A 144,179-nucleotide genomic window follows, 5' to 3' on the forward strand; every position below is an offset into this window, starting at 1 on the left:
AACTGGCCCCCGTAAAATCTGAATCCCCCCCCCCCGCCCCCCCCTTTTTTCCCCTCACTGTATATATTTCTTTTCCCTTTTTACCTCCTTTATGATGAATTCCTGTTCTGTCTATAGAAGTGTGTCTATTTGTACGTCTCTAAATGTTTTACCTCCTTTATGATGAATTCCTGTTCTGTCTATAGAAGTGTGTCTATTTGTACGTCTCTAAATGTTTTGATGATTTGAACATGGTGGACCCTATTGGAAACAAGTGTAATGCTTAATTGGGTCGTCCACTCACAGTTAACAGCCTTTGTATTGAGTTTGTGCTTGAAATGTACTGTAATTCTGCAAACTGTTAATAAATTCTTCAATCAATCAATCAATCAAAGTTGTCAGAAGGCCCTCTGCTACATGTTTACTGCAACATAGTACTGGAATGTTTTTCTTGTTTAAATATGGATAAATAGCGCCCCCGTGTGTCATTATACCTCAATAACAATTCACTGGGGTAGTAGACGTGCGACACATCGCTGAGTGGCCGCTGGGGGCGCAATGGGTTTTGTTTTCAAGGCAGGCTGTCACAGGAGGAGCGTGAGAGATCATACAACACAGTGGTAACATTGTAGCGATCCTTCCTCCTGCTGCTGCAAGTGGTCAGATCACCATAACTATTAACCTACTTAACACCACAGGTATGGAAATACCTACATGATTGAGTAATAATCGCTTTTTACTGACATATTCAGAAAAGATGGACAGAGTAGAGCTGGACCTCGGCTGCTGCTGGCGCAAATGAGTGGATTATCGCTGTGTTTTTTTTCTACACAGACTTTTGACAGTTGGCCGCCTGGGAGTTCCTGTTGAGTCCCCACACTACAGCACAGCGACAGGCTGACCTCGGAGCAAGCAGGGTGAGTCATGTGCTTTCAACACTAAAGTAGCCTAAACTATATCTATTAGCATAGACTGTAAACATAGAATTCCTCTTATACTTTCCTAAAAAGATGGTGCCCGACACTGCCCGTTATGATGACCCCAGGATGCTTTAGTTTTGTGTTTTGACTGGTCAAATGGCCAGATAATAACTGTTTACTGTTGATAAACAAAGAATGTGAAATCAACACTAGCATAGCCCACAAACTGTAATGTTTAAAATGCCGTAAGGTTAATTGGTTCTGATGCAACCAGCTTGTAACACAGCCTAGTAGGAAGAGTTACTACGGCAACCATGGGGTAGTAAACGATTCCTTTCCGCTATATTTTACCATCTCGGTTCCTTGTAATCATGTATGTCGCGGATGTGCATCTTTTTTCGGTTTGAGTCAGCAAATTGACATGTGCAGTCTGTGCACACGCACAAAGAGAGAGGGAGAGACTAGGCAAAAGAGAGCAGAGGATCTGGTTTGCATTGAATCAAACGGCCGAGCAATTTGAGGTAGCCATTTAACAAGAAAATTGGGTATGCAGTTTTCCTTTGCAGTCTAATTTGGAGTATGGATGTCTATTTGTCTAGTAGCCTACTAGTTCCACACTTACAGATGACTCACCTATTCTCTGTCTGAGTCAGAGTTGTGTCACACACCCATACTATTAAAGGATACAACAAGGCAGTGGTTCTCAAACTTTTTCATGACAAGGACCTCAAATAAGTTACTTAATTCAGATTAATTGAATATGGAGGACCCCAATGGAAACAAGTTATAGTGCTTTATTGTGTCTTATCCTCTTAGCAGACCTAGAACCAATCCTATCGTGACACTTTATTTTATGAATACTTTCTAATGCCTTCCTCTCCTTTGTACAAAAAAGGGTTTTTCAAAGTAGTAGTGTAGGCCTACTGCTTAATTCCCAAAAGGTGTAAAATGCAGACTTGCAAAGAAAAAGATTCCAAGGCACTCCGTCTTTGGGGGAAAAATAGAGACAACCGCGTTTCTATCGCCTTTGTAGTGTATTCTTACTTTCTTCCTCTTCTTTTTCTGGCTATCTCTACTCCATGTGCTGCTCACAAAACCTGAAACTCACTCATGCTGTCACAACAACTGTCTCTACATTCCCTGCCTTTATGGGGTCAAATGTATTGCCTCACCAATTCCAGCAACAACCTTTTTCAAATGCAACATTATAGGCCTATATACCACATTATTACATGTACCACTGTCATTCATATACACGGAAATAAACACACAAAGAAAATGTTAATGTCTGCACAAATGGCCTACAATGATACATCTGAAATCAACAGCAGCTCATACCCAAGACTGGAGGTAATTACCTCTTACTTGTGCAGAAAGCTACTGCAATTTCTTTTGTGTCTGCAAAAGTTCAAAAGCTTGAGATCTCCTGACTCATAAATCCCTTGTAAATGACTTGCTAGGATTGGTATGCTTTATTTATTCTGCTTTGTCAGTTGGTGTTTGGGAACAAACCAAGTAATGGTCCAACGCCCAAGTTTTAAAAGATGCTTAGCGAGAGTGGCACGTACAGTACAAGGACCGCTGGTGTGATACAGCGGTACATACAGTATGGGAACGGTCTCTCAGCTCTGCGGTATTATTGTATTTATTTTAAATAATTACCAATAGCAATTGTTTTTTAAATGTCATTTAAATCCAAAATTGTAAAGGTGGTCAGTGGGAGTCTGGGGACAGAATCATCCTTTGGAAAAAGTGGTCAAGACATCTGCTTACCAATACATTCTCATCTAAGCCCTTTCTGATTGATTGATTGATTGATTAACAGTTTGCAGAATTGCAGTACATTTCAAGCACAAACTCAATACAAAGGCTGTTAACTGTGAGTGGACGACCCAATTAAGCATTACACTTGTTTACAACAGGGTCCACCATGTTCAATTCATCAAAACATTTAGAGACGTACAAATAGACACTTCTATATAGACAAAGAACAGAACAGGAATTCATCATAATGGAGGTAAAAAGGGAAAAGAAACATATACAGTGAGGGACAGGCATTTGCCTGTCTTTCCTTTCTCTCTCCTCCTGAATTACAGTGTCTCTGTCGGTGTTCTTTCTCTGTCACCTCCTAACCTTCATCAAACTTCCTTTCTTCCTTCTCTCATTCTTGGCTTCCGCTCCCCCCCCCCCCCCCTCCCAGTACTTGTTTGGGATCTCTCCCTCTCTCTTTGCTCTACCAGTGCCAGTGTTAAGGCTGAAGCCAAATTTATACTTGTTCGCACGATGCTGTCACTCGCCAATTTTTTTTTCTCGTGAACCACACCATAGTGTAATTTAATGGAACAATAACAGCCCCATCCTGCCCATTCCTGAGTAAACGCTACCACATCGTAATCACCATCTACTGTCACGCTGTGCTTCCAGAGCCAAATGCCAGACTTATCCAATTTGGATGCCTGCATCAGCTTATGCTGCTCACATGTACTGATGGCGTGTAGGCACGTTTGTCTGGGGTATTATCCACCTCTGTGTGGGTGCTCACATGTGTAGAAGAATCAACAATCAACAGGGCTTATTTGTCACTCACACCGGTACAAGCAGCGAAATGTATGATATCATGTGCCTAACAACAAAAATACATTATACACTGGATTTGAATGAAATTATAATAATACAAAAACTGAGCTAAGAAAAAAGATTAAGATCCACACGTTTCTTTTTTTTAAATAGGAGCAATAGGAAATGTGTAATGGGAAATTCGTTCTGAAGAATTTGTATCAGAATCAAGATGTATAGTATGCAGTAAGGCAGATACATACAGCAAGTACACTTGTACTGTTAGTGTATGTACGAGACTTTGACACTCAGCCTTATGCTTATTATTTGGCTTACATTTCTGGTGTTGCTCACCGAAGATATATAGCCAATCTACAAGCTCAGCTTGCGTTGGCTATTTCCTCATAGATATAGTTTGTTTGGTACACTACATGCTCTACCTCTGAAGAGAATGAATGCTAAATGAGTCAACGTTTCTTTACCGCCCGTCAAAGAAGAAGTATCTTTCCCCACAGCAGCACCTTCTCTGTGTCTGACATTATTGCATGGGCACCATGGTCAGGTGTGTACTGGTGATTAGGGATATATGTTCACTTTGATTTGCTGATATTTTGATGGAAATGTTTCTAATCAATTAAAAAAAAAAGACTGATCACAACAATATGCAATATACTGCTGGACACACGCAGCTAAACCATATAGTGTGAAGTTTTAAATAAGTCACCAGGTCATCTTTGTTCAATAGATATATCTTGACTTTGTTTGTTGTTTTATTTACCCCTTTATGTTGGCCTGGCTCTAATGATGTGCGTATATCATAGTGATTTTCCTACAGTACAGTACGAGATTGAGCCAGAACGAGATTTAAAATAGGGAAACATCTCCACAAAGTACAGTATGGACAGAAAGGGAGGTCCCCAGTGGTGAAGGAAAGTCTGCTGAAGCGAACAGAAGATGTGGGCTGAGATTGCAGATGCAGGCTGAACTGAGAGGCACTTTAAAGTGGAAGGAGGGATTCCAGGGAATTACTGTAAACCGGTGCCGTCTCTCCCGTCTCAGCCAAAGCCCCTCGACAAGGTGGGAAACGCTCACCACGTGAAAGAGAGCTATTTATTAGCTGACAAATATGCACAGTGTCTGTGTTATTTTCTGTGTTATTTTAACTCTGGGACAGTAAACAACATTACAAGTCTATTTGGGTCCATTTATACACTCTGAAACAGTGTTGTCTGCTTATTTTAAGCGATTTTGGGCTTATTTTACTGTCAGGGTGCTTGTAAATATTTGTATTTGCGGGTTGTGTTTTTGTTTTGTTTTGTTAGTTGTAAGTGTAGTTGCTTCCAAATGTTTAAACCAGTGGCTCTCAAACAATTTCATGTCAAGGACGCACAAATTAATATGTATTTGTCTGCGCTGCGGACCTCCATCTGCAAATACTTTGTGCCAGGATCTAGGATCTAGCATCATTTCAACATATTTTCTTATATATATATATATATAAGAAAATATATAGAAGATATATATATCTTTTCAAATGGCGGTCCGTGGGCTAATTAGTGTCAATTTGGGGGTCCTTGACATGAAAAAGTTTGGGAACCACTGGTCTATACGGTAGAGTTATCTATAACCAGGCCAGAGTTTGCAGCATTGAGGAAGCAAGTCTGTCAATGTACACATCACGATTGCACTAATGACATTGTCATGGCAAATTTGGCCAGTCAGTCACATTGCAGAAGTTAAGATATGCAGAATCATGTAGTGTAAGTCCTGCCTTTTTATTTTGCAATAGCCTACCTATTGCAATCAATCAAACAACAAACAAATAAATAGTAAAAGTTCCATGGAAAAAGTTAAAGTTAGATGGTGGGAGGAAACTCTTCAAATTCAAATTATCTTGCAGTTCTCGCATGCAGTGATTAAAATATTGAAAAGCGTTCAGTGTGGTGCTGTTGAAAACGGCTGAAATAGAGGAGGTTGTCATGGTTGTTGTTTGTTATTGTTGTTGCGTGTTTTCAGCTGTGGCAAGAGGCTAGTCTTAAACAACAATTATTAAATATATACTGTATATGCCCTATTTTATACTATTCAGAAATAACCGATCTACAAGCTAACAAGTTACAACATGTCACATTGTGGTGTGTTGTGAGCTTGTAGATCTGCTTTATATATATATATATATATATATATATATATATATATATAATTTTTTATTTTTTTGTTCTTTCTGCTTTTATTTGACAGTAGGTAGACAGGAAAGGAGAGGGAGGGGGAGGGGGGGGGGAGCACAAGCAGCAAAGTTTGTCGGGACTCGAACCCGCGACACGCTGTAAAGCTGACTTACTAGCCAAGGTGCTCCTGGACCGCTGAGCCACGGCCCGGCCGTAGATCTGCTATTTTTAAACTTTGTTTGCCTCCATGCCACAGTAGGGACTAGGGATGATGGGTTTATTGTGGTTAAATAGAAAACAAAACATTACGGGTATTTAATGTTATATTGTCTATACCAGGGGTGGGCAACTGGCGGCCCGGGGGCCACATGCGGCCCCCACCTTCACTTAATGCGGCCCGCATGTTAATATCAGAATACTGATATAGTATTGATTTCAGCTGTTACAATTGCTTTAATTACTTCATGACTAGTGTTAAAATGTTATTGAAATTCAATAAAAAGGTTACTTTTCAGGATTCCAATTAAAAAAATAGCAAATATTATTCAGGTTTTCAATTCAAATAAAAAAAATAGCTGATCTACAAGCTCAAAACGCGTCGCATTGCGACGCGTTTTGAGTTTGTAGATCAGCTATTTTTGCTACGACAGTAATATGCAATGTGGCCCCTCTGGAATGAGTGTGGAAATATATTGGCCCTCGCCATCGTCAAAGTTGCCCATCTCTGGTCTATAACTATATTGCAATTCAGTGTGGAATAAAGAAACAGCTAGGTAACAATTTAACTTGTTTTATACTGTAGAGCCAGTGGGGTATTTCAGTCTGGAAGGCCATTTCAGGCAAGGAAAACAAAATTATGATTCTGCCATAATTTCTAATGCGTGTTATATATACACACACACACACACACACACACACGCTTCCTGTGTCAAGCTGTTTGTGGGCGCATCCTGTCTCAAAAGTTACAGCTTCCTATTGTATTGCTTCCTTCGTTCCACTAATGACAAGTTAGCAGAAAGCACTATATCATGAACAATTTTGGTTTGAACAGATTAGACTTTATTTTTATTTTTTGGGGTTTTGTGTGTGTGTGTGTGTGGGGGGGTCGGGTGCTTTGTTTTCGCTGATTGTATTTTGCTATGTGTAACAGCTAATGGCTATGATCTCATTTTGTTGTTCCAAATTCCAATGGACAACTGAGGTATGGAGTCCTAGATTTCATCGTGTCTATTAACATTGTTTCTGGTAGGCTATGTGATGTTTGCTGCACCCCATTGATCCCTGGGGGGGATCAATGGGGTGTCAGCAGAGGAATCTGCCTCTGCTGACTGGCTACTCGGGGGCAGAATAGCAGTTGGACTGATGCTGTGGCATCTATCTGTAAATGCACCAAGTCACGCGCATGCACGTTCAGTGTGACTTGGGACAGGGAGTGTCATAGATTAGCTGGATTATAAACAGCTAGGTTTATTCACGGTGGCATCTGTCAGAGATCAACTGCTACTTGCTGCTATTACTACAGTACTTACCACTCAGTCCAAACACATTCACTCCCCAATGTCCCCATATGCATACTGTTGGTTATTTGTACGTCTCTAAATGTTTTGATGAATTGAACAAGGTGGACCCTCTTGTAAACAAGTGTACTGTAATTCTGCAAACTGTTAATAAATATTTCAATCAATCAATCAATACTGTTCATTTGGCGACTGCGAAAATATCACAGGCAATGCGAAAAGGTATATTATGAGTGATATTAATAATTATGGTGCCATGTCATTATTCCGACCTACCCTAACCTCAGTCTTAACTGGCCACGCCTCAGTCTTAACCCGCCACGTAGGTCGCTAACCCTAATCTCAGTCTAAACCGGTCACATAGGTCGGACTAATGGGAGGTCGGACGTATGGGCAGTCCCCCTGTATTATGAGTGTAGGATTGCCTACTGTATCTCTAGCAAGTTTAAAGTTTCTGCAAGTTTATGAACAGAATCCAGTGGGTTCCTCGATAACTAAACAAACCACGGCATGCTTTGGAAAACAGCTGCCCGCCACGGCCGCCAGTAATGTTAAGTATACTGTCTGTGAGTCAGTCTATGAGTGCTAGACCACTGGTATGTCCCTGGTATGTATCCCCCTCCAATACCACCAAATGTAGGCCTATGTGCTGTAACATCTCTGATACCTCTCATACCTCTCATACCAACACATGGGATCCAATATTACTGTCCTTTAAACTAGTATAAGGTACAAATAAGTGTATTCCACATTCAAGCACTGAATGATGCCACCACTTATTTTTATTTGCGAGGATGTGGATTGATGGGCTAGCAGAGGGCAGTTCTTTATGTGTTGCTGTATGTCATTGAGATAAATAGTTGCAACCTTTAAAAAATGTCAAGCTACCAAAACACTTCATGAGGTTACTTATACTTATCCTTAACCCCATTACGCCGGATGGCGTATAGGGCAGCAACAAAGTTTCTCCACTTGCATCTGTCTTTGGCCATCTTCTCTATGGTCCCCCAGCTCTGATGTTGTTGCTGGAGCTCCTTCTCGATCATCCTATGCCATGTCATTTTCGGCCTCCATTTCTTTCTCTTACCCTCTGGGGTCCAGTGTAATGCGACTCTTGGGATCGCGTTGATGTCTGTTGATTCTGAGCACATGGCCAATCCAGGTCCACCTACATTTATTTTGATTATACTTTTATACTTATTGTATTGGAAGCTTAATGCCATTGTGAATGTTTTTCTCCAATCGGTAATCAAGGCCACTTTTATCTAACAACAAGTTATGCAGACAGATTTTTTTTTTCTTGAGCAGTTTCAGGATCTGAAACTGGACTGGGGCACATTAACCACTTTCAACCTGGTGTCTCTATTTTTGGGCATTACATTATGGGCAAAAATGTTAAGGGATTTGTGTTTTTGTTTTTAAAGATTGCAAAAAATGTCGCGATGGCGTGTCAGCTTACAGATCGGTTTGTTGTATGACCAATTATATAGGGCTCGAGTGGTTAACCTCTTAACCCATTTTGACCTGAGATCAGATTCTAAAAATGTCTTCTACATCCTGACAGTTTTCTGAAAAAGCTGTTTCTATGTCAGTGGTTCTTCGATTTTTCAAAAATATCATATTTTTAAGTGGCTAACATAGCAGTTTGTCCTTGAACACTTTGTTGAGTGATATGCTGTGCTCTGTTACCACTGGGTATCCATTTAACCGTTGTTCATCACATCATACCATTGTTGGATGGGTCGCTATAGCTATCCATTAGATATTTGCAAGTCCTAGTCATCATGGATACCACTGTGGAACTCCATATATGGAGCTAACTGTCTGACATCATAGACTCCATCTTTGGCCTTATAGGACTCCACATATGACTGACTAGCACTGACAACACCGGGATGACACAATCACTGTAGCCAAAGATATAAAGGAAAGGGAATCTCAGGGATAGATTTGGATGCAAAAATCACCCCCAGAGACGATCCTCAAAACTATCCCTAAGAGTTTTCCAGGTACTAGTCAGGGTATCTGGCCTTTACAACTCAGACTACAGAGTCCTAAGTTCCCACTCATTCTCTTTCACCATCTGGCACTAACGTCACCTTGTGAACCACTTGGGCTGAACATCTCGTTTTAAGTTCTACTTGGAGTTGGACACCATTGTAAGCGGGTCTTGGTTCAGGTTTAGATAACCAGTCGAGCCGTAGGCATTTTTCAACCATCATTGTGTAAATACACTGTAAAATCCATAGAATTGCAGCGTATATTTTACGGCAACCACTCGTTTTTACATCGTGAGCACCGCAATGGAAAGTTGGCAACAACGGTGAATGAAGGATGGTTAACATTTCTTTCTCTCTCTCTCAGTCATGTCTCGTAGGAGCGCCCGCCTGGTGTCAGGTGGCTACTATCACTCTGATGAAGACTCTGACTCCAGCAGTGTCACTAATGTATCCTACCGGGAGAGCCCCACCAGGTACAGTATACCTGTGTATGTGTCTGTTTGAATCATGTGCTCTGTACTATATATGTACTCTGCTCAATGCAAGATACTGAATGGCTGAAATTGTCAAAATAGCCTAAATGACTGGAGTTAAAAGGACCAGACTAGAAGACCACCACCAGACTAGTGTCTTAAGTTTTGTGTGGTTTTGAGGTATCTAGGATATGTTTTGACTGGCATCAGTCTTCTGTGTAGACAGTAGGCTATTTTCAGTATGCAACACTGGAGTGCAAATAAGATTGCCAAAGCACACACGTGCATGTCAAAAAGGCTGGTATGTGCCTTCTGCTGCACCCTGTGATTCTCCACTTATTTTGAATCACGAGGTGCTAATAGAGTCCAAAAACAGCCACCAGTGAAAGCCTCCCAGGGCATGTTTGAACCTCTCTCGCTGTCTGTCCGTCTGTCTGTCTGTCTGTCACTCAGGGTTTTTAAGAAAAAGCCAGGGAGCCGAAAGTCTGCGTCCCGTACCTCCAGCAGAGCCAATAGCACTGCTAGTTTGACCGGCGCTGAGACCCCACCCACGGCAGACCAACACAATGGTAATAATGACATATTGTCTTTGCAGTGCAACAGTAATGATGATGGACTGATCGTCCTCAGATCTTACACCTCTCCTCTCCATCTCCCTCGACTCAGAGACGGAGCAGACCGTGGTCTCCGTACCCTTCGTCGCTACCACCTCGGCAACCCCCCGCCCCGCAATCACGCCGGCACGGAGTCGGAGCCAGACACCCTGTCACTCCCAGGTGGATGTCCCAAAGGAGAGCAGGGCTGCAGGGCTGTATAGCTCTAGCAGGCCTGGGGGCCACAACACGCCGCACACGCAGGAGATGAACCAGAACAGCATAGACAGTTCAGGGTATTCCTCCTCCGAGGGCCGCTGCCAGAGACCCACCTCTGCCAAAGGCGATGGCACCAGTAACATTGGACACAGCACTGCATACCTCAGTCCAACAAGTGGGTACTAGACTAGTGCATCTCAGTACATGTCACTGGCTATTCACAGCTTTAGCCATATATTATTGCACATGCTGTGAACATTTCCTGTTAATGGCATTATTTTGTGTTGGACTGCTAGACCATTTTCTATGTTGATGGGTAAACACAATTGAAGGTAATAACAGTGTGTGTGTGTTTTTTGTACCAGCGTGTTAACATCATGCTGACACATAGAAACACGCCCACAGTTAGTATTAGCTGTGAAAAGGGTGAGTCAGTGTTGGATAAACATAATTATGTGGTTCATACCGTAAATGACGGGTTCGAATTTAAATCACAAATCGGTCGTTCTCCAGGGACCATTTTTGTCTTTCTCAATTGAAATTCTTGAAATTGCATTAAAATGCAAGGATAACATAACTTTGACAAAAGATCACTGCACGTTATATTTAGCATGTTTGTTTACAATATCTATCTCAAGGAATCCATGGGCTTCCTAAAAAATGAAACAAACCTTGGAATGGTTTGGAAAATGGTCTGCAGTAATGTCAAGTTAGTGTGTGTGTGTGTGTGTGTGTGTTAAACTTCTATAGGTCCAAATCCAACCGCACCATTGGCAGAAATAGCACAGGCCAGAGTACTTACAGATTTAGGTAAGTTGTGTACACAGCATGTATTTGTGTGTGTGTGAATATACACACACTTTGTGTCTGTTTGTGTATAATATGCAGTGCACATTTGAGACTACAAACTTCATGTGATTTGACTTAGCCACCAGCTTAACACAATCCCTGCATTTCAACTCTGCCCTGTAGCTAATGCGTCGCTCAGCCCTGGTGGGAAAAAGGCTGCCTGCCTCCTCCTCTTCCTCATCATCGCACTTCTCAGTAAGTGACACCATACTGCCATCTGGTTTCAGTGTTAAAGAAAGAACCTTCACGAGACCTGTGTATTCCTTATTAACATATTTTGGATATTATATTTGACAATGTTCCACAGTCCTATGGTCTAAGCACTGATTTAATCAATACACTTGCTCTAGAATGTTTATGAATTCAAGTTGTGGTTATTTCTGTGGTGTCTAGGGGTTGCAACAGTTCAATCAAACTAATTAAATTAATTATATATAATAAATTATTTTAATTTAAAAAGCTATATTTTCTAAAAGATTATTACAAAATGTATTTGTTAAATACAGTGGCTAAAATAGCGGAAATGGCAGATCTACAACCTGACAATTACAATTTACAATTTAGGCATTTAGCAGACACTTTACAGTACAGTAAGCAGGAACAATACAAGGTATACATCAAATCCATAGAAATGGTCATCAAGAATCATGAGCAAGCTAAGAACCTAATATCTGTCTAACAGTAGATTATCTAAAAATTACATAAGTTTAGTCTTTTCTTACACCAGTAAGGTTGCCGAGGCTAGTGCAAGTACTACGGCAAGTGCTACGGCCACAATGCATTGATTGGAGAACATAATGCTATACAAAAAAAACATATATAGAAGTAAGTCTGTATTCTCTCTCTGTTGTCCCAGGTATTTGGTTCCTGTTTCCCTGGTTGGCCTGTCTCATGCCTCGCAGGACCATTTTTAAGACCCAAACACAGGCAGAACCCAGGAAGCAACCATTGGTCCCTCCACTTCCTCTCTCTCCTCCAACCAACGCAAGGCCTCTCATCCCTACAGTGGTAGGAGTTCTTCTTTTCTGTTCTCTGTCTGCATGCAAATGTGAATTTAACCCTGACACAGTGTTGAAATCCTTTAGCTGGGACCCCCTGGAAGTCCCTCAAGGACCCCCTGGGGTCCCCAGAGCCTAGACCCCTTGTTGAGAACCAGTGGTTTACTTTAAACCAGAAACACCGGTACACGGACCGGTGCGCGCAAATATAACCTTCAGCAGAGAGAAGTTGACTGTTTATAAACGGATTCGAGTCTGTGCTACTTCCGTGTTGCATAACAGGGACATCACTGTAGAATCCTTGGCATCTTTATCGTAGTAGACTTAGTTTCACTTGTCTTCACTCTTCACGATTTTGTCCCGATCGCCCTAATGACATGATTATTTCATGTCAACATTCAAGTACAACTATCGGAACATGTAATGTAACATAGCGTTGCTGTCGGGAGGAAACCTCATAACTCAATTGTTTTGATTTTTTTTTGGCATAAATCAGTGCTATTGAACACCCTTTACGCCTGTGTGTTGTTTCGAAAATATTGAACCAATGGAAAGTAGTAAAAAGTGCTTTGGACAAAACCTCTTAACTCCATTGGACCCTCACAATGTCTGCTAAAGCAACTAACTCCACCACCTCTCCCCCTCTCATGGAAGTAATTGACAATATATAAAGTTACAACACCAACTTTGATGAGGCTGTATTGCTTTGTTTTAAAAATATAAGGTTTTCTTAATTTCCTGAAAAATGTATATTTTTCATTTCTTGATTTTGGAGTTATGAGGTTTCCTTCCGACAGCAGAGATAGGTAAAGTAATGCATCACTTTTTGAAAGTTTAACTAAAGTTTTCCACCTATCCATATGAATTGCAGTCAGTCATCGACTGTCTGCCTAACAGAAAGGTTGGGAAGCCCTGGTCTAAACTATAAGAGGTGTAGCCTATTCTATGTTTCCAGGATGGTCTTCTTACAGGCAAACTGGTCTCTCTTTTTAGGATCCAGCCATTGTGTCCGCTGCTGTAGAGAAGAAGATGCAGGGTGTCCTGGTGAGAATTTTACCTTTTTCTGCTCACTGCGACATTTACCAAAATGACTCTAAACTAAATGAGCAATGCAAGTTAATTCAAGAAACTCCTTAGCTGATTGGGCCACTCTTTAGCACGCACCCTCAAGAGAACCAATCACCATTCTCTCTCTCGCTGTGTGTGTGTGTGTGTGTGTGTGTGTGTGTGTGTGTGTGTGTGTGTGTGTGTGTGTGTGTGTGTGTGTGTGTGTGTGTGTGTGTGTGTGTGTGTGTGTGTGTGTGTGTGTGTGTGTGTGTGTGTGTGTGTGTGTGTGTGTGTGTGTTTTTACAGGAGGAAATCTTGCTGAAGCAGGATAACTTGTATAGCCAGGTCAGAGAATTCATCCTCTCTATTAAGTTGTCAAACTTTCTCACTGCCTGTATTTGCACCTACAGTGACCATTGTGTATTTGCACCTACACTGTGACCAGTGTTTGAGTGTATTTGCACCTACAGTGACCAGTGTGTATTTGCACCTACACAGTGACCAGTGTGTATTTGCACCTACAGTGACCAGTGTGTATTTGCACCTACACAGTGACCAGTGTGTATTTGCACCTACAGTGACCAGTGTGTATTTGCACCTACACTGTGACCAGTGTTTGAGTGTATTTGCACCTACACAGTGACCAGTGTGTATTTGCACCTACAGTGACCAGTGTGTATTTGCACCTACACTGTGACCAGTGTGTATTTGCACCTACACAGTGACCAGTGTGTATTTGCACCTACACTGTGACCAGTGTGTATTTGCACCTACAGTGACCAGTGTGTATTTGCACCTACACTGTGACCAGTGTGTATTTGCACCTACAGTGACCAGTGTGTATTTGCACCTACACAGTGACCAGTGTGTATTTGCACCTACACAGTGACCAGTGTGTGAGTGTTATGTTTTTGTCATTCATATCTTAAACCTTTGGTCAGAGAGACCAAAATAGTGAAATGGGCAAATCTTATCATTATGACTGAATCAGCTGCAGTGGTGGAAAGTAACTAAGTACATTTACTTTAGTACTGTACTTCTACTCCCCTACATCTCAGAGGCAAAGTTTGTTTTACTCCACTACATTTATTTGAAAACTTTAGTTACTTTGATTATTATCATCACAAAACACACATTTCTGCCATTTGAAAATAGCATATCTACAAGCTCACAATGATTGTGAGCTTGTAGATACATTTGAAAACATGCAGTATTTCTACTTTTGGTATTTCAAGTATATTTTGATGCCAATAGTTTTGTACTTTTACTACTCGAGTATTCCAGACTTTTACTTGCAGTATTGACATTATTGATACTTTTACTTAAGTAAGTACTTTTTTCCGCCACTGTCTCAGCTGGAGGAGAAGATGCAGCTGGACATGCGGGGTGTGAGGGCCAGGATGGAGGCTAAGATGCAGCTGGACATGCGGGGTGTGAGGGCCAGCATGGAGGCTGCTGACTCAGACTCCAGGCTGCGTCTGGACAAGGAAGTGGCCGCACTGAGGACGCAGATAGAAGAATACCAAACACACAGCCACACTGCCTCCGACAGCCTCAACCACAGGCTGGACACCATGGAAGAGGGCAATATTAAGGTAAATGGTGCATCTGTATAACCATTATCCAAAGCACTTTACAATTACGTCCACAAATTTGCATGCATACACACACACACACACACACACACACACACACACACACACACACACACACACACACACACACACCAAAGTCCTTATCGGAAGCAATTAGGGATTCTGTTTAACTCAAGGAGTCAAGGACGCTTAATTTGACACTTTCTATTTACTATTCTATTCTATATTCTATATAAGAATCAACCTAGCATCTGTCTAAATAACATAGCTAACATTTGTTGTACAAAAAAAAAAACATGAGAACGAATGGCCAGATATGTCTGCAAAGTAGCCATATCTTGGTCAATCGTTAGCCTCAATCAAGAGAGAATTTCCCTCCTACCACTCAGCAAGAGTTTGAGTCAGAACACGGATGTCTTTTTGTTTTGCTGTAGCTGTCCCAGGAGCTGTTGTCCATCCAGGTGACTCCTCCTCCTCCTCCTCCTGCGCCCTGTCCTGAGCCCGTGACAACACCGCTCCACCACAACCAGCTCACCCCAGAGCTCCAACAGGCCATGGAGAAGTGGCTCCTGGACCGCATGAAGGCAAGGCCCTTGCTGCTGCTCAGTGACACATTCATTGATACATAAACATATACACGGATATGCATGTATACGTGCAACTCAGTCAGTCATATGGAAACGCAAAGGGGCATGCCCATACATGGGCATATACTGATGACATCAGTATTCCCCATATATGGGCATGAAAGGGACAGATACAGAGATCTCCATATATGGGCATACTGGCAGTTCGACGTACATGTAGATGTGAGGGACGAACCTCTACCTCTAAATTTGGAATGTTTAGACTGCAAAAAAGTAAAATTCGACAAGGGACCAAGAAGTCTTTGTCCCTTAAAAATATTCACTGGAATCGTTATTTGGCAGCACAAGCGTCAAATGTTGAAGTGTGTGTGTGTGTGTGTGTGTGTGTGTGTGTGTGTGTGTGTGTGTGTGTGTGTGTGTGTGTGTGTGTGTGTGTGTGTGTGTGTGTGTGTGTGTGTGCGTGTGCGTGTGCACGTGCGCATGTGCGCATGTGCGTGCGACAGGACCAGGACATGAATGGAGCTGTCGGTGAAGAGATCAGTACAGGGTCAGACTGTGGACGTCCCATGGCTGACAAAATGGCAGACTTTGCTCTGGAGACGCAAGGTTTGACACTTCTTTCTGTTACGATCTCTAATTTACATTTGTTTGTATTCGTAATCATTAGCTCTTTTAAGAAACAAAAGAAGAATTTTATTATTATCAATCATTATCTGTGTGTGTGTGCGTGTGCGTGTGTCTCTCTCTAGGTGCCAGTGTGGTCAGCACTAAGTGTTCAGAGACATACCGTATGCGCTCAGCGTGTGTAACCCTGTTTGGTTTCCCACTTTGGTACCCCTCGGAGAGCCCTCGCACTGTTATACAGGTATTCTCAATCTCTCTCTTTCTCTCTCTCCTATTCTGTTTTTATCTTCTCCTGAGTCCCAACACACAATAGCCACTCAAAGTCTTTTTTTAGAAGGCCCATCACTATTTAAAGGGAATTAAAGTTCACCCTAAAACAGATATTACACTGTGCTTTTAAAAGTGTCTTAAAAGCACATGAGCTGACACTTTTACAAGTGATGCATGACATTCTCTGTGCATTGTGTGTATGTAGGCCTATGGAACAATAGTTCCATTATGAAACTTCCATATAGCAGTGTAACAGCTAAGTCAGGGGTGTCAAACTCAGGTTTTCAGAAAGGTTAGAACATACTACCTTTTATGAGCTACAAATCAGAGCATCAGTACCTGATTTGTATGAGTTAGTCTATTGACATTGAATTAGCGTCTGACTTTGTGGGCTCATTGCATTGTAGTTTGAGATCTTACTAACAAATGAGTTGAATGTAGGGCTGAACATTAAAACATTTACCATGGGGTCTGTCATAATGTCCCAGGAGTTCAATTGCTGCAGTGCGTTCACATTATTGGCAACAAAGCTACAAAACTAGAGAAAAGGGGGAGAGGGGAGTTGCACCACTCAGTTCACACAGGTGTGATTTTTTTTATCAACGTTTTGCATGTTATCTCTCCTATGGTATGACATCAATACAGCATGGAATTGTTGACAAAATCTTATCCAACGATATATTATATATAAGTCTTGGATCTGAGAGGCTAAATCTCATCAAATGGCGACACGAGGCTTTAATGCTGAATATATAATGGGCCTTGACATGAAATAGGTTGAAATCCACTGACTTAACACTTATGCATATGGGCTTTGTCAGAATCTTGCAACCTCTTCTCTCACTCCTCGCCTCTCTCTCTCTCACCCAGGGTTATCCAGTGCTGCTGCCAGGGAAGTGCTGGGCTTTCCACGGAGTGCAGGGCATCCTGGTGCTCTCCCTCTCTCACCCGGTCAGAATCACACACGTCACCGTGGACCACCTACCCCGCTGCAACTCCCCCACGGGACGCATCGACTCGGCACCCAAGGACTTCCAGGTTTATGTGAGTGGATTGAGGCATTAGTAGGAGGTTGTCCGTATATTAGGACACCTCAGTAATTCAAAGCTCTATTTTCTGTGCACATAGCTCAAAGCGTTATTACTTATTATCGCAATAGTGGAAGATGGCAAAATATCGCTTAGTCACACCCCTACGGCGCAAGTTAAGACATACTGTAGTGGCATGTGTTAAAATACAGCGTTAATTGAACTCTTGAGAGTGTACAAATGTAAGATATACATCATCATTATTTTCTACAATTAAGGCAATTAACTCTTATGAAATAATACTTTTTTTTTTTTACAAAAAAGATACATTATACATACAAACTGATTAATTATATTTTTCTCTCTCTCTCTCTCCCTCCCCCCTCTCCCCCCTCCTTTCTCTAACAGGGGATGGTAAATGACACTGAAGAAGGGGCACTGCTTGGGCAGTTCACTTACAATGAGGATGGGGAGTCAACACAGACGTTTGAGCTCCCTGTGAGTTTATATAAATCTATTTTAGGAAGTTTTAAAGTTCACACTCACTGTCTGTGTGTGTGTGTGTTTGTTGGATGAATATGGCCATATATGGACTGGTCATGCCTGGCGTCAGCGCAAATCTACATTGTTAGCAACGGTCGATGCAAGCACAAGTTACTGTTGCTGTGCTCTCTCTCTAGTCTGATGTCAGAGAGGGCAGTTGAGAGGAATGGAGGTAGTGTGTGATGTCACACCAGAGCTCTATCAGAGAGGAGAGAAAGAGAGAGACAGAGAGAGAGGAGATAAATAATGACAGGCAAACCACAAGGAGGGGTGGAGAGAGAAGAGAGTGAACGTGAGAAGGAGAGAGCGGTAGAGACAGAAATACTAATTCACCAATGCAATAAACCTGCCTGATGCTGGGTACCATAACCAAAACCTGATCACGTGCAATTACCGTGGCAACACAGAGCTTTTCCGTTTGAACTGAAATATGAATACCGTAGTTTAGTATTAGTTCCTGCTACATCTGCCAATACATACTTTTTCTGATGTTAAACTGGCATGAGTGCCTACGTAGACAGTGCATAACATCTTGCCATATCTTGCTAGGAAAATACATAGTCTAACCTTTTTGCTCATCTTCTCTTCTCTTCTCTTCTCTTCTCTTCTCTTCTCTTCTCTTCTCTTCTCTTCTCTTCTCTTCTCTTCTCTTCTCTTCTCTTCTCTTCTCTTCTCTTCTCTTCTCTTCTCTCAGGACCCCACTCATGTGGTGTATCGATTTGTGGAGCTGCGCGTCCTCAGCAACTGGGGTCACATGGAGTACACTTGTCTATACCGATTCCGTGTTCATGGAAAGATCGCCTCTACGTAAGAAGGACTCGCCACCAAGCTATATGGATCCCATTCCCTTCAGAATGCATATTTTTCTAACGAATATAGCAAAAAAACATGAACCAAATCTTTTTTCAGACCACAGTGCTTTGCTTTCCCACTGCACAATATGTGGGAAGTGTAATTACATAAAAACTATTCAGTGTTTAAAGCAAAATGGGCTGAATGTACAGAAATGTGTGGAATTGACTGCTGTCATTGGATCAAGTATAGATGAGATAGGTCATTGCCCTACAGTGCCCTACAGTACGTCCGTGTTCATAGTTCTACTTGATTTAGCCTTATTGCTGTGGATGAAGTCGAATAGACTTAAAGTAATCACACACTCATAGCCTCAATGCAAACAAATGTATTGAAAAATAAATAAATTATAATAAAAATAATAAAAATACAATAATGGACCAGTCGAAACATTGGTTTTTGCTCAATAAATTCACATTGCATCAGGGCTACGAGTGTGCGACTATACTATATTATAGTAGTCGCATCTTTGCAACTTTGGTGTGCACTGCTTCCTTTATCATTGCTGCTCTGGTTAACCATAACAAATGCATCTTAAATGTCGAACAAATGCACCACACCAGCCCTGTGGAATGATTACTTCCTCTTCCGAAGCACAGCGTTGCTATGAATGGAACGGTCTGTCCTGTGCATTTATTTCTATGAGCTATCTGAATGTTTTACACGTACAGTGTAGTAGTAGTGGACTGCCGAACACACAGATTGCACAAAACTATAGCTTTAGCCTGCTGTGTTGGATCACTGACGATAGTGTAATGAGTTGAACAAACCTCTGGTACATTCAGGTACATTCAATGCTGAAGGTGATTGTTGTTTTTGTTTTTTTGTATCAGTGTTTTCCGTTTATGAGATTATATTCAGTTTTTTCTTCTATTTTTAGCCAAAACACCCAAACTCTCATCTGATAGCTGTTGCTTAAATTCAGGTTCGGCTAACGCAAATTAAAATTCAGCAACACATGTCAGACTGAGTGATACATTGCGTAAAGATTATGTGTATAACAAGCCACAGGAAATACAGTACATTAGGATATATATCATGGGGTCAAAGACTCATACATGATAGTCACATCAAAAACACAAATACACAGAAAAATCCTCACTCTGGATTTTACAGTAGAAATTAATTTGCAGCTTTGTCGGTTTTCACCCTTAACATTTTCCCACTACTTTTGTAACCTCCAAGTTTCTTTCTTTCCTTTTTTTATTTTAATTTTATTTTAAACTGGAATACTTGAAAATACTTTTGCTTACCTCTTAAACAAAAATGATGTTTTAACTCTTATCTATCTTACCAGGATTCTTCTTCTTTATCATTTGCAGAAGAAAAGTATTATTTATTTGCTATTTAAAGTTACTTGAGGTAATACCACTCACTTTAAGGTGTCATGTTATCGCTGTGTTCTAGAAATAATTGTCGCTCTTAAAGTGCAAATCCACATGTCAGATTATTGGAAGCATTGAGTCAACTGGAAAGATTAGTTGATGTTTACAAATCAGAACACACTGCACTAGATCATAGGAATAACATGACTCATTCATTTGATTGGTATGGTGTTTTATTAGATTCTCCATACAGTTTTGTACCGTAAATGTTCGGTATTGATGGTAGATAAAGGAGAGGAAAAGGAGAGGCAAATGTACCATGACTTTGAATATAATTATGTACGATGCATAGTTATTTGTTACATATTTCAGATGCACTTTCTGCTTTTTTTTGTTTTTTAATCTATTTAGTGCTTGTTAATCAGGTTAGTCAGGTACTTCTAAATTATTGTCACATCAAAGGTTGATGGGTTTTGTTCTAAATTGTAATATCCACCCATAGAAAAGACATGCATGCAAAAACAAAAATGTTATCCAAAGATGACCACTGTCATGAATGTAAAGCTATTGTTGAAAAGTAATATTCAAATAATGAATATGTAGTAATTTAATTTGTGTATTAAATTAGATAAGCTATATCATGGAACTCTGCCTATTATATAATGAGTTTGTTTTTTTAAAGAAATCTAAGGTGCAGTATTTTTGAACAAAACCTTTCAGTTGCACTTTTGACACAATACTTATTAATAATATTTATTTCATGATATTTTCTTATAGTGTTCCAGTTATGATTATTTTGTTAATACGTCTACTATTTAATGAAAATGTTTAAATACTAGTGATAGTGACAGTGTAGCACTCCCTGCTGGCACAGGGTGGTGTAAGTGTTGAAGTCAAGCATGGTGAGACAGACATAACACAAGGGTGTTACTGAATACATCCTACTACAATGATTAGTAAATCATTGCTGAAATGTATTCTTGTTCATCAATCATTGTACAATAGTGATGTTGGGAATCCACTTGAATTTTCCTAAAAGTGCTTTTTTCTTGCATTTAAAGGACCAGACTTCTTCCCTTTAACTCCCCTTAGGTTGCCATAAGCAACATGAAGAATGACTCCCTAGTAGTGTATCGGGGAACTCGGTGGACATCTTACACTCATACATTGTTTTAAATGTTTATTTAAAAATCAATCAAGTAAAAAGGCTATTGGATGAATATAGCAAAAGGTGTGTCAGAAAGAATGCTTTTCCTTGATAGGTAAAACCCAAAGTAGAGTAGAGTATGGTTGACTTGCTGGCAAATACATTCTAAAGAATTTAGTAGAGCATTATAATGTTATTGATTTGTTTTAAGCTATGAGTATGTTGCCAAGATTTGTCTTCTATCTAAATAAAAAAATGTTTGATACATTTACTGTTGCTTTTCCTCATTGAACCTCTGACAGAAAAAGGTTGTGTCTACTAGTCCTACATGCTTACACCTAGAAACTCCATTCAAACGTATTTAGGTTCATCTTACGGTGGACATGTTTGCCTGAAAAGGAATCTTTGAAATGTTTCATAGTTTTAGAAATACAGTGCTTTCAATTATAATGGGGCTCAATGGCAGCTCTATAGGCATATAAAAAATCACTTTCACCTAGAAACTCCATTCACACTTTTTATAATTCAGCTTACTGAGGGCACACATGCTGGAACTTTTTACTTTGAAATGTTTTGTAGTTTCTGAGTTATGTAACTTAAACGCCCAATGCATTCTCAATGGCAATAGCACAAACTTTGGCATGCTACTATAGTCCTACATACTTACACCTATAGAAACCCCATTCAAGCCTACTTAGGTTCATCTTACTGTGGACATGTTTGCCTGAAAAGGAATCTTTGAAATGTTTCATAGTTTTAGAAATATAGTGCTTTCAAATTTGAGAATTTTACAATGGGGCTCAATGGCAGATATTGGCAGGTCAAAAAAGCACTTTCACCTAGAAACTCCATTCACACTTTTTATAATTCAGCTTACTGTGGAGACACATGCTGGAACTTTTTACTTTGAAATGTTTTGTAGTTTCTGAGTTATTTAACTTTAACGCCCAATGCATTCTCAATGGCAATAGCACAAACTTTGGCATGCTACTAGTCCTACATACTTACACCTAGAAACCCCATTAGAGCCTACTTATGTTCATCTTACGGTGGACATGTTTGCCTGAAAAGGAATCTTTGAAATGTTTCATAGTTTTAGAAATATAGTGCTTTCAAATTTGAGAATTTTACAATGGGGCTCAATGGCAGATATTGGCACGTCAAAAAAGCACTTTCACCTAGAAACTCCATTCACACTTTTTATAATTCAGCTTACTGTGGAGACACATGCTGGAACGTTTTACTTTGAAATGTTTTGTAGTTTCTGAGTTATTTAACTTTAACGCCCAATGCATTCTCAATGGCAATAGCACAAACTTTGGCATGCTACTAGTCCTACATACTTACACCTAGAAACCCCATTAGAGCCTACTTATGTTCATCTTACGGTGGACATGTTTGCCTGAAAAGGAATCTTTGAAATGTTTCATAGTTTTAGAAATATAGTGCTTTCAAATTTGAGAATTTTACAATGGGGCTCAATGGCAGATATTGGCACGTCAAAAAAGCACTTTCACCTAGAAACTCCATTCACACTTTTTATAATTCAGCTTACTGTGGAGACACATGCTGGAACTTTTTACTTTGAAATGTTTTGTAGTTTCTGAGTTATTTAACTTTAACGCCCAATGCATTTTCAATGGCAATAGCACAAACTTTGGCATGCTACTAGTCCTACATACTTACACCTAGAAACCCCATTAGAGCCTACTTAGGTTCATCTTACGGTGGACATGTTTGCCTGAAAAGGAATCTTTGAAATGTTTCATAGTTTTAGAAATATAGTGCTTTCAAATTTGAGAATTTTACAATGGGGCTCAATGGCAGATATTGGCACGTCAAAAAAGCACTTTCACCTTGAAACTCCATTCACACTTTTTATAATTCAGCTTACTGTGGAGACACATGCTGGAACTTTTTACTTTGAAATGTTTTGTAGTTTCTGAGTTATTTAACTTTAACGCCCAATGCATTCTCAATGGCAATAGCACAAACTTTGGCATGCTACTAGTCCTACATACTTACACCTAGAAACCCCATTCAAGCCTACTTAGGTTCATCTTACGGTGGACATGTTTGCCTGAAAAGGAATCTTTGAAATGTTTCATAGTTTTAGAAATATAGTGCTTTCAAATTTGAGAATTTTACAATGGGGCTCAATGGCAGATATTGGCACGTCAAAAAAGCACTTTCACCTAGAAACTCCATTCACACTTTTTATAATTCAGCCTACTGTGGAGACACATGCTGGAACTTTTTACTTTGAAATGTTTTGTAGTTTCTGAGTTATTTGACTTTAACTCCCAATGCATTCTCAATGGCAATAGCACAAACTTTGGCATTCTACTAGTCCTACATACTTACACCTAGAAACCCCATTCAAGCCTACTTAGGTTCATCTTACGGTGGACATGTTTGCCTGAAAGGGAATCTTTGAAATGTTTCATAGTTTTAGAAATATAGTGCTTTCAAATTTGAGAATTTTACAATGGGGCTCAATGGCAGATATTGGCACGTCAAAAAAGCACTTTCACCTAGAAACTCCATTCACACTTTTTATAATTCAGCTTACTGTGGAGACACATGCTGGAACTTTTTACTTTGAAATGTTTTGTAGTTTCTGAGTTATTTAACTTTAACGCCCAATGCATTCTCAATGGCAATAGCACAAACTTTGGCATGCTACTAGTCCTACATACTTACACCTAGAAACCCCATTCAAGCCTACTTAGGTTCATCTTACGGTGGACATGTTTGCCTGAAAAGGAATCTTTGAAATCTTTCATAGTTTTAGAAATATAGTGCTTTCAAATTTGAGAATTTTATAATGGGGCTCAATGGCAGATATTGGCACGTCAAAAAAGCACTTTCACCTAGAAACTCCATTCACACTTTTTATAATTCAGCTTACTGTGGAGACACATGCTAGAACTTTTTACTTTGAAATGTTTTGTAGTTTCTGAGTTATTTAACTTTAACGCCCAATGCATTCTCAATGGCAATAGCACAAACTTTGGCATGCTACTAGTCCTACATACTTACACCTAGAAACCCAGTTAGAGCCTACTTAGGTTCATCTTATGGTGGACATGTTTGCCTGAAAAGGAATCTTTGAAATGTTTCATAGTTTTAGAAATATAGTGCTTTCAAATTTGAGAATTTTACAATGGGGCTCAATGGCAGATATTGGCACGTCAAAAAAGCACTTTCACCTAGAAACTCCATTCACACTTTTTATAATTCAGCCTACTGTGGAGACACATGCTGGAACTTTTTACTTTGAAATGTTTTGTAGTTTCTGAGTTATTTGACTTTAACTCCCAATGCATTCTCAATGGCAATAGCACAAACTTTGGCATTCTACTAGTCCTACATACTTACACCTAGAAACCCCATTCAAGCCTACTTAGGTTCATCTTACGGTGGACATGTTTGCCTGAAAAGGAATCTTTGAAATGTTTCATAGTTTTAGAAATATAGTGCTTTCAAATTTGAGAATTTTACAATGGGGCTCAATGGCAGATATTGGCACGTCAAAAAAGCACTTTCACCTAGAAACTCCATTCACACTTTTTATAATTCAGCCTACTGTGGAGACACATGCTGGAACTTTTTACTTTGAAATGTTTTGTAGTTCCTGAGTTATTTGACTTTAACTCCCAATGCATTCTCAATGGCAATAGCACAAACTTTGGCATTCTACTAGTCCTACATACTTACACCTAGAAACCCCATTCAAGCCTACTTAGGTTCATCTTACGGTGGACATGTTTGCCTGAAAAGGAATCTTTGAAATGTTTCATAGTTTTAGAAATATAGTGCTTTCAAATTTGAGAATTTTACAATGGGGCTCAATGGCAGATATTGGCACGTCAAAAAAGCACTTTCACCTAGAAACTCCATTCACACTTTTTATAATTCAGCTTACTGTGGAGACACATGCTGGAACTTTTTACTTTGAAATGTTTTGTAGTTTCTGAGTTATTTAACTTTAACGCCCAATGCATTCTCAATGGCAATAGCACAAACTTTGGCATGCTACTAGTCCTACATACTTACACCTAGAAACCCCATTCAAGCCTACTTAGGTTCATCTTACGGTGGACATGTTTGCCTGAAAAGGAATCTTTGAAATGTTTCATAGTTTTAGAAATATAGTGCTTTCAAATTTGAGAATTTTACAATGGGGCTCAATGGCAGATATTGGCACGTCAAAAAAGCACTTTCACCTAGAAACTCCATTCACACTTTTTATAATTCAGCTTACTGTGGAGACACATGCTGGAACGTTTTACTTTGAAATGTTTTGTAGTTTCTGAGTTATTTAACTTTAACGCCCAATGCATTCTCAATGGCAATAGCACAAACTTTGGCATGCTACTAGTCCTACATACTTACACCTAGAAACCCCATTCAAGCCTACTTAGGTTCATCTTACGGTGGACATGTTTGCCTGAAAAGGAATCTTTGAAATGTTTCATAGTTTTAGAAATATAGTGCTTTCAAATTTGAGAATTTTACAATGGGGCTCAATGGCAGATATTGGCACGTCAAAAAAGCACTTTCACCTAGAAACTCCATTCACACTTTTTATAATTCAGCTTACTGTGGAGACACATGCTGGAACGTTTTACTTTGAAATGTTTTGTAGTTTCTGAGTTATTTAACTTTAACGCCCAATGCATTCTCAATGGCAATAGCACAAACTTTGGCATGCTACTAGTCCTACATACTTACACCTAGAAACCCCATTAGAGCCTACTTCGGTTCATCTTACGGTGGACATGTTTGCCTGAAAAGGAATATTTGAAATGTTTCATAGTTTTAGAAATACAGTGCTTTCAAATTTGAGACATTTATAATGGGGCTCAATGGCAGCTCTATAGGCACATCAAAAATCACTTTCACCTAGAAACTCCATTCACACTTTTTATAATTCAGCTTACTGTGGAGACACATGCTGGAACTTTTTACTTTGAAATGTTTTGTAGTTTCTGAGTTATTTAACTTTAACGCCCAATGCATTTTCAATGGCAATAGCACAAACTTTGGCATGCTACTAGTCCTACATACTTACACCTAGAAACCCCATTAGAGCCTACTTAGGTTCATCTTACGGTGGACATGTTTGCCTGAAAAGGAATCTTTGAAATGTTTCATAGTTTTAGAAATATAGTGCTTTCAAATTTGAGAATTTTACAATGGGGCTCAATGGCAGATATTGGCACGTCAAAAAAGCACTTTCACCTAGAAACTCCATTCACACTTTTTATAATTCAGCTTACTGTGGAGACACATGCTGGAACTTTTTACTTTGAAATGTTTTGTAGTTTCTGAGTTATTTAACTTTAACGCCCAATGCATTCTCAATGGCAATAGCACAAACTTTGGCATGCTACTAGTCCTACATACTTACACCTAGAAACCCCATTCAAGCCTACTTAGGTTCATCTTACGGTGGACATGTTTGCCTGAAAAGGAATCTTTGAAATGTTTCATAGTTTTAGAAATATAGTGCTTTCAAATTTGAGAATTTTACAATGGGGCTCAATGGCAGATATTGGCACGTCAAAAAAGCACTTTCACCTAGAAACTCCATTCACACTTTTTATAATTCAGCTTACTGTGGAGACACATGCTGGAACTTTTTACTTTGAAATGTTTTGTAGTTTCTGAGTTATTTAACTTTAACGCCCAATGCATTCTCAATGGCAATAGCACAAACTTTGGCATGCTACTAGTCCTACATACTTACACCTAGAAACCCCATTCAAGCCTACTTAGGTTCATCTTACGGTGGACATGTTTGCCTGAAAAGGAATCTTTGAAATGTTTCATAGTTTTAGAAATATAGTGCTTTCAAATTTGAGAATTTTACAATGGGGCTCAATGGCAGATATTGGCACGTCAAAAAAGCACTTTCACCTAGAAACTCCATTCACACTTTTTATAATTCAGCTTACTGTGGAAACACATGCTGGAACTTTTTACTTTGAAATGTTTTGTAGTTTCTGAGTTATTTAACTTTAACGCCCAATGCATTCTCAATGGCAATAGCACAAACTTTGGCATGCTACTAGTCCTACATACTTACACCTAGAAACCCCATTCAAGCCTACTTAGGTTCATCTTACGGTGGACATGTTTGCCTGAAAAGGAATCTTTGAAATGTTTCATAGTTTTAGAAATATAGTGCTTTCAAATTTGAGAATTTTACAATGGGGCTCAATGGCAGATATTGGCACGTCAAAAAAGCACTTTCACCTAGAAACTCCATTCACACTTTTTATAATTCAGCTTACTGTGGAGACACATGCTGGAACGTTTTACTTTGAAATGTTTTGTAGTTTCTGAGTTATTTAACTTTAACGCCCAATGCATTCTCAATGGCAATAGCACAAACTTTGGCATGCTACTAGTCCTACATACTTACACCTAGAAACCCCATTAGAGCCTACTTAGGTTCATCTTACGGTGGACATGTTTGCCTGAAAAGGAATATTTGAAATGTTTCATAGTTTTAGAAATACAGTGCTTTCAAATTTGAGACATTTATAATGGGGCTCAATGGCAGCTCTATAGGCACATCAAAAATCACTTTCACCTAGAAACTCCATTTACACTTTTTATAATTCAGCTTACTGTGGAGACACATGCTGGAACTTTTTACTTTGTAATGTTTTGTAGTTTCTGAGTTATTTGACTTTAACTCCCAATGCATTCTCAATGGCAATAGCACAAACTTTGGCATTCTACTAGTCCTACATACTTACACCTAGAAACCCCATTCAAGCCTACTTAGGTTCATCTTACGGTGGACATGTTTGCCTGAAAGGGAATCTTTGAAATGTTTCATAGTTTTAGAAATATAGTGCTTTCAAATTTGAGAATTTTACAATGGGGCTCAATGGCAGATATTGGCACGTCAAAAAAGCACTTTCACCTAGAAACTCCATTCACACTTTTTATAATTCAGCTTACTGTGGAGACACATTCTGGAACTTTTTACTTTGAAATGTTTTGTAGTTTCTGAGTTATTTAACTTTAACGCCCAATGCATTCTCAATGGCAATAGCACAAACTTTGGCATGCTACTAGTCCTACATACTTACACCTAGAAACCCCATTCAAGCCTACTTAGGTTCATCTTACGGTGGACATGTTTGCCTGAAAAGGAATCTTTGAAATCTTTCATAGTTTTAGAAATATAGTGCTTTCAAATTTGAGAATTTTACAATGGGGCTCAATGGCAGATATTGGCACGTCAAAAAAGCACTTTCACCTAGAAACTCCATTCACACTTTTTATAATTCAACTTACTGTGGAGACACATGCTGGAACTTTTTACTTTGAAATGTTTTGTAGTTTCTGAGTTATTTAACTTTAACGCCCAATGCATTCTCAATGGCAATAGCACAAACTTTGGCATGCTACTAGTCCTACATACTTACACCTAGAAACCCCATTAGAGCCTACTTAGGTTCATCTTATGGTGGACATGTTTGCCTGAAAAGGAATCTTTGAAATGTTTCATAGTTTTAGAAATATAGTGCTTTCAAATTTGAGAATTTTACAATGGGGCTCAATGGCAGATATTGGCACGTCAAAAAAGCACTTTCACCTAGAAACTCCATTCACACTTTTTATAATTCAGCCTACTGTGGAGACACATGCTGGAACTTTTTACTTTGAAATGTTTTGTAGTTTCTGAGTTATTTGACTTTAACTCCCAATGCATTCTCAATGGCAATAGCACAAACTTTGGCATTCTACTAGTCCTACATACTTACACCTAGAAACCCCATTCAAGCCTACTTAGGTTCATCTTACGGTGGACATGTTTGCCTGAAAAGGAATCTTTGAAATGTTTCATAGTTTTAGAAATATAGTGCTTTCAAATTTGAGAATTTTACAATGGGGCTCAATGGCAGATATTGGCACGTCAAAAAAGCACTTTCACCTAGAAACTCCATTCACATTTTTTATAATTCAGCCTACTGTGGAGACACATGCTGGAACTTTTTACTTTGAAATGTTTTGTAGTTCCTGAGTTATTTGACTTTAACTCCCAATGCATTCTCAATGGCAATAGCACAAACTTTGGCATTCTACTAGTCCTACATACTTACACCTAGAAACCCCATTCAAGCCTACTTAGGTTCATCTTACGGTGGACATGTTTGCCTGAAAAGGAATCTTTGAAATGTTTCATAGTTTTAGAAATATAGTGCTTTCAAATTTGAGAATTTTACAATGGGGCTCAATGGCAGATATTGGCACGTCAAAAAAGCACTTTCACCTAGAAACTCCATTCACACTTTTTATAATTCAGCTTACTGTGGAGACACATGCTGGAACTTTTTACTTTGAAATGTTTTGTAGTTTCTGAGTTATTTAACTTTAACGCCCAATGCATTCTCAATGGCAATAGCACAAACTTTGGCATGCTACTAGTCCTACATACTTACACCTAGAAACCCCATTCAAGCCTACTTAGGTTCATCTTACGGTGGACATGTTTGCCTGAAAAGGAATCTTTGAAATGTTTCATAGTTTTAGAAATATAGTGCTTTCAAATTTGAGAATTTTACAATGGGGCTCAATGGCAGATATTGGCACGTCAAAAAAGCACTTTCACCTAGAAACTCCATTCACACTTTTTATAATTCAGCTTACTGTGGAGACACATGCTGGAACGTTTTACTTTGAAATGTTTTGTAGTTTCTGAGTTATTTAACTTTAACGCCCAATGCATTCTCAATGGCAATAGCACAAACTTTGGCATGCTACTAGTCCTACATACTTACACCTAGAAACCCCATTAGAGCCTACTTAGGTTCATCTTACGGTGGACATGTTTGCCTGAAAAGGAATATTTGAAATGTTTCATAGTTTTAGAAATACAGTGCTTTCAAATTTGAGACATTTATAATGGGGCTCAATGGCAGCTCTATAGGCACATCAAAAATCACTTTCACCTAGAAACTCCATTCACACTTTTTATAATTCAGCTTACTGTGGAGACACATGCTGGAACTTTTTACTTTGAAATGTTTTGTAGTTTCTGAGTTATTTAACTTTAACGCCCAATGCATTTTCAATGGCAATAGCACAAACTTTGGCATGCTACTAGTCCTACATACTTACACCTAGAAACCCCATTAGAGCCTACTTAGGTTCATCTTACGGTGGACATGTTTGCCTGAAAAGGAATCTTTGAAATGTTTCATAGTTTTAGAAATATAGTGCTTTCTAATTGAGAATTTTACAATGGGGCTCAATGGCAGATATTGGCACGTCAAAAAAGCACTTTCACCTAGAAACTCCATTCACACTTTTTATAATTCAGCTTACTGTGGAGACACATGCTGGAACTTTTTACTTTGAAATGTTTTGTAGTTTCTGAGTTATTTAACTTTAACGCCCAATGCATTCTCAATGGCAATAGCACAAACTTTGGCATGCTACTAGTCCTACATACTTACACCTAGAAACCCCATTCAAGCCTACTTAGGTTCATCTTACGGTGGACATGTTTGCCTGAAAAGGAATCTTTGAAATGTTTCATAGTTTTAGAAATATAGTGCTTTCAAATTTGAGACATTTATAGGAAAAGGAATCTTTGAAATGTTACATAGTTTTAGAAATACAGTGCTTTCAAATTTGAGACATTTATAATGGGGCTCAATGGCAGCTCTATAGGCACATCAAAAATCACTTTCACCTAGAAACTCCATTCACACTTTTTATAATTCAGCTTACTGTGGAGACACATGCTGGAACTTTTTACTTTGAAATGTTTTGTAGTTTCTGAGTTATTTAACTTTAACGCCCAATGCATTCTCAATGGCAATAGCACAAACTTTGGCATGCTACTAGTCCTACATACTTACACCTAGAAACCCCATTCAAGCCTACTTAGGTTCATCTTACGGTGGACATGTTTGCCTGAAAAGGAATCTTTGAAATGTTTCATAGTTTTAGAAATATAGTGCTTTCTAATTGAGAATTTTACAATGGGGCTCAATGGCAGATATTGGCACGTCAAAAAAGCACTTTCACCTAGAAACTCCATTCACACTTTTTATAATTCAGCTTACTGTGGAGACACATGCTGGAACTTTTTACTTTGAAATGTTTTGGAGTTTCTGAGTTATTTAACTTTAACGCCCAATGCATTCTCAATGGCAATAGCACAAACTTTGGCATGCTACTAGTCCTACATACTTACACCTAGAAACCCCATTAGAGCCTACTTAGGTTCATCTTACGGTGGACATGTTTGCCTGAAAAGGAATCTTTGAAATGTTTCATAGTTTTAGAAATATAGTGCTTTCAAATTTGAGACATTTATAGGAAAAGGAATCTTTGAAATGTTACATAGTTTTAGAAATACAGTGCTTTCAAATTTGAGACATTTATAATGGGGCTCAATGGCAGCTCTATAGGCACATCAAAAATCACTTTCACCTAGAAACTCCATTCACACTTTTTATAATTCAGTTTACTGTGGAGACACATGCTGGAACTTTTTACTTTGAAATGTTTTGTAGTTTCTTAGTTATTTGACTTTAACGCCCAATGCATTCTCAATGGCAATAGCACAAACGTTGGCATGCTACTACTAGTCCTACATACTTACACCTAGAAACCCCATTCAAGCCTACTTAGGTTCATCTTACGGTGGACATGTTTGCCTGAAAAGGAATCTTTGAAATGTTTCATAGTTTTAGAAATATAGTGCTTTCAAATTTGAGACATTTATAATGGGGCTCAATGGCATCTCTATAGGCACATCAAAAATCACTTTCACCTAGAAACTCCATTCACACTTTTTATAATTCAGCTTACTGAGGGCACACATGCTGGAACTTTTTACTTTGAAATGTTTTGTAGTTTCTGAGTTATTTAACTTAAACGCCCAATGCATTCTCAATGGCAATAGCACAAACTTTGGCTTGCTACTAGTCCTACATACTTACACCTAGAAACCCCATTCAAGCCTATTTAGGTTCATCTTACGGTGGACATGTTTGCCTGAAAAGGAATCTTTGAAATGTTACATAGTTTTAGAAATACAGTGCTTTCAAATTTGAGACATTTATAATGGGGCTCAATGGCAGCTCTATAGGCACATCAAAAATCACTTTCACCTAGAAACTCCATTCACACTTTTTATAATTCAGCTTACTGAGGGCACACATGCTGGAACTTTTTACTTTGAAATGTTTTGTAGTTTCTGAGTTATGTAACTTAAACGCCCAATGCATTCTCAATAGCAATAGCACAAACTTTGGCATGCTACTAGTCCTACATACTTACACCTAGAAACCCCATTCAAGCCTACTTAGGTTCATCTTACGGTGGACATGTTTGCCTGAAAAGGAATCTTTGAAATGTTTCATAGTTTTAGAAATATAGTGCTTTCAAATTTGAGACATTTATAATGGGGCTCAATGGCAGCTCTATAGGCACATCAAAAATCACTTTCACCTAGAAACTTCATTCACACTTTTTATAATTCAGTTTACTGTGGAGACACATGCTGGAACTTTTTACTTTGAAATGTTTTGTAGTTTCTTAGTTATTTGACTTTAACGCCCAATGCATTCTCAATGGCAATAGAAACGTTGGCATGCTACTACTAGTCCTACATACTTACACCTAGAAACCCCATTCAAGCCTACTTAGGTTCATCTTACGGTGGACATGTTTGCCTGAAAAGGAATCTTTGAAATGTTTCATAGTTTTAGAAATATAGTGCTTTCAAATTTGAGACATTTATAATGGGGCTCAATGGCATCTCTATAGGCACATCAAAAATCACTTTCACCTAGAAACTCCATTCACACTTTTTATAATTCAGCTTACTGAGGGCACACATGCTGGAACTTTTTACTTTGAAATGTTTTGTAGTTTCTGAGTTATTTAACTTAAACGCCCAATGCATTCTCAATGGCAATAGCACAAACTTTGGCTTGCTACTAGTCCTACATACTTACACCTAGAAACCCCATTCAAGCCTATTTAGGTTCATCTTACGGTGGACATGTTTGCCTGAAAAGGAATCTTTGAAATGTTACATAGTTTTAGAAATACAGTGCTTTCAAATTTGAGACATTTATAATGGGGCTCAATGGCAGCTCTATAGGCACATCAAAAATCACTTTCACCTAGAAACTCCATTCACACTTTTTATAATTCAGCTTACTGAGGGCACACATGCTGGAACTTTTTACTTTGAAATGTTTTGTAGTTTCTGAGTTATGTAACTTAAACGCCCAATGCATTCTCAATAGCAATAGCACAAACTTTGGCATGCTACTAGTCCTACATACTTACACCTAGAAACCCCATTCAAGCCTACTTAGGTTCATCTTACGGTGGACATGTTTGCCTGAAAAGGAATCTTTTAAATGTTTCATAGTTTTAGAAATATAGTGCTTTCACATTTGAGAAATGTATAATGGGGCTCAATGGCAGATATTGGCAGTCAGAAAATCACCTAGAAACTCCATTCACACTTTTTATAATTCAGCTTACTGCGGAGACACATACTGGAACATTTTACTTTGAAATGTTTTGTAGTTTCTGAGTTATTTAACCTAAATGCCCAATGCATTCTCAATGGCAATAGCACACACTTTGGCATGCTACTATAGTCCTACATACTTACACCTAGAAACCCCATTCAAACCTATTTAGGTTCATGTTACGGTGGTCGATGGACATGTTTGCCTGAAAAGGAATCTTTGAAATGTTTCATAGTTTTAGTGCTTTCAAATTTGAGAATTTTATAATGGGGGTCAATGGCAGATTTTAGCATGTCAAAAATGATGATTTGAACCAGCACCCTCCTACTAGGAGTGTGTTTGGGTTTGAACCAGCACACTTCTACTAGGAATTCTATAGATATCATCCGATTTATCCACTGGGCCACTTAGCAGCACACAGTTCAGAGGGAATTTCCGGGCTACTTGAAGTGTGGAAAGGAAAGCTTCACAGTAAAGAGTTGAGTGGGGTTTGAATTCACAATCTCCAGATCATGGAGCCAGCTTCCTAACTCCGTTATTTACTTGCTACCTGCCACAACACAGTCTTCCTTTGCCTGTGAGTTGGATTTTTTTTGTTGTTCTTCTGGAAATTGGTCTTGAAAGTAAAGAGTTGGGCGGGTTTTGAACCCATGATCTCCAGATCATGGAGCCAGCATGCAAACTCAGTGATCTACTTGCTTCTTGCCACAACACAGTCTTCCTTTGCATTTGAGTTGGAGTTTTGAAGTAAAAAAAACAAACAGGTAATTTGTCTATTGTTTCTTGTGCTATTGTTTATCTAGATGTTTGAATGTTTATGAACCACAATGGAAACAAGCCTCCGACAGTGTGTCCACGCCGGCGAGCCGTCTATAGTTGTAACTGGTAACACCAACAGCCAATAGAATCACATCACGTTTTCCCCACGCAAGGCCCTGCACAGTGTCAATATCCAGCCAAGTGGAGGCAACATAGCTTGATAGGGCCACTTTCAGGGCAGAACACTCACTCCAGTATAATTGGCCACCAAATGGTGGCAGTATTGCACTGTAATAACAGATTAATAAAGCTTTGCTATTACACATTAGTTACAATGAACTCCTGTCCCGCGAACGGACAGCCGCACCTGGCTGTGGCGGGCGGCAGGGTCATCCCAGTCCATCATTGTAGTATGTGATATCAGTCATGCTTCACCCTGTCTTGCAATATATGTAAAAAATATACACAATATACAAAACATGGGGTCAATTTCCTTCATTTCATGAGTCTGAAAAGGATATAATGTTGGATTATCCAGTCGTCAAATTATAATATATGTTGGGTTTGATTGATTGAAATTTGTATTCAGTTTGTAGAATGGATACAATACATTTCAAACAAAGTTAAAAAGAGGGAAGTCTGCACACAGGCTCAGCTCCACAGTGTTTCATTTATATTAAAACACAGACATCCACAAAACAGAAACAAAGTTTTCTTCAGGTGATATGGCCAATTCCCTGTTTGATGGAGAGGTTTATTATGTGGGTGGTGATTGCTGATTGGAGCTATGGGGATGGCTGAGAATTTGGAGGCAATATTGTCATGGCCAGTGGCCTTGTTGGGTTGCAGGGCACTCCGTTTTTTGAGTACCTCATCAGTTGTTACCATTACCAGTTTAAAATCGTCCGAACACAAACATTGAATGCCATTAGCAATGAATGGCCAGTTTTGAGTGTTTGTGCAAACACGAACATTGAATGCCATTGACAATGAATGGCCAGTTTTGGGTGTTTGTGTAAACACAAACATTGAAGACAAAAGTGAGTACTCAAATTGTGATTGGCCGGAATGAGATGATGTATGATGATGATCCAGCTCTGTAAGTTGGCTAGGCAGGCCGAGCAGGATAGACAGTTGGGGTTGGTGGTGTTGAGTGGCAGGTAAAGTTGTGTATCATCTGCATAACAGTGGAAATGGATGCTGTGTTTACAAATGATTTGACCTAAGGGAAGAATGTAGATGGAGAAAAGTAGAAGACCAAGAATTGATCCTTTGGAGACACCGTAAATGTGGGGGGCGGAGGAAGAGATGGCATTACCAATCTCGACAGAAACAGTTCTTGCTGTGAGATAAGAGGGCATCAGCTGGAGAGCACTGCTACCAAGACCCACCCATGACTCCAGACGGCACAACAAAGTGGCATGGCCGACTGTGTCGAATGCCGCGCTCAGGTCAAGGAGGACCAGTATTGCACCACCCCCAGTATCCAGTGTCATCCATAGGTCGCTGGTGACTTTAACCATGAAGGCTGTCTTAGTACCGTGGAGTGCTCTCCTGGATGGAAACTTTTAGAAAACAAATGTAATTTGACAGGTGAGTGAGAAGTTGTGAGGAAATGACTTTTTTCAAACATTTTGACATGAAGGATAGTTTGGAAATTGGTCGGGGAAGAGGCTGGGTTTCTTTAAAAAGGGGTGAATTAAGGCATGTTTAAACGAGGATGGGACATAACCAGGAACTATGGAGTGGTTCATTATGGTGAGGATGGATGGACTGACTGAAGTTGGAATTGTGTCTAGATTGCAGGACGAGGATTTCATTTGTGATACAGTTTTGGTGAGTTCTGTACATGGTTATAGGTTCAAACTGAACTGTAGAGGAGATGGAATGCTGGGTGAAATTGAAGTGTGTGCGTTCCAAGAACAGGACTGAGATCACCACGGTTCAGTGGAGAACAACCCATCTGACTCTATGAAATAACATCAAACCCCATAATTGTTCTGACTTCAGTTTGACAGGTGCTACAAAACCCTGAGGAAAACTATTCTTGTCCAAACGTTGGTTTCCTGAATATATATTTTTTTGCATTGCGCAGCCTCCTCCTTCTCAATGCTATCTAGCATAACATCCTGTATTTGATGTCTCAAAACCAACAGGCGCCATTGTGCACTGTACACAAAAACAAACAAGTATTGAAGTAAAAATACATTAGCTATTATCTTTTATTCTAAACATTGTCGTGGCCATGGGTGGTCAACTGTATTTACCAAATACTGTACTGCATGTCTCCTGTGTTCTTGGCTTTCTATTACTCTTATTTTGAGGTGTAAAGCATTTGTTTGCTGTGTAAATAAAGTGTAATATTGTGATGATTATGATTACGTTACTATTGTATATCATTGTATACTATATATACTATAGTATATTATTGACATATGGAAACCTTATCAGATGGTGTCAGTTACATGGATACACACTGAATGTAAATGCAGGCCTGTGCATTAACCTATGCATATATTCTGTTACATAACTAGAAATGTGCAACATGATACTGTATGTATGTAACATGTTTGTAATGACTTAGCTAGAAAGTATTCCCAACAGGGTCTTTGCAAACATTCAGCCCAGTCTAGGCCTGTTAGTAACACCTTGCATTTTATTGCTCATTTGTACCCTACCATTTCCCTTGCATCACATGTTTACAGCATGGCTTCTAGTTGCATCAGTGAAAATAAGATGTTCTTCTGCGGAGAGGCTGGTGAGTACAGTCAACACGTGCACAGATCTAGACTCGGCGGTCGGGTGAAATGGATTCCGCCCTTGCTGGAAGTCTAGGATCTGTATGCAAAATGTATTCTACTCCTTATCATGAATGGGAATATGTGAATATTTGCTGGCCAATACTATAGAAACTTGCTAACTCTAAACTTAGACTTGCATGACATAAATACCACATACTGTAACTGACCAACACAGACAAAAGTAGACAAACCTGCATTGGATAACTGCATTTTAGCTCAACCTACTCATTCTAAGTAGTATTTATTTATCCTAACCATCCAATCATTGAGGACCAAACTCGCATCATCGATTTGTTTTGTAACAACAACCAATCAGGACTGTGGCTGGATTAAATAATGACTATATGTCATTGTTCTTCAATTTGGCCCAATCCAAAAATGGCATCCAATCTCCAAGGTCCTCTCCAAGGACCCTTGCCGCACAGAAAGGGGCTATATACAGAACACAGACTCATGAGGAGACATTTATTTTCCCCTTAATCCTGATTCCTATATGATAAGGACCTGGCTTGGGACACAGCATTTGTTAGTAGTGAGTTGGGGACAGATAGTCACCACAAGACGCCTCCACACAGGATTAGAACAAGACACACACAACTCTATTAAGGTAGGAAGACTTGATTTGATTTATGTTTGCTACGTTTTTCACGAGGACATTTTGTGGCATCAGCAGGATTATTGGAGGGGTCAGAGGGGTTGAATATTATTACTGGTCAAACAAGAATTTAGGCATGTATTATGCAATGTTTTAAAAACATTAAAGGGGTGTAATATGTTTTTGTTAAAGGAGCGATTTTCAAGGTTTAAGCTCTATTTTTGTAAACAGAAATTATGTTTTCAGGTTGGGAGATGCACGATATTTACATTTTGGGTGATATCGATATCAGATTATATGCAGGGTCAAATCGGCCGATACCGATATATTACATTATAATATAATTATTATATAATATATTACCGGTATAATATATAATATATATATAATATATATAATATAATTATTGGTCAATATCGGCAAAATATCGGTCCATATCGGTGAAAGACTATCGGTCAATATCAGTGAAAAAAAATCATAATTATTTTGATATCAGTTCGATACCGATATTGCATTATTAATGCAATATCGTCCGACATCGATATGCTACCGATAATATCGTGCATCACTAGTTGGGATACCAATTTTATAAAGTTAGAAGATAGAATCCCACAAAAATCATTTACATTTCATAGAGTTCCAATTTTATCTGCTATTTTTTGTTTTATGATCCCTTACCATTTCACTTCTTTATCCTGGATCCTGTATGAGTACCGTCTCCTGATTGGATGAAATTGGTATCCTGACCTGATAACCTGACCCTGTTTGGTATAAAGAGCTGGAGAGATGGGTAGAGGTAGACCCCTGTTACTGAACAAAATACTTTATAGCAATGATTGATCTGAACTATTTAACACTTACAATATCACTTGCACTCAATTGCAGCTAGAAATATAAGTCAGTTTGTAACTTAAAGGGAATTTCCTATATCTCGCTCTGCTTTTCACTGTGGCACCACCATCACCCTGTCAGTCCCACCATGCTCAACAACACCACGGTCAACGTCACCTCCACCACCCCTGGAGCACCCAGCGGGGCCCCACCCTGGTACCAGTACCCAGTGTGTGCCGTGGCCCCATACGGCTTCATCTTCTACTTCGGGGTGAAAGTGTTCAACCTGGCAATAGGAACGCCCTGTAACACCCTGGTCCTGTGGCAGATCCTGTCCAAGAAGAGTGACTCGTCCACTTCAGACATCTTTATCTTCAACCTGGCCATTCTGGACACCTACTTTTGCCTGATGACGCCCGTAGACATGGTTAACCGGCTGGCCCTGGGAGACAGCCGCATCTGGTACCTGCAGAGGTTTGCCTACGGGGTCAAGGACGTGGCACCGCTCTTCCTGGTGAGTTTTCTTTTTTCTTCATAGCAATGAACCACAGTTTTCTGATACGGTATTTAGTGTATGAAAACAGGAGGGGGACAATATAGAGCCCTTGAGAATCCAGTCAACTACTTTGTAAGTGGTTAACATAGCATTTGTTTTTCTGATGAGATACTATGTAAGTAAATTGTATTTATAAAGCACCTTTCAAAAGAGGAGTTACAAGGTGCTGTACAATGAACACATGCTGCTATATCCTGTGCCACCCCTTACCCCTAAACTTATTTGCCATTTTTTACTATTTTTAAAAACATTTTAGAATAGTTCAAATAGCCGATCTACAAGCTCACAACGTGTCGATGTAGATCGGATAGTTGAACTATTTGAAAGGTCGTCCATAGATGAATAGGTAGAGAGGCCTTCTTGGAATCAGAAGGCCCGTGGTTCATCCCGCCGGCAGCAGCCTATTTGTCAGTGTTGCTGAGCAAGACACTTCAACCTCTAACTGCTCCCCAGACAATGTATTAATAGTGCACACTGCTCCTGATAGTTAGGAATGGTTTAATGCAGAGGACCATACAAATGTGCTTGTGACAAAAATACCCCCAAAGGAGTTGGGACCATATATTATTAACACATGCTCCGCATGCACTCATGGTAACATACATACTAACATACTTTGATTAATTATCCACCTGCATGTTCTGAAATATTCTTTTGTAGATGTGCATCTGTCTGGATCGCTACGTAGCTGTGGTCCACCCTGTGGTGTTCACCGGTATTCGTGACAACAAGATCCGCATTGGCATTTCCGTGGTGGTCTGGGGCCTCATCCTGGCGCACGGCCTCACCAAGTGCACCCTGGGAGTCATGAGCGTCAACGAGGTGTTCAGCATCGTCATCCTTTCCGCCTTCGTCGTCATGGTCTTCTGCAACATCTCCGTCATCTGGGTCTTGCGCCGATCCGTATTGGGGAAGGAGAAGATGCACCCTGTGAAGAAGAAAGCCTTCAGGATGGTGCTGATCATGCTGGCCATCATCGTGGTCAACTACCTGCCACCCGTGGCCCTCATGCCCTTTGTGTCCTACTACACCTTTGTGCAGTTCCGCTGCCAGATCAGCATCAGCGTGTTCTCCATCATGGATCTGAGCTGTAGCATTGAGCCCCTGCTCTACATCACGAAGATGGAGCGCATGAACGGGGGCTGCTGTAGGAGCCCCGTTAATGTCACGGTGTGATGAATACATATAGGGTCCACCCTAGCAGTAGCAATGGCATTCCAGGAATACCACTGCTACTGTTCCCAGACCTTAATCCAGTTGTCTCCATTCTCTTGGATGACCAGAAGTGTCTATTCTGAGCATGTTACTGTGTATAATAAAGAACATTCTGTGAACCTAATAGATTTTGGTGTAGAGGGGGGGGAAAGAGGGGGCCAAGTACAGATCCATGGGGGAACGGCGGTCAACAAAATATATAGGGTTCAAGTGGTTAAGGCCTCTGGCGAAGACTGACATTACAGGCTCTAATTGCCTCCATGGCAACAGGTTCCTAACTCATAAGCCTTTTTTGGAACTTTAATGACAGCCTTGGGCGGTCTTGTTTATAGAACACTAAGCATTTGGTCATTAAGCAGTTGGTCATTAATTAAGCCTCATAATCATAACCCTGTGGGGCCAATTAGCAGCGGGGTAATTAATAGGCATCCAGATGGTGTGAACCTGTGAGTTGAACATACTAAATAATGATATGAAATGTTAATTATATGAACAGGGAATAAATAGCTCATGAACGTTTACTCATACTGTACACTGCTGGCTAAACAGATATTGTCAGCCAGAGAATAAAGCTGTGCTTGTTTCAGTTGTTTGTTCCATGAACTTTGTGTGCTGGTTCTGAATGTGGATAATGAGAAGGAGAGAAGATGGCACTCAATAGGCTATGAGCAGGTGCAGCAAATAAATATAAAATTATGCTCGCCTCCAATAAACAAAATGACTGACAAATGTGTAATATTGGGCATCAAGGTACAATATTTAATTCCGATTAATAACTTTGTTATTAAAGTTGTCAATGTACTAAATGGTTTTCAATGACATGTACTGTATGCACAGGAGTGCATACAGTTCTGGCTTTGCTTTTCATGTTTTATAAAATGAAATTTGATTGTTACAATTGACATTACTGTAATATATCTATATATTTAAATTAAATACATTTCTTCATTAACACGTGTAATCTCGACCCAATTGTATAATAGGACTGTACAGTACATTTTGCACGTTTCATTTTGGTCCCATCTGCAGCAGAATTCAGAGGACATACCGTAGTGTAGATGATCACACAGATGAACCCTAGCATCCCTATTCTGGGCATCATAATAGCCGGGCGAACATTCTGTGAAAATAGCCGATCTACAGGTTAGCTTGAAGATCAGCTATTTTCGCCGAAGAGATTTGGTGTAGGGAGAAAAAAGGAGGGGTCCAAGAAGTATACAAGACCCCTGAGGAACGTGGACAATGAAGTATTAGGGTTTAAGTGGTTAAACCTGTGTGATTTTGGTGTACAAGTCCTGCAAACTCTCTGGGCTTGCTTCAGGCCCATCTTCTGAGGTCACATACCCTGGATAGGTGGGGTAGAACTGTACAGGGGGTGGTGTGCTAGTGATGGGAACTCCCTCCCCCGACGATGGCGGAAGAAGCAGGGGTATCAGCTTAGCATGGGCATAGTCGATCTCATAGCCCTCAAATATGAGCCCTACGCCCCAAGCACCCAGCGCCTCTTCCAGAAGCCGTGATACCTTCTGGGTTGCCAGCACGAGTCCTTCATAATCTCCCTCGTCCAGTCGGAATATGTCAGAGGTCAGTGGTCTGCGTGGGACCAGCACTGTGAGGCCTGGGGAGTTAGGGAACGGGGTGAGGAAGGCCACGTGACCTTCGTCCTCCCACACTCGCCACTGCTGCTCCTCGCCGCGGACGATGCGCGAGAACAGGCCGGGGTGTGCGGGATCGTCCCCCAGGAAGGTGTGGTTGGGAGGGGCTTCGGGTGAGGGGAGTTTGGCCCGTATCTTAGCTTGGAGCTCGGTGAGACGGGCGTCGGTCCACCGCGGGCCACTTTTGGAGGTGCAGTAGCCTGGGTCATGAGGGGTGTGCTCCTCTTCTCCCGCCAGGTGGGGCTGCCATTCAGCATCAAGGCCGTGTAGAGGGAGAATACGGATCTGTGAACCACAAAACATCAAAGATTAGAATAAAGTATGAATTCAAAAGCTCCCTATTCTGTCTCCATTCTGTTTAATTGCTTTATCTGAACAAGTGCTTAGAAAAGAGTTAAGTGCTACAAAGGATAGGAATGCAGGCACACATCAAACCTAGCATCAATAACTTAACATCTGTGGAATTACAAAACAAGCAGCAATCCAATACAATCTAATCTAATCTAAATAGCATATACACTGTGTTAGGCTTGGTTGGGACCCTGGCAATAGAGCATTACATCAAATGGGGGTCCTTGGCCTAATGCATAAAAAAACGCGGGTCGTTGAAATAAAAACGTTTGAGAAACACAGACTTAGAATGACAGAGACAAACTGTCAGAGGAACACTCACCTGGGCTAGTTTGTCTCTGTTAAGCCTGGAGACAAGTGCACACCTGCGTACACGCAGCCTGTCACACAGCAGGTGCCCCACAGCCCTGGCACCGCGCAGCATGGCCAAATAGTCCCTCTGTCCCAGGTGAAAGATGCTGCCTCCTGTCCCTCCAGGAGACCTCTGCTCCAGTACAGCAGAACCTGGGGTCCATGGAGAGGGGTGGAGGTAGGCCACCAGCTCCTCTGACTCCCAGATGACATGGCGAGGTCCTCTTGAAGACATTCTGTTAAGCATGGATGTATGGTCGGTAAGCAGGGAAGGAAGAAAATAAGTTAAATTAAAAATACTAATTAAGGAAAGGAACTTAAACCGAGATGTCTAACCCTATGTGGTTTGAAAGGTGGTTCAAGGAGTCCAGAGAATCCAGCTAAGTTAGTCTGAGTTAGTCAAAGATGATCTGAATGGTAACGGAAGAAGCTGTTTGAGTATTATGGGTAAGTCTGGAGGGTCTGTGACGAGTATTCGAGTCATGTAAATTAGAGATTAGAGATCTATACCATTGGTTAGGCTGCTCATGTCATCCGGACATGATGAGTCACAATATCCATATATGGATTCCCGAGGTCAGCCATGCCAATGTCCAAATATTGAATTTATGATGTCAGACTTAGATGTGAAAGTCAGCTCCATATATGGGGACGGTTCTGAGTGGTCATACCCAAATACGGTGTCTATGATGTGGAGCCACTGACAGACAGCAGACCGTAATCATCAGGACTCACACAAACGTACTAATATATGACATGAAAGTCTCTGTAAGAATTACTTGTTAATACTAACAATAACAATGTGTCGTCTATGACATATGACTCCACATTTGGGCATTGTTTTGTCTGAGCCCCATTGCCTTCCATAGAGATTTTTCAAAAGGTAGAACATACTGTGTGTGGAGGAAAAAAAGATTAGCTCTGGACACATAACACGTCTCTCACACACACACACACACACACACACACACACACGCAACTTTACGCAAGACATAAAATAAGCTATGCAATTGCTAACCTACCTTCTAATGAAAACCCTTGTAAAGTACAGCATTAAGGTGTAAGATATTTGACCGACCTGGTAACTATGACTGTCGACTTGTAATGAAAATGGAAGTAAACATAAACTGCGCCGAATACTACTAAAGTGGCACTTAAACGTTGTAGCATGCTATGTTCAGGCTATGTTCTGACCCTTTTCTTATCACAACAATAATGAGTTTTGCGGAAGTAAGTAGCCATGTGACCCTCTGCGTTGCTGTGACAGATGAAGGCGTGGGCTTTAAAGTAGTTGTAGTTTAACAGAAGGACACCAGAGGTCACTGTAAGTCTATAATAAAGGGTACTTTCATTTTCTGCTTTTACATACAAAAGGTGTGTGTGTGTGTGTGTGTGTGTGTGTGTGTGTGTGTGTGTGTGTGTGTGTGTGTGTGTGTGTGTGTGTGTGTGTGTGTGTGTGTGTGTGTGTGTGTGTGTGTGTGTGTGTGTGTGTGTGTGTGTGTGTGTGTGTGTGTGTGTGTGGCTTGAGGCTTTTTTAGTCATTAGTGGGGGTTATTTTCAATTCTGACTTCTGGCAACAAGACTGAGAATAGCTGTCCGCATTCATAGAGTGAACACCGGTGTCCTGTTAAACTAATTTACCACTACTTCACACACATCATACTCATGTGTTTCACTCAACTAACTTAACTAACCCTATTTCAAGTTCAAGCACACACCTTTTTATTTAGCAGCAGTTAGTTATTAGTATCATATGATCATTCGTCAGCTCTGGGGGGGCGAGATAATGTCTTTTTCGGTCCTCTCATCCCATCACAGTGTCTGAGGAGCTAAGCTGATTACTGAGGTACTGACCCCATACTGGACTGCTCATTAAAAAGCTATAATTAGTCCCTGAAAGTAGGACACTGTTCACTGTGCGTTTTTACCACTGCTTCTTCTCCCTGGCTTCTTCTCTCTTATTATAGAGAGTATGCGCATGCATAAAGTGAGTGGAAAATCGGTCAAAGTGGGTTGTTTAACATCATTTAATGCAATCAGATAGGACTTTTGCGTTTGGATGTATGGGCTGTAAATGCCAGAAAGTAGTTTCTGCCACTCAGTAGGCATTCCTGCAAACTTCCGGGTATGATGATGATGATGTCTCACGCATACCCTCTATTAAACATGCAGCACTCTCTCACTCACTCACTCACTCACTCACTCACTCACACTCACTCACTCACTCACTCACTCACTCACTCACTCACTCACTCTCTCTGCCAGCCTGTCTGTCTGTCTATCTATATAGCCTACTGTATATGGAAACCTCATATGACCTCATATGACTGTTGGACAGTTTTGGACTGTCCAACAGTCACCTCCGTGTTTTGAGCTTGCATATCTACTATTTGGTTACGTTTGTATGACACTGTAGTATGATCAAGTAGAAGGGCATTAATTGATGTTAGTTAAGTTACAAAAAGTTAAAATATGGTGATAAGAGGTTTGTACCTGACAGCAACTATACAGTATATAGCTGAAGGCTACTGGCACAAAGGACTGACGTGTCCATTTCGTTTTGTGGTGTGTCGGGGGACAATGAGCCTGTGGCGGAATGTGGTCTTCATCCCCACTAGTTAAGTCCCCTAGTTTCCCTCCACAACCACCATATTATGCACTTTAACTCTAAAACAAAACGTCTGCAGTCTCCAGGGCTAGTTTAACACTAACTACAGAGATAACCTTCCACACCAGCTTGTTTGCTGGTGTCTCTTGAATCAAATATATTCCAGTTTATTGTTCATGTGTCCTCTCAGGAACTTTGACTTGTAGATGTGAATGGGGTCCTGCCATACTGGTGAGTGTGGCCAACAAGGCTGCGCTGCTGGGGGATGGGTGATCAAAACCTACCCTCCAGTCTGTCCTTGTAAAGCCCCCTTTAAAATGTCTTGGCCGGCACCAGCTCCTTTTTCAACTCCTTCTGGGCAGCCTGGCTCCCCTCAGTGTCCCCTGCCATGAAAGCCCTGTTCATCCTGTTCAACAGCATTTACTGAAGTCACAGCATGTGACATGTAATAGAGTTGCTACCGGCAAGATTAGTCAGTGAGTTGGCAGTGGTGCAATGCTCAGGAGGTAGAGCGGCCGCTTGGAAAACAGAAGATTCCCAGTTGGAATTCCAGCTCCGACTAGGTTAGTGTTGAAGTGTCCTTGAGCAAGACACTGAACCCAATGAGCAGGCATTGCATGGTTTCATCCACCATTTTGTGTGTGTGTGTGTGTGTGTGTGTGTGTGTGTGTGTGTGTGTGTGTGTGTGTGTGTGTGTGTGTGTGTGTGTGTGTGTGTGTCTGTGTGTGTGTGTGTGTGTGTGTGTCTGTGTGTGTGTGTGTGTGTGTGTGTGTGTGTGTGTGTGTGTGTGTGTGTGTGTGTGTGTGTGTGTGTGTGTGTGCAATGCACATTCTTAAAGTGCTTAGGATAAAAGTGATATGTAAATGCACCATTTGGCATTTCAATAAACATTAGACGTGAAAATTAAGAATCAATTAAAAACAGAACAAAACTAGAAAAAGTGCCCTTCTGGGCACAGGTCTCCACCAGGAGGATAGGAGTGTGTGTGTGTGTGTGTGTTGTGTGTGTGTGTGTGTGTGTGTGTGTGTGTGTGTGTGTGTGTGTGTGTGTGTGTGTGTGTGTGTGTGTGTGTGTGTGTGTGTGTGTGTGTGAGCATGAGGCTGATTTGAAAACTGTCAAGTGGCATTTCTTCCTCAGCCTAGTGGGAATAGGCATGCACAGTTTCACCGCAATCGGACGCTGCGTTGAGGAGTTGTGGCGATTTGTACAAAACGGGCTACTCCTGAAAACTTTAGAAGCCAATCGTAGCCAATCAGGATGGATAATTATGAGAAATCAAACAAATCACATGATCACATGACTATGGAGAGCAGGTGTACCGATTTGCGTGAAGTTTGGATGAAATCTGAAGGAGTAATATTAGAAAATGTGTTTTACATATGTTGGCCTCCTGGTGGTGCTATAAAGAGCACATGTGAAAAATTCCAGGCAAAGGTTTTTCCTTGGCCTCTAGGGAGTGTGCATACAAGGTTTTACACAGATCGGTGCAGTTAGAGGTAAAAACACAAAACGGCCAGTTATAGCGCCACCATGAGGCTGAATTGAAAATATTCAAGTGGCATTTCTTCCTCGGCCTAGTGGTATTGTGCGTGCAAAATTTCACGGAAATCACACGATGTGTTCATGATTTGCAGCATTTTGTTTGAAACGGAGCACTCCTGCGAACTTTGGAAGCCAATCTTAGCCAATCAGGATGGAGTCTGAAAAATCTGAAAGAATTGTTTCGTTGAATGGCTCTAGAGAGACTGTGTACCAATTTGCGTGATGTTTGGACAAAATCTGTAGGTGTACTGTCAAAACATTTGTTTTGCACAAAGCGGCCTCCTGGTGGCGCTATAACAGGCCAATGTGAAGACTTTGGGGCAGAGGTTCAGCTCTGGCATTCAGGGAGTGTGTGTGCAGAGTATGGCTGCGATCAAGCCAACGGTGCCAGAGATTAGCTGTTCACAGACGGACGGACGGACGGACGGACGGACGGACGGACGGACGGACACACGGACACACGGACGGACGGAGTGCAAAACATACTCTCTCCCCATGCCTTCGGCCTGGTGGAGACAACAAGATGACTTGCTACGGAAGAAGACTGCATGGTTTCCCCATAGTAGCAAGAGCCGGTGAAGGACTAATCCCACTAGTCCCCACACACTATCATCATCACGTGTATGCTATTGGTCAGACTGTCTGGAATAGACCTGTGTGAACAGTGCCAGTTCAGACTGTCTGGAATAGACCTGTGTGGACAGTGCCAGTTCAGAATATGAAGAGCCACTGGAAGCCTAGCCTACTTGGCTATCACTGCCTTACAGTGTATCTTTTTCACTGCACGGTGTGTAACTATGAATACCCTTCACAGTATTACTGAGCCAAATGCCAAAGCAAAGTTCTTTGTTTACCCAGGGAAGTGGACTAAGCTCGAGATGCTTGTTTACAGCCACACCCTGCTCATAGAACATTTCATGGTAGGGGTTCAATGCCTTGCTCAAGGGCACTTCAGCGGTGGTAATTTTAACGTGCCGGTCCGGGGATTCGAACTGGCGACCTTCCGGTATCAAGACCGCTCCGCAAACCGTTCGGCCACCGCTGCCCAAGTCACAAGTCATTGAATGCAACCTGAAATAGGAAATGTATTGTTCATTGGGATATTCTGCACTTAAGTTTCACTGCTTTAGTACTCACTAGTAGGTGTTTCATAGATATATTTGAGTCCTATGATTTGAGTTCTTGTTCTAAACCAGGGGATTTCAACGGATTGTTGACTAAGAATCAACCTGAGGACCACTGGTGTGTTGTGTTGGGATGGGATATGTGCTTTTATAACACTTGCTATGCAACGCAACCCATGTCTATGCAAACCACTGTTTCTCAACAGATGGTCCATGGCATAATAGGCCTGCAGGTGGTCCATGAGAAAATGCTTTAAAATATAAATAAAATGCTTTGTTAAATGTATTAAAATATGTTTAAATAATAAAGTATTTCAAAAGTCCATCAAATGTAAGAAAATATTTGAATTAATAGCTAATAAACATGAAATCATGATGGTTAAGGACTTGATGTCATTCATTGCACGATACTACGTGCAACAAATCCTATCAAGCACAGGCGAGTGGTCCAGAGTCAAAAGATTTTTTTATTTGTATTTTGAGAACCACTGATCTATTCCTATCCCACGGTTACCCATATGCCATTCTCTCACTTTATCCAACCTTACATTAAACTCAGGTTAACTGATATACAGTAGCAGACACGTACTTGATGACATGATTAATATGGGCAAATGTCCTAAAACATGATGACTCAATCAGGCAAGCTGGTACACTTGACTTACCCATCTTGGCTCTCTCTTTTGAATTCTTAACCTCAGACTTCCCAGTAACTGATAACATTGACGCACTTAAGTTTCACGGAACAGTGCACATAGGTTTAGTGCACTGTTCCGTGGAAGACTTTACAAAATCTTCACATTACTAAATGCATGGTCAGGGACTATTATGCAATACCTTCACGGACCACCTGTTGAAAACCCCTGTTCTAAACCAATATGATTTTTCAATGAGGATTTGGTATGAATAAATAAACAAATAAGTAAATGATTATTTATTTGTACATGAACTATCCAAAATTACATTAACCTTGGTGTTGCGATTTTTGGCATGTCATTGTCGGTGAAAATTCTCCAAAATAGCAGATCTTATAACAAGCTACGTGTTGTGACACAGTTGTATGAAGAAGTAGAAGTCAGGCCTAAGTGGTTAATTTCAACAGTTACAACCTCTGCAACCATTGATACACAATGATAAAGTAATTGTGCGGACATTGCAATCTTCATAAGATGTTTTTGTATCTGAATATTCTTATAGGCTACTGCATCATAGTAGTGTTATTGTTCCTAGTGTCAGCATGACACTGCAATAACTGCATACTCAGCAGTTACGATTTAGGAGGCAGGGCCCTCAGTTTGCCTCTGGTTAGGAGAGTGTATAGATCAAGTCTTTATATTTATAACACTAAAACGTTTAACTCTTTAAATATAATTACTGTACAAGTCAATCAATTTATTCTCTGAGCATAATAAGGCCTCTTGCACGTTTCGTTCTACGATTATAATTTCACTGTGCTTTCTGATATTTCTATAGTTCAGGGGCGAACGTTGCATGGAACAAAATAACACACACACACACACACACACACACACACACACACACACACACACACACACACACACACACATACACACACACACACACAGTGACACACACATAGTACACACACACACACACACACTCACATGCGCGCGCGCGCGCGCACACACACACACACACACACACACACACACACACACACACACACTAACACGTAATCGCTGTTGCAAGAGGAAATGCAAATAACAGACCGGCAATGTAGGCCTACTATGAGCTTCCATTGTAGACACAATTAATTAATATGGACTCCTGTGGCATGACAAAAATACACACATGATGTCCCCAGTGACATGAAGCTCTCCTCAGACAGAGCTACCAAACTGCTGATGTCCCCCTGGCCTGGTTGACAAGCAGTCAAATACCTTTCTTCCTAAATAGAGACGAATATAGCTTCTCTTTCAGTAGTTTAAAAAATAAATAAAATAAAAATAACAAATACAAATAAATACATAATAATAATAATAATAAATACTATTGTAGATAGTAGTATAGTATATAAAGAACTAAATGTAATTGGGAAATGGAAATTATAATTTAGCTGACTGTGTGTACACAGTACAGTTTGGTTTACAAGTGTAACCAAATGGGACGCTCCTTTTGGTTACTTGTACATGTTCAGAGTTAACTGAATACTCAGGAGTTCACATTGTAGGCCTGTGTGCTTATCACATGGTTCTACTTATCACAAAAGACAGAAGGCCTTGGTTATAATAACTTTATAAGACTGGCCCTCATTTCACTCCCATGTCCTACCTATATTTCTTACTTTCTTATTCTCTCTTGTTTATAGACAGTGTATTTTTTTTATTTTATCTGTGCTTCCCTTGAACATTTGACTGTCCCCTTGTATACATGCTTATTAAGACGCACTGTATTTTTCACCCTCTATCCTTGTCATTTATAATTTCCTCACTGAGCATCTCATACAATGTTCTCTTTCATTTCATCTGTCTCCATAGAGTTGGGTTAGGTTCAAGGGGCATACATTTGCTTTAAGAAAAACTACACACAATGAAAAACAGTTACATCTACATTTAGAATCCACCAGAAAAATCTCCAAAATTAGTACTACTACTAAAGTTAAGTAAACTATTTAGAATAAAAGAATAAGAATAAAAATACTATCACTTTTGTCAATAGCTTGGGAAGCTATTCTTATCTATCCGTTCAGCATTTGGAGGGCCTCACTACTCTGGAATGTGACCGTCTGTAGGAGTTAGTGTGTTTGCATACACATCCAGTTAGTCTTTTACTGCTGAGGATACATTTACACAGCTGCTCGACAGTATTTAGCTGACACCAACTACACACAAACTATCGCACTAATACTTCTCTCACCAGAAACCCAACCCACTCAGCTCTCTCCTCAGACATCTAACATACATACTGTAGAGTAGACCCTGGCAGACTCAATGTTTTCTCTGGTTCCCACCCCCTCTCCAACACACACCTGGTTCACAGTTCACACACACACACACTAAACAGAAAAGGGACCTAGCACCAGGGCGTTTATTATGGGCTGTCTGGTTTTAGACAAAACAGAAAATGGACCGAGGCGAGCACCAGGACGTTTATTATGAGCCATCTGGTTTGAGATAAAAACAGAAGGTGGAGCTCCTAACACCAGGACCTTATGGGCTGTCTGGTTAGATAAAAAAAAGAGATAAAAAGACCTAGCACAAAGGGCGTTTATGGAGCCGTCTCTTTCCTCAATTCTTTGAGGAACTGGCTGGGTTGGGGTTTTACCCGGAAGTCACGGACAGTTTAACTGTCAACCAGTTTTACATGTTTCCTATGAGGGACCGGAAGACCTGTACTATAATCTAAAAACGTTTTCCAGTACCAATTTGTTTAAAATGACTAGTGCTATAATTACATCTGTGTAAATTAGAAGCAGAAGCTACTGACATGCCTTGACCTATCTAAATACCATGCTACAAATATTTGTACTATAGTAATAACTACTCTATAAAATTCCTGTGTAGTGCAGTGATGTTGTTCCGCATGGACACTGCAATAACTGTATTAGTGGATTTCATCATGTGTCAATTAGATAAACTCAGTAATAAAGTATACAAGCTTTCACCTTAGTATAGATATTTAATAGAAAAACAGACGCAAAGCATTATACAAGCCAAACACTTGAACTAAGAAAGTGGTTAACTAAGACATTAAAGCGTTATCCAGCATTAAATAAAAACCACAATCAGAAAGCAGGAGGAACTATGTACAAACAAAATTTGCCAAAACAAGTTCAGTGTAACAAATTCTTAAATAAATGAGGCCCCTTTCTGGACTTAAGCTCAGAGGAAATTATGAAATTAGAATGAGAAGAGGTAAAAAGGGAGTTGAAAGGGTAATAGGGTGGTCACTTCTTTTAATTATGTTGCAATTTGGTGAGGTGGAGATCGGTATGGGGGAGTATAGTCATTTAGTGAACTCATTTTTCACATGCCTATCCTACAAACTATTACAAACACTACCTGTTAGTGCAAGATGTTATACGACAGTGTCAGTGCGTACAGGGAACAAGAGACTGAGAGACCAGCATGTACCGATGCTTCCACTGACGACCTCTCAGTCCTCCCCGTTCTCTACATAAGTAGTAATCTCATCAACCTTCCTGTTCTTTCATCATTAATCTCCCCCCACATCATTTTCTGGACACTCGAAAGTTTCAATCACCCACACTAGCATACTACCATACATGACTGCAGCCCAACTCAAGCCTAAGTTACACTTAGTTACCCACGGGTGTCGCAATGTGACGTGTTGTGAGCTTGTTGCTATTTTCGGTGATCAACACCCGTGCACAACTAAGCATAATCAAACTTAACCCCTAAATAGTATAAACTACAACTACATGGAGTTCTTTGCTAGGATATGCTAGAATGAGAGCAGAAATGTGACCGCTTCATCCATGACTAGGCCACTGTGCTGGTCTTGCTGCGACGGTGCTTGGCATTGCGGACTTCCTCCATCAGGTCCTTGAGATACTGGATCTCTCGGCTGATGGACTCTGCCTTATCACGCAGCACGTCGTTTTTCTTCTCCAGCACAGTGCACTCTGAAACCATCACTTCCTGTTCCACCCGCTTCTTTTGCCGGTAGCGAGTGGCCGCTGTCTTGTTCTGCTCCATCTTCTTAATTTTTTTCTCCACCACCTTGGGCGCACCAGACACAGACTTGACTCGTGGGGCTTTGGGATTGGGGGTTGTGGGCTCCGGCTTGGAGTAGGGCTTGGTTCTGGAAGAACCGGCTGCTGAGGGAGATGGGGAAGAATTCGGAGGAGGAGAAGGGATCTGTGGAGGTGAACTGGGTATAGACTCGATGCCAGAGTCACTGTCGCAATCATTGGATGCGGGAGAGGTTATGTTCACCGACTCGGGGGGAGGGACGTGGGTGGATTCACCTTTAGTGGTGAGGACCAGCACAAAGTGGGTGGTTGTGGGGAGTGCGATCACAATGGGAGTGGTGGTCTGAACATTTCCACTAGGATCTGGGATGACAGCGATGGTTGATGTGGCCTTCCCTGCTTCCAAGACATCCACTTCACTCCCCAGCTCCAAGTCCAACGTGTAGGCAGGAGAGTGGGGAGACTGAGGGGGAGTCGGTGAGGAGGGCTCTGACTTCACAACAACTTCTTGCTCGGGAGCCACCTCTTGCTGCTTTACCTCAGCTGCAACAGCGTGAGGGAACTCCAAGGGGAGGTCGGGCAGTGACAGACCATCATGTGTGGCAGGGATGGATGTATCAAAGGTGTCCATTTCCAGATCCATGTGGGAGTTGAGGGAAGCCAGGAGTTCCTCGGGAGAGCTGGCGGGCCCATCTGAGGCACAGGAGCCGATGAGAGAATCCAAGTCAAAGTCGCTCAGATCAATTTTCTCTGTCATCCAGTCCATGCCTGTGAACGCATCCTCTGATGACAAAGAGAGGCAACACAGAACATTACTTACTGTAGTTGGAGTCACATGCTACAGGGATAAACCGGAGATGAATATCATGTACCGTGATGACTACTCAGATATGAATAGTATCATATTTTTCTTACTCGTTATTGAATAACTAACCTCAAACACAGAATATAAGATTTCAGGTACTAGTTATTGTTTTGAGTATTTCTCAGAAGACCTACAAAACTATTCAGATCGTATATCTAGGGTGCCGGAAAGCCTTTGGCTTTGTGTTGTACAGTTAAGCTACTGCTTATATGAAAAGGTCCAACACTGATGAACGAGGATAGTTCAGAAAACAAGAAGCCCCCTGGGGAATTGTGAGAGATTAACACATTTTACAGAACTAGTCTGAACTAGTATGTTCATTGTAATGTGAGGTGTGGCTCCCATGTGTAAAATCATCATTGCATGCCAGTGTAAACCACAGAAACACCCACATCAGTCATCTAACCTGAAATGTTGGTAACGGTTTAAAATGTCTTTGCCTCAAGAACTTTATCACTACACATGGCAAATGATTGTGCATCGTGGCGTGTTCTTTGAGACCCAACCCTAGCCTGCAAGTAATTACCATAAATGAAAATGCCTTTCAAAGAGCAGTGTGAGTGTGCCTTTTTAATGGTTCCGTCCCCCCTCATTACTAAATTGACGAAACACTTGATTTAACATTAAAAAAAAGGTGTATGTGCTACTTTCCTGATGTTGTCTCCCCGCTACATTTTAATATGTGAAAATATATAAACTCTCACCTTTGCCATTGTCTGCTCTGACGTCAGCATCGAGCAGGTCACTGGCACCAAACCAGGGGAAGGACAGGGAGTCCTCCCTGGCCTTGGTTCCCACGAACAAGGGATAGGTGGGAGGGGGAGAGGGTGGTGGGGAGGAAAAAGTGACCGGGGAGGAGGCATAGGAGGAAAAAGAGTGGGAAGGCGAAGATGCCGCCCTCCCTTCTATGAAGGAGGGGGGAGAGAGAGCTTCCTCTTCATCTTGGTCCAGAAGGGGCCCCATGGGGTCAGCCATCAGAAATGAGGGCCCTGTGGCGGAACAAATTACAGTTTGGAAGATGGACTAAAGACATCAAGCCCCACCCCCAAGATGTCATGCTCCTTTGACAATTTAATTCATAATGGCCTACAGCCATGTACTTCGTTTTAATGGTTTTGATCACAACCCAAATAAAATTAAAAACTGATTTCCAAATCTAATTGACATAGTTCACCTAATGACTAGATCTTTTCTTTTTTACATGATGAGACTATGCATATTTTATGTGTGGTGTTGTACTGGACATTTCACTTTGAATACCAACCTAAGAACAGGGCCCCCACGTCCTCCAAAGCTAGTTGGGAGCTCAGAGTCATGGCTGCTGCTGGTCAGTGGTAGTTGTGAATGAGTCAATAAAAACAATGGAGTGTCCGACGACGTTATCAAGTCGACTGGTCCGGTCCTGCTGTCGACGGCAGCAAAGCTGAGGGTGGTTGCCGGGAGAGACCTGAATGGAAAAGGTGGAAGGCAGGTCAATCATGATGAAAAATGAGGCACATCATTATATTAACCTACATGTTTACTTTATACATGGACAATGAGATTTAAGGGATAGAACATGTCTATACGTTATCAATAGCGCAAAACACAAATATGACATTTTATCAATACAGTGAAAAACCTTAACGTGTACTAAAATTGAATCTAGTGCCACAGGTTTCACAAGATATAGTTATAAGATAATCTTGTGCATTTGTTATCTGGTTTACGTGACTCACATTTCACTGACAGAAATTAATGTGACAACACTAAGCATGAAGTGTGAACGGTATGCCTGTGTGTAGCCTACTTTCCCCATGACTAGTTATTCGTGTGTGTTTAGTGAGGCTATTTCCATCTGATCGCTTCAATGGAAAGGCGTTGATGGGAAACACTCCTCCTCCACCGGGGCATAACATTACCTAATTTGGTCATGGTTTGGTCGGTAACTCCGCCTCCTGACTGACTCACCATGGAGACAGGCCGGAGGGGGCAACCGCCATTTACACAACACAGAGAGCCATCTGTCATGGTGGGAGTGGGAGGGAGGCAAACCCGCCGCTGAGCCGGGACATTACGCGCCATTTTGAATGCCACGTTGTCAACACTGAATATGAACTTCACGCTTTATATTTTAAACGCCTTCTCTGTTGCACCAGACATATCATTTATAATTCACAACACATTTTACTGTGGCATGTTTAAGCATCCAATGAGACAGTGAGGGGACACATCACAGTGTGATGTCCCTAACAACCAGATGTCTTTCTCGACCCGTGCCCACCAGGCGGTGCGGACCAGACGCCGGGGTGTCAGATTTCGCCGTAAGACGGTGTAGCGCGTGGGAAAACAGCCGATCTACAAGCTCTCAACGCGTTGCACCGCGACGCGTTGTGGGCTTGAAGATCTTCGATTTCGATGCGCGGTACCGTACCACTAGGGAATTATATAAATAAACAAACCACTACTAGACGATTTCAGGTTAAGTAACGTTAAAACTACCCCCCCCCCCCACCAAAGCGCAAACAGGTCCCTTTACCACAATGCGACATACCCACACCACACGGCCCGTGCTGTGCATAATTACAACCAACTCTTTGTTGTATGTCGTTAGATGTAATAACAAGTTAGCGCTCGGCCCCGGCACGGTTTGTTAACTAAACTAATCACAAAATCAAATTGTACTTACGCCATTTTGCCTGAAAGAGCCAGTGCGCAAGCCGTTGCACTGCGAGGTTATTGCCGCTGCACGATTAGCCGCGATTACACTGCCATTTTGAGCTTCACACTCAAAACAAATACAACCTCTTCTAGTGTGATGAAAACAGAGAATGCAGTGGGCGAGTCACATGACTGCATATATATGACCACATCACCGACAGGTGTATCCTTCCGCCTTGTCACATTTGAGGGATGCTGCATTTGTGAACTTGGCACTCAAGGCGAGCGGTAGCTACATGCTCACTTAATGAGCATTCCTTCAAACGGACTGCACTGACCCATAAAACACGCAGACCCCCAAATCACTCCGCGTAGTCTTATCTCTGATTGGTTAGAAAGTATAGTTGCAAAAATAGTCCGTACTTCCTTGGGGAGGGAGCTATGGGAGGGAGTAGTTCGCACGAAGCACACTGTACAGTGTACACCAGACACCATGCCAGTTATGTAGGTCAAATGCAAAATGTAAACATTGGATCGTTTTGTGACGCGTTGGAGTCTAACACGTCACAAAACGATCCAATGTTCACACACACACACACACACACACACACACACACACACACACACACACACACACACACACACACACACACACACGCATATACACGCACACACACACACACGCGCAAATGAATATCATATAATCGTATCGTATATCGTTGGCCTATTGCATTTAATTGGTAATGATAATCCAGTTAAAGTCTATAAAAACACCAGGCTTTGGGCTGACATCTTTCCATTTTACTTTATTTAAATTAAATAAAAGCGAATAGCTCAGAGAGCTAAAAGAGACATCGAGGTTTGATCATAATTATGGGTTTGACGCAAGTTTGACGGTACAGGTTAGTCAAGACTGCTCTCTGGTGGCGAAAACTGAAAAGGTTCTGTTCAGAGTTCCTTAATACCGCTCAGGTCTTTGCTGAGGTAACTTTAAAACCTCAACTTTGCGCACATTGAGGCGAGCAGAACCTGTCGATAGGTTTGAATGTATTTTTAAAAAATCATACCGTTAAAGTCAGGGAATATGATCAGAAATATTCCTTAGCAAGACATGTCTTTGACTTGGTTGACTTGGTATTAAAGTAACGTATTTCAATATTGTTACACTTTACAGCCTAATATTCCCTATTACTGATACACATTTAACTTTCTTGCTTCTAACAATCCATCTAGTTGCCAATACAATGGACAGAATGGTCTATTATTTAATATCCATTATTTTTCGATGAATTGACTAGTACAAAGGGACCCAGTGGAAACAAGCCATATAGGTAAAACAGTCATCTCTGTTAGAGCCTCCCTCCCATCAGATCACTGGAACAGTCTCCCTACAGAAGTACCTCCAAATATTTGACCTTCAAATTTAACCTTAAGAGATGGCTTAAAGCCAACCAAATTTACAATCATGAGTACCATAATTCTCAGCTCCATTTGTCACTGGTGGTCACTTCTCACATTTTCACTGTCAATGTCCCCTGTACCTTGTTTACTTGTTTTTTGGTATTGTATCGTGGTAAGTTTTTGTATGGATAGTTTTATTACCACTTTTAAGAGCCTGCTCAGGGACTACAGATGGAATTTAGCTTCTGGTTAACTCTGGCCCATTTGCATGGATGTGAAAACTGACGTGTCGATCAATGTGCATTGTCCCTGTTAAATAAATAAACCCAAAGACAGCTGGCAGCAAAGCCAAAATGCTGAATGCCACCTGCTGTTACAAGACCCATAAATAGTAGCAGCAGTGTATATTTTGAGGGGGCCAAAATAACAGTTCTCTTTATGAGCACTGTGGCTGTATTTCTTAAAAAAAAAAAAAGAAGTGTAATCTATTGCCGTGGCGTGTACTCTCCTGACATTCCCTTTGGAGAAAATCTGAGAATAGCAATTGGACACTGCAGAAGAAATGTTATCATAAACTAAAGGATTGTTCATGTGTTGTGGTGTCATTATCAATGAGAGAAAACCATGTTCCTCCGAACCAAACCACAGGTGGCAATGACCTGTGTTGGATACCCAAAGCAACAGAAATGGTGTCTAGATATGGACTACTAGTAGTATGTAATTGATATAGCATATCTGAACTTGCATAAGTTATTATACTCAAACCACCAGCAGCGGTCGAGTAGCAGGGGGTTTAGAGTGGGCAGAGAATGATTTCTGATTACAATACAATACACCATACACTGTTCAGGCCAGGGGAATTATAGTTAAATGTGAAAAATATTGGATACTTATTTCCGTGGCATACTGGCAGTGTTCAAAATAATGTTGGCACTGATCAATCTAGTGGTTTAGCTGCAGATAGGTTGACCCCTGGCATCTAGGCCTAGAGCCCTAGACAATAGGCGATGATTCATTTTTGTGTGGTGTATACTGGATCTCCTGTTGACTGTAGCTGAGCCCCCACAGCCAATGAAATCAGAGGAAACACACCAGCTCCGCATTATCACCGCATATTGTTTTAAGGTGCTTGTCTATAGCGTGACCATATATTCAAGAATACACTGAGCAGTTCAAATGCCTATCCTATTAAAGAAAATGTATTAAAACAATAGTTAGTGTACACATTTAAAGGATTGTTATTTTGAAGAAAATAAACAATCCTGAATGACCTGAGACCTTTGTTAACAATTAGTCTGTATACATCTTTATTACAATTTTTAACAGTGTCCCTTACAGTGAATGTCATTTTGACAAAAGGGAGAAAATGATCAAAAACACAAAAAGCAACAAGTGTTTCTTCTCCTCTCTTCTTGGTCTTTTAGAAAGGTAATGGTCATTCTGTTTGGTATTGTAATGTTTTTCATGTAATTTCTTTCAGTGAAACAAACTGGAGGATGTGTAAGCCATAACTTTCAAATCTAACATTTTCTTGTGGCTAAAAAGTAAAGAATATGTGAATAATGTGAGCACAAAGAGAGTGAAATCACCATCACTTCAATGCTATGGGTACTGCAATGCATAATATTGTGTCCTTTCAAATAAATGAAAGTAGTAAACTGTTTTAAATTAGACACCTCCAGGAACAGAATATCCATCACCTGATACATGTAGCTATGCAATTTCTAACGAATGTCTCACAGGGTTCTGTGGTCCAAACAGCAGCCTAAAAGAAAAGAAAATATAAAATATATACAGTATGGTCCAAAGCCCGACTTTGACCACTTTGAACTACTTGTTCTCACAGAGCAGAATCTCCAATGGGCATTTAATACCACTGAGGACATCTTATTATTTCTCATCCTCCACAGTCCTGCCAAAGTATTCCTTTTGGAACTGTTGAAACTGCTCCTCTGTGAACAAGGACTTTGGCTCTGGTGCCTTCTTGGTGGAAGAGTCTGGACGGTTCCTGGACTGCCTTCCAGAGTTGTGATTCAGGATCTAAGTGATGACAGAGACCAAGTATTAGGGGGTGCAACAGTAAATCAAACTATTCAATTATTAAAATTAAATAAAAAGCCCAAATATGAAGATTATAAATTCCACATGGCTCCAGACTGGCCTCAAAGTACTCTGGTATATATATTGCATTCATGAGAGACACAGAGTATGCATTCATGAAAAATAAATTGCCATAATACAGCAGTTATGTATAGGCAATGTAATATTCCTACTAGTGCTTTTTCATTAGTGATGACCTAATACAAGATTACAGTACAGTTGCAATTCAGAACGCTGGGGGTGCAGAGTGGACACTAGCCGCCAATTTTGATGAATTGAACATTGTGGACCCTATTGGAAACAAGTGTAATGCTTAATTGGGTCGTCCACTCACAGTTAACAGCCTTTGTATTGAGTTTGTGCTTGAAATGTACTGTAATTATGCAAACTGTTAATACATTTTTCAATCAATCAATCCATACCTTCATGGTGTCAGAATCTCTTGCTTTAATGCTACCAGTTCCCAGGAAGTACTTTAGGTTTGCACTCAAATGGCTCTTTGTCTGGTGCTTCCTGAACTCCTCTGCGTGAAAGAAAAATAAGGTCTATTATTTCCTCTCCATTTTCTCCCTCTACGCTAAATCTCTCCCTTTACAACAAATCTAGTTCTACTATTTCCATCAAATGTTATAACATGCACAGAATTGGGTCACTGGGTTAAAAGTCCAGGGATGAATTTGACTCATATGGTTAGCAACAATAAACTGATACAGGAAAAGTGGAAATTTATCTAAAGAGGCCAGAAATACAAGCCTGACTACCAACCAATTATATATAGAATCAAAATGGTAAAATACCTTTATGATGTCACTTACCTACAGCAGACTTGGTCCTCTTGTCTTTAACAGTAGCTTTGCTCTTTCCCGGACCCAGACGACCCTGCAGCCGTTTTACCTGCTTTGTGACACCGTGTCGGTTGGTGCTGACCAGCTTCATGGCAAGCGTCTTATTGGGAGTCTGTAGATGCTTCTTAGCATTACTTTTCTTACTCTTGCTGACATCTAGATAGGAAAAGTAAGAGGGAGATTTGTAATGTTTTCTCTCAAAAACAAAAAATAATACCCACATAATTTCAGGTTTTAAAGCTAGAATCCAGGGCGCTCGTTTGGCGCAGTGGTGGACGGTGATCATGTCACTGCAAATAGAGTTGCAATACCCTCCATTGACTCCTCATTCATCCAATTTGCGTTTGTGATCTGCTTGTATTAAACAACGTTAAACTCACCAACATTGCAGCTCTAGGCCAAGCTTGAATTATCCTCTTTCAATCTGCCAAGCTTTTGTTTCATAAAAATCCACCGTAGACATGTTATGAGCTACTTTCTGTAAAGAAATTCTGTGCAGGTTATTCTTTTTCTAAGTGTTGGAGTTTGGAAGCACTCGTTTTTATGAACGGGTCGCGCTGCTGCCTCCTGTGCAAATTCGAAACAGGTGGTACGCAGGGCCGTTCAGTGACTTCGACGAGTGCTTCCAAACTCCAACACATAGAAAAAGAATCACCTGCACAGAATTTCTTGACAGAAAGTAGCTCAAAACATGTCTACGTGGATTTTTATGAAACAAAAGCTCGGCAGATTGAAAGAGAATAATTCAAGCTTGGCCTAGAGCTGCAATGTTGGTGAGTTAACGTTGTTTAAAACAAGCAGATCGCAAACGCAAATTGGATGAATGGGGAGTCAATGGAGGGTATTGCAACTCTAGATTCATCCCATTATAAATTTGCAAATTGCGGCTAGGGTGGCGAGAGGAGTAGGACGATGCCCAAAATCCAATCCCCACTTGGGGGATGCCTCAGAGGAATATTCAGTTTCAAATCATGTGGAAAAACAGTACCTACATCGTTAGTAAGAGAACCTATGAAAGGTACCTATCTAAAAGGTGTCTAATAATATGTACTAAAAGTTTGAGTTATTAGCATAATATGTGACCATACCATTATCATCCTATATTGGTGATATACACATTGGTGAAAAACATTCTTGGTAACGATTTGTTCCCAGATTGGTCAAATACCTGATAAAATGCCCTTACTATGTAGGCGAAATGTAGCCGCAATTTGCAACTCTAGATTTTTTTATAATGGGATGAATCTAGAGTTGCAATACCCTCCATTGACTCCCCACTCATCATTTTGCGTTTGCGATCTGCTTGTCTTAAACGACGTTAAACTCACCAACATTGCAGCTGTAGTCCAAGCTTGAATTATTCTCTTTCAATCTGCAAAGCTTGTTTTTCATAAAAATCCCCCGTAGACATGTTATGAGCTACTTTCTGTCAAGAAGAAGAAATGTTGGAGTTTGGAAGCGCTCGTTTGTATTAAGGGGTCGCGCTGCTGCCTCCTGCATTATGTGCAAATGCGAAACAGATGCATGCAGGGACGTTCAGTGACTTACGACGAGCGCTTCCAAACTCCAGCACTTAGAAAAAGAATCACTTGCACAGAATTTCTTGACAGAAAGTAGCTCATAACATGTCTACGGGGGATTTTTATGAAAAACAGGCCTTGCAGATTGAAAGAGAATAATTCAAGCTTGGACTACAGCTGCAATGTTGGTGAGTTTAACGTCGTTTAAGACAAGCAGATCGCAAACGCAAAATGATGAGTGGGGAGTCAATGGAGGGTATTGCAACTCTAGATTCATCCCATTATAAAAAAATCTAGAGTTGCAAATTGCGGCTAGGCGAAATGCTAGTTTGGCATTCACTTAAGCCCAAACCAGTGAAACCACACCAACTCCTTGTAACTAGTCGCAACTCCTTGCAACAAACAGTTTTATGGTCAACCACACCAATGCAACTGCCATTTGGGATAATGGTTGTACAAGGAGTTGCATGGCGTTTTTAAGCGACTGGTCAGTGGCCACTGGACTCATATTAGCCTTGGATCAAGACTATCATTTTCGTATCTATGAAAGCAAAAATCAGACTCGATTCGATCAGGGCTAGACTCGTACATATATCTTAAATTGTCCCTTATCTCGTAATCTGACTGTTGTCCTACTACCTTTATAATAATAAAAGCCAGCATGTTTGTAAATCTGCAATGGACTCGCGACTATGCCCGCGACTGCTCATGGCTAAGCTAACACATTTTGCCTAGAGAAAAAGGATTACCTTTTTTTATGTCATCGCTTAGCAATTCCAGTCCTCGTCTTATCATTGATGCCGACATTCTGCTATGTTATTGACTACTGTTAAGTGGGAATATAATGTATATAATTTAATTACAACTTTAATTCAGCTTCTTTCACACATGTTTTTTTCCTAGCACGCCAGTCCATCAACATCCGGTGAGTGGTGCATCATTGAAACAAACCGGATACTAAACATTGCCCAACACACAGATACACCCATCTATGGTTCCACTCTGGTTCCACCGAGATCCATCCGGAGGTCTTTGAACCAAATTAAATTATGAATATGATCTCAAATTACTTATCTATATTAACTAATTGTAATATAATTAGTTATAATATTGTTATGAATATGATCTCAAATTACTTATCTATATTAACTAATTGTAATATGATTAGTTATAATATTGTTATCAAAATCATCCCAAATATCATTATTAAAGATTATAAGACCAACTGGCTATGTGTCTGTCTTGTGGTCAAGTGACAGCAGCTACTGTCACTTTCATTGCCTGCCAGTGCTGCCACTCCAGAACAGTTGCTTGTGGTTTGTAAAAAACAACAACAACAAAGGCTTCAGAACACATAACATATGCATTATAAGTCACTGCCCTTTCCTATGTTGGCTTTAGGTTGGCAACGCCCCCACTGAAGTGACTTGGCATGTGGTGCGCTCTCTCTCCACCTGACCACCTCACTCACTGCTGGAGCTGGACTGTGGCATCATCTCCTCCACTTTTCCTGCGGGACCTAGGCTACCATCAGAGACTACATTTCAATAGGGCTAAGCGCCTGGCTTCCTCCCTCATCAGTTGACCATGACGCTTCAAACAAGATCCCTCGTCGCCTCAAAGTGGCTCTCTGAAGCTATTAAGGGACATGGGAAAATGCGCGTCTTGGACACTTCGTGGTATCTGCCCAAACTACAGCGCAAAGCCAAGAGCGAGTTCAAAAAGAGGCACATCCCAAGTGCAGCATTCTTTGATATAGACCAGTGCTGTGATCAAACGTCTCCGTATGACCACATGCTGCCACCCGAGGACGTTTTTGCCGATTATGTCGGTAATTTGGGTATTGAAAACGACACGCACGTCGTGGTGTACGACTCGAGCAAATTCGGCGCGTTCTCTGCGCCCCGGGTGTGGTGGATGTTCCGGGTGTTCGGACACAGGTCCGTTTCGTTGCTGAACGGGGGACTCAAAGACTGGGAACGGGAGGGTCTGCCAGTAAGCGACCAGTACGTCAGACCCACGCCAACCCATAGATATGCGCCAACCAAGTTCAACTTCAAGACCTCGCTGAACCGTTCTTGGATCAAGACCTATGAGGATATCCTGGACAATGTGGAAACGAAGAAGTTTCAGTTGGTGGATGCAAGACCAACAGGCAGGTTCCGAGGTGTAGATCCCGAACCCAGAGATAGTGAGTATAAGCCTTAACGCGTCTGATTATGATGGAGCTGATTACTGTGATGATGATGAAATTATGATGATGGAGCGCAGAGCGCTGCGTCATCATCATTATCATCATCATACTTAGCCCAAACATTTAGGTTTTTTTTCGATTCTGACGAATCTCTCTATTCGTCAGAATCGAAAAAAACCTCTAGTCTAAATGTTTGGGCTAATCATACTGTTCTAATATGAAGTGGATAAAGTGGTTTGCATAACATTGTTGTGACTTGGTTACGAGATGATTTCCTCTGTAGTGGAAGTTGACCATAATAATATGATATTAAACAGTAATCGATTCATAATAGCATGTTTTAAAAAACGCTTATTCTGAATGTAACTCCCAGATATATATATAATAATTATTTCCATTTTCTAATCAAATGACATGGACAAGTCTTGCCATGTACACATGCTGGTGTGATGTGGACATTTGATGTGTAACTGGATATTAATTTAGCTTATTATTAAGTTAAAGTTTGATATGGCCACACATTAAAATGACTTCCCAGGTAGTTATCCATCAATGCAGTGACACTGATTCCAGTCATGCAGCAGAGGACCCATTTGCTTCCCCCCCCACACGACCAAAGTGCCTAACAATGTAGCTCATGTAGACTGAGAGACAATCTGGGAACCCATCTGCAAAACTGAGAGCTAACCATTTTACTGCATGCTGCTTAGACTGAAGCTGATCAATGACCTGATTAGGAGAGGTTACATTGAGGTAACAGACACATAACGTAGCTTGCTGTAATCAAACAGCAAGGCAAACTCTTATTGGTTTGACTTCCTTACATGTTGTTGTAGGCAGATCGAGGACGGTTTACCCTGGGCAAACAGAGGAATACAAACACATAAGACAAGCAAGCACCATGCCTTTTGCACATTTGTCATTGAAGTGCAAGCTCATTTGAACACATACACTCCACACGTACTGTACATGCACGAGTGCACGTGCACAGTACATACTGTCTCTCTCACACGCATGCACGCGCACACACACACACACACACACACACACACACACACACACACACACACACACACACACACACACACACACACACACACACACTCTCAAGGACAGTATAGTATAGCATGGGAGTTCAAATTAAGTGAGCTGAATTCACATATATTTTAACTCAGTGTTCTTTGGGTGTGACTTGTTGATCTTTACAGGCAGTACAATGTAGATAAGGGTCTTATCGCATCCCAAAGACTCAGAAATTCCTCCAACACATATGCACAATTTAGATTAAGTGCAATAATAATGTATCCCCCCTTTATTTTCTATAGAACTCTGCACGTTTCCCATACAAATATCTTGCAAATGTTGTTCCAGAATAAATCTCCCGTTTTTTGAAAAGGTTGAATTCAAGGTGAAAGCAAGGTTTGTCTTATATTTATGGTAATAACAAGTACCGGTATACCTACTACTAGTTACGTGTTAAACAGTATCAGATCGACAGCAATACAGCCTATACTGTTAAGTACATAAACACATACTATGTGGGTTCAAAGTACCTATATGGCAGCTGTTACAACTTTGTTGTACAGGTTACATATTATGCAGGCACTTGATTCACTGTTGAGTTAAAAAACAAAACACAGAATGAATACATACTTGTGTACACAGTAGTGTGCCATCGAAAAACAAAAGATCAGAAAACATTGTGTGTTGTTTTCTTTTATTTACCAGAACCGATTATTTGACCAAGGTTGCATGCAATAATTCAAAATTAGTATTTAATGATACGCTTGTCCACCTGGCTCCCATTTACTTTGATTGATTGAATACTTTGTTAACAGTTGACAGATTATACAGCGATACGGTTTATAAAGACGTTTTAAACATTTAAAAACATGCAATTATAAACAAGTCATAATCAACACTAGTAGCAATGAACATATATAAGTGAACAATGGGGGACGGGGACAGGTGGTATAGTGGGTCCTTTTTGGTGTTAGGCTTTTGGTGTTAGGCTTTTTGGTGTTAGGTGTTAGGCTTTTGGTGTTAGGCTTTTCTAGGACTCTTCACAAATTGCAGACAGGTGCTCTTTTATGGCAGTTTTGAAGGAGGGTCACACTTTTTTATGTTTGTTGGAAGGGCATTCCACATTTTGGTGGCATAGCACTAGACTTTGTGGGGGGATCGCCAGCCCAAAAGGTTGAGAACCGCTGGCCTAGATTCCTAGATCATAGCATGGTCTGAGCTCTCTCCCTTTATGTAGCCTTGTTACAGTTCACTACCAGTATAACCAGAGACATGTGGCTGTGGCATCTGTACAGTATGGTGTCAACTGGCAAGATTTATAGACTGTATGTAATGTATCATTGTGTATTTGTTTGCCTTACATTCAATCTGATTCATGCCTTGAAACTAAAGCATTGTCAGTAACATTTCACCAATGTGTTAATTCTGAGTTGACTGCAGCTGCCCATCTTCTTCTTAGTCAGCCTGTATCTTGAAGTGTCTGCTTCTGTTGTCATGAAACAGCTGTCACATGGCCATTCTTAACTTAACTTAAAAGGTGCCACACATGACACCTAGGGAGCTTGGGCCCAGGGGGTCTAAATGCCCTGCTGCTGTTCTCTGACAACAGGCACAGGTAGTTCAAAGTTCAAACCGCAGCCACATGGAGTTTCATGGTCACCCATGAATCATGATCATGATGGTATGACACACATCATGCTAACATTTACTAGATATGGGGAAAGTGAAATGTGTATATGTGCAAGATACACTATGACTTGGCAGACAGAAACACCAATGCAAATGTGCATTTGCATGTAGATGAAAGGCCTGAACGTCTGAAAAAGCAATGTACTGTACATGTGGACAGTGCTTTAGTTTTATTTAACTTTAATAACCCTGCCAGTCTCCAGTCTTGGATGCAGTTGACCCCTCTAGACAGAGCTGTAGGCCTACCTTATTGAACAGTATGTGAAAAATGTAAAAAGACGTCACGTAACCTGGAATTTACAATCTTATCAAAACGGTGGTGTACTATGTCTTACTTTCTTTTGTTTGTTTAACGTAATGTCTGTTAAGTAAATTGTGGTACTATTTTTCTATGTTATGTTAAAAAAAGGAGAAATGGGTGGTTTTATACATATACTATACTGCAACTGAACAAAATGTGAAATGTAACAAAAACAGCAGCTGACTGTTCTTTCTCTCGTTTGAATCAACAGACATAGAACCTGGCCACATCCCTGGTTCTATCAGCCTGCCCTTCAACACCTTCCTGTCTCCGTCAGGACACTTCTTGCCCAAAGAGGAACTCAAGGCTTTGTTTAGCCGGGCGGGGGTCGACCTTAGCCGTCCAATCTGCGTCTCCTGTGGCTCGGCGGTCACAGCAGGTCATGTGGCACTGACTGCACATGAGTGTGGACACCCAGACGTGGCAATATACGATGGCGGGTGGTCAGAGTGGTACACCCGTTCCATACCTGAGCATGTAATCTCTGAGGGACGAGGAAAACAAGTCACAAAGGTTGTCTGAGAACATGACGGTTGGCTGATGACCACATGATTGGATGACATCAGACAGAATAGCCGAAGAGCAAAGGATTATGTTGAATGAATGTGTTTTCTTATGGTCCTGGGAAAAGGGCACTACGATTTAATACTGAAGGCATCATTCACTAAAGGTATATTAATTAAACATCACTGAAGGTATATTAAAGCTCTGCTGGATTGGAATCCTGTAGACACGCTCCAGTCACTAGCTCACACAAAAGGTCCCAAATGTAAACAGAGTTGGGGAAAACAGCCTTTTGTTTTAGTGCCCCAACCCACAGCTTAAAGTAAAGATCTGTTCTCCCAAAACATATGGTCAATTTAAATATTTGATTGCAGACTTACCCCCAAGTGTCTGCAACTGTTTTTAAACATGCGTGCTACATCACGTGATGAGGAAATGTTGCTGTTCTGTTCTGTTTTTATTTATTGCTTTGAAATGTTGTATGATGTTGTATCTCGACAACACTGCAAATGAGGGTGACCTCAATGTCTTTTGAGAATAAATAAAGGTTTGAATTGAAAATTTACGATTCAATCATAAATAACATACCACAGGATTGTTTTTTTTCACTCACTAAACTAACGGATACGAGTCCCTGACAGAGGGTCTACAAGTATGTGACAGAAAAACATGTTTTAAATTAGCGGTAAATGTGTCAAATAATAATCTGTTGAATAAAAAGGAGCAGTATTGTTGAAAGTGTATGTTCGACACACGTCAAACTCTTCAATATATGGATAGGCCTATCTTTATTTGTAGGGGCACAAAACTGGTCAAAGAGCAAAGTCCAATTTGTGCATTGAAAGCTACTTTCCACCTAGGCTCAGAAACGTTTAGAATGAGCATTCAATACTAGATACATAGCCTTTGAAAAAGCCAGAGGTTGTGCTGTACAAAATAAAATTAACCCTGGTGTCACTGTAGAGTGTAGAACAAAATAATGATCTAACTTTTACAAATAATTCTACATAGGAAGTGAAAGTAAAGGTTGTGTGTTTCATAACAAAACGTTTCTTGTTTTTGTTTTTGGATATGACAAATGGAACCATACAAAGCCATAAACTTCTCCTTCTGGTACCAATAGTAATATCTTTGTTTGGTGTTTGAGTGAAGCTATTCCTATTATCTGTTATCTCCCTGTGCATGAGGTCCTCTTATGTGGTGTTTGGTGGAGATAAGGAGTCCCACCGGCAGCCCCCAACACGCCCCCCCCCTACAGTTTAACACCTTCAATTTACATGAGGCTTGTTTTCCTGACAAAATATGAATGTAGTGTTTTAAACAACTTGAGCTTAGGGTTGTCCACTTGAGGGCAGCAAAATATCAGACTAAGGTACCAATGCACTTACAGTAATACATCTACATCTTACTTAAGTTCAGGGTGCTAAATCAATAATAATAATAATACACTTTATTTATGTGTATTTTAGACAAAGTCACAAAGTGCTTGACAACAAAATTAAACAGTGAATCATAAATCATAACAATTATAGCAGCTGTTAGGGGGTAAAAGGCTTTTCTATAAAAATTGGTCTTAAAAATAGATGACATAGGAAAAATTATTATTAATAATTGTCAAACATTCAGTGTTTTTTGGAGATTATGCTCATCCATTTGGTGTGTAAAGTATGGGGTCTAATAACGGCATGGATCTCAGACTTCATGTTTCCATCATTCATCTACATATTTGGGGTTTCAGCCCGATTTGACCCGATTTGAGCAGAGAAAAAAAAGGGGAAAAAAGTGAAATATTTACATAAAATTTAAAAAAAAAACATAAAATGTGGGAGATTATCCCAGCAGTTTGGGAGATCACCACCGGACTCACACAATCACAGACCACAGAACATTACAGAGCAAATATGTGATATAAATTAAAACCTTTACCTGTCTTATATACAATAAAAATTGTTGGTTGATCGTCGTAGAGAGAGAGATTGATTACAGAGTGGAGAACTGCCTGGACCACAGTACAGCTTCTGTGGCTAAACATTCTCTATTGACCAGTTCTAAAAGATCTGCAAATAATCTATTTATGTGGTGAATTAATATGGGTTTCTGCACCAGGAATTTAGGAAATATAAATGTATATGCATGTCCTGTAGGCCTATCCTGAGTTAGTGTCGAAGTGTCCTTGAGCAAGACACTGAACCCCTAATTGCTCCTGATGTGCTGGTTGGCGCCTTGCATGGTTTCCGCTGCCATCGGTGTATGAATGTGTGTGAATGGGTGAATGTAATGCAAAATCTATGTAAAGCGCCTTGGATAAAGGCGCTATATAAATGCACCATTTACCATTTACCATTTATCCTACTGTATGTGATATTAGACAACTTGAGCTATTCATTCCATCACAGCTTGCCAACTCTGATGGTACGCTTGTCGACGTGCGAGGCCATCAGGACTACTGATCCCTTCACATTTTTTTAACCTGAGCATGTAACAGAAACTTTGCCAAGATTACAAGGAAATTAAGGAATGAATAATCATAACATCAAGAGTTTAAAGGGATATTTCACTTTCGAAAAAACTTTTGGTCATTTTATCATCTACTCAGGCTTATGTGAACACCCCAGACAGTTTGTAAGTTGCTTGATTCAGTATTTAGATATTTGATGTTCATTTTAGCTCCCCCTTCCTATGCAATCGGATCCCATTGTAACTTAAACTACATTTTAACCATGATGGATTTATTGAAAAAAAAATAAGCCTGAGTAGATGATAAACTGTCTGGGGTGTTCACATAAGCCTGAGTAGATGATAAAATGACCAACACTTTTTCTGAAAGTGAAATATCCCTTTAAGTCCTCATACAAATATAAATCCTGTTGTTGCTCTTTTTATTGTTAGAAAACAATGTTTTTGTCATATATTTATGTTTCCTTATGTGAGACTACCTACTTTTAGATCTTTGGTTTATACACATCCTCCAATCAAATTAACTGTGAGCTTCAAGGTCAGCTACTACTTTAAGCTTGGCAAGTAAGTGATTAAAGATGAATAATAATATGTTCTACTTATCCACATGTGGAAATATGCAGATGGTAAAATATACACAGGAACCGCACATATGAGCCTATAGGGCTCATACCACTTCCTCATGAGATTAATCAATCTAAAAAAAAGAAATAATGTTTGATTAGTATTACACATCTAACCACATCTAATAACAAAATGCTGAAGTCAAATCCTTTCTCCTAGATAGAAAGCAGAACCTTGATTGCAACATGCCGAAAGGAATGTTTGTGGTTTAATTACCGAAACTACTGACATCAGTACAATACAACGTCACAGTCACAATGGGTGTTTTCTTTTCTTTTCGTCAGAAACCTTAAGACTTTACATGCCATAAACCCTTCCTACATGTCTAGATAGCCTACAGTACATGTGTAGGCAATGTACTGAAAGGAAAGCAATAATCACAAGAGACAAGAATGGGGCAGATCTCTTTGTAGAATGACATCAGGTATGTAAAACTCTTTATGATGTGACGTTAGTAAACAGGCTGTCTTGAGAGACAGTAAGAACATATCAATTTGCATGTGATATAAATTAAAGCCTTTACCTGCCTTGTACAATAGACGTTTAATCTTTTCTAATGTGATGCTATATTAGCTATAAGTGTAATGCTGTTGTTGATAATCCTGATTGATGGTAAAGTAATCTAAAATAGATCCCATGGGTTAAAATATGCTGTATAAAACCTCAGATGAGGGTAAGATCTCAGATCTCAGATCTGTGGTTATTTCTACGTTAAAGGGTCTACCAGTAATAAGACAGGATGTATAACCACACGTGGAGAGGATGTCAGTGAGGTATAGTACTGTGTGTGTGTGTGTGTGTGTGTGTGTGTGTGTGTGTGTGTGTGTGTGTGTGTGTGTGTGTGTGTGTGTGTGTGTGTGTGTGTGTGTGTGTGTGTGTGTGTGTGTGTGTGTGTGTGTGTGTGTGTGTGTGTGCGCGTGTGTGTGAGAGAGAGAGAGACAGTTACAGTAAGTCATTTCTTTTCCCCTATAATATATCACTTGTTCTCGGATATAATAACATCAGATTAAGGTAAGACAATGGTACGTTGGTCCAGATTTCTCCTTTAGTGCATCATGGAAGGGAATTATGTTCTGCACTGTCAACTGCACTGTTTTGTTTTTGTTTTTCAAAGATATTTGGGGGGCTTTTTTTGGCCTTTATTTGATAGTATACAGTAAGTTGACATGAAATGGGAGAGAGAGATGGGGAGAGACACGCAGCAAAGGTCGTCAGGATTGGGAGTCGAACACGCAAGGCCACGACATCTATTCAAAGATATAGCATCTTAAATAAAAGTTGGTAGCACGTTGTGTCAAGTCAATCAATCCGGCCCTAGCTCTGCTCCTTGGGTTTCTGACAATTATGTGGCCCCAGGAACAATTTACTTGAAAAGCCCTGCCCTAGGTTGTTATACATACTGTCTAAAATAAATATTTATTTGGCATCCCCTACCAGGACACAGCTCTCAGTGTCACCTACATAGTTCCCTTTATAATATAAATCCAGTTCTGTTTTCTCACCAAGATGTTTATACTCATGCAGAAGTAGAAGTAGAAGTGAGAACCTGGTAGTTTTTACAAACAGGCCTATAGGTTATAAAGTTTAGTTTGCTTAAAGGACAACTGTTTTTTTTAGGTTATTGGAGAAAGTAAAAGATGACGGGGGACGAGGGACGGGGGCATTTGGCAAGTGGCTAACTGGCTAACTATGTATTTTTTTACTACATTTTACAGCGATTCTTTTCTAGTCGTACTAGAAATTACATCTGGCCACAAAAGATCACAGGATCTATTGAATATGAAGGGGGAGGTGACAAACTGATGATTTACCACACAGTATGGCAGACCCTAGTACTTCCCCCATTCAGAGTCTTCTCTCGTTGTCAACAATCATTCTATTTCCTGCTATGAAAAAAAAGAACTAGGCCTATTCAGAATGTTCTCGTGCAGTAGATCTCAACCTTTGTTGGAGCTCTGCAGCACTAACGTATTTCAAACAATCCTCCATCCCATCCCCACAACAGGTTACAGTATATTTGGTAAGAAATCATAACACAGTCAGTTCTATACTTAGATTTTACATTTGCAGAAATATTTAACATTTAAATATCACTGCACTAAATTCACATGTTTACCAGTGGCCTTGTGGTTAGAGTGTCTGCCCTGGGACTGGGAGATCGGGATTTGATCCCCGGCTGGGTCATACCAAAGACTGAAAGATGGGAACCAGTGCCTCCCTGCTTGGCACTCAGCATTGGGGTTAAGTCCCTGCGACATACTAGCGTCATGTCCAGGGGGTGTACTTGTACATCAAGCTGCCTCACACTACAGAAACAGGAGATAGGCAAGGCACTACATTATGTTAAGCTTTGAAAGGTTATTCCAGCTTTAAAGGAATTCATTGGGCTATAAAAGGAACATGATTCAATAGACATCCTAATCAGAGACTGTTTCTGCTTTCTGGGTCACTTGTGGTTGTGATTTTCGGTTTCCCAGCATGCGCATGTCATGTGTGTATGTGTGCATGTGCACGAGTGTGGAATGTGGTGTGTGGCAGGTGTATGGTGTGTGCCTGTGTGTGTGCATGTGGACACACGGAAATAAGTGGGACTGGAAAATAAGGCCACAATCTGAAATACAATCATCCGCTAACGACACCGCCAACCACTTTTATCTTGCTATCTGCTCAGGTTGACAAGAAAAGGGAAGCAGTGAGCAGCCTCCTACACAGTGTTCCAAAGACCTGCACTACACAGTGATCTACCTGCACTACATCCTGTCTCATGCAGCAACACAAGCATCCATCTCTAACGTACCTGGTCTTCCTTAGATGATAGTCTGCAATGGAGGCCGAAAAGAAGCTTAATTTGTTGTTTCTCCTTCCCGTGGTCTTTCATCTCTCCACTGGCTCCCTGCAGGACAGTAAGTGATTGTTATTGCATAGTATTGTAATAATTAATTATTATATTAGGCCTACTGTGGCTGTGAATATGTTTCACTGAGTAACTGTACATGGGGTCCAGGAATAACATGTTGAATGTACATTGATTGTATCTGGTGACAAAAAATGTGCCTGTTACTATAATCAATTACAGGTTTATACTCATAAACCTAGCAAATAAACATTTGTGATTATTTGTAAATTAAGAAAAGAAATAATTTAAGAAAAATTGTGATACTGAGGTAGTTGGAGACAGCCAAAACTTTAAAACAGTTGTTGTGAAGTTGTGATATGGAGTGTAGTCTAGTGGCTGAAGTATAGTTTGTTTGATGAAACAACACCACAGTACAGTATGTTATACTATACATGTGCGTAATGGTCGTTATGTCATTTCTAAGCCTGAGACTTTTGGTACATTTTTAGGTATAGCCTTTTCGTTTCTTACTCCTACATTAGTCGTTTTTTCACAGTGATACTTCATAACTACCGTATATGAGTAAAATGCTGGGACTAAATTGTATTTTATTTTTGTAACACAGTTTTTCATATTATGTGATCTAACAACATAATGGGTTAAAAACAATGTGTAACCAAGTGTGTAATAAATAAGCATGTTAAGGTATCCTTCTCAGTTCTGTTTAGATTAGACTCTAGTCTAGATGACATCCCAACAACAGACGTCCTTTATCTTTCACAGGTCTTCATTGCCTCAATGACTACAATAACAACATTACATGTGAGTGGAACAGCACTTCTGTATCTGACCAGAGAATCGTGGCTGCAGACACCAAATGTAATCTCAGCGTCTCCATAATAATGGAAGATGAAGATGAGCCATACTCAACCTCCTGTGACCTGAGGCCCTTTGATGACTCCAAACCAACTATGAGAACATGCTCTCTGGTCTACAGTTTTGACGATGTGAGTTGGTAGTATATAATTATTATAACTTTCTCATACAAAGTTATACACATTTCAAAAACTCTGTGACTCTGTGAATTCTGTGACTTCTGCACACACCATGATCCATATGTTATTTGATATTATATAGGTGCAGAGTTTTCCCAACTATATCAATGTAACTTTTGAATACATTCATATGACATTCCCATTTCTTTTTTTAGCTGACACCCTTAGCCAGAGTAACATACGTATACAGAAATGTTTGCAAGATGACAAGGAATCAATACTGAAAAGATCAAGGATCTAATTCTAGTCTCTCTAGTCGTCAGGGGGTATTTCTGAGGAAGAGACTATAGACTATTCTATTCTTCTTTGCCGTTTTCAATGTGATACAATTACTGTATGTTTTTGTAATATATTATCTTACATGTGTAATACTGTCTAGGTATTTTTTAGTGACCTGACCTGCTCCATTAATATAAATTGTGAGCCTTTGAAGAATAGCTTGATCGGCATCATCACCTACAAGCCTGCTGACCACAGTAAGTGTAATAGACCAGTGGTTCCCAAACCTTTTCACGTCAAGAACCCCCAAATTGACAAGCGGACCCCCATTTGAAAATATATGCCAGGGACCCCCATAAGAGAACATTCTTACGGTTCTAGCAGTGATTCTCAAACCATTTAAATTTCAAGGACCCTCAGTTTGATATGCAATAGGCTGCAGACCCCACATTTAATGGCATTTCTAATTTTCTATCTCTGAGACCCCAATTTGTATTGTAAAATCAATGTTAATTTAACTCTGAGAGTGTACAAATGTTGTGTACATTTGTACACTCTCAGAGTTACAAACACATGAGGGCCCACTTGGTTTCAAACTATCATTTAGCTGGGGACCCCCTAAAACTGCCTCAAGGACCCCTGGGGGTCACCGGACCCCACTTTAAGAAGCACTGTAATAGACAACACATACTGTACAACCATAATACTCAATAATATAACCTTAACTCAGGCAAAGTTTGTAAACTATACACTCTTCTGTACGTGCGTGCTATTACAGTAAAGCTGAGTCCTCCTGGAAGGCCTTCAATCAACTATTCCACCATTTCCTGGAAAGTCCCTGGGAATAATCTCATCAAAGACTACAGCTTCCATATCCAGTGGAAACAAAAGGCTCAGTCCTGGAAGGTGTGTGTGTGTGTGTGTGTGTGTGTGTGTGTGTGTGTGCACGTACATATACCAGTACGTACGTGAGCATGTGTACATGCGTACTTGTGTGTGAATGACCGTATGTCATGAACAATGAGAGATGTTAGGTGAGACAGTTGAAATCTGTATGTGTAAAACCTTTGTCTCTTTTTTTTGTGGGAAAAAAAACATTCATGAATCTCTTTTAAACCCTTGTCAGGATGCCTTGGAGAGAAACAGAACACATTGTGGGTTACAATGCCAGATGGAGCTGGATCCAGACAAGGATCTGGAGCTTGATGAAACGTACCAGGTGCGAGTCAGAGTCCTGGCCAGTGAATCTTGGGCCAAGTCCACCTGGAGCGACTGGAGCCCTACTGCATCATGGAGATCACTCGTTGGGAGGATAAAGACAACAGGCAACAGGTTACACTTACAGGATCAACTAGGTAAAGAACATAATCAGACAAATACAATACCCTGTGTGTACCTACCAGTCTGTGTTTGTCACTATTTTACTTTCATCAGGGATTTGGGAAGTGAGACAAACATTCATAGACATTGTATGAATGCCTTAACAAACAGAGTTCATCATGAAAATGTCAGTTTACTGTATTGGCTGTCAAATGTTCACAATGTTCAATATGAGCAATCATTGGAGCAATGTACGGTAACAAGATGAAGGGGAATAGCAGAAAAAGTCATTTGGATATCCCTAATATGGACATCACATCATGACATCTAATGCTGATTATTTACTTGATTTATTTTTGTCTTAAAATGGAATGACTTCACTCATCTCTTCTCGTCTGATATGTCTGTGTTCTTCCCTTAGATGGTCGCAGTGTGCTGGAATCATGGGACTTTATGGTGGGTGTCATTGTGGGGGTTGTGGTCCTGTTCCTGGCCATCATCCTCTGCAAGACAAATAAAAACACTTGGTAAGCCAAGGAAAACATTTCCAAAAGAAAACTAAACAGCTTCCACTGCTTGAATGTTTCCTTGACTGCTCTCTTCTGCTATCAAACACAAATCGCTCACTTCACCTACTTTGAATTTGTCATTCAACCTGAGGGAATGATTGGATATGGAGAAAATGAAGGTGGTTTATACTTAGAACATTATGATCATATGTGTATCTGGGTGCATGGTTACTTAAGTTTGACATATGTTTATTTTATCATCTGTCTTATCGTATATCATTTGGCGTTTCAGGGTTTATGTGGTGAAGAAGTTTGAAGGTCCACCTCTACCAAATCCAGCTAAATTCTTCCTTCATGATGGAAACTTCAAGGTCAGCCTACAGAGCTTAATTATGTTGATTCTGAACCTTTCTAGGTTCAATCACTTTGGATGACTGGATTCGGTGTTTGTCTTTGTAATAAGAATACAAACAATTTTATTTAGTCAGTCAGTCAGTCAGTCAGTCAGTCAGTCAGTCAGTCAGTCAGTCAGTCAGTCAGTCTGTCTGTCTGTCTGTCTGTCTGTCTCTCTCTCTCTCTCTCTCTCTCTCTCTCTCTCTCTAAAAACATCAGTAAGAGAAATGTATTGTCATTGTCATTGAGGTCACTGTTTGGCTACATGGTTTACATACTGTAAATTAATCTTACAAATGGGGGGGACTAATACTTTTGTAATGCAAAATGTGAAGATCTGCATTAACCATAACAGACTACAGACGTATGTTTACCTCTGCCTTTAATTGCTGTACTCCAAATTGCACTGCAGTGTGTTTTTATTAGGATTTTGGCTTTTTAATACTTTTTTGTTTGTTTAGTAGCCTATATGACATGTGAAGAACTTTGTTTCTGTGTATGAAATGTACTATACACTATAAACTTTCCTTGCCTTAAAGTGGTCCACAGACCACCAGAAAACCCATGCCTTAAATGAAAGAAAATGGAAAAAAGATTCAGTAGATAGTAGCTGTACCATGTAAAACAGTTGAGTAACTGGATTGGCCCTCATGTATATTAATAATCGTTAATTCAATCTATCAAGTGACACTTTCTATTCTTGTCCCTTTTCATTTTGTCATCAACTGTCCATCCTTACCTTCCTCTTCCAGGTGTGGCTGAATCCTCAGTTTAACAACGAATCAATCCACTCCTGTTTGAAGAAAGTGGACATCTCCTCCGTGACCGTAGAGGTCACCAGCAATGCAGACAATATTGCCTTGTATGGCTCAGAGACTGCACTGCTTGACCGGAAGCAATGTGGCAGTTTCATGTCAACCAATTCTTCCTTCTCCAATCCCAACTACTCTCACGTCTGTTCTCCCCCTATCTCCTCTCTCACTGAGGGAAATCTGGAGCCCTGTTCTGCTGACTCGCCCTACGGGCTTAGTGGCAGTCAGAATGAAAGGGAAGAGGAGAGGGGAAAGGATATGGAAGTTCAAAAAACGTTTTCCATTGGGAGCGTTGTGCAGGCATCTTCAGAGCGAGTTGATAATCTCCAACTCCAGCGCGGTGGCCTCTTCAGCACAGAGTCAGGCATTTGTAGTGGAGAAGATCAGTTCATTCAGGACAGTCTGAACAATGGAGATAAGGCAAGTATATATGATGGTGAGGGCAAGGAGCTACCAGGAAATGATAGGGGAAAAGAGAAGGGCAAACAAATACATGTTTCAAATTGGTTTACTAGTGGTAAAGTTGCTTTCAGTGGAAGGTGTATAGAGGTCTGTTCAGACTATGAGAGAGTTGAGAAGCTCCAAGACCAGTGCTGTGGCCTCCAGAGTCCAGACTCAGGCATTTGTAGTGGTGGAGAAGAACAAGTCAGCCAGGACAGTCTGGACGATGGAGATGGGATAACCGCTGGTCATGGCAAGGAGCTGCAAGGAACGCATAGTGACAAAGAGAAGGGCAAACGTATAAACGGTTCAAATGTAGTTGCTGTCGGTGGCATTGTTAGTGGAGGGTCCATACAGGTTTGCTCAGACTATGAGCGAGTAGAAAAGCTCCAAGACCAGCGCTGTGGCCTCCAGAGCCCAGATTCAGGCATGGGCAGTGAGGTGGAAGAACAGGTGAGCCAGGAGACTCTGGGAGGTATTCGTGTAGATGGACTGGGTGGATCCAAAGGCATTCCTCCTCCATCTTTTACCCCTATACCATTTAAATTTGTTGAATTCGGGACAAGCTCACCTGTGGGGACTTTTCTAGGCCTTATGCAAGAAGGGTTAAGTGCTTTTCCTTCTCCAAGGCCAATAGAGTCCTCTAGTGGTGACTACATGCCAGCGAGAGAGATACAGAGCTGATTCAAATGAAAACAAAAACAGCAAACCATAACCTCAGAGACCAACCATTTACACCTACACTGGGAGTGCACATAAACAACAGAATGGATTGTAAGAACAATACTGAGGCTGTCTATTAGAAGTGACAGAGCTGACTCTTCTTCCCGAGTTGGCTCACTATCTCTCGGTCAGTGCTGGCAGAGACGAGAACGATTAGCTGTCAGGCGTTCCTTCGTGCCATCAGACTATACAATGGTGCTTGAGACGCCGGCCCTCCCCCATATGTAATATGTTTAATATTTATTTATTTATTAAATTCTATCCTATTTTACCTACTTTTCCTTATAATTTGGGAAGCACATTGTTTGTTTGTTTGTTTGTTTGTTTAAAAAGATCATTTTAGATAGTTTAATTGTTTGTGTGGTGTAAACATTTTACAATAATTAGTATTTTATGGAAACATATATAAATCTGCAGCGTTTGATTGTTGAATAATGTGAAATTGTGTATAAAGTGAAATTTATGCAGATGAAGAACACACAAGATGCAATGTGTAGGTCTTTTTTTCAATCTCTGTCATGATTGTACTGTTTTGTGGATTTTTTTATCTTTTTATTTGTATTTAATTTCACTTTAACAGTTTTACTACAGTGTGTGTCTTGGATTAATAATAAAATTAAGGAAGACTAGGGAGACTTGATTTTTATACTTTCACTCGAAAATAAATAGTTGGACCCATGCCTTTCGACAGGTTCGAAAGGTTCAATCGGAATCTGGTGGATTTACAACCTCTGCCTTGGGTGCCAGACTAGACGATCTAAGCTGATTTAACCACCTTTGAGCTTGTTATCTCATTGCTGCTGAGGACACCTGACCTGTTGGACAACATCCTAATATAAGCAGTCTTCGTCCACAGTCTGGTGGTTCTCTGAGCCCACTGCATGTCTGGATCTCTCATTCATGCACAAACGTGGTGAATATGTGCTTTTGTGCATGTGTGTATGCGTGTGTGCGTGCATGCATGTGTGTGTGGCGGGAGCTTGGGGGGGTCTTTAGTTCTTGATTAACACCCAAGGGTGAAAATATAGATTCGTAGTGACATACAAGTCTAAAAGATGTTTTGGGCATGAAAGTTACTTCACCCCCCCAAAGAAATTAACGTTTGATGACCAGCAGTGGTTCCTTATGGAGAGCTCTACTTGAGCACCACATCACAACACATCAATTATTATTAAAATCAAAGCTGAAATAATTTCTCTATAAGAAAGTGACATGCAGAAAGTGCACTGAAATCTAGTAAAGTGACAGTCAGTGAGTCAGCTCCTTCAATGAGTGTTAATATGTCATTGTGAAATTGCCCATTTTGCAGCTGGAATTCAATTAAATACAGAGATAGATACTGTATGGTTCAACCCAAAAAAGTGTTGTATATATTCACCACAGAACATCCAGAAAAGGGACATGAACACCAAATGAAGCGCTTCACCCTCAACACAGATTCAAATCAACCTGCAATGTGGCAGCATTTTATGCTCAGCTGAGCTAATGAGCCAGCCAGGACATACCACTCTATATTCTACATCTATGGAGCATACAATAAATAAAGCATACAATAAATATATACATAAATAATCCTTAACCCACACAAGTAAAAAGTATCCATTAACTAGTCTACTGAATGATTATATTCTTACCCTAGGCTACTACAACAAACCATATCCTAACAACTCTAAATACACATCACAATCCCCCGGCCTCTCTGTCATCCTGAATGTGGTCAGGTCAAGTTAATGGGGAGGATTTTAGTGTAATATGTACGGATTTGGGTTTTTTCTAGTAGTGTATGTACAATCCGCGTTGGGGAGAGACCGGGTTGGTTTAGTCCCTAGTTAACTTCCAAGCTGAAAAGATGACATGGGTTCTGCTGTGCATGACATTTGTGGAATGGAAGAGATAGACATGTACTTCTTTGGCCTCGGAGTACTGGGTAAAACCACTCTCTATCCATGATGACCCCAGAACATCTGACACATCTGTGCAGAGATAAGTGAGTGAGCCAATGCTCTCACATCAAGCAAACTGAAACCAATTCATTAGAAAATGTATTTGGGTGCTTACAGAATTCTGTGTAAGTGTTTCTGAGTATAGGCTTTACTACCCACAAGCCACAAAGTTAACTGGAATGTTATTTTGAAACATGCGTGCGCAGTGACAACCATTGAAAACAAATCTGAAACAGAATGGAAATGCAGGCTGAATGTAAGGCTTGGGTTGAGAATGAATTTGTGTTGAATACCTAGTAGAACTAAATAAATTATTCAAACAAGACAATGATGTCTAGTAAAAGACAAATTAACGGTGAAATAAATGTAACCATTCTGTACTCTGTCTGATGACCTTACTTATACTGTATGTCCTGTAACTGTTGGCCCAACAGCGTGGATTAGTGCATGTCATTTCTCGACCGTTTCAGACACGGGAAGGCTCGCCGGTGAGAGACCTTAGACTCTTGTAGATTGAAAATGTCAGAATCGATAAAATACAATACAAGAGTCCAAATCTTAGGCTAGCCCCAGAGCATATCATTTCTTGAAGGGCAGTAGGCCAACTTGAGGGGCCCACGGCCTTCATGAAATTCCTGCCCTGAGCCATTAGATTATACAACTACTACTCAACACACAGACCTCCTGACCTCATAAGATCTGACTTTTGCATCATGCATTGCTGGCCCATAATGCTGTACATCCACACATATCCTAGATTTAAATAATATCCTTGAAGGAACATTCTGCATGTGGAATGTAATATAGTAGTAAGTGTGTGGGGTGCTACGTATTGCAAGTAGGTGCATGCAGCTGAGCTTGCATATTATGTGACAGAATCTCACCCACAACAGGAACTTCACCTTTCAGGCTTGTGACTTCAGGCAGGACACACAATTCTAAAGGTTTCTCTGTCCTGCTGTGCAGATTCCACTTGGAAGAGAGTGAAGATGCAGGTGTAGACTCCTTCATACAACAGTGTGACATCGGAGAAAAGAATCGACCAGTTATTTTCTTTTAAGTAAAGCTCTGAGGAACTTGAATCAAATACCATGACCGTTTTATTATCTCTGGCCCAGGCTTGGGATAGGCTGAAGAAGCCACGGACCGTCGGACGGTCAGGTTTCATCTTGTTTTCTAATTCCAAATCTGAGAGTTGTAGGTTTAGCAGTCAGTGTGCTGGGCATAAGCAGACATCCTGTCCTTGTACTGCCATTTGGCTTCCTCCAATCATTTATCAGCTTTAACCCAAATTCATATAGAGATGCTTAGTGGACAACTACTTTCTGGACCCCAGGAAGAATAGCCACGCTTTTGCAAGTGCTAATGGGGATCCTCCTTTTTACCTCCCATGATGATTTCTTTTTGACTATATAGTTGTGTATATTCGTACGTCTCTAAATGTTTTGATGAATTGAAAATGGTGGGCCCTATTGTAAACAAGTGTAATGCTTTATGGTGTCGTCCACTCACTGTTAACAGTTTTTGTATTGAGTTGTACTTGAAATGTACTGTAATTCTGCAAACTGTTAATAAATCAATCAATCAATCCATAATAAAGTAAAGTAAAGTACTGTAAATGGTATATGCATGAGAAGCAGGGTATAGAGCTAAAAGAAATTGCTCAACATACTGTGAAAATGTTTTTAAGTGGGCTTTGCTACCCACAAACCACACATTTGCTGGTGTTATTTCACTAGAACAGTTATATCCGTATTTTATTTCCTCTCTCTCACCCACTTCATTAACCTACTACTGTGTGTACAGTATGCACGTCCTGGCTCCACCACTGAATCGCTGGTCATGAACATAAAAAAAACGTGAGAAACTAAATGGAAATTCTGTATAAATCTTTGGCTATTAGGCCTACTTGATAACCATGATACAGTACATCCGGTACATCAGTCACCTTTAAAGAGTCTTAACATCATCATTGATTGATTGATTGATTGATTGAAGTATTTATTAACAGTATGCCGAATAGGTGGAAATGGAAAACTATTTCTTATCAATTCAATTCAACTTTATTAGCAGACTCAGGTCCATAGGGATACATACACGGGGTTAACATACAAGATATACAACAGGCAATACAAATCATAAAAGCATGTAAAACAAATACAAAACTTACATAACTTAACCCACAGGTAGAACATACAGGCATTTTAGCCAGTGTACCCTTAAACTAGATGTATAACGTGAACAGCTCACTGAGGGGCTTGAAAGCGCTACAATGATAGCGCTCATACACGCTCTCAAGATTATTTGATGCTTGAGACCATACATACCTCCACTACATCTGGAAAATCTCCTTTCAAGTGCGCTGCCCCACACACTTGGAACACCTTACAGACTTCACTAAAGTACGGCTCTCTTCCTTCTCTATATCGCTTTCAACTTGATATATCAACGTTGGTAACTATCAACTGTACCTGTTTTAATTGATGTTGATCACTATGTAATGTTCCTTTATTATTACCAGTAATTTACTTCATTCATCTATTTTTTGTTTTCTTTGTCTGCCCCCCCCCCCCCCCCCCCCCATTCTACATTGTTGATGTGTTGTAATCTCGGCACCGTTGAACAAAAAGGATCTCAGCCCTCAGTATGTTCTCCGAGAACTAAATAAAGGTTGAAATGAAATTAAAAAAAAGGTACATTTCCAGCACAACTCAATACAAAAACTATTAACTGTGAACGACACCATAAAGCATTACACTTGTTTACAATAGGGTCCACCATTGTCAATTCATCAGAACATTTAGAGACGTACAAATATACACTTCTATATGACAAAAAAACAGGAATCATCATAAAAGGAGGTAAAAAGGGAAAATTGAGGGGAAAGGGGGGTGGGGGGACTCAGACTTTTGTATTAGGGGGGCCATGTTTCAAATTGCAGCTGTCCGTAGGTGCCCTTTGAGAGCGATTTTGTCAAGGGATTCACATGTCTTAATGGCTGTTCCACATTTCTTCCACATCCTGCTACGAGAAAATAACTATTAAAAAGTTATATTAGTATAACCCAATGGAAACAGAGACTGAAGCAGGTTTATATAATGGAAGAAATGACTGCAAGGTTACAATTAAAAATGGAAAGTTTAGATGGTCTTCTGTGATATTGTATTTGGGTGTTTCGGTGTATGCGTAGAGGTTGTTGGTCTGTAAAAGTGTCGTGTAGTGGTTGTTGTGTCTGTACAAATGCTTTAAAGAAGTCGTAGGTGCCCGGTTTGTAGCCGGTCGTGAGCTGGGGGGCGGGGGTCCGGGGGCCTCCGGCCAGTCACTTGGTGGCGGGCTGGGGGTCTCCGGGGCCTCTGTCTCCACGGGGTGCGAGCGAGGGCTGGATGCAGGCCGGGCCTGTGACAAATAAGGTCATATAATCTGATGTATATTGTGAGTCATGTCTCCTGCTCTTTTCCTGCCTTGCCTTGCACTCAACTTGAAAAATGCTTATGTCAAGCTGTTTTTCTGTTTACCTTTGTGTCTGTGTGTTTTTGTTGTTTTTGTTTTCTGGGATTCATATTTATGTTTGATTTCTGTTCATTCATTCATTATTTGGTGGAAAGATTTTTTTTTTAAAGTTATTTTAGAGTAAATCAATTGAATGACTCAGGATTTCATCAACAAGTTACTGCAGTACAGTGATGTTAGCCTACAGTAAGCTTTGAAATGTTACTGTATTCAGGCTTGTAAATTATTGTTTCCCAAATGAAATAGTATTTATGCTTTGAAATGTTACTGTATTCAGGCTTGTAAATTATTGTTTCCCAAATGAAATAGTATTTAATACAATACATTCCTGCAAAATCTCACTGTTTGATCAAAGTAAAAAAAGAAAAGAAAAGTATGACATGTTGGTGCATGGAAATGTTGGTGCATAGAAGTTGGTCTTTTTGTAGAGCAGGTATGAGATGTTTTAAAAGTCAGAAACTCAGTTTTTTCCTGCTTTCTCACCTGTGGTAGTACTTTGTGCGTGCGTGCGATAAGATAAGATCGCACACGAGGTGAGATAATGAAATAAATTACTGGCACTGAAGAAAGAAAAAAAACGTCTCTGTCAACCACTTATACATCTCCACCCGCCTCTGCCTTATCATTTGAAATAAAGAAAGCATACAGTGAGCAGCCTACCTACTGTAGCCGTTTATGAAGACCTTCACAAACACTTACTTTGATCTACCTTACATCCTGCAGCAATATAACCTACCTGATAAATATATTCATGTGGTGTGAGATCTTACTTGGATGATGCTCCACAATGGAGGCTCATAAGAAGCTTCATTTGTTGTTTCTCCTGACTGTGATCTTTCATCTTTCCACTGGACAATCCGACCACTCTGAGAGGAGCTTGCAGGACAGTAAGTGCCCCACACACACACACACACACACACACACACACACACACACACACACACACACACACACACACACACACACACACACACACACACACACACTTTTTATAGCGCAAGTGCTCAAAGCGCTTTACAATGGTTCATTCATACATTAGATGAAGTAAGTATGATATATATATATATATATATATATATACACACACACACACACACACACACACACACACACACACACACACCATCCATCCATCAATCTTCAATAGTCGGGTCGCGGGGGCAACAGCTCCATCAGAGAGCTCCGGACTTCACTCTCCAAAGCAACATTTAGTAACTTCCTCCTGGATCCCGAGGCGTTCCAAGGCCAGTGAGTCGATGTGATTCCTCCAACTGCGCCTTGGTCTGCCCCTAACCAGATGCCCGAACCACCTAAGCTGGCTCCTTTCCAAGCAAAGAAGTGGCGACTCAACTCTGAGTCTCTCTTGTGTGACTGAACTTCTCACCCTATCTCTAAGGGAGACATATAGATACAGTAGATCATTCACCCGAGGGGAATACATTCTGCCTATATTCTATAATTTAGAAAAAACTAAAATAATTTCTCCATGACTACAGAGTACAGACCTCTAATCTGATCTTCTTTGTCTTTGACAGGTCTTCACTGCCTCAATGACTACAATAACAACATCACATGTGTGTGGAACATCACTTCTGCATCTGACCAGAGAACCATGGCTACAGACACTAAATGTACTCTCAGTGTCTCCATGATGGTGTATGGTACCAAATACCCAGCCTCCTGTGACCTGAGGCCATTTGATGACTCCAAACCAGCTATAAGAAGATGCTCTCTAGTCTATAGTTTTAACTATGTGAGTTTAGTAATATACAAGTATTATTACAAGTAAATATTTGTTTACATACAAGTCATCATTTACTTATTATTAATTGCAATCATATCATTATGTAGGAGTAGACGTGCCACTTTTTGCCAACCCTATATTTTTTTGCCAACCCTATATCCAACCCTATATATAATCATGCATGTGTAACTTTACTTTTAGGTCTTTGTGAGTTACACAACCTGCTTCATAAATATAGACTGTGAGCCTCTGAATAATCGTTTGATCAGCATCACCTACAAGCCTGCTGAACACAGTAAGTAAAATAGATAACACATATTGTACAACCACACTCGATGCAACCTTAACACAGGTTAATTCTCTCTCTCTCTCTCTGTGTGTGTGTGTGTGTGTGTGTGTGTGTGTGTGTGTGTGTGTGTGTGTGTGTGTGTGTGTGTGTGTGTGTGTGTGTGTGTGTGTGTGTGTGTGTGTGTGCATTTGCAGTAAAGCTGAATCCTCCTCAAAGGCCTTCAATCAACTACTCCTCCATTTCCTGGGAAGTCCTTAAGAATAAAAGAATAAATGAATACAGCTTCCAAATCCAGTGGAAACAAAGGTCTCAGTCCTGGAAGGTTTGTGCGTGTGCATGAGTGTGTGTGTGTGTGTGTGTGTGTGTGTGTGTGTGTGTGTGTGTGTGTGTGTGTGTGTGTGTGTGTGTGTGTGTGTGTGTGTGTGTGTGTGTGTGTGTGTGTGTGTGTGTGTGTGTGTGTGTGTGTGTGTGTGCGTGCGTGCGTGCGTGCGTGCGTGCGTGCGTGCGTGCGTGCGTGCATGGTGTGTGCGTGGTATGTCAGATATACAGTAAGAAAAAGCTACTTTTGCAAAAAAAAATTATACTTACATTTATAACAATTGAAATGCTAAGCTAAATCGCAAATTCCCTTGTCAGGATGCCTTGGAGAAAGACAGACCACGTTGTGGGTTACATTGCAACATGGAGCTGGATCCAGAAGTGGATCTGGAGCGAGATGAAACGTACCAGGTGCGAGTCAGAGTCCTGGCCAGTGACTCTTGGGCCAAGTCCACCTGGAGCGACTGGAGCCCTACTGCATCATGGAGGATAGAGACAACAGGTAATGTCACAGTTTAATGGTTACAGGATCAACATAGGCATAAAGAACACAATCACACAATTGCACACAATACAATGTGTGTTACGGTACCTACCAGTTTGTGATTGTCCTTTTTACTTTTAGGGTTGTCCCGATCCGATCACGTCATTTTCAAATGATCGGAATCGGATCGGGAGCAAAGAACTGTGATCGGGACATCCCTAGTATCAATATCATATCCATATTATGATATTAGACTGGATATTGTCTGTGATTTTGGATATTGTACTATTGTGATATGGGCATATGGCACAAGTGTTCTATAAAAATATAAATATCGGATCAGGAAAAATCGGTATTGGCAGATACTCAAAATCAAATGATCAGAATCGGGAACAAAGAAATGCGATCGGGACATCCCTAATTACTTTCATCAACCTGCAGTGTAAAGAAGTGTGGCAGGGATCTGGGGAGTGAGACAAATATTCATAGGCATTATATATAAATGCCTTAACAAACAGAGACCTTTGCATACAACAAAAACTATTGTAGGATGAACTATGTGAATACAATCAATACAATAATTCTCCTTTCATTAACTTCAGCCAAGTCTAATGTAACACTAGGAAGGAGAACAGCAGACAAAGTCATTTGGATGTCATGCCACAAATATGGACAACCTGCAATGACACATCATGCTGATTATTTACTTGATTTTTCGTAGAAAATAATAAACTACACTTACTGTAACTCCTGTCTCCAGGGCTGTTCACACTAAGCAGTGCACTATAACTATGATAACTATAAAAATATAGTTAAAAAAAAAGGTTCCAACTCAAGTGGATGGCAGAGTCCATAACAAAAACAAAGACAAACAATCAGCATAGTGCTAGGAGTGAACGGCCCTTAACACTGTTGTGTCCTTCTGCATGTTAGATGGGACTGGGACCAGTGTGCCAGGATGGGACACTATGATGGGTATCATTTTGGGAGTTGTGGTCGTCCTGTCCCTGGCTATCATCCTCTGCAAGACACAAATAATTAATTGGTAAGACAACATAACAAGCTTATGTAAACAATAAAGAAATTCACCTTAGAATAGTTTGAAATATATCATTCGTTCTTCTACAAAAGAGAATGTTTGGACATGGTGGTTTACATTTAGAACCTATGATCATGTGTGCATCTGGATGGTTACTTTCTTTGAAATATGTAAGTTTATTTTCTCGTTCTGTGTTTCAGGGTTTATGCGGTGAAGAAGTTCGAAGGTCCACCTCTACCAAATCCAGCTAAATTCTTCCCTCATGATGGAAAGGTCAGCCTATAAGGTTATGTTGATTCTAAAACTTATGGTGTTTTTTACTATGAAAATAAATATTATATATATATTTTGTTTATTCATTCATCATTTATTTATTCACCCTTTACTCTATTCTGGAATTTCTGTATCTTTTTGCTGTTGCAGCTATCATAGTGCTATGACACCCGTATTTACCTCCAGTAAAATGTCAGTATATCAGATAAATGTATAATCACTGACTTAATTTAACTGCAAGCAAACTGACCGACTGGTATACAGTAAAATAAAACAAAAAAGGTCAACAGAATACAACTTAGAATCATTCACTGTCCAAATGCTGCAGTTCTTTTGCTGTGACTTTGCTGTGACTAATGGACTAACTGAGTAGACAAGTCTACCCTGTCTATTTGTTAGCTAACCCTTTCCTGGTAAAATAGTAAAAGTGACTCATACATTTTGCAATGCACCATCCAACATGAAAGGGGGACACAAATGTTAATGAAAAAACAAACAAAAATCAAATTTTGTTTAAAAAACATGTCCTCATAACAGTACAGTATGAAACAAAGTCACAACCGGATTGCTTATGTACCGTAGACTAATACAAGTTATATCAGTCAATCAATTGACACTTTCTATTCTTGTTTGCCCATTTCCTCACCTTCCTCCTCTATGCAGGCTTGGCCGAACCCTCTGTTTAACAACGAATCCTTTCAGTCCCTTTTGAAGCAAGTGGACATCTTCTCCCCCATAGAAGTCACCAGCAGCAATGTGGATAAGTGTGCCTTGTGTGACCCAGAGAAGAAGCAATGTGGCAACGAGTGCATGTCAAGCGATTCTTGCTTGTCCAATCCCAACTACTGTCACCTCTATCCATCCCCTAATTCCTCTCTCACAGAGAGACATCTGGAGCAATGTGTTAACAGTTCCATGTTCCATGTCTTCTCCGATCCCAACTACTGTCACCTCTATCCATCCCTTAATTCCTCTCTCACAGAGAGACATCTGGAGCAATGTGTTAACAGTTCCATGTCAAGCAATTCTGGCTTCTGCGATCCCAACTACTCTCACCTCTGTCCTCCCCCTATCTCTTCTCTCCTCTCTCTCACTGAGGGAAATCTAAAATGGTTATCCAGTGGGAGCATTAGTGGGTGGTCCATGGAGTTATATTCAGAGCAAGTTGAGAAGCCCCAAGACCATGGCTGTGGGCTTCAGAGCCCAGATTCAGGCATGTGTTGTGGTGGAGAAGAGCAGGTCAGCCAGGGGAACACTCTGCACGATGGAGATATGGTGATTATATCTGATGGTCAAAGCAAGGAGATACAAGGGAGGGGTATGGAACAAAAGAACAGCAAAGAAACACATGTTTCAAATTTGTTTACTAGTGGTGAAGTTGCTGTCAGTGGCATTTGTAGTGGAGGGACTATAGAGGTTTCAGACTATGAGCGAGTTGAGAAACTGCAAGACCAGCTCTGTGGCCTCCAGAGCCAAGACTCAGGCATTTGTAGTTGTGGAGAAGATCAGTTCAGCCAGGACAGTCTGGACGATGGAGATGGCATAAGTATATCTGCTGGTCAGGGCAAGGAGCTGCAAGGGAAGGCCATGGGAAAAGAGAAGGGCAAAGAAATACATGTTTCAAATGTATTTGCCGATGCAGGCATGGCCATTGGAGTAGAGGAACAGGCTAGCCAAGTGACTCTGAGAGGTAAAGATGGCCTGGGTGGATCCAAAGACATTCTGGATCCTTCTCTCTCCAGTCCTTCCCCATCATATGTGTTGTTGACATCTTTTACATAATTACCATTTGCGTTCTTTGAATTGGGCATGAGCTCACCTATGGGGACTTTCCCAGGCCTTATGCAAGAAGGGTCCCGTACTTTTCCTTCTACAATGCCAATAGAGTCCTCTAGTGGTGACTACATGTCAGTGAGGGAGGTACAGAGGTCTAGTAGGATTGAAATAGAAAAGAAGACAACCAATCACACCCTAGTGGCCATGTAATATGCTTGCCAACTTGTTCTTTCAGGGGCCTGAGGTTTTCATATGTTCCAGGTATAGTAATGCTAATGTTGTTAGCCTATTAGTCACTCAGGGTCATTTTTCCCGTCTCTCCTTTGCTCCATTAAACATAGTTGAAAGTTGAAATCATAAGTGAAATGAAATGAAATGAAATGAAATCTATATTTACCCAGGGTATCTGGGCTAAGCTCAAGAACTTGTTTCCAGCCAGGCCCTGCTCATAGAACACATTTCATCGTAGTGGTTGATGCCTTGTTCAAGGGCATTTCATTGATTAAAACCATAACTTGATCTGTAAAAAGAAAGTAAAAAGTAAACACTTGGCTCCTGCTCTGAGATGCTTGAGGAGAGCTGTTCTGACTGTTGTTATTTCAAGGCTCAAGACCACTGATTATATAAATAAGGTAATTTTGTCACCAAGTGACTTTCATACTGTAAAAGTAATTGATTTCTAACCCCCATCCCCTCCCTCTGCTTTATCTTGTGTATTACTTACTTAATCTACTACTATTCGCAGACATTTTGTCCTTTGTATTTTGAATGCAAAAAATGTATAGTTAGTTAATAGTTATAACTAAGCTACAAAGTACAAGTAGTTGGAGTGACAGTAAAAGTATAAATCCACATGTTTCCCTTTGACATGTCTCAAAGTGAGCACACTGTTCAGAGTGCCATACCTCAGGCATATGCAGTATGTATTATAGCTCTACCGACAGTAAGAATGTTTTTGTCTTGTTTGTAGAATGTAGTTTTATGGTTGTACATTGGAATGTAGTTGTATGGTATATACAGTATACTGCTGTATATCAAATGGCACCGGATGTTTTGCACTATAGCACCTTAGTTTGTCATCATCATTATTACCACCATTGTACCATGCGTTTATTGCTATTTGCATTCATGTAAAGCCAGTCAATTGATGAGTTGATTGTTGTGCAGGTAACCTCATGTGCCAACAGCGTCGATGCATGGTGTATGCCCATTCCTATGTATAATATAACAGCGTCGATGCATGGTGTATGCCCATTCCTATGAATAAATCCTGATGAAGATCTGAGTGATCGAAACGTTGACGGCAATAAAACAGCAGAGCTTTTGCAACATTAGACTGCAGACTCTATTCTTCTTGCGATATTGTTGCCCATTTACCCTTTTAATGAAGGCCATTTTGTCTTTTATCTACGGCACTTATAGTAACCTAAATTAAGTATAGTAAACTATATCTATATATTTATATATGAGTATTTAGTTGATATCCTTCTCACATAATATAAAATAAATTTGATAGATAATGTAATAATATAGGTTGCAGCCTCAGAATCAGAATCCTTTGAGTTATATGAACTATTTTCATGTTAACAACTGAATTTGGAAAGTAGCCACGCCTACATTTTATACAACTCCCTTACATGTCATGGAGGGTTTCATGTTGCCAGTGGAGAACAGGTGCATAGGGATTAGGGATTATAGGCAAGCTTTATATTGTTCCTGTGAGATTTAGTTTAGATCTGCATGAGAGAGCATCCCTGTTGCTGGGTGTTAACTAGTGATGTCACGATACCTGTTGCTACATGCATTGCTGTTTGTCCCTCAATGATGCAAAGGTCGTACTGTATGCAACCATAAGGATATAATCATGTAGCAAATGGAGAACACAAAACATATTATGATTACATTTTAGCTTTATCCTTGAGCAGTGGCTCATGCTAAAGCATTGTAGGGATCAGTGAAAGTTAGTTTACCTGTGGACTTGGAAATAGGATCCTTTCTCTCGGTGTCTATGAGGTGGTTGTTGCCAACTTGTCTGGTCATACACTGAATGGAGATACTTGAGGACACTGGTGACATGCAGCCAATATTGAGATGTTTTTTTGAGGAGTAACAACAGAAGGAAGACGTTATGGTGACCGGGCATAACTCTGTAAAGTCACATTCCAGTGACACAGGGATCACTCCTGCTCCATTTTACCAAGTGGTCAGTATGCAGTTTTAGTAAAGTATTATTGTCGGGCTGATACATGACCTAATGATATAGTCCAATAAATCATAATGAACTGTTTCGAATGTAACACAATCTGACAAAGCTGAATTGAGTCAAACTCATTTTTGTCACATAGTTTGGCTTCACTTTTAGATGTAAATCTGGATAAGAAATTGCTTAATAGACTACATAATGCCCACTGCATTGCTATTCATTAACCATCTAATTGAACCTAGATGGTAAAATAACTGCAATTCATTCAGACACTACGTTACTCAAGGATGAGGGAAATAATGGTTGGGAACAAGAATACAATCTGTACCGACTGTATATTGATGTATTTGTGCTTTTCAAATGAGCCATATCTGGCTTTTTACCCGACAGAACTGAACCACAGACTAAAACCTAGAAATAACACAGTAACTACAAGCTGACAACACATAGCATCGAGGCGTGTTGAGTTTGTAGTTCTGCTTTTTATGCTATTTTTATTTTCACCTATGATGATGACATGCCCGAAACATTGGAGACACCAGGTTGAAAGTGTTTTGATGTCAAGTTGACTAAAAAGAAGGGAATGAGCAAAACTGAGGGAGCAACTCATGTCAGTTTAAACTGACATGAGTTGCTCCCTCAGTCAGGGAGCTGTCCACAGGCTGTGGCCCCCTCGACCAGAAGGACTCCACCCTGCAAGTGTCTTCTGTTCTTCCATTTGACCAGAAGGACTCCACCCTGCAAGTGTCTGTGTCTTCGGTTCTTCCTCACCACTGTCATCATCATCATACTGGCTGGAGGAGCTACCCTGCCCTGGTACTTCCTGGGTGAGCCACAAATATCTTGGCAGTCTCTGCTCCACCTTAATGTTTCTCTTAAACACAATCTCATTCTCTCACTCTCTCACCCTGCGCACACACACACACACACACACACACACACACACACACACACACACACACGGTTTGCATGCATGAAGCTAGGCGGGTGGAAACTATAACTGTTCAATCACATCATAAGTGACGACAGAATAGAAATTACATTGCCTTGCCATCACCAAAATACATTTCTGATCTCTAACACATGCACGCACACACACACACGCACACGTCACGTACAAGTGTTTACTTAATGAGCTACAAAAACCATTCGATTCTGCTAAACGTATCTTATTCAACTCCGGGTTCTCTCCTCTCTCTCTCTCTCTCTCTCTCTCTCTCAGAGTACAAGGTCTGGGTGTTGGAGTCACGAGTGTTACAACAGTACACAGCTCGAGTGTCTATCATCAACAGAAACTTCTCTCCTAGTCTCTCCTCTCCCAGCAGTGATGTGTTCAGAACAGAGGCTAAGGGAGTCCAGGACATGGTCAGCTATAGCATCACAAACATGTCTATGGCTATGCTCTCAGATGGATTCCCTTACATTGCAGTAGAAATCACCAGGGGCCCTATTAAGCAAAGTAAAAAAAGAAAAGAAAAGTATGACATGTTGGTGCATGGAAATGTTGGTGCATAGAAGTTGGTCTTTTTGTAGAGCAGGTATGAGATGTTTTAAAAGTCAGAAACTCAGTTTTTTCCTGCTTTCTCACCTGTGGTAGTACTTTGTGCGTGCGTGCGATAAGATAAGATCGCACACGAGGTGAGATAATGAAATAAATTACTGGCACTGAAGAAAGAAAAAAAACGTCTCTGTCAACCACTTATACATCTCCACCCGCCTCTGCCTTATCATTTGAAATAAAGAAAGCATACAGTGAGCAGCCTACCTACTGTAGCCGTTTATGAAGACCTTCACAAACACTTACTTTGATCTACCTTACATCCTGCAGCAATATAACCTACCTGATAAATATATTCATGTGGTGTGAGATCTTACTTGGATGATGCTCCACAATGGAGGCTCATAAGAAGCTTCATTTGTTGTTTCTCCTGACTGTGATCTTTCATCTTTCCACTGGACAATCCGACCACTCTGAGAGGAGCTTGCAGGACAGTAAGTGCCCCACACACACACACACACACACACACACACACACACACACACACACACACACACACACACACACACACACACACACACACACACACACACTTTTTATAGCGCAAGTGCTCAAAGCGCTTTACAATGGTTCATTCATACATTAGATGAAGTAAGTATGATATATATATATATATATATATATATACACACACACACACACACACACACACACACACACACACACACACCATCCATCCATCAATCTTCAATAGTCGGGTCGCGGGGGCAACAGCTCCATCAGAGAGCTCCGGACTTCACTCTCCAAAGCAACATTTAGTAACTTCCTCCTGGATCCCGAGGCGTTCCAAGGCCAGTGAGTCGATGTGATTCCTCCAACTGCGCCTTGGTCTGCCCCTAACCAGATGCCCGAACCACCTAAGCTGGCTCCTTTCCAAGCAAAGAAGTGGCGACTCAACTCTGAGTCTCTCTTGTGTGACTGAACTTCTCACCCTATCTCTAAGGGAGACATATAGATACAGTAGATCATTCACCCGAGGGGAATACATTCTGCCTATATTCTATAATTTAGAAAAAACTAAAATAATTTCTCCATGACTACAGAGTACAGACCTCTAATCTGATCTTCTTTGTCTTTGACAGGTCTTCACTGCCTCAATGACTACAATAACAACATCACATGTGTGTGGAACATCACTTCTGCATCTGACCAGAGAACCATGGCTACAGACACTAAATGTACTCTCAGTGTCTCCATGATGGTGTATGGTACCAAATACCCAGCCTCCTGTGACCTGAGGCCATTTGATGACTCCAAACCAGCTATAAGAAGATGCTCTCTAGTCTATAGTTTTAACTATGTGAGTTTAGTAATATACAAGTATTATTACAAGTAAATATTTGTTTACATACAAGTCATCATTTACTTATTATTAATTGCAATCATATCATTATGTAGGAGTAGACGTGCCACTTTTTGCCAACCCTATATTTTTTTGCCAACCCTATATCCAACCCTATATATAATCATGCATGTGTAACTTTACTTTTAGGTCTTTGTGAGTTACACAACCTGCTTCATAAATATAGACTGTGAGCCTCTGAATAATCGTTTGATCAGCATCACCTACAAGCCTGCTGAACACAGTAAGTAAAATAGATAACACATATTGTACAACCACACTCGATGCAACCTTAACACAGGTTAATTCTCTCTCTCTCTCTCTGTGTGTGTGTGTGTGTGTGTGTGTGTGTGTGTGTGTGTGTGTGTGTGTGTGTGTGTGTGTGTGTGTGTGTGTGTGTGTGTGTGTGTGTGTGTGTGTGCATTTGCAGTAAAGCTGAATCCTCCTCAAAGGCCTTCAATCAACTACTCCTCCATTTCCTGGGAAGTCCTTAAGAATAAAAGAATAAATGAATACAGCTTCCAAATCCAGTGGAAACAAAGGTCTCAGTCCTGGAAGGTTTGTGCGTGTGCATGAGTGTGTGTGTGTGTGTGTGTGTGTGTGTGTGTGTGTGTGTGTGTGTGTGTGTGTGTGTGTGTGTGTGTGTGTGTGTGTGTGTGTGTGTGTGTGTGTGTGTGTGTGTGTGTGTGTGTGTGTGTGTGTGTGTGTGCGTGCGTGCGTGCGTGCGTGCGTGCGTGCGTGCGTGCGTGCGTGCATGGTGTGTGCGTGGTATGTCAGATATACAGTAAGAAAAAGCTACTTTTGCAAAAAAAAATTATACTTACATTTATAACAATTGAAATGCTAAGCTAAATCGCAAATTCCCTTGTCAGGATGCCTTGGAGAAAGACAGACCACGTTGTGGGTTACATTGCAACATGGAGCTGGATCCAGAAGTGGATCTGGAGCGAGATGAAACGTACCAGGTGCGAGTCAGAGTCCTGGCCAGTGACTCTTGGGCCAAGTCCACCTGGAGCGACTGGAGCCCTACTGCATCATGGAGGATAGAGACAACAGGTAATGTCACAGTTTAATGGTTACAGGATCAACATAGGCATAAAGAACACAATCACACAATTGCACACAATACAATGTGTGTTACGGTACCTACCAGTTTGTGATTGTCCTTTTTACTTTTAGGGTTGTCCCGATCCGATCACGTCATTTTCAAATGATCGGAATCGGATCGGGAGCAAAGAACTGTGATCGGGACATCCCTAGTATCAATATCATATCCATATTATGATATTAGACTGGATATTGTCTGTGATTTTGGATATTGTACTATTGTGATATGGGCATATGGCACAAGTGTTCTATAAAAATATAAATATCGGATCAGGAAAAATCGGTATTGGCAGATACTCAAAATCAAATGATCAGAATCGGGAACAAAGAAATGCGATCGGGACATCCCTAATTACTTTCATCAACCTGCAGTGTAAAGAAGTGTGGCAGGGATCTGGGGAGTGAGACAAATATTCATAGGCATTATATATAAATGCCTTAACAAACAGAGACCTTTGCATACAACAAAAACTATTGTAGGATGAACTATGTGAATACAATCAATACAATAATTCTCCTTTCATTAACTTCAGCCAAGTCTAATGTAACACTAGGAAGGAGAACAGCAGACAAAGTCATTTGGATGTCATGCCACAAATATGGACAACCTGCAATGACACATCATGCTGATTATTTACTTGATTTTTCGTAGAAAATAATAAACTACACTTACTGTAACTCCTGTCTCCAGGGCTGTTCACACTAAGCAGTGCACTATAACTATGATAACTATAAAAATATAGTTAAAAAAAAAGGTTCCAACTCAAGTGGATGGCAGAGTCCATAACAAAAACAAAGACAAACAATCAGCATAGTGCTAGGAGTGAACGGCCCTTAACACTGTTGTGTCCTTCTGCATGTTAGATGGGACTGGGACCAGTGTGCCAGGATGGGACACTATGATGGGTATCATTTTGGGAGTTGTGGTCGTCCTGTCCCTGGCTATCATCCTCTGCAAGACACAAATAATTAATTGGTAAGACAACATAACAAGCTTATGTAAACAATAAAGAAATTCACCTTAGAATAGTTTGAAATATATCATTCGTTCTTCTACAAAAGAGAATGTTTGGACATGGTGGTTTACATTTAGAACCTATGATCATGTGTGCATCTGGATGGTTACTTTCTTTGAAATATGTAAGTTTATTTTCTCGTTCTGTGTTTCAGGGTTTATGCGGTGAAGAAGTTCGAAGGTCCACCTCTACCAAATCCAGCTAAATTCTTCCCTCATGATGGAAAGGTCAGCCTATAAGGTTATGTTGATTCTAAAACTTATGGTGTTTTTTACTATGAAAATAAATATTATATATATATTTTGTTTATTCATTCATCATTTATTTATTCACCCTTTACTCTATTCTGGAATTTCTGTATCTTTTTGCTGTTGCAGCTATCATAGTGCTATGACACCCGTATTTACCTCCAGTAAAATGTCAGTATATCAGATAAATGTATAATCACTGACTTAATTTAACTGCAAGCAAACTGACCGACTGGTATACAGTAAAATAAAACAAAAAAGGTCAACAGAATACAACTTAGAATCATTCACTGTCCAAATGCTGCAGTTCTTTTGCTGTGACTTTGCTGTGACTAATGGACTAACTGAGTAGACAAGTCTACCCTGTCTATTTGTTAGCTAACCCTTTCCTGGTAAAATAGTAAAAGTGACTCATACATTTTGCAATGCACCATCCAACATGAAAGGGGGACACAAATGTTAATGAAAAAACAAACAAAAATCAAATTTTGTTTAAAAAACATGTCCTCATAACAGTACAGTATGAAACAAAGTCACAACCGGATTGCTTATGTACCGTAGACTAATACAAGTTATATCAGTCAATCAATTGACACTTTCTATTCTTGTTTGCCCATTTCCTCACCTTCCTCCTCTATGCAGGCTTGGCCGAACCCTCTGTTTAACAACGAATCCTTTCAGTCCCTTTTGAAGCAAGTGGACATCTTCTCCCCCATAGAAGTCACCAGCAGCAATGTGGATAAGTGTGCCTTGTGTGACCCAGAGAAGAAGCAATGTGGCAACGAGTGCATGTCAAGCGATTCTTGCTTGTCCAATCCCAACTACTGTCACCTCTATCCATCCCCTAATTCCTCTCTCACAGAGAGACATCTGGAGCAATGTGTTAACAGTTCCATGTTCCATGTCTTCTCCGATCCCAACTACTGTCACCTCTATCCATCCCTTAATTCCTCTCTCACAGAGAGACATCTGGAGCAATGTGTTAACAGTTCCATGTCAAGCAATTCTGGCTTCTGCGATCCCAACTACTCTCACCTCTGTCCTCCCCCTATCTCTTCTCTCCTCTCTCTCACTGAGGGAAATCTAAAATGGTTATCCAGTGGGAGCATTAGTGGGTGGTCCATGGAGTTATATTCAGAGCAAGTTGAGAAGCCCCAAGACCATGGCTGTGGGCTTCAGAGCCCAGATTCAGGCATGTGTTGTGGTGGAGAAGAGCAGGTCAGCCAGGGGAACACTCTGCACGATGGAGATATGGTGATTATATCTGATGGTCAAAGCAAGGAGATACAAGGGAGGGGTATGGAACAAAAGAACAGCAAAGAAACACATGTTTCAAATTTGTTTACTAGTGGTGAAGTTGCTGTCAGTGGCATTTGTAGTGGAGGGACTATAGAGGTTTCAGACTATGAGCGAGTTGAGAAACTGCAAGACCAGCTCTGTGGCCTCCAGAGCCAAGACTCAGGCATTTGTAGTTGTGGAGAAGATCAGTTCAGCCAGGACAGTCTGGACGATGGAGATGGCATAAGTATATCTGCTGGTCAGGGCAAGGAGCTGCAAGGGAAGGCCATGGGAAAAGAGAAGGGCAAAGAAATACATGTTTCAAATGTATTTGCCGATGCAGGCATGGCCATTGGAGTAGAGGAACAGGCTAGCCAAGTGACTCTGAGAGGTAAAGATGGCCTGGGTGGATCCAAAGACATTCTGGATCCTTCTCTCTCCAGTCCTTCCCCATCATATGTGTTGTTGACATCTTTTACATAATTACCATTTGCGTTCTTTGAATTGGGCATGAGCTCACCTATGGGGACTTTCCCAGGCCTTATGCAAGAAGGGTCCCGTACTTTTCCTTCTACAATGCCAATAGAGTCCTCTAGTGGTGACTACATGTCAGTGAGGGAGGTACAGAGGTCTAGTAGGATTGAAATAGAAAAGAAGACAACCAATCACACCCTAGTGGCCATGTAATATGCTTGCCAACTTGTTCTTTCAGGGGCCTGAGGTTTTCATATGTTCCAGGTATAGTAATGCTAATGTTGTTAGCCTATTAGTCACTCAGGGTCATTTTTCCCGTCTCTCCTTTGCTCCATTAAACATAGTTGAAAGTTGAAATCATAAGTGAAATGAAATGAAATGAAATGAAATCTATATTTACCCAGGGTATCTGGGCTAAGCTCAAGAACTTGTTTCCAGCCAGGCCCTGCTCATAGAACACATTTCATCGTAGTGGTTGATGCCTTGTTCAAGGGCATTTCATTGATTAAAACCATAACTTGATCTGTAAAAAGAAAGTAAAAAGTAAACACTTGGCTCCTGCTCTGAGATGCTTGAGGAGAGCTGTTCTGACTGTTGTTATTTCAAGGCTCAAGACCACTGATTATATAAATAAGGTAATTTTGTCACCAAGTGACTTTCATACTGTAAAAGTAATTGATTTCTAACCCCCATCCCCTCCCTCTGCTTTATCTTGTGTATTACTTACTTAATCTACTACTATTCGCAGACATTTTGTCCTTTGTATTTTGAATGCAAAAAATGTATAGTTAGTTAATAGTTATAACTAAGCTACAAAGTACAAGTAGTTGGAGTGACAGTAAAAGTATAAATCCACATGTTTCCCTTTGACATGTCTCAAAGTGAGCACACTGTTCAGAGTGCCATACCTCAGGCATATGCAGTATGTATTATAGCTCTACCGACAGTAAGAATGTTTTTGTCTTGTTTGTAGAATGTAGTTTTATGGTTGTACATTGGAATGTAGTTGTATGGTATATACAGTATACTGCTGTATATCAAATGGCACCGGATGTTTTGCACTATAGCACCTTAGTTTGTCATCATCATTATTACCACCATTGTACCATGCGTTTATTGCTATTTGCATTCATGTAAAGCCAGTCAATTGATGAGTTGATTGTTGTGCAGGTAACCTCATGTGCCAACAGCGTCGATGCATGGTGTATGCCCATTCCTATGTATAATATAACAGCGTCGATGCATGGTGTATGCCCATTCCTATGAATAAATCCTGATGAAGATCTGAGTGATCGAAACGTTGACGGCAATAAAACAGCAGAGCTTTTGCAACATTAGACTGCAGACTCTATTCTTCTTGCGATATTGTTGCCCATTTACCCTTTTAATGAAGGCCATTTTGTCTTTTATCTACGGCACTTATAGTAACCTAAATTAAGTATAGTAAACTATATCTATATATTTATATATGAGTATTTAGTTGATATCCTTCTCACATAATATAAAATAAATTTGATAGATAATGTAATAATATAGGTTGCAGCCTCAGAATCAGAATCCTTTGAGTTATATGAACTATTTTCATGTTAACAACTGAATTTGGAAAGTAGCCACGCCTACATTTTATACAACTCCCTTACATGTCATGGAGGGTTTCATGTTGCCAGTGGAGAACAGGTGCATAGGGATTAGGGATTATAGGCAAGCTTTATATTGTTCCTGTGAGATTTAGTTTAGATCTGCATGAGAGAGCATCCCTGTTGCTGGGTGTTAACTAGTGATGTCACGATACCTGTTGCTACATGCATTGCTGTTTGTCCCTCAATGATGCAAAGGTCGTACTGTATGCAACCATAAGGATATAATCATGTAGCAAATGGAGAACACAAAACATATTATGATTACATTTTAGCTTTATCCTTGAGCAGTGGCTCATGCTAAAGCATTGTAGGGATCAGTGAAAGTTAGTTTACCTGTGGACTTGGAAATAGGATCCTTTCTCTCGGTGTCTATGAGGTGGTTGTTGCCAACTTGTCTGGTCATACACTGAATGGAGATACTTGAGGACACTGGTGACATGCAGCCAATATTGAGATGTTTTTTTGAGGAGTAACAACAGAAGGAAGACGTTATGGTGACCGGGCATAACTCTGTAAAGTCACATTCCAGTGACACAGGGATCACTCCTGCTCCATTTTACCAAGTGGTCAGTATGCAGTTTTAGTAAAGTATTATTGTCGGGCTGATACATGACCTAATGATATAGTCCAATAAATCATAATGAACTGTTTCGAATGTAACACAATCTGACAAAGCTGAATTGAGTCAAACTCATTTTTGTCACATAGTTTGGCTTCACTTTTAGATGTAAATCTGGATAAGAAATTGCTTAATAGACTACATAATGCCCACTGCATTGCTATTCATTAACCATCTAATTGAACCTAGATGGTAAAATAACTGCAATTCATTCAGACACTACGTTACTCAAGGATGAGGGAAATAATGGTTGGGAACAAGAATACAATCTGTACCGACTGTATATTGATGTATTTGTGCTTTTCAAATGAGCCATATCTGGCTTTTTACCCGACAGAACTGAACCACAGACTAAAACCTAGAAATAACACAGTAACTACAAGCTGACAACACATAGCATCGAGGCGTGTTGAGTTTGTAGTTCTGCTTTTTATGCTATTTTTATTTTCACCTATGATGATGACATGCCCGAAACATTGGAGACACCAGGTTGAAAGTGTTTTGATGTCAAGTTGACTAAAAAGAAGGGAATGAGCAAAACTGAGGGAGCAACTCATGTCAGTTTAAACTGACATGAGTTGCTCCCTCAGTCAGGGAGCTGTCCACAGGCTGTGGCCCCCTCGACCAGAAGGACTCCACCCTGCAAGTGTCTTCTGTTCTTCCATTTGACCAGAAGGACTCCACCCTGCAAGTGTCTGTGTCTTCGGTTCTTCCTCACCACTGTCATCATCATCATACTGGCTGGAGGAGCTACCCTGCCCTGGTACTTCCTGGGTGAGCCACAAATATCTTGGCAGTCTCTGCTCCACCTTAATGTTTCTCTTAAACACAATCTCATTCTCTCACTCTCTCACCCTGCGCACACACACACACACACACACACACACACACACACACACACACACACACGGTTTGCATGCATGAAGCTAGGCGGGTGGAAACTATAACTGTTCAATCACATCATAAGTGACGACAGAATAGAAATTACATTGCCTTGCCATCACCAAAATACATTTCTGATCTCTAACACATGCACGCACACACACACACGCACACGTCACGTACAAGTGTTTACTTAATGAGCTACAAAAACCATTCGATTCTGCTAAACGTATCTTATTCAACTCCGGGTTCTCTCCTCTCTCTCTCTCTCTCTCTCTCTCTCTCAGAGTACAAGGTCTGGGTGTTGGAGTCACGAGTGTTACAACAGTACACAGCTCGAGTGTCTATCATCAACAGAAACTTCTCTCCTAGTCTCTCCTCTCCCAGCAGTGATGTGTTCAGAACAGAGGCTAAGGGAGTCCAGGACATGGTCAGCTATAGCATCACAAACATGTCTATGGCTATGCTCTCAGATGGATTCCCTTACATTGCAGTAGAAATCACCAGGGGCCCTATTAAGCAAGTGGAATCTAATTACATATAATTTTACAGTTTTTAAGACGTGGGGGCGGGTGCAATGTCATATTACAATTATGGGCCAGGTAAGAAGCGCTTTCGACACCCCGTGGTGTGAGCAAAACGGTCTTGAATTAGTCATGGGAGTGTTTAAGGGAGTTTTGAGGCTTACCCAATGAACATGTCCGTACTATTCTCTTTACGACACCAGCTGATGATGCGCCCTTTTCGGCAAGTGGTATTACATTTCTGCAGACTGGCACCATAGACATGACATGACTTTGTCACATTTGGGTTAATTATTCATATTGCACTGCATGCTGTCACCTTTATGCCTCAAAAGAACAGATCCACAAGCTATCACAGCCATGATGTGCATAGCTTGTAGGCCTATGTCTCTATTTTGTTAAGTAACTTGCAGTGTTCATTGGAAAGTCATTACAGCGGCGCAGCCATATGCTAAGGGAGGGAGATATACGCACATCATCACTTCATTTGTTTCTGTTCTAAGCATGAAAAACAGCTGTAAAAATCTTTATTCTAGTTCATTTGATTCATAAATGAATAACTAAGCCTTTGAAATGGCACCTACCTATACCTTTCAGATCGGAATGGAACTGCGAGTAGATACGCAGCATTGGCTGGCAAATTGGCAATCCATGCGTAATGTTCTCAGAATCGTCTAACCCCCGAACATACAAGTTCGTTTGATATTGTTTAATTCGATAAAAATAGAACCATATACCATACAGCGAATGAAAGCAAGATTCCTAAGGAATGTGGGGATTTTTACATTTTAAAAAACGGCTGAGAAATGAGAGAACCATGAGTTCTCAAATATTATAAGAATAATATGAAAGACAAACGGGCTGTGAAGAGCTCAGCTCACCATCCCGACAAGGAGGAAATATAGCCTATAGTGCATGCACGTATATGCACTGACTGTTGCACACACGCTCTTTATTTGTTTCTATTGAAAAACACCAGTAAAATAACGTTTATTTTATTTTATTTCATTCGAGTCACGACGAAGGAATGAGTTGAAATGCCCTACGTGCGCCATGCGTATTGCTGCGGCCCCAATGTTATGGTCTTCGCTCGTAGCATTTTATTGAAGAAGAATTGAGTCGGGTGTGATACAGCTTATGAAAGCAAACTTCCCAGTGATTATGGAGATGTTTTAATTTTTAAAAAAGGTTTAGAAATGAGCGATATATGACCCTTAATAATCTCAACGAGAAAGCCAGAAAGCTCGCTGTTGCCATGTCTCATAGAAACAAGTAAATAGGTCTATAAACATACTCCCAAAAGAATCGCATATAACAGGGGTCTACAACCTATTTTAAATGAAGTGCCATGTTTTTATTTTCTAGATAGTGAGTCTGCCATATCAAGATTCCTTTTAATGACACCACATTAAAATTTCCAGCATATTTTGATTGTCCACAAATATAAAGTTCTTCCTTCTTTTTACATATTTTCTTGCACATTGTTATAATGATCATTATAAATATATATCCCCCTGCAGTCAGAGTTCATTGTTTTAATGAATGAATGTGATGCATTGTGAGCTGGTAGATCTGCTATTTTCAAAAAAAAAGTGACAATAAGAATATTTTTGAAAAATGTTATTGAAACATTTAAAAACACAAATCTGTCATGGGGGTCACTGGCTTAGTTGGGCAAATGCATTCATCTGGGGGTCCTTGACATGGGAATGTCGCTGTGTGAGGATCACTGGTTTAAACAACATTAGGAGAAAAGCCCAAATAAGCACTTTAGAAACAAGAAAAGCAACCACAACTACCAATATTTACAAGCAACTTTGCAGAAAAAGAAGCCGCTTATAAAATAAACAGCAAACAGACATGGCAACACTCCAGCAGCATTCCAGAGCCGCTCAAGTGTCAAATCAAACAGTGCTTTTTGCTTTTAAGACGTGGTCAGACCCAGGCGGAATCGGTATGCGCTGAGTGTTTTTAGGTCAAGGGGCTTAATAGCAAATTAGCGCAAAGCGAAAATAATTAACATATGGACACTCCCCCAATGCTAAATTATGCAGGAACGTGGTATTCCATATGAGTGAGCGCTCACCACGGCTTCCATAATACGAAAAGGCGCAGAGCGAGGGCGAAATCTGTATTACCGCATGGGTTTTTCGTCTTGCTTAATAGGGCTCAGTTGAACTGTCTCTAAACTACACTGGACTGGACTAGGCTAGAATATAACGTTGTTGCTATTATGTCTGTGCTGTGCTTATAATAACAACAATATCTGATCTAGCTTGACGTTGGGGAAAATATATAATGGATCTATTCTATTCCGTTTACTGTATCTGATCCTATCTATTGTAAAGTCACAAGACTAGTCTGAATATGCTATGATAGGATTACATCCACATCCAGAGATGTCGGCCTACAACACATTTAATGGTGTGTGCATGTGCGTGCGTGCGGTGCATTTGTCTGTACTCAAATCAGTGTATGACATTTTCTTTTTCCATCTGTCAGGTGGAGAGGATAGTGAAGGACTCAGATATGTCTCGGTATCTCAACTCTACCACTGTGTTTGCCTTTGGGTGTGTAAATCTGTTGTAAAAACTTGAAAATACCACACACTTCTTCAATAATATGAAGGAAGTGCCCGCGCATATACGTAGGCCTACTCATTTACAAACCAGTGTTAGGATATGGTGACTGCAAAAGGCAACTGTAAATTCAATGTGAATGCAGATCTCTTTAACAGCATGTGTCTTCTTTGCATCCGCAGGGAGGGGAGTGTGGTGGCACACTTCTGGGTAGTGTTGTCTATCCCCGTCAGCCATGTTGGGAGGGTCAGCCTGGAAAGGGTCACCAGGACCCTGCAGCAGGGTCTGGGGGGATACAGGCGCGGGAAGGAAGAGTCAGCCAGCTATGGTGGATACGTCCTGTACCTTCCTTCCCTGTCCGTCACTGGTAAGGATGAGAAAATATGAAAAACAGTTAGAACACACAGGTCTTCTTCGTCGTCTTCGTTGTTGTCTTTATTTATTTATTTATTATTTATTTGACAGGGACTAAACATACAATGACACATACAGTACAATACAATGCAATAAAATACAATACAGATAAAAGAAAGACAGAGTGTATAGTGTGCCAGCACACAACACCATGCGTTGATGCCATGTGTGCATATGTGCCAGCACCCAACACTATGTCCATACAAAAACACAATACAATACAGATAAAAGAAAGACAGAGTGTGTAGTGTGCCAGCACATGACAACACCATGCGTTGATGCCATGTGTGCATATGTGCCAGCACCCAACACTATGTCCATACAAAAACACAATACAATACTGTACAATACAGGAACAGATCAACATGGTACAGGGGACAGAACTGCAAAGTGAAGTGAAAAATGACACCGGTGATGAATACTAAAGAGTGCTGATAGTTACTCATGATTACAGATTTGATTTGTTTTTAGCCACCTCTTCAGGTTAAATTTGAAGGTCAAATAGTTGGAGGTCTCTCTTACTTCTGTAGGGAGACTGTAAGAGAGACCTCCAACTATTTGACCATCAAATTTAACCTGAAGAGGTGGCTAAAAACAAATATTCTTCTTGTGGGATCGCCAAGGTGATATCACACTAATCTTATGTTATCTTAAGCATGCAACCCTTTATCTGCATGCAACCCTTTATCTGCATGCAACACTTTGGTTTGGCAGGTGCTGGGTTAGAGAATATGAAAACACAACATGCCAATATGAAACACAAGTGTGTTTTATTTTGTCTTTGTTCATGCTTTCGCTTTCTTTTTTGTGTGATTTTGTTATTAGTCAGAGGATATTAATAAATCTGGGAATACATTTCTTACCAAGAATTTTCATCACCAATGTGTTTGTAAAGGTGTCTACTAACATATCCCACATTGGTCTCTATTCAACCACCCTAGGGGAATCTTTGACAGCTGCTGAAAGTTGGGGTACCACACAACCAATATATGGCAAAAGGTTCTACATTTCATTATGCTTTAAGTAGCATGTGACGTGTCAAACTAGGGGATTTTCATGATTCTGAATCCATTCCAAGCATTAGTTTTGCACGAAAAAAACTCCTTGGGCTAAAAACAGCCATAGCCACTTGCCCAAATGTGCTCAAATGTACCCAAATATATAATAATGTGCCCAAATACTGATAATATTCCCTGACTAGTGATTTACAGAACTACCATAATTTTAAATTATTGAATAAAACAAATACAGTTTCAATATAATACTTTTAGCTCCCGTTGAGTGTTATCCAAAGAACACTGACAGTGTTAGCATTTGGGATAATAACAGTCAAATAGCCAATTAATAACAGTAAACCTCTCACCATGCATGAACCCCGGGTCACATTCTCTTTCTTTTAGATTGCTACCATTACCAGAAGGTGCCACCCAGCAGCCCTGTGGCCCTGCGTGACCCAGACACACAGCACTCCTCCTCCTGCCTGTGGAACCTCCAGACCTCCCCTGGATCTCAGCTGGAGCTGCAGCTGGAGTGGCTGCTTTCAGAGTGCCGTGACAGACTGGACGTGTATGACTCTCTCTCCCCCTCCGGCAATAACCTCATCACTTCGTGAGTACTTTTTAGTGTGAATTTGTCTCCTCGTCTCTTTTTAGATGAGATGTTTTTTTGTGAAGCCTTTGAGATGGTTTGGTTTCACCTCCAAAAGCTAACCCCACGCTTCTTTCTGTGTTAATAAATAAATAAATAAATAAAAGAAAATAGAAAAACTCCTTGCATTTTGTCTTGAGAAAAGAAATGTATGTTTGCCAGCACGGCTTAAAACAGATGCTCTCCTACACACCATTATGACTGCAGCATATATATGCAAGTACTATAGTATACGGCCGAATCACAGGTATAGAAACCTAAATGGGCTGGGGAATTGGGAATTGGCTTTACTAAATTGGGACATGAAGGGGAGAAAATGTTTTTCTTTTGTCTTGAAGGGGCATGTTTTGCACAATAACAGTCTTTTCATTATGTCTGCCCACGATCTCTGTGATTCATACAGTAGGCTACGTTTGTTTACCTCAGTCACTGATACTAAAATCTGATATATATTTTTTTTCTATGAACCTGTGACTTGACACCCATACTGTTATAAAACGAAAATAAAAAAAGATTTTGAAAAGAAAGAAACCTAAATGGTCTCAGAGGAGAAACTCAGATGTACATATTTCTATGTCTCTCTCAGTGTGTATGGCTGCAGCAGGCATGAGCGCATTGTCCGCGTCCTGTCATCAGGGGAGTGGATGACCGTGGTTTGGAAACAGGGTCTGTACAAGTACAAAGATCCCTTCTCCCTTTCAGCGCAGGCTTGGGACAGCCAAGGTAAGATTGAGGCCCTAAGACCCTATATAGGTCTGTAGGACCCTGGGTAGAGTCAATGGACAAATTAATCAATCAGTGATGATGGGCAAGCATCTTTGTGTATGTCTGTCTCAATCTACACAGAGTGTAACTTCGGTATAGAGCTCACGGCAGTGCCAGGAGTTCAGGGCAGACTGAGGACTCCTTTCTATCCCAGCTACTACCCTCCTGACACCAACTGCACCTGGAGCTTCACTGTAACATATTCATTCATTCATCTCTGTTAATTTAATTTATTGTATTAATTCATTACATACACACTGTGTGTGTATGTGCGTGTGCGTGTGTGTGTGTCTACAGCTACCCATTGCAGGGATTGGCCTGACTCTGGAGTTTGAGGGCTATAAGCTGAGCAGAGCCTCTTCCAAGCAGGCCTGTACCGAGGGACAGTGGCTCATCCAGAACAGCAGGTATGATCCGCAGGGTGGACAGCTAACACCTAGTGGTTAGATATGGTTCATGGGTTAGATCCCCTCCAACCATAACTGTGGATTAGAGAAAAGTCGTTTTGACACATTAAAGACAGGGCAATAAATAATTTAATGGAAATTCAAAGGTGGGGGAAAAACAGCAACTATAATTTAGAATTTGGTATTCAAATGAACAATCAATATGTATACGTTTTGGAAATCCACCCTGCTCCATAAAACATTGAGTAAATCCAGTTGTTTTGGCAGTCGAAAATACAAATACAAAGATACTTATACAGTAGTGTCATCAATATACATTTAACCACATTAACCCTTGCCTATTCTGGGGGAGAACATTCAGCGGAAATGGCAGATCTACAACCTCACAGCGCTACTTGTTGTGTCACCAAGTACAGACCCCATGGCCACGTATATAGAGATTAGTGCTTAACATTGTCAGAATACTGTGTGCATATACTGTACTATAATGTCACAAATATCATTCTGCCAGTTGGTATACTATACTATAGACAATAGGGGGCACTAATGCCCCATAAGAGCTCAAGCTAAATAATAGCCAAAATAACACCCCCCTATGATCACATCCCCATGTCCTTCCTTCACCCAAAAGCACTCAAACTGTAGGAGGGTTTAATAAATGGATACAAACCAAAGTGAGAGAAATTAGATTTATTCGAGATTCAATGAGATTCCATTTGTATGGATGAGTGCAGGCAGCAAGCAAGCACCTTTTGCAGAAAAGGTCGTACATGTCTTTTGGACTTTGATGCATGATACTTTGATGCATTAATACTTAGAATTGTAGTTGTTTCGCCCAACAACAGATCCTAACAATAATTCACTGCCCCATACAGCTGTACTCTTTCACCGTTTCTCTGTTGACCATTGCTAATGTGCTGATGGAGTAAGCCAAACACAAACAGTGCCTTGCTCAAGGTTATTTCCACAAAACATCTTGAGACCTGGGAGAGCTAGACTCAATGATGTCCTAAAGAAAGGATCTTTCGAGGGGAAACCTGGGGGTTTCTAAATGATGACGGGTGTCTATTCTGTGTAGAATGTAAGTGACCCCAGTGTTGAGTATTATTTGTCCATGTATTTCTGAATTCTGTGTCTTTGCCATTATGTCAGATTCTGTGGCGCCAGGGGCCTGCAGCCGTACCGTGAACGCCTGTCCCTCCTCTCCACCAAAACCACAGTTGTCATGACATCAGAGGTGTCCCTCACAGGGCCAGGCCTTCAGCTGCACTACAGCCTCTTCAACCTATCAGATCGTAAGTGCACAACACGGGTAATTGACCATAATTATTCACATGGCAGCAGTTTTATTTGCTCTCATGTCATGGGCTTTTCCACCCTGTGATGATGAGGTAAAATTGATATGGTAAAAGCAAAATGTGCACTGTATGACTGTGAATATGGTTAATATACTCATAGGTTGTGGAGGATGGACGGATATATAGATGCAAACTAAAATAAAATAAAATCCTCTATATTAATTTATATAATTTATATTAAAATGTTATGCGTGTGTGTGTGTGTGTGTGTGTGTGTGTGTGTGTGTGTGTGTGTGTGTGTGTGTGTGTGTGTGTGTGTGTGTGTGTGTGTGTGTGTGCGTGCGTGCATGTGCCTTAATGTAGCTTGTCCGGGTCAGTTCCTGTGCACTCTGAATGGCCTATGTGTCCCTGCCTGTGACGGCATCAAGGACTGTCCTAATGGTCTTGATGAGGACAACTGTGGTGAGTCTCTACCGCCTTACCATCTTATATCTGCTTTGTCACTATATGTTTCACATTGGGGTAGGATGAATTCAAAACAATTGAAATTAAAAAACAACTTGCTCCTGCTTTTTTTATCGTCTTTATATTGGCAGGGAATCAATTTGATGCTATTGCCAAGACAGTCTGTATCAGTTTGTTACTCTGTGTGCATACACGTGTTACTCTGTGTGTGTGTGTGTGTGTGTGTGTGTGTGTGTGTGTGTGTGTGTGTGTGTGTGTGTGTGTGTGTGTGTGTGTGTGTGTGTGTGTGTGTGCGTATGCATGCATATGTCAGTGTGTGCGGCCCAGTACCAGTGTCCTGAGAACGGGCAGTGTGTGGATTACTTCAAGGTGTGTGACCGTCACCCAGACTGCCCTGAAGCCATGGACGAGGAGAACTGCACCCAAGGTAACGCTCTTCTTCTGCGTATCGTCGTCATAATGTCCAGCTCAGTGTCGCCACGCGCTGGTCCTCCTCCGGTCCCACTTGGAAGAGGTCGGTCTCTGAAGGTGCATGGTCTAATACAGGGAAAGGTGGTGTGCACGCACGCACGCATGTATCCTTAACCTTTATGTTTAATTGTAACATGTTTTCTACTTACAAAGTGCTGGAGCCAGACTACATGGGTTTGGTACTTGTTCCTGCATGTTTCTGTACATTTCTATACGTTGTGTATTGATGTGTTCAGGAGTGCAGTGTACAGATATGACCTATATGTGTGTATTGATGTGTTCAGGAGTGCAGTGTACAGATATGATCTATGTGTGTGTATTGATGTGTTCAGGAGTGCATGTGTACAGATATGATGACCTATGTGTGTATTGATGTGCTCAGGAGTGCAGTGTACAGATATGATGACCTATATGTGTGCTGATGGAACATGTCTGAAGAAACCTAATCCAGAGTGTGACTTCACTACCGACTGTCCTGATGACTCCGACGAACTACACTGTGGTGAGAACACGCATGCATGCATTCATGCACGCACGCACGCACGCACACACACAAACAAACCATAGAACTAACAATTTATTGTTGGACTGTTCATAGCGAACTCCTGTCAGCTGTCATTGTCATAGTTTGTGAGCATAAGAGTGTGATAAGAGTGTGATAAGAGTGTGATGTGTGTGTGTGTGTGTGTGTGTGTGTGTGTGTGTGTGTGTGTGTGTGTGTGTGTGTGTGTGTGTGTGTGCGCATGTGCGCGCGTGCGCATGCATTTCATGTGCGTGCGTGCGTTCAGAATGTGGTCAGAGGGAGTACTCCAGTCGTATAGTGGGCGGGGTGAATGCATCGGAGGGGGAGTGGCCATGGCAGGTCAGCTTGCAGATCAGAGGTCAACACATCTGTGGCGGAGCGCTGATCTCCAGCCAATGGGTGGTGTCTGCTGCCCACTGTTTCTATGACGACCAGTGAGTGATGATTAGAGACAACATCACATTGATCTAATATTTCTTGATCTACCGGTAATATAGCCGTTTTCAACCAGTGACCACCAGTCCTAGAGGGGGTTCCAGGTGGTCCCCACCTAGATGATAGAGAGTTTGTTAACCAAATGAACACTTATTATATAGATCTTTAACTCTTGAGAGTGTAAAATGAAACCAAGTGGACCCCCACAGGTCCATTTGGTTTAATATTTAACACGTTCAAGAGTTAAATTATTGTAAAACATCCATATTACTTGATTTACAAGAAGTCTACACAATTAGACAATGTAGAATAATTGTTATTTTGATCAACGTTTGCCCGTTATCTGTCCTAATGGTACCACATCAATACAGCATGGATGTGTGGACAAAGTCTTATCCAACGACAACAACATATTCTTTAGTTTTGAGCGTGAGAGGCTGAATCTCATCATGGTGGTCTGTGAGAGGCTGAATCTCATCATGGTGGTCTGTGAGAGGCTGAATCTCATCATGGTGGTCTGTGGCGCAAATGCCAAATAAATAATGGGCCTTGATACGAAAAGGGTTGAAAACCACTGCTCTCTAAGACATTGCTATTATATGCATCCATCCATCCATCCAACTTTGAGAACAACTGAACTCTCTCCCTTGCACACCCCGCCTCTCTCCCCAGGTTCTCTCCCTCGCTGTGGACGGCGTACCTGGGTAAGCTCCTGCTGAGCCACCGCGGCCCCGCGGAGGAGGGGCCGCTGCGCGTGCGACGCATCCACCTGCACCACTACTACGCCCGGGCCACCAATGACTACGACCTGGCTCTGCTGAGGCTGGAGCGGGCGTCCCCGCCTCCCCCGTCCAGTCCCGCCCGGCCCGTCTGCCTGCCCCCGCCCTCCCACCAGCTGGAGGCCGGCCTGACCTGCTGGGTGAGCGGCTGGGGGGCGCTGGGGGAAGGAGGTGAGACTCCCAAGAGGGACGGTATACTCTCTAGAGCAGGGATTCTCAACGTTTTTGGCTCGCGACCCCCTGTTTCCGGGGGTCCCCAGCCCCTCCCCACCCCCAATACAAATCATAAATGAATACTGAAACCAGATATAATCATTAAGGAAAGTTTATGCATGTACTATGTAAACTCTTCATTTCCATTTTCCAGCCATTCATTAAAAAAAAGATTAAAAAAATAATAATTTGGGGACCCCTCAAAATAATTTGGCGACCCCCCGAGGGGTCGCGACCCACGGGTTGAGAACCCCTGCTCTAGAGCACCGTTTCCCAAACACATTTGTGGTTCGCCGCAGACACTCTGCTATGGGTCCTCTTAGTTTTTGTTTCCTATTTGGTTTTTAATTATTATTATTTCAAAACATTTTCAAAAAACATTCCCAAAAAAGCTAAACTTTTCATGAATTAATAACAAAATCCAATGATTTTGTCATGAAGAAATGAAAGAAAAATCTAAGAAATTCCATAAATTAGAACAAATAGTGAACATAGCCAATCTACAAGCTCACAACGAGCTCACACGTTGTGAGCTTGTACATCTGCTATTTTCACTAGTTTGGGTCCCGTGCGAATATCTAATTTCTGTTTTGGGTCACAGGCTGAAAGGTTTGGGAACCTTTTTGAAATGAAGTGCCATCTTTTTATTTTCTAGAATAGTCAGTGTAAGTCATTTTAATGACACCGCCATTAAAAAAAATCCAACATATTTTGATTGTCCACGGATATAACCTTTTCCCTTCTTTTTAAATATATTCTTTCACATTGTTATAATGATCATTAGACTCAGAGCAATAACCCACCTATCTCCCCATGCAGTCAGAGTTCAGAGTTTTAATGAATGTAGAATATGTGCAGGATGTAATTTACATACAAATGTGAGGCCCTTCATTTATTTGACTAAATCATTTTGAATACCGTAGTTTATTTTAAACCAAAACTCGTCTCTCTCGCACCAGTGATCACCCTCCTTTGTGCCAATGTTGGCACAATGTTGGCACAATGTTGGCACAAAATTTGGCATGGTGGACTGAGAGTGGTTCTAAACCTGGTGGTCGGGACCCCCACGTGATTTATTTTCTTTTTTTTGGTGGGGGGGTAATTAATTGTGAAAATAGCCACCACCCACCCAAACAGACAAGGGGCAAAATAGTCATATGATTATATTTTGCCCTATAGTCTGTTTAATTTGGGTGAGTTTGAGTGGTGTATATCCCCCTTTAGCTGATTGGATTCAAACTGCTCTTATGTTAGGGAGAGGAGGCTCTTGGTTACGGAATGGAAAGCCACACCTGTGCAGGTCATCTCACTTGACCACTTGGCTGCTTTAGATCGACTGTCATATTATAAGTTGCTGGATAAGTTGGAAATGTTTAAATGGGGGCATTATCATCTTAATATGTTGGGGGGGGGGGGGTCTGATGGTGTTTCCAAACTCGCTCTGACCCGCAATATACTTCACTGGTGTGGTACAGAAGATTATTCTTTTGCTGAAGCCGTTTGTTCTGTGGTTGGGCTTCTAGGGGAATTTTGTTTTGTTCTTGGTGTTTGTGTTTTGTTGTCTGTCTGCGTATAAAAAAAGAAAGAAATGAGCCATGGGAAAATGAACTGGAACACAACCTTCTGGAGACCTGGGACTGATTTATGATGCCCTCACTCCTATTCCAGCATCCGCTTACAAACAAATGGAACAGCTTTGACATTCCCACACAAAGATAAACCTTTAGATACTGTAGCAACCAGCTGTCCGTATTTTGCTCCTTCCATCTAAACTAATAATCGAAACTAATAATTGTAGTAGTGGGTAAAAAAAAAATCACACCTGTGTGAAGTGAGGGGCTTATCTCACTTATCATTTAATCACGTGTCATTCTTGTTTTACCTTCATAGGCGGTAGTAGCAACGTTCTCCAGAAGGTGGATGTACGCCTGGTCAGTGAGGAGGACTGTGTCCGCACCTATGGCCACCTGGTCACTCCCAGAATGCTTTGCGCTGGATACCGCAGTGGAGAGAAGGACGCCTGCCAGGTGTGAGCGAGGAACCATCATGTATAGATCTTTTTAGCATGTCTATAGGGTCTGTCTGACGATAATATGAATCGAGAATAGGCTCTGTACAGGCCTATGGTTTCCAGAAGGTCAGTGGCATATCCATTTCCCGTTTCGGTTCGTTTTCCTATATCGGTGATTGGCTCGGCAGCAGGTTTAAACCAGAAAAACACATGACACCTTCACTTCCAGTTCAAATCTGCTTCTTAGTCAATCAAATGAGCCATGGGGAAATTAACTGGAACATATACCTTCTGGACACCTGGGAGTACAGTATTGCACAGAGCCTAACTGATTTATGATGCCCTCACTCCTATTCTAACATCCGCTTACAAACAAATGTAACAGCTTTGACATTCCCACACAAAAATATACCTTTAGGTAGAAACCAGCTCATCAGGACTGCAGATGCGATGCGCCCTCGTTGGCCTGCGTCTCTGTTCCTCTGCCTCGGGCAGCTTGGTCCGTGTTTGGAAGCGCTGCGGATGTATTTTGCTCCTTCTAAGTTGCTAATATAATTCAGATTTTACTATGTGTAGGCTACTCTGCCTGGGAATCTTTCTCTTTGAGAGAAGTGAGTATGAGCAATGGAATGACCAGGGGAGGCCATCATTTCAATGTAATATTCAGTGATTAATGATTCTGTGCCTTGCTCTCTGCCTCTTTCTGCCTCACAGGGGGACTCTGGGGGCCCCCTGGTGTGTCAAGCATCCTCAGGTCGCTGGTTCCTGGCAGGGGTGGTGAGTTGGGGGAAGGGCTGTGGGCGTCCAGACTACTATGGCGTGTACACACGCATCACCAAGCTCACCATGTGGATCAAAGGAGTCATCAGCGACCCCTGAAAGTCACGAAGATTCATTGGGGATCTTTGGAATCACCAGATTTGCTGCCCCATGCAGACATCTCACACTGTGCGATGGACCCCCCTCAAGGACCCCTGGGGGTCCCCAGACCCCACCTTGAGAACCACTGGTCTAGGGCAGGGGTTCTCAACGTTTTTGGCTGGGGACCCCCGAAAATGCTTTGGCTATGTCTCGCGTTAGGGTGCCAGTACACCCAGAAATGTCACTGCAGAGGAAAAACAAAAAGTCTTCCATGCCAATGAGAGCTGGAATTTGGTAATTGGAAATAATAACAATAATACACTTGACATTTACACCTTCCATCTCAGCTTTCCACTATTAAATAAAGTAGAAGGGTTGAGGTCTACCGTCTAACCACTCTCCCTCTTTAAAAACACAGCCGTGTTCTCCATCGTGTCTACTGGACTAGTAAACATATTGGAAATATTATTGACCACTCATTTTGTATGTCTGTGGCAAAGAATATTGTTTGAGGAAAATGTCCATCACAAGCCAGCATGTTGATGACCCCTGACCCAAGTTTCATGCTTTTTTCATTCTACAAATGTAATATTATTTTGAATATTTTCACATAGCATCCATGATGGACCACATATGTTTAGAACACTGAAGACCTCAGAAGAAGCTTCTCTTTCCGTCTCTCTGTTCCTGTCAGACTTCTGGACTCCTCAAACACAAATGCTCTCACAAACACAAATGCTCTCTCCGCCCTCTGTAAATTAGCCCCAACCTTAATGTATCAATGTTGGAGGCTGCCTTTTGGACATAAGTGGTATTTTATGAGGTTGTAAACTGCAATGACAGTTCTAAAAGCCGCTGATAAAGCCATAACAAACGTTAATCTCCGAGAAATGCTACACCCAAGCCAAATGCTATGTTTAATCACAGGGCTAAACTTTGCCTTGCCCATAAAAAAAATAAACATACTGGATGTTACCCTACGCTCAGCTCATCTCCTAAGTTTGACCCAAAATAGACCACTCAAATCAAATAAAGCAGCAATCTCACTTGACATTTTAAATGAAACGGTAGCCAACAAATCCTGAGTAATATTTACTATGTATGTGCTATTTTTTTACAAAGTAATATTATATAATATTACTGTTTTGGCAGAGTAATACCTTACACTACTCGTTAGTGGGTAAAGTAATAATATTACAGTAATATATTACTAGTAACTTGTTACTCCCCAACACTGGGGATGAACAGATTCTCTGTACCAAACTGATCAAGTTTCAGCGAAAGGAAAACGAGAAAATGGAGGTTCTCCATCAGTGAGAGGAAATGGAGAAAGTGATGGAGGACATTGAGGAAAAAGACCTGCTATGAACCATGCCGATTCTGAATGATTAGTTTCAGTTTGTAGAGAGAAGGAACAATTGTCAATGTGTCATTTTCTAAAGAAAAACAATGGAAAATGTGAAAATCTTTTCTACTTTTCTCAACTTCAATTCAATCAACATGTCGGTATCATGGTAAGTATCATGATGCAGAACTGCATCTTGTTGAGTATAATTGGAGAATTTGATCAACCCAATGAAGAGGGAAAATGTATAATTCATCAGTGTATGGCTGCATTATGTAATGGTAGTATAAATGATGAATCTGAAAACAAAAATATTGCATATTTACCAATGCTGATTGGTATTTGGTAGTTGCCTTGCCAAACAAGCACATGCATGCTAGTGTAAGCTTGTGCAAGCAAGCCAGAATGTTTTAGTGAGCTAGCTCCCAGTTAATTGCAGTAGTGTTTGACATACAAAAACTACTATACTGTATGTAGTCTAAACTAGCCAAAGGAGCGCTATATATATCTTTCTCACATACACAATGGTGGACAACAGCTGCTTTTCTTGAGGGAATAATCTGACTAATTGATTTACCGGTAGTCGATTTAAGATACATTTAAAAAAAAAAGGATTTGTTATGACATATATAAAATTAAGAATTATTTTCAAAGCGCCATAATTTGAAGGCTCTGAAAGAGTCTGCTGACAGCAGCTACTCTGTCTATTTCACTGCCAATTGTTTCAGCAGCTGCTCTCACTCTTTCCTCTGGATCGTCTCTTTGCTTGCCATGGCTCAGCCTCTCCAGATAATGTGTATTCCCAGTGTGACTCATAAACTAGGTTCTACTGTCTGCATGCACCCTAAAATATGCGATGTTTCCCCTGCAATACATCGCATTAAATATGCAAGTCAGTTACTTTATGCTCTGGGAGGTAGACGGAGGTTGTAAATTATTGTATAATGATCTGTAATCCTGTATAATAAATCATTGTTAGTGGGGCGAGAGAGGAGTGACTGCAGCTCCTCTCTCCCATGCACCATCAGCTGTTGTTGTCAACGGGTTTTTGGGCTAGAAACTAATAAGTCCAGAGCTCAATTACTGCAGTTGACTGATTATACCGTCAAGGTGAGTGGCAGAGTATAGGAATATTACACAGGTGAGGTGACAGGTCCATAATGATGGGGATTCAAACATATTCAGGAAAACCTTTAACCGCATATAATATAAAGGTTAAAAAGAGCGACATGAGTTTTTGGGTGTCATCGATTAATCGACTGGGCGAACAATCGTTCATTCAACCATTTTATTGCAATGAATTCAGTTTTGCTATAGACCAGATGGGACAATCCAGCTGATCTGGCATGGAATGCTAATTAAGTTATGGACATTGGCCATGTTATATTTGTGAAGTCTCTGCTTTGCTTGAGAAAACTGTTATACACATCTGATGAGCTGATCACAGAAGAGCCAACAACACCATGACATGTGTTTATGACTCAAATCTGATCTGTGGCTCGCCACAATATTTATTCATACACCATATAAATAGATTAACCTGAAGCCAACACAAATATTTGGTAATAAGACAGTTGTGAACATTTTGGAATATTCCATATTTCATTCATTAATAGGATAGGCCACTCACTGTACACCATGAACTATGTATGGAAACTCACATTCTGAAGTGCATTTTGGTGTTTTTAAATGATCTATTATTGGGTTTTTTTAACCAAAAATAGGTGGAGCAGTGGTAAAGTACATGCCCAGTCTAGGGGTTCAAATCCACCGCTGTGCATCCGACTTTGTCGAACACAATTAGGCTGTGTTCGGGGGAGGGAAGCCAGGCGGCACCCTGGCTCACTCACTTCACGTATTCCAACAGGCTAGGGTAGCACCACAGGAAGTCTTGGGCAGGAGGAGTATGAGGGAGGCCCTGGGTCCTCCCGCTGGGGGCTCCACACTTAGGCTCACTGGCAGCTGTGCCGGTGGGATACAACAGCAGTGACAACACAGAAGTGTGTGGGAAAGAATGAATTGGCATAATGACTAAATCGGGAAGACAAAGGGGTAAAAATAATTGGCTACTAAAAACAGGTCTAGTTCTATAGAATAGATTACATACATTTTTGGGGGGCGCTAGCTCCTCCTATATTCAGCTATTAGTGTAGATTGTCGTCCTACACAAACATTAAATTGCCATTGACAATTAATGGAGAATTTTACGTCATATAGTGTCTATTTTATAGTGTCTATTTTACGTCATGATTGTACGATGATAAGATAAGAGCACCCCTTACTTCACATGGGTGTGATTTATTTTATTTTATTCTATTTAACAAGTCTTGGTATAATAACGTGTGTGGCTACTACGCAGATCTCTGATGTCAGGCTGCTGATGTTATATTGATGACATCAGTCTCAGGCGGACACAAGGAGGAGGGTGAAGGGACACTACACAGTACAGAAAAGTACAAAAAAGCACACATATCCACTCACTTAAAGCCAGGTGCCGGGCCGAGGTATGACAGTAGAACAGACTACACAGTACACACACATGCTTTTTTAGATGGATCGCCCCCTTAGGCGCCACGCTGTAAAAAAAAAAAAAAAAGAAAAAAAACATTGCATGAAGGACCCAGACAGAAGGCATACCAAGACCTGAACTAACAAAGTAACAGGGAGAAAGAGAGCAACAAAGTAATAGTGAGGGAGAGGAGAGCTGTTCCAGTTCACCATGAACCAAATACAGCATTATAGAGCATTCAACTACTCAACAAGCAGACCGTCTGATCCCATTACATCTGTCATGACTTATGTCATGCTGGCTCATAAGGCTGTACATGTATACACACATCTAAACACAGCCATCTTAGTGATGCGTAGGCCTATAAATGATGATCGTTACACTCAATATTTATCTCCAAGTGTCCTGCTGTAGTGGCCCACATCATTGCCACCGTAATTATGTTTGTAAGTGTGTCATAACAGTTCACAACAATTCAGTACTTGAACCCTATTGTGACAATAGGGTTCAAGTAACTGTTATGACACACTTACAAACATAATTATTTATTACAATAGTATTGTCCCTAATCTGGGAATGTCATTATAGGTAGGTACGGTAATTATTCTGTAAACAATCACATCTACTAGCAATGTGACGCCTATTGATCTTGCAGAATGTAAATTGTCTGTTTTCAGTAAAGAGTTGTGCTGTAGAGAGAAAAACGTAGTTCAATGGTTCAAGTAGTTAAAGGACCACTTCACCACTTTTCAACATCTCTTCATATAATCGGTCCTCACTAATGTTCATGATAAAACACCACCATTTTTTTCTACTCAGTCTGTGTCTCATAGGAGGGCTTTGGGCAGACACCCGTCCACCAGTGACATCATCATTAGGCAGATTCTTTTTAAACAAGATTTGTTTTAAAATATATTTAGATTTTTATTGTCGTGAGAACGATGGCTTCAACTTTTGCATTGCAACTTTTCAGGAAAATAAAGCCTGCCGTTTCTATTAGCTTGGATTCACCATCGATGATGTCACTGGTGGACGGGTTTCTGAACTGCCCACAGCCTTCCTATGAGACACAGACTGAGTAGGAAAAAATTGTGGTATTTTATCATGAACATTAGTTAGGACCAATTATAGGAAGAGAAGTTGAAAAGTGGTGAAGTGGTCCTTTAACCAGTGTCTGTCTGGGTATGGCATAATAAGCAAATATTCAAGCGAAATAGCAGATCTGCAAAGTGCAAACTCACAAGAATGTACATATATGAAAGCCATTCTACATACCGTAGGACGATCACACTTGTGTGAAAGCCATTCTACATACCGTAGGACGATCACACTGTGTGTCGTCCACGCCCACGGGTGTGTCTTTGTGCAGCTATACATTTGTGTCCTTCAACAGGAGGATGTTTTTGTCCATTTCAACCTCTCCATCCATCCATGTCTCCCCTGGGCTCCTGCGCCTCTTCCCCTACTGAGGGCGGTGTGTGTTTTCATTGTGGTCGTCATCATCTTGGGAATAGTGGTTAGAGTGGTATACGGGCAGAGAGAGAGAAGAGGAGGGTGTTTGGGGAGTCCAGAGGCCTGGCAGGAAATAAAGACAGAGAAAGAGAGGGAGAAAGCGTGGAAGAAGTACTCTGATCGGTTTACTGAAGTAAAAGTAGTAATAGTGCCAAAGCAAAAAGAAAAATCCTCAATTTGACCCTTTAAAGAGCAGACTATTCGTGTCACCTTTTGGCATCAATCACATACTACTACATTACAGTTTATATTTAGTTTAGTGTTTTATATTATGTGCATATGAGTTTAAGTGTTATATTATATGTATGCACACGCATGTTTAGGCTACCTGTTGTATATGTAATCCTGCATTTTTACGTTTTTCTGAAGTTTTAATTATTGCTCCCAGTCCTTTTAATATTGTTCAATAATATAAATGTGAGTAAATGTACTTTCCACCACTAAAAGAGAGGAAAAGAGGCAAGGAAAAAAAATCTCTGTGCAATTATCAACAGCATGAGTTGGAGAGGGAGTGTGGAGAGAGAGAGAGGTCAGGAAAGACAGATATCATGAAAATACAGTGAAATTTTGAGTCAAGGTTAAGAGACTTGTGGAGGAGGAGGGGGTTGAAAGACAAGAACGTGTGGAAAACAAGGGGGCTGAGGTGTGGCGATCAATTGAGTCATGCTGAGTGAGTGTAGGGGTGAAGGGAACCATGTTGAGAGACTGTAGGAGGGAGAGAAATAAAAACACAGAGAGAGATGACAGGACACTTAAAAGAGGGTGGGTGGGCGCGCACGCACATACACACACGCGCGCGCACACACGCATGCGTGTGGACACGCAGTGTGGAGGTAATGAAAGAAGTTATCAAGAAGTAGCGAAACATAATGTTCCTTGGACCCCTGACAGTATGACCAATCACTCTTGTTATGTGTGTGTGCGTGTGTGTGCGTGTGTGAGTGAAAGGAAATAATACAAAATCAATCTTTCATCTCCCCTTCCTCAGAATACACACGGGAGACTTTCTCCATCTCTTCTAGGGAGTGGGTGCAGAGACATTCAGAGAAACTAGGACAAAGCTCAGAGCAAAGGCACAGACACAGGGATACTGAATAGATGCTTAATTCACGCTTCGTCTAATGATGGTGTCACGTGCCGAAAATAGTAAAATACAAGATCTACAAGCTCACAACGTGCCGTGTTCAGGCTTAACAGGGACAGAGCTCAGAGCAGAGACAAAGAGAGAGCAGCCTATTACAATTTAAGCTTAATGAACAAGTGCTTTGATCAGTCAGTCAGTCTGTCCAGCATCCAGTCTCCTGACGCGGACACTGATCGCAGTAGACTGAAGTAATTAGATTGCAATAGATTGCAGAGGATATTTGAGAGTCAAAGAGAGAGAAGGATGCAAAAAAAGGAAGGAAGGAAGATAGAGGATGGTAAGAAGGAGAACCAAAAAAGAAGATAGCAGTACACAAAGTCACTGATGGAGCGCACGAGCGCACAAGCAAACTCAGACAAATTAACAAGACAGTAATAATGGCTTTGGCCTTCCTGTCCAATCTTTAGCTGTCAGTAGCAAGTTATTGCGCATGAAGATTTTGAACAAAGCCGCACAAATCACAATGTGGTGTTTAGTATAGCAAATTGTCCTGTAAAGTGGCTACAGGAAACATTGGGAAGGCATTGTCCTTCGGTCAAATGGTGTAACTAAGAAATATATTCCTTGAATAAATTCGATTTGATGTGTAGTGATTCTCCCACTTGGCAAAACACACAACCTACTGTACCAATAGAACTAAGCACGATTAGCAGAGTTGTTGTGGCTGGGTCTTTTCTGGGGCACTATATCTTGAACACATATGGTCAAACCCGCAACTTGACATAAACAGAGAATACACACATATCGATAGATCCAGTTTAGTGATATTGAATGGAAAAGTAATTAAACCCCTCTTACAATCGCTTATTTGCACTGCAAAACGATTTGATACCGATTATTTGCATTGCAAAACGATATGATACAAAGTGAAATGATATAAGATATGTTGCTAGGCTATTTACATATCGATATACTTCGATTAAAATCGATAGTGTGTGTATAGTGTATCGTTACTGTTGTGATCTTTGGGCGACCATCTATAAGGCCTCTAGAAGTCTCAATCTAAAATGGAGTGAGGATCAGTCGAGTCGAAGGGGTGGAGAACAGATGCCAACACAGCGATGTATTACACATATCTTCTGACGTTTATTACACACAGACAAATATATACTGTAAGGACAGTGGATCTATGACGTCCCTAGCAGATTATGAAAAACGAAGCTAAGCACATCAGGAACAAGCATACATCTCATATCATATTGCAGCTCCTCTGATACAGTAGTGGACAATCATCGTGTCATGGTTATCAATATGCAGATAAATGTTTTGTCACCGAGTCAGGCAGCTGAGGTCATGAGCTGGTCATGAGTTACACCCGGCGGCGGTGGCTCAGGGGTAGAGTGGCCGGATGGTACCTGCGAGGTGGATGAATGTGTGCGTGAATTGATGCACAATCTATGTAAAAGCACCTATAAAGGCGCTATATAAATGCACCATTTACCCCTACTATAACAATATGAGAGTCTACTTGTGACGGGATGTACATACATAGGCCCACATAAAATAACATAAAATGTTTGCCAATTATTTTCAAATGAATTCAAATACCACACAATGGAAGGGAGGTTTCTTGTGAATCGGTCAAATACAGTGAGAGACATGAGAATATGTACGTAGCGTTACGCCTGATGAAGCTGAATGGGCCTGTTGAAGGTTCTTTCAAGGTTTATAGCCATCTGTCTCATGAATGAAGAGTTACTGAGGTTGCAAAATATTTCCCTTTTCAGGAATCTGTAAAACATGAAAAATGTTACAGTGAGACGGGGGGGGGGGGGGGGGGGGGGGGGGAGTAGTAGAGAGGGAGAGAATCGGAAAGAGAGACTCTTTGGTGAGAGAGAGAGAGACAGGTCACAGACAGACAGACAGACAGGAGGATAGATAGTGAGCTGGATACAGAGACACAAACAAGAGCAGGACAAACAAACGGGTAGTTAGTTGGAGACAGAGCAGTGGGGCAAGACATCCAGATCCAGAGGCAGACACAGCAGTGATTTCAACAAAGAGGAGTAATAGTGTAATGGCTGGTGCCAGAGCAGCACGCACCCCAGAGACATGCTGCCGCAGTAAATTAAAGTCCTTCATCATCATCAATGATTTACACTCCGAGTCCCCCAGAGATATGAAACTCAAACAACCTATACGCACACTACAGTAAAGTCCTGAGTGTCCATTTCATCCTACGGATTTTACAGTGCGGTAAATTATCAGAGATAATGACAGACATTCTGAACCTTCATATCATGCCTACGGTATAAAGAATGCGGAGTTGAACTGAACTGAACTGGGTACACAATTATACAGTAGAGTGGGAAAGTGAATTGGAAGCATAGTGCCTTAACTGTGACGAAAAACAATTATAGTCATGAATTCACATTATGTGTGTGTGTGTGTGTGTGTGTGTGTGTGTGTGTGTGTGTGTGTGTGTGTGTGTGTGTGTGTGTGTGTGTGTTTGTGTTTGTACAAAAGCTCTTAGATAAGCTGCTTCTCTGTAATCATCTTCCCCTCTCCCGTCTTTCACAAAATTATCATCTTTGTGCAGTGCTCTCCCCAACCCACCCACATAGACAAGTCGTTTTTGTGAGAGAGAGAGAGAGAGAGAGAGAGAGAGAGAGAGAGAGAGAGAGAGAGAGAGAGAGAGAGAGAGAGAGAGAGAGCGCTGAATTATGGAAACATACAGCACCCCCTTCCCAAGTTTTACCACACACACACACACACCCTCTCCCCCTCAAACCATCCGTCTGCTCTGCCTTCATGTTGAGCTTTCCCAGATGGAACCACATGTACCACTACCTCCAACACAACACTGCCACACTGGAGACAACACTACAAAGACCTTTAAAGGACAGAGAGAGAGAGAGAGAGAGAGAGAGAGAGGGGTGGGGGGTTGCAGCATAAGGAGAACAGCAACTGACATTGAGTAAACTAATTCCATTGCAGAATCATGTTGTTATTTTCTCGGTGGGGGGAGGGGGGGTTAAAGACAGGAAGTAATTAAAAACAGAAGGTCTATAAATTCAATCTTACTTATGTTACATTTCACCAATCACTTATTTATTGTCTCTCCTATTTCCTCTACAGCTGCCTCCAGGGTTCGATTTGTAACAAAGAATGAAACAAAACAAGAAGAGGGACATTTCATGAGCACTAAGCCCTATATATATTGTACTGCGTGTCATGTGTGTGTGTGTGTGTGTGTGTGTGTGTGTGTGTGTGTGTGTGTGTGTGTGTGTGTGTGTGTGTATAAAAGCCAATCTACAAGTTCACAAAATATGAAACCTATACTGGGAGTCGGCGATGTCCAAGACTGGAGTTAGGAGTGGGACCAAAGCAAAGTTACTATATTTACCCAGGGTATCTGGGCTAAGCTCAAGAACTTGTTTCCAGCCAGGCCCTGCCCATAGAACATTTCATGGTAGTGGTTCAATGCCTTGCTCAAGGGCACTTCAGCGGTCGGACTGCTGATTCGAACTGGCGACCTTCCGGTATCAAGAACGCTCCGCAATCCGTTCAGCCACCACGCATGTTTACACAGTAAAATCCAACTATTATGATATATAGAGGACCCTGATCATTATGTCCGCCTAGGCTATAGAAGGTCTGCGCAGCAGTGCATCCATGTGTACTACTGTGAAAATATTAATAACCAAACAGGGTGAAGTTTTGACAATAATATTAACAGCATCTTAGCCTTTGCCTCCTGGCCAAGGCTCGGGCCCCAGCAGGGGGAAAGCACCCCTGGTCTTATAAGGATACAGGAATGTTACACTTATAGACAACGTCAATAGTAGTGGAAATAGACCTTGGAACAGTTGTTGACTATAGGTGCTTAATGACAGTAACAGGAGCTGTGACAACACTCCTGCTGTGAAGTTAACACTCTACTTGTATCGCTCCAAATAGATAGAACAGACATTATTATAGTACAGATTGGCATTCAAATTTCTAAAGATTCTATTATACCTGCTCATGTGACCTGTCACTTGTCCATGGAAAATGCCTACAAAGGGTCTGGTAAGCGATGACTATGCTTTGATTACACTGGACTATGAAAGGCAAAATCCGGCTGAAAGTCCACTGGACTGTCCATCCGTGTCCATACTCCATGTTTTAAACACGCAAGTAACCATATACAGTAGTAGCAAAACACATAAGTGAACATTCTGCTAAAATTGTTGAAAATAGGCAAGAATAGCAATAGCGGTTAACACAGTATATAAGGTTTAAGTTGTTAAGAAAATGGTTTAGTGATGAGCCAAACAGAACCAATAGCTGTGCAATCTATCTGGTTCACTAACTAAATCCTTTTATTTTGGAAAGGTCCTATAATATTCTCCTCATAATAGATTTGCTGGTGGGTTAGAATGCGTGACAAACATGTTAAATTATGTTTTCCAGCTTGAGAAATTCATACCAAAGTGAAACGGACAAGCATAACATATGAAGCGTGTGTAGAATTCTAGAGACATCTAGAGACGTATGCGTGTGTGCCTCCGCCAACTTAACTGTACTAAATAGCAATGGATGAGCAAGCTTCTCACTATACACCAGTATAGTCCGGCAGCCGAGGTGGACGGGTGGGAAATTTGGTATATAGTATTTTATTGGCTTAAAATATTGTCTATATACATACATTCATGAATCCACTTGCTGACCGGCTGTCAGTATTGAGCAATTATTTTATAGAGGTTTCTTGTGACGCTACCATTAACATCCTATGGAAGGCAAAAATGTCAAAAATGTCAAACTTTCCTTTTGCTTTAAGTAGCACGTGACATGTCAAACTAGGGGGTTTTCATGATAACATGTGCTGACCTCATCACATTTGTCATGTTTTTAGCCCAAGGAGTGTTTTTGTGCAAAACTAATGCTTGGAATGGATTCAGAATCATGAAAACCCTACTTTAACCGTACTTAAAGCATACGGAAGGTTTGACATTTTTGACAATTTTGCCTGCCATAGGATGGTAGGGTCATAAGAAACCCCTGTAAAAACAATTGCTCAATACTGACAGCCGGTCAGCAAGTGGATTCATGAATGTATGTACAGTATATAGACAATATTTTAGGCTAATAAGACTATATACCAAATTTCCCACTTTAAACAAAAGAAGCCTGTCGGCTGCTGGACTAGTGGACTATATTGTGGGCGACACAAGTCATGGTACTCGTTTATGCCAAAATTGCAGTGCTCTGCTGATCTACGAACGACACACTGCATCTCTCTGTGAATCCCACACCGCTACACAGCAAAACTCCAAAATACCAAACACATGCAGGGAAAAACACACTCTATATTCACCTCTGGATATTGATTGTCAATATTCACGTTGTGGAAAGGCTGGCTGATGGCACGAGGCTCCACAAAGTAGACAGGTAGTACATTTTCGGGTATTTTATTTACCTCCAAACAAGTAACAAACTTGGTGACAATACAAAAATAAACAATACTGGCCAAATACAAAGATAGGAATTTAGTAATACACACTTGACAACTAAACTTAGGAAAAACAACAAACCAAGATGTAAGAAAATAACACTCAGGCAATGCCCTTTCTATCTAACAGGTAGGTCTCCACTGGTGTTGTCACCTACTAGCCCCAAGCAACACTGACTGACCTCTCCTTACCTGTAGCATGTCTGGCTTTAAACAGGTGGGATAAACCATATCACATGATCAGTAAGTGGTAACCAATTAACTCAGACCTGGCTAACTAAGGCCTATGAGTTATCTTACACATTTATTATTAATCATAACAGACTGAAATAACTTCAACTTATTCCCCGGCGCCAATTAATTTACAGAGTATAATATAAATAAGACAAAACATACTAACATGAACAAACACCCCTCCTCCTCTACAGTACTTGGCCCATTCCAATCAACAGATTTCCAGCACTGCAGGTGACCAACAACAATTTACATTCAGTGTCATTAAATAAACATATTTAAAACGGTTTCAATCATTGTGTTAAATTACTTAAATTTTTAATTTGTACAAATGTATGAAACATGCAACACAAATGCAATTATAGTCATGTGACTCAGCTGATGGTGTGTGTGTGCAAGGTCCTAGGTTGTGTGTATAGGGCATGGACTGTGGCTCAAGAGGTAGAGCAGGTGGTCCAATGATCCATGGGTCGGCGGTTCGAATCCCGGCTCCTCCTGTCTACATGTCGAAGTGTCCTTGGGCAAGACACTGAACCCCAAATTGCTCCCGATGTGCTGGTTGGTACCTTGCATGGCTTCCGCCAGAATCAGTGTGTGTGAATGGGTGAATGTAATGCACTATGAAAAGCGCCTTGGATAAAGGCGCTATATAAATGCACCATTTACCATTTACGGACTGCCCCATGACACACATATGTGTTCACTTCTGCATGCCTCATGTCAAACCAATCCATATAGGGTTGATTCCAGGTTGATTCACAAACATGGTGGTTCTTCCATGAAAGTATGAAGTATGATAAATGCAATGAACAATTGCACCTCACTAACAATTTACAATTTAGCAGGTATAAACTAAGAACCTATCATCATTCTAAAGAGGCATATATCTAAAAATAAATAATCTGTACATTGAAACTATACAAACTATAGGAGATGCCAGGTCAACAAATGAACATGGCATCTGTCTACAACATGCACAGCAGGACATGTGCCATGGGAAGTGCTACGGTGAAGTCTGAAGAGGTGAGTCTTCAGATTAACCTAACAAAATGGAAGATCACTATGTACCATGCCCCAGTGGATTACCAATGTGACCTATCCTCTGCTCTTCTATGAGGTGGCAAATCCATTTCATCATACGTTTGAACTGAAGTAAATTAATAAAAGTAAACTAATACAATCAGCAGGAAGGGTGAAACCCCAACTGTCAAATTGTTCCACTGTCCAGGAGATCTGCTACAGAAGATGTGGTCAACAGCGCTCTGGATAACAGCGTGTGTGTGTGTGTGTGTGTGTGTGTGTGTGTGTGTGTGTGTGTGTGTGTGTGTGTGTGTGTGTGTGTGTGTGTGTGTGTGTGTGTGTGTGTGTGTGTGTGTGTGTGTGTGTGTGTGTCCTACAATAGTACTGTCCAATAATGAAATATCCCCTGACTTGCCTTTTATTACCTGTTGCTGTAAATGTAGCATGGCTAAAGGATTCACTGAAGCATTTCACTGAGTGCAGCTGGCAAAAACTTCTTAATGGGGAGGAATGTTGTGCTATGTATTACTTCCAAATAAATGCACTGTATCGCGCATAGGGATTTTTAACCAATTAGAGGCCAGAGTATATAGGCTCACTGCCAAGGCTCAGAATATGGAAAAATGCCAACCATTGCATTTTTTTTACTAACAGGATGTGAACTGATTCAACCCCATGGTGTATGCAAGCAGTATAAGGTAATTGCTATAGTCACATTGGGAAATGTTGTTTTACAAACGACAATGTATGAAAAGTTATATTTTGGGGTTTATATTGATCCACAGAGCAGGTCCAAATTAGCCGGGCCCTTCAGGGAAACTGCCTAGAAGCTTTGTCATTGGTCGATTTGCCTGTCTACTTCCTGATTGGTTAGTCATTTCGACCAGGTTTTTTTTCGACCAATGACAAAGCTTCTATAGGAACATCTTTGAATGCAGATTGTGGCCCCTAGATGTGTCACCGAGCGTTTTACTCATTGCTGGCTGTCTGAATGCCAAAAAATAAAAAGTAATTAAAATGTTGACATATTATTGCTTATAGCAGATTTAAGTCAAAAATATGATAAAAAACCGGAAAAGCCCCAAAGAGAGTGTGTTGTTGCGTGCACGCGTGCTATGGGGGCCCAGGGGCCCTTGTGGGGGTTAATCCGTCCCTGCCACAGAGAAGCTAAATTAGAGAGTGTTGATCTGAGAAAATATGAAAGATCAGAGAGAGAGAGAGAGAGATTTATGGTCAACACAGGTATAGGTTTATGAGAAATACTGTATAGTTATCTTTGGAACACATGTTGGTCAGATGGAGAGCTTTATAGGCTATCCCCCATTCATTAACTGACAACATTATGGATGGAGAGAGAAAACATGAGCTGCCATACATATTACATGTCTGCTTAGTTTTCCCACTCGTCTATTTTTGTAGTAATGGTGATGGGCAGGTTGGGAGTAATATATGGAGGAGGAAGGATTAAGCAGCTGATGAAAAAACTTAAAGAAAGAAAGTTGAAGAGAAGAGCTGGGAGGCAAAAGAGCACAGAGAGAGAGAGAGAGAGAGGGGGGGGGGGGGGGGGGGGGAGAGAGAGAGAGAGAGAGGGGAGACAATGTGCAACGTGCGCACAACTTCTGTCACACCGGGGGCTTCCAGCTGTTTGACACAAGCAGCTGTCTAATTTACTTTGCGCGAACACCGCTGCCGTATGAAAGTCAACAAGGTAAGTGACTACACATTTTGACATCATTTCAACCTTATAGCAGCGTCATTTAAAAAAAAATAACATTTATTGCCACCGACACGTCTACAACAAAAGCAGTTGGAAAAGTGCCCAAGGAGGCGCGCTCGCCAAGCTTTCAAAAGCGCAGTCTTTGACTCTTTTGTAGCCTATAGCTTAGAGAAAAGTTGTTCACGCATAGCAGTGTTTTAGCAGCATGCATATTTGAGAAGTTGTTCTCAACTGTCATACTCGAAGAACGATCTATGACAGTTTACATGCAGATAGGCATCATAGGCTACGTGTGTTCTTTATTTGGCTCATTGGACTAGTGCCAATTGCCAAACTGATTCGACTTTGCAGACGTGGCTCCTAATCCATCGTTTCCTGCAGGGAGTTAGCTGTCATTCAACATTGCAGCCCACAATTAAGCGTTTTCGTCTTTGTTCTCATCTGTGCCGTGAATGGTCGTGTGCCTATAGGCCTAATTTTATTTCACATTTCGTAGTTCGTACAGTGAATTAAACGTGCGTAAAAAGAGCAATAAAATAGATCATTTATGTTCAAGATATTGATACTTTGAATTGATTGATACTCAGCTGACATGCTGAGTGAGTGGAATTTATCTCTGGTTGTGATTGTGGTGGAACTCCATAGTCTGAAACTTTGAACTCTTTTTATTTTCTTATCACAGTGCAGAGAGAAATACTGAATGGGATAAACAGCTCTCTCACACACAGCCATGCATGCTCTATCCATCAACCCTATAGTATAGGCTACTGTTAACATTCTTCTCCAGCACTGCAAAGCCCCAGAGAACCTCTTTCTCTCCCTCTGTCTCTGTCTGTCTCTTTATCTGTCTCATCTCTACTCCCCACCCCATCCTGTCTTGTCTATTTGCAGATTTAGCAAAGTAGTCATAGTGACTTGGGTATGGGTGGTGGCGGGTGCCCAACATGGTGGCTTGTTAGAGCACTGACCTTATTATGTACCTTGATGATCCCGTCAGCAGCAGTGCACGGTGGAGGGGTGCAGGGACCCTTGAGGGGGTTCCAGGGGGCCCCCAGCAAACTTAGAAACCAAATGGACCCTTATGGGGCTGTAACTCTGTACAAATGGAACCAAATGGACACGTTTCATTTGTACACTCTCAAGTTATGGTGGTCCGTTGTCTAAGGCAGGGGTTCTCAAAGTGGGGTCCGGGGGCCCCCCATGGGGTCCTTCAGTGGGTTCCAGGAGGTCCCCAGCAAAATGAGTTAATATCAAAATAGGTTTAACCACTTTAACCCTGGCCTATACAGCGGCTATTTATAAAAATAAATCTCGAAAATGTTTGAATATCTTTGACAGTTGTTTTTACACTACAAATCTTGTATGGGCTCATGCAGATGGGGGTCCGCGGCCAAATCAACATTCATTTAGAACTCCTTGACATGAAAAAGTTTGAGAACTAACTGGTCTCTCCTCACTCTGCTCTAGGTTTCCTGTCTCTCTACACACCAATATAAAGCATTAAAGAAGGAAAGAAAGATTTACTTGGGTTTCCTATATTAGGCCTATTATATTCTTATGTTATTTCAGTTCCAAAGGACACAGCTGAGGGGAGCATAAATGATGTGTGTGCCAAAAATAGCACATCTGCAAATTCACAACGCATTGTACTTGTGTTGAGAACTTGCAGATCAGCTATTTTCAATAGGGGGGAGGGTTGGGCACAGTGGCATCATAAACCAGTATAAACCACCATAAAACATAAACCAAGTTGAGGTTTTCGGGGAGACAAGAAATCATTTGTTTCAATTTGTACTGATTATGCCTCCTAGTCATCTGGAAACTGTAATCTGCAATGATCTGCAATCATTACATAAAGCCAGGGTTGATTAGTGTGCCCTATAGGATTCAATCAAAATCAATACTATATAATTACACACCCTTGACTCTTGGAAACAATTAAAGTGCTCCACTCTATAAACCACATTTCTCAGCCTGTATGTTTCCAATACAGCAGTCAGTGTAATCCAGAGAATTCAAGATATTTAGCTGACTAAATCCTCTGCGATATGCTTGCCTCTCGCACATGACATGGTAACATTATGTTCACAGCTGGCATTCTTTTTGCCTACATAAAGGCTTACTTACTTACTTAAATAAAGACTTTGTCGAGAGCAACCACACGTTTTGTCAGCTACACACCCCACTTGTTATGCATATATACAGTACATTTTGAACAGGGTACTGAGTCACTGAGCAGCACTGTTTTGAGTGGTCTGATTTGCAGATCTATAGGCTAGAAAGTACAGCTGTCAGTGAGAAAGGAGAAAGCATGCATGCCGGTTCATTCATTCATTAATTCTCCACAAATTTCCCAGACTGTTGAGGGCCAAATGGTAATATTAGCCTTATAACTTGTGTGTGTTATCCTCAATATTTAGCCAGGAAATATCATTTATTGTATTTGTTTATTGTAAGTTATATTAATAATACTAAATAATTGAGGACGCAAGGCTCTTTCAACCTGGTGTCCCTATTCATGTCATTACTGTATAGATGGAACTTTTAAAACATCTCAACAACTTCTCTTTCTCAGAAACAGCAATAATGGGGGGAAAAAAACTAAAACAAATTGGGGACTCAATGACCTCATGGTCTCCATTATACTTCAGACTTATCCCACTAATTTCAAGGAAATGTAGTCCATGGATAACCTGACTCCGCCTGATGGGGCAGCAGAGAGTACACTGGGTTCAGTCTGGCGGAGTCAGGTTAGTCCATGGAGCCAGGGCTCCTAAATGTTGATGTAGTTATTGAACAACACTGTCGTCTAACTCTAAAAGACCTCAGATATCCAAGAATTCGATATTGTCAACTATACCACTATACCACTTTCTTTTAATTTCCAGGACCCCAATTTGATATGCATGAGGTGCATGGACCCCATCTTTATTTGCATCTCTGGGACCCCTGAGGTCCTTGCGGACCACAGGGGTCCCTGGGGTCCTGCTCACAGTGAGAAGCAGTTTCTCTCTGGTGGATTTTCTCTTCTCCTCACGCTAACCCCTCTGCCTGATGATGTAACTCAGTGATTGGTTACAGCTCCCACTATGTCCACTTCCCTGCCAAACTCTATTACCACACTCTGTATGAAGTGTGTGTGTGTGTGTGTGTGTGTGTGTGTGTGTGTGTGTGTGTGTGTGTGTGTGTGTGTGTGTGTGTGTGTGTGTGTGTGTGTGTGTGTGTGTGTGTGTGTGTGTGTGCGTGTGTGTGTGTGCGCTAATTTGACAGTTAACTAAAACCATGTGCATTGTTGCTCAGACTGACAGATGCAGGTAAGAAGCCATGGTGTGTGTGTGTGTGTGTGTGTGTGTGTGTGTGTGTGTGTGTGTGTGTGTGTGTGTGTGTGTGTGTGTGTGTGTGTGTGTGTGTGTGTGTGTGTGTGTGTGTGTGTGTGTGTGTGTGTGTGTGTGTGTGTGTGTGTGTGTATCCTGGACATGACGTTAAACTGCTCCGTTGTAACTACCATCGTCAATGTAGTTTTGCAATTTCTGTGGACTATGTAACTTGCATACAAGAAGGCACTATTCACCAGTGGAATCTACCAACAGCCAACGCTGTAACCTGACGGCCCCTCCCATGAGCAGCTTACTGGGAAGAGAGGCTTTCCCTGTGTGTGGACATAAATAAATTGTTAAACTGTGTGTGTGTGTGTGTGTGTGTGTGTGTGTGTGTGTGTGTGTGTGTGTGTGTGTGTGTGTGTGTGTGTGTGTGTGTGTGTGTGTGACGTGTGACGTGTGTGTGTGTGTGTGTGTGACGTGTGTGTGTGTGTGTGTGTGTGTGTGTGTGTGTGTGTGTGTGTGTGTGTGTGTGTGTGAGATGCGTGAGTATGTCGTTTCATATGTTGGCCCAATGTGAGCTCATGATGACTCTGAGAGTTTCGTTACTATCGATATTTTCATATTCAACAGTGTGGATACATATTCTACATAATGGATGGCCACGTCCAAGATAGAGAGAATATCAACGTTTGTGTCGTACACACCATATTCTCTCTCTTTGTTTTAACTAAGAAAAAACGAAGGAGTCTCTCCTGTTTCCGTAGTGTGACACAGCTTGATATACAGTAAGTACAGCCCCTGGACATGATTCTAGTATGTCACCCCCATTACAACCATTGATGCTGGGTCACATTTGTATACTACTCGGTGTGACTCGAACCCCAACCTCCCAATCTCAGGGCGGACACTCTCACAAGGCAATTGAGCTACACTAATGACAGAGACAAGAAATAGCCTACGCCAGTCATTTTCAATATTTTTAATTTCAAGGACCTCTAGTTTGATATGCGGGCCGCCCGCCGGGCCCCCATGAGTTTCCTCAGTGTAAAGGTCCTCAGTGTGAAATGTGAATGAAACTTTCAGTGTGCAAATGGGACAGATACATTTTATTGTACACTCTGTGTTACAGACCTATAACTGTCCCATTGGTTCTATTATTTAGCTGGGGACCGCCTGAAACCACCTCAAGGACCCCTGGGGTCCCCGGGCCCACATTGAGAACCAGTAGTTTCTACACTATTCTACCTGCCTCGCAAATGTGATATAACAGTGTGTTTCGGTGAAATGTTGTATAAAAATGTATAAAACTTTGTATACTATTAATTTGCGGAATTGTAGATAATACAACAAACCAAAAAGACAACAGATTGAACTAGGAGCATGATCCCACCTAACCTGACTCTGCCAGATTGCGGCAGTATTGAGTTCCCTCCTCCTGCCTGCATCTGGGCTCTCTCAAGCAGAAACGTTGAACCCGGAAGCAGCGGGAAAAAATTTGATATCTCCATAATAATTTTGAGTTGTAGTCTTGTTAGGTTGTGTTTACATTTGCGCTGTGGCACAGCTTCAATATCTCATAAGTCTCGCGTTGATCCCGCCTCTAGCGGCCGCATATGGCCGCAAATCGCTCCGACCAGAATTGGTTCGGAGTACATCGTCTCGAGAGAGACCAGACTCTCCCTTCTGGCAGAATGAAAATTTTGTCCAGTGGTTCCACCAGGCTATAGATCCCACCAACCCATTACCCATTTTTCTCCCCTCTCCCTCTGTCGTGCCTTCTCTCCCCTCCCAGGTGTGATAGCCATGTTGCAGGCGTGTCTGTCTGTGGTATTGCTCCTCCCCCTGGCCTACTGTGTCCCCTCCCGGCCTCCCGCCAGAATCTGCAGGCGGTGCTGCGATCACCTGGAGCCGCCGGCGTCCACCGTACACATACCGGAGGTCCGCACCGTCATCAACATGACCATCCTCAAAGGTACACGACCAGCCCCGATCCGCCGCTCTGGGGACATTCAGTACAACATGACATAGGAAGGTGACTAGTCTTATTACTGTATACTCCCTTCTCTTCAGTGACTTTTAGTGATGGGGTTCCCATGGTGGCTTGTTAGAGCACTGACCTTATTATGTACCTTGATGATCCCATCATGTCTAGCAGTGCACTGTGGTAGGGTGCGGTGTGGGTAACAGTGTGGGTACATATAATGGATGGCCATGTCCAAGATGAAGAGAATATCAAACATATTCTCTCTTTGTTTTAACTGAGAATGTCTGCTGGAAAACAAAACAGAGGTGTCACGTTTTGTAGGTTTGATTTTTTGATTTTTATTTGGATCTCTTTTAGCCTTTCGGCTAATCTTCCAAGAGTCCAGAAATAAATTAAAACATTACAGAATACATTATATTACAAAATAGTACATTGCATTTCAAAAATACATTTCAGATACCTAATCCTCAACTCATACAACCGCACACACTCACGCATACACAGGCACAGAATATGCCTGCCCACAGACAGATACAGTTCATTCACCTATCTATAGTGGACTATGCATGGCAGGGTCGTCCTCTTCCCTGAGCCAGCTGAAAAGGTATATGTAGGTATATTTCATGTTTCAGTAAAAAAGAAAACGTACATTTATTCATTAAAATAACTCAAGAGACAAATACATGGAGGTGTGTTAGTCAGGAGGATCAGTGGTGTATGAGAGTGTGTTGATGCAGTGTGATGTGAGGTGTCAGTCAGTGTAACAGAAAAAATATGTATAAGGACCCTGCACACACTGACGACTGCAGGCTGAACAAAGGGAAACAGTGGCCAGGTGCTCCCAATTACCTCAAAGGCACCTCAGCTTCACCCAGCCAAAGACCTGCACACTCATGCGCACACAGACACACACACGTATGCAGACTGAGCGTGCACGCACAAACGCATGCACACACACACACACACACACACACACACACACACACACACACACACACACACACACACACACACACACACACACACACACACACACACACACACACACACACACACACACACACACACACACACACACACACACACACGGCTATGTAAAGGAATAGAAACGTTGTACGCCATGGCATGCAGCCATTGCCGCACCTGGGAGGCGAACTGGAGGTTGACGGAATGCATTGATATCAATGAGATCCAGGTGGACAAGCGGGTGAAAAAACTATATTTTGACCTTTATCTGACCTTTGTCAGACAATCAGTTCAGGAAAATAAAACATCATGCGTTATATCTGATCTCTTGTTTTTAGATATGCACACAATTCTATTGAGGTATCTAACGAGAGAGGAGTAACTACATACTTGGGAAGTATATGGGCTGTCATCGTGAGAACTGCTGGTTAATCAGGCTGTTGATCATCTCATGATGTCAGCACATAAAGTACTTACTGCATCTACTAAACTTATTCTGTGCTGTCTAGACACCTCAATATAATATATATGTATATCAAAAAGGAAAAATCACACCCGTGTGAAGTGAGGGGCCGGCTTATGGTACATCATCATGACGTAACATGATTTGTCGACATGACTTGAATTCTCCATTCATTGTCCATGGCATTCAATGTTTGGGTTAGCACAAAAATACCAATTTGCTCAGACACATATGACGTAAGTTCTCCATTCATTGTCAATGGCATTTAATGTTTATGTTAGCACAACAATCTACACTATAGCTGAATATAGGAGGGGCTAGTGCCCCTCAAAAACAAGACTACAGAAAACAATGTGTGATATGTCCGTATTGACTTGAGTGCCTTCCATCAAATGTTCAGCACTATTTTCCCTCCCAGTGCGATGTATCTGCCAGCTGTAGCTGCCCGACCAGGAAAGTGACGTACATTTCCTTTCCTTATTTACATAGCCTTAATGTCAACACACAGAAAGGCCACAGGCTCTGGGGCTGTCACACTGGCCAGAGAGGAAACTTCACCCCGCCGTCCATAGAACCTCACCCTCGCCACTATGGGGATAAAAATGTAAAGGTTGGCCTGAGGGTGGTGCTAGAGAACAGTTCATTGGATCGCTATATTCGCTAATATCAAAATAGTTCTTCATCTGGGGAGCATGAATTGTGTTAATCAAGTTTTTGAGACAAAGTATTGGCCAGACCAAGCAATTGACCAACACACAGATTGTGACTGGCCGGAATGAGATGATGTATATGTTGATGTATGATGATAAGAGCGCCCCTCACTTTACACGGGTGTATTTATTTTTACAATATTTTTTTCATTGGGTGTGTGTGTATACCTCTCAAACATTCACAGAATATGAATATCCGTGTCAAGTCAAGTCAAGTCACCTTTATTTATATAATAATAATAATAATAATAATAATAATAATAAAACTTTATTTGTATAGCACCTTTCATGACATGAAATGCAGCTCAAAGTGCTTTACACAAAAAAGAAAAGAAAGGCAGGGCATAAACAATACAGTGAGGACATGAATAACATTTTTTTTAAAAGACAAATAAATCAATTAAAAGCAAGGGTGTAAAAGTGGGTCTTGAGCTGAGCTTTAAAAATGTCTACAGAGGCACATTTAAAAAAAAAACAGAAGTTGACCCAAAGTGCTTTCCATATAAAAAATTACATCATAAAATACAAAATTAACATAAACGTTTAGCAATACTTCAAATAAGAAAAAATACAATAACAACAAATGGCCTACTAATAACAATTACAAAGAGGTTTAAAACGATCACAGAAACTAGGAGCTGAAGGCAATGGAGAAAAGGTGAGTTTTTAGGGATGATTTGAAGCTTTCGATGGTTGGGCTGGATTTGATATGCAATGGGAGGCTATTCCAGAGTTTGGGGGCAATTACCGAAAAGGCCCGGTCGCCTTTGGTTTTTTGGCTCGCGTGTGTATATGCCTAGTCGACTCCACGCCCACAGCACACTTTTGGTTGGTTTTGCTGGCTCCTGCTGCAGTGATGTGTCTTCACCATAGGCAACGCATGGAACCATGAACACTGACAGAACATAATACAATACCACTGTCAGAGCACCATCATTAGAAGGGCAAAAAAATGAAAGAAAAAAAATAATGGTTAGCTATGGTTGCAGTAGCAAGTTGGATGGTACTTTGCATGAACATGGTATTCTGAAATATGATCAATTTACTGCTCTCACAATAACCCCAGACAACCCGGCCAAGCCTGTGACAGCATGTATGAGTTACATCTGCTTTGCTTATCTAGTAACCAGGATGATTAAGGGCCAATTTGTGTGTTCTGTGTGTGCGTTTACATGCACACACATGTAAATAGTGTGTGTGTGTGTGTGTGTGTGTGTGTGTGTGTGTGTGTGTGTGTGTGTGTGTGTGTGTGTGTGTGTGTGTGTGTGTGTAGTGCATCCAAGTTTCCTAGAGCCAATGAGAAAAAGGAGAGAGAAAAAGAGAGAGATAGAGAGAGAGAGAGAGAGAGAGAGAGAGCTAGAGAGAGAGAGAGCGAGCGAGAGAGAGAGAGAGAGAGAGAGAGAGAAAGGCGGAAAGGCATGAAAGCAGACTTTTTTTCTGTCCAAGCATCACAATCAAAGTGGAGCAGGGCTTTGTGGAAACACGTGTATGTAATATGTGCGTGTTGGCGGCCAAGCCAACCAGAGCAGTCCAAATGCTGTGTCATCAATCTGTTTTATCTGGTGACCTTGTCATAAGTGGAGATTCCAAATATGTTCTGACCCGCTGTTGACCCTACAACCACTCTTAATATGTTCTGACCCGCTGTTGACCCTACAACCACTCTTAACTCTAAACCAAGAATAAGAAAGATAACAAATATGGCTTTGCACTAGAGATGTCCCGAGACTATCGGAAAAGTTCGGCCCTTATTTGGTCATATCGATATCGGCAAATATGCCAGTCTAACCACCGATCTGACACAGAGGTAAGGGGTTGACACATGTGGAGTTTGCTTTCGAGTTGCCCAAACTGCAAGTGCACATTTGAGTGAGGAGTCTGCTATAAACACAACACGAGATATATAGCTAGATAGCTATGAACACTATTCCCGGTTGGTGGACTTCAAAATAAGATGTTGTTTTCTTTTTTATTATTATATATATTATTCTCTGGTATCGGTATTTGGTATCGGTATCGGCTAACACAGAAATTGTGGTATCAGGATCGGATAGGAACAAAGTCGGGATATCCCTACTTTGCACATTCAACTTTGCAGTGCACATGCACGCACGCGCGCGCACACGCTGTCTGTCTGCACACATGCAAACACGCATTCTCTCTCTCTCTCTCTCTCTCTCTCTCTCTCACACACACTCTCTCTCTCTCTCTGTCTCTCTCTCTCTCAAATGTGCATAAGTCTAGGCAGTTAGACTGGAAAATAGGACCTTTTAGCTCCATTTCTTCATAATGTGCTAACCCCTGGGGCTGAGGAGCCGTGTTGTGTTTAACCTTGCTCTGAAACCCTGAGTACAGCAGAACAGCATAACTGATGTGCAGCTGTGCTGCGAGGAGGAAGGCCCCAACAGGCTCTCTCACCTGGCACCCAACCTGCTTATGTGGCAGAAATCACGCACACGCACGCACACCCACACACACACGTATGCATGCATGGACAAACACACACACACACACACACACACACACACACACACACACACACACACACACACACACACACACACACACACACACACACACACACACACACACACACACACACACACACACACACACACACACACACACACACACACACACACACACACACACACACACACACACACACACACACACACACACACACACACACACACACACACACACGCGCGCGCGCGCGCGCGCGCACACACACACACACACACACACACACACTTAAAAACAAACAGAATTAACTTGTGTATTTGTCTGTATTGTACATGCATGTGTGTGTGCACTTTGGTTTGCTCTCACAGCATTGTAGTGATTCTCTGCAATAACCATGGCGAGATAGGGAGCCAACAGCCAAACCTCAGGCCAACTCTTAGCAGAATGCTCATCCATTTCCAAGTACAACTGAATGGATATTTTGATGCTTCATATGCATCATACTGTATATTTAACAACATACAGAATGTTAATCTAAACAGCTATAACATTCTGTACTCACCCTAGTACATTTGAACTGGCACTAATCTGTGGAGTAGCGATTCAGCATGCTGGTGGAGCAAAGACACTGCAAAGGTTTTACTTTTGGCCTTCTTCATAGGTGCGTTGAGTTTGAGTGACTTAATCAAAGTGAAATCATTTAATAATTTCTTCTTGTGGAGTGTGCATGGGTCCATTGTGGAGCCAAATACAAATCCTAACCTAATCCTTGGTGATTAACATCAAATCTGACATAGGTCTGGGAGAACATTTTCATTTACACTGGGATCAGTTCAACTATGTGTGGCGATAAGCAGTGTCAAGACAGGACCTGAAGCTGTCATTTGATTGGAGGGCCAAATGATCATCCGTATATGGTTATCAGGTGTAGCAACTCTTATGGGTCCTGTAACTCGTGAGTGTACAAATGGAACCAAATGGACCCTTTTGGTCCATTTGTACACTCTCAGAGTTAAAGCATACCAAATTGGGAGCCTTTGAAATTAGAAAAGTTTGATACTCACTGGTTAAGGGAAATTGATTCCTCCTCAAGGCTCTGTGGTCATTGGTCACAATTGACCAAATAAGGCTCAATTTTGGATATGTTTAGGGGAGGATTACACCAGATCACCTCCGTTAACCTACGTCTCTGTGAAACAGAGGGCTCTGATGCCGTTGGTCATGGAAGCCTAGAGGTCTTGGTCTTATAGCTTTCCAGCATGGATTAGTCAGAGCAGAGGTGTTAAAGGCTGATTCTGAGGGCTCGCTGCATGGGAGGGATTACACTCCTTAGACCTGCTCAGTCAGATACCGGAGTCAGTACAGCATTAGGTCCATGCAGTTTCTTTCTTTTCAAAATCATTTTTTATTTTCGTTTTATAACAGTATGGGTGTCTGTCAAGTCACAGGTTCATAGAAAAAAATAAAAAATAAAATATCAGATTTTAGTATCAGTGACTGAGGTAAACAAACGTAGCCTACTGTATGAATCACAGAGATTGTGGGCAGACATAATGAAAAGACTGTTATTGTGCAAAACATGCCCCTTCAAGACAAAATAAAAACATTTTCTCCCCTTCAAGTCCCAATTTAGTCAAGCCAATTCCCCAGCCTCTCTACAAGTACTCCATCTCTGCTAACCCCCACAATCAGTCATTGGGAGGGTGAAGAAAGCCTCGGTCTCCTCCGATACCCGGGCCATCAAGCCAACATCTTCTTTCCACCCGACAGTGAAAGGTCTCACTAGGGGGGCGTAGGTCCATGCAGTTTCAAGGGTTCAGATTAAACCAATTCCATAACTAGACAAATCAGGGAAAACATTTATTCACACACACATTTTGTCCAACACCTAAGTTATGCTCACCAATATTATCTGTTTTGTTTAATTGTTGAAATCTATGAATCCCTGAGGTTTATTTGGGAACATGCATGCATGCAATGAACAGTTTTCACCAATGTCCTCTTTCACATTCACACAGAATAGTTTGTGTACTTTCAACAGTAGTTTCAACACATCTGGGTTTTAACGCAAAGCATGAGAGATGTTTTTTCAAGTTCCACAATGAGCAACACTTTTCTAAAACATTTAAAGTAATGAATAATGTCCTTTGGTTAGAGTCCTTTGGTTAAAACCAGGGCATGTCAAGTCAAGACTATCTTTACTTATAAACTACTTGCAATGCATCACAAAAAAAGAAAACAAACAAAAAATAGTAAAGGGAATGAATTAATGAGCCCTGAATGTGTGCATGCTTGTCTGTGCGTGCAGTGCACGCATGTTCATGTGCACACCCATCCAGGTGCGCGTGCCGTGCTTGCTTGCTGGCTTACCTTTTGGTGACCTTTTCTCTGAATACAGTTTGTTTCAGGTTCACAAATGAAGATGACATTTATATGAGTTGACATCTTTTTCTGACAAGACAGAAGCTTCTTTCACAAATGCAACTGCAACCCTGATCTTATACAGCACTTATTTAGACATTAACCGTAGGGGTTGTATGGAAATGTCCAACTCAGTAGGACCTGACATGCAACAGACTTGACACTGCCAGCTCCGCAGTACAAAGTGTCTACTAGGGATTGAGCCCCATGGGCTTAATGCGTGAATAGAGCTGTTCATTGTCTGCTGAATTCACAGCAAGCCAGAGTTGATGACATTTTTATTGGAATAGCACAAAATAACCGGAAGAAAACTGAAGAGACAAGAAGGTTTGACACCTCGTTTATAATTTGCTTGTCGAGGAGCCAAAGAGCTTGGAGCGAGGACACACAAGTGGATCCTTTGTATGTGTTTTGGTCGGAATGAGTAACATATGAATTGAAA

General features: G+C 41.0%; 8 protein-coding genes across 9 annotated transcripts in view; 5 read left to right on the forward strand and 3 right to left on the reverse strand.

Annotated features, from left to right (window-relative positions):
* Positions 1 to 551: 551 nt before the first annotated feature.
* On the forward strand, positions 552 to 21,538 carry sun2 (Sad1 and UNC84 domain containing 2). 2 transcript variants are annotated; one of them, XM_079499095.1, is made up of 17 exons: positions 552 to 677; positions 814 to 896; positions 9,505 to 9,613; positions 10,067 to 10,182; positions 10,280 to 10,600; positions 11,176 to 11,235; positions 11,398 to 11,469; positions 12,131 to 12,288; positions 13,266 to 13,316; positions 13,626 to 13,664; positions 14,675 to 14,914; positions 15,349 to 15,498; positions 16,005 to 16,107; positions 16,251 to 16,366; positions 17,266 to 17,439; positions 17,832 to 17,921; positions 18,661 to 21,538. In XM_079499095.1, the coding sequence occupies exons 3-17, from the start codon at positions 9,507 to 9,509 to the stop codon at positions 18,775 to 18,777; spliced, it is 1,914 nt and encodes a 637-aa protein (XP_079355221.1). In that variant the 5' UTR covers positions 552 to 677; positions 814 to 896; positions 9,505 to 9,506; the 3' UTR covers positions 18,778 to 21,538. The 2 variants fall into 2 exon arrangements, with proteins under 2 accessions (XP_079355221.1, XP_079355222.1); XM_079499096.1 differs by lacking the exon at positions 552 to 677 and having other exon boundaries at positions 726 to 896; positions 12,131 to 12,282.
* Positions 21,539 to 38,957: 17,419 nt separating this feature from the next.
* Positions 38,958 to 41,699, forward strand: LOC306921162 (G-protein coupled receptor 35-like; the record flags this gene model as incomplete). Its single annotated transcript, XM_079498273.1, has 2 exons — positions 38,958 to 39,323; positions 40,026 to 41,699. The coding sequence occupies 2 exons, from the start codon at positions 38,958 to 38,960 to the stop codon at positions 40,539 to 40,541; spliced, it is 882 nt and encodes a 293-aa protein (XP_079354399.1). The 3' UTR covers positions 40,542 to 41,699.
* Positions 41,315 to 44,180, reverse strand: LOC306921548 (uncharacterized protein). Its single transcript, XM_079498719.1, has 3 exons — positions 44,016 to 44,180; positions 42,909 to 43,173; positions 41,315 to 42,520 (listed from the first exon to the last, which is right to left on the reverse strand). Exons 1-3 carry the CDS (start codon positions 44,105 to 44,107, stop codon positions 41,846 to 41,848), a joined length of 1,032 nt encoding a protein of 343 aa, XP_079354845.1. The 5' UTR covers positions 44,108 to 44,180; the 3' UTR covers positions 41,315 to 41,845.
* A 7,650-nt stretch (positions 44,181 to 51,830) lies between these two features.
* Positions 51,831 to 56,578, reverse strand: atf4a (activating transcription factor 4a). Its single transcript, XM_079499805.1, has 4 exons — positions 56,420 to 56,578; positions 55,016 to 55,198; positions 54,456 to 54,740; positions 51,831 to 53,669 (listed from the first exon to the last, which is right to left on the reverse strand). Exons 2-4 carry the CDS (start codon positions 55,065 to 55,067, stop codon positions 52,675 to 52,677), a joined length of 1,332 nt encoding a protein of 443 aa, XP_079355931.1. The 5' UTR covers positions 55,068 to 55,198; positions 56,420 to 56,578; the 3' UTR covers positions 51,831 to 52,674.
* A 2,504-nt stretch (positions 56,579 to 59,082) lies between these two features.
* Positions 59,083 to 63,156, reverse strand: rps19bp1 (ribosomal protein S19 binding protein 1). Its single transcript, XM_079499302.1, has 4 exons — positions 63,007 to 63,156; positions 60,708 to 60,893; positions 60,315 to 60,415; positions 59,083 to 59,832 (listed from the first exon to the last, which is right to left on the reverse strand). Exons 1-4 carry the CDS (start codon positions 63,062 to 63,064, stop codon positions 59,683 to 59,685), a joined length of 495 nt encoding a protein of 164 aa, XP_079355428.1. The 5' UTR covers positions 63,065 to 63,156; the 3' UTR covers positions 59,083 to 59,682.
* LOC306921957 (3-mercaptopyruvate sulfurtransferase-like) lies at positions 63,069 to 68,523 on the forward strand. Its single transcript, XM_079499301.1, has 3 exons — positions 63,069 to 63,182; positions 63,659 to 64,448; positions 67,676 to 68,523. Exons 2-3 carry the CDS (start codon positions 63,845 to 63,847, stop codon positions 67,984 to 67,986), a joined length of 915 nt encoding a protein of 304 aa, XP_079355427.1. The 5' UTR covers positions 63,069 to 63,182; positions 63,659 to 63,844; the 3' UTR covers positions 67,987 to 68,523.
* Positions 68,524 to 99,369: 30,846 nt separating this feature from the next.
* tmprss6 (transmembrane serine protease 6) lies at positions 99,370 to 116,510 on the forward strand (the record flags this gene model as incomplete). The annotated part of the gene is made up of 17 exons (XM_079498274.1): positions 99,370 to 99,425; positions 102,892 to 102,992; positions 103,388 to 103,530; positions 106,127 to 106,194; positions 106,386 to 106,570; positions 108,018 to 108,225; positions 108,851 to 108,987; positions 109,111 to 109,223; positions 109,327 to 109,436; positions 110,589 to 110,731; positions 111,098 to 111,196; positions 111,513 to 111,626; positions 112,053 to 112,172; positions 112,459 to 112,627; positions 113,301 to 113,578; positions 115,511 to 115,647; positions 116,346 to 116,510. The coding sequence occupies 17 exons, from the start codon at positions 99,370 to 99,372 to the stop codon at positions 116,508 to 116,510; spliced, it is 2,346 nt and encodes a 781-aa protein (XP_079354400.1).
* A 14,735-nt stretch (positions 116,511 to 131,245) lies between these two features.
* c1qtnf6b (C1q and TNF related 6b) overlaps positions 131,246 to 144,179 on the forward strand; it is a 15,447-nt gene continuing 2,513 nt past the window's right edge. The window contains exons 1-2 of the mRNA XM_079498648.1: positions 131,246 to 131,398; positions 136,520 to 136,699. Coding sequence (XP_079354774.1) covers positions 136,531 to 136,699 — 169 coding nt within the window. The 5' untranslated portion in view covers positions 131,246 to 131,398; positions 136,520 to 136,530. The remainder of the gene's footprint in view (positions 131,399 to 136,519; positions 136,700 to 144,179) is intronic.

Source organism: Electrona antarctica, assembly GCF_951216825.1.
Source record: "Electrona antarctica genome assembly, chromosome: 4".
NCBI lineage: Eukaryota > Metazoa > Chordata > Actinopteri > Myctophiformes > Myctophidae > Electrona > Electrona antarctica.

Bases quoted from the DNA above. Each gene is read 5' to 3' on its own strand.
- LOC306921957 (XM_079499301.1), top strand. From the start codon at position 63,845: ATGACGCTTCAAACAAGATCCCTCGTCGCCTCAAAGTGGCTCTCTGAA. The intron at 64,449-67,675 runs GTGAGTATAAGC...TTGAATCAACAG, and splicing joins AGATCCCGAACCCAGAGATA to ACATAGAACCTGGCCACATC.
- sun2 (XM_079499095.1), top strand. From the start codon at position 9,507: ATGTCTCGTAGGAGCGCCCGCCTGGTGTCAGGTGGCTACTATCACTCT. The intron at 13,317-13,625 runs GTGAGAATTTTA...GTGTTTTTACAG, and splicing joins AGAAGATGCAGGGTGTCCTG to GAGGAAATCTTGCTGAAGCA. The intron at 13,665-14,674 runs GTCAGAGAATTC...CCACTGTCTCAG, and splicing joins AGGATAACTTGTATAGCCAG to CTGGAGGAGAAGATGCAGCT.
- rps19bp1 (XM_079499302.1), bottom strand. From the start codon at position 63,064: ATGTCGGCATCAATGATAAGACGAGGACTGGAATTGCTAAGCGATGAC. The intron at 60,894-63,006 runs GTAATCCTTTTT...TTTCCTATCTAG, and splicing joins AAGCGATGACATAAAAAAAG to ATGTCAGCAAGAGTAAGAAA. The intron at 60,416-60,707 runs GTAAGTGACATC...TCTTTCACGCAG, and splicing joins GAGGACCAAGTCTGCTGTAG to AGGAGTTCAGGAAGCACCAG.
- atf4a (XM_079499805.1), bottom strand. From the start codon at position 55,067: ATGACTCTGAGCTCCCAACTAGCTTTGGAGGACGTGGGGGCCCTGTTC. The intron at 54,741-55,015 runs GTTGGTATTCAA...GTTCCGCCACAG, and splicing joins CGTGGGGGCCCTGTTCTTAG to GGCCCTCATTTCTGATGGCT. The intron at 53,670-54,455 runs GTGAGAGTTTAT...CTTTGTCATCAG, and splicing joins CAGAGCAGACAATGGCAAAG to AGGATGCGTTCACAGGCATG.
- LOC306921548 (XM_079498719.1), bottom strand. From the start codon at position 44,107: ATGCTACAACGTTTAAGTGCCACTTTAGTAGTATTCGGCGCAGTTTAT. The intron at 43,174-44,015 runs GTCGGTCAAATA...CATGCTTAACAG, and splicing joins TCGACAGTCATAGTTACCAG to AATGTCTTCAAGAGGACCTC. The intron at 42,521-42,908 runs GTGAGTGTTCCT...TGTGGTTCACAG, and splicing joins ACAGAGACAAACTAGCCCAG to ATCCGTATTCTCCCTCTACA.